The 144179-nt window shown below is 45.3% G+C and overlaps 2 protein-coding genes across 3 annotated transcripts; one reads left to right on the plus strand and one right to left on the minus strand.

Moving 5' to 3' along the window:
- Positions 1-12885: 12885 nt before the first annotated feature.
- On the plus strand, positions 12886-83559 carry SCAF4 (SR-related CTD associated factor 4). 2 transcript variants are annotated; one of them, XM_077819361.1, is made up of 20 exons: positions 12886-13131; positions 37084-37167; positions 37775-37819; positions 39388-39549; positions 40340-40475; positions 43915-44054; positions 45378-45554; positions 48669-48769; positions 50050-50158; positions 50752-50919; positions 55492-55577; positions 61682-61872; positions 64706-64806; positions 65957-66070; positions 66763-66919; positions 68469-68623; positions 70211-70382; positions 70525-70605; positions 71514-71702; positions 81162-83559. In XM_077819361.1, the coding sequence occupies exons 1-20, from the start codon at positions 13102-13104 to the stop codon at positions 81995-81997; spliced, it is 3234 nt and encodes a 1077-aa protein (XP_077675487.1). In that variant the 5' UTR covers positions 12886-13101; the 3' UTR covers positions 81998-83559. The 2 variants fall into 2 exon arrangements, with proteins under 2 accessions (XP_077675487.1, XP_077675495.1); XM_077819369.1 differs by having other exon boundaries at positions 48672-48769; positions 81162-83558.
- Positions 83560-85970: 2411 nt separating this feature from the next.
- On the minus strand, positions 85971-93908 carry SOD1 (superoxide dismutase 1). Its single transcript, XM_077819381.1, has 5 exons — positions 93715-93908; positions 90824-90917; positions 89996-90065; positions 88124-88241; positions 85971-86255 (listed from the first exon to the last, which is right to left on the minus strand). The coding sequence occupies exons 1-5, from the start codon at positions 93823-93825 to the stop codon at positions 86145-86147; spliced, it is 504 nt and encodes a 167-aa protein (XP_077675507.1). The 5' UTR covers positions 93826-93908; the 3' UTR covers positions 85971-86144.
- Positions 93909-144179: the final 50271 nt, after the last annotated feature.

The following is a 144179-nucleotide window of genomic DNA, read 5'->3' on the forward strand; positions in this document are numbered from 1 at the left end:
TGGCCATGTTCCCATAACAAATCCAGCATAGTTGCTACTCTCATGATTTTATTGCAAATCTCATAATATGTGGTGTTTTTCTTAAAGTCCCAGCATCTGGAGTCTTAGGATTATGTGAGAATCTCAGCTATCATTTTTAAAAAAATATTTAAATTTCTAGTCTCCCTCATTAAGAGGAAAAGCTGGAATATATGATCTCTAAAGGCTCAAAAGCCAGAAGGCAAATAAAAAGAACCCCGAAGTTATTATTTTTAATTATTTTAAGCCATTCTTGTGATTGTGGGGGGGACCTGACTCATGAATTTTGAATGCCTGGGATTGGTAATGCTGAGTAGGGGAGTTTTTAAACACAGTTCCAGTACAACAAACAACCATGTACATAAATTACACACAAACAAAATCACTTCAAAAGTCTCCAACCATTTTGCCCCAGAAAACGGTGTGTGTTAGTTATTGTTTTTAAGTAGAACATTCTGTGTAATTCACATCTAGACCTGAAACATGACTCTCTTTAGTTATTGTTCATGATAATCACTGTGAGGGGTTGTCACCCATTCTGGGGTGCCACCTGATATACTAGGGTTTCACTGAGCCTGCCTGCTCCACCAGCCTGGGCTCCCTTACACTGTTTTGTTGAGCCAGCTCTACGGCATCCTCCAGTAGACACACACAGGTAGGGACACACCCAGATGTAGAATCACAGAGTCCTCAATCAGCTCTCCATGGGAAGACTCAGCTAGGAAATTGCTCAGCATTCAAGTCCACACCCCCTCTGGAGAGTAAAGCCAAAACTGTATTGCCTTGCACTGCACAGAAGTCTATACAGCATAAGCTCATGAAATTCGCTCCCTCCCTCAATGTGGAGGAAGATATACACAGGTTTTTCCCCCCCTCCCCCAAGTTATGAATTACACAAACTGGTTTTAGAATAAACAAAAAGCAAGGTTATAAACTTCAAAGGATAGATTTTGACTGATTATAAGGAATAGCAAACAGATCAAAGCACATGTCATAAATATAAAGGGAAGGGTAAACACCTTTAAAACCCCTCCTGGCCAGAGGAAAAACCCTTTCACCTGTAAAGGGTTAAGAAACTAGGATAACCTTGCTGGCACCTGACCAAAATGACCAGTGAGGAGACAAGATACTTTCAAAAGCTGGGGGGAGGGAAAAAACAAAGCCTCTCTCTCTGTCTGTGTGATGCTGTTGCTGGGGACATAACAGGAATGGAGTCTTAGAACTTAGTAAGTAATCTAGCTAGATATGTATTAGATTCTGTTTGTTTAAATGGCTGAGAAAATAAGCTGTGCTGAATGGAATGGATATTCCTGTTTTTGTGTCTTTCTGTAACTTAAGGTTTTGCCTAGAGGGATTCTCTATGTTTTGAATTTAATTACCCTGTGAAGTATTTACCATCCTGATTTTACAGAGGTGATTCTTTTTATTTCTATTAAAATTCTTCTTTTAAGAAACTGAATGCTTTTTCATTGTTCTTAAGATCCAAGGGTTTGGGTCTGTGGTCACCTATGCAAATTGGTGAGGATTTTTATCAAACCTTCCCCAGGAAAGGCAGTGTAAGATTTGGGAGGATTTTGGGGGGAAAGACATTTCCAAATGGACTCTTTCATAAAAATAATAATACCGGTTAAACATTTGGTGGTGGCAGCAAAAGTTCAAGGGCAAACAGTAAAATAGTTTGTACCTTGGGGAAGTTTTAACCTAAGCTGGTAAAAGTAAGCTTAGGAGGTTTTCATGCAGGTCCCCACATCTGTACCCTAGAGTTCTGAGTGGGAAAGGAACTTTGACAGCACATTACTCAGCAAATAAAACAAAGCATGCAAACTAAGCTTAATACACTAAATTAACTGGTTAATAGTAACAAATTCTTACCCTAAATGTCTTTTATACAGGTTGCAGAGTTTCTTGAAGGTAAGCTGCACTGCGAGCAGCTTAAATCTCCAGATATTCCTTTCACAGGCTAGACCTTTATCACCTGGACTCAGCCTCTCCCCCCAGTTTAGTTCCTTTGTTTCTTCAGGTGTTTTCAGCAGTCTTCCTTCTTGGGTGGGAAGGCAGTGGAGAAGAGCCTAGATTAACTCATTCCCCAAACTTAAATAGGATTTGCATATGGCGGGAATCCTTTGTTTCCCAGCTTGACCCCCACCCCCTTTTAACGGAAAAATACTAGAAGTCCAATATGGTGTCCAGCACCCGGTGACATGATCACCTGACCCTGCAGCGTCAAAGCAGCATCCCAGGAAACTTCTCAGGAAGGAGGGAGATTAGCAAAGAACTCTGATACCTACGGCCAGATTGCTCAAGAGGTACAAAAGGGACACACAGCAGTGCCATTCTAAGATCAAGGAGCTGACGCAGGCATACCAGAAGGCAAGGGAAGCCAACTATCGCTCTGGTGCGGTGCTAAAGACATGCCGCTTCTATGAGGAGCTGCATGCCATCCTTGGCAGCAACCCCACCTCCACCGCCGCCAAGAACCCCGTAGATACTTTGGGGGGATTGGAGATAGCAGCCACTAGAGTCAACCCCGAGGACGAAGCAGTGGACAAGGAGGTCGACTTGGAGGAGGATGTGGGACAGATGACAGGCCCGTCCAGTGGTGTGGTGAGACAGGACCTCTTTTTGATTCCAGAAGGGTCTAGCCAGTCCCAGCAGTCCAGCTCTGGTGTGCCTGAAGCAGGAGAGGGGAGCTCCAGTAAGTACTCATTTGCTTTGATAGTGCACAGATACATGAGACAGAGGTGCCCTTTATTTTGTTACATGGTGCACATGGGAGAAGGGATTGAAATTAACACTAGGTATTGTTTGCATCTGCTTCTCACTCCCCTGTGCAGCTACGCAGTAGGGGCACTGCGGAAAAGTTTGTTAATGCACACCAAGATCTCCTGGGAATCCTCCATAGAGATCACTAGGAAACTTTCCTGCAGATACTCTGCAATCCTCTGCCGAAGATTCCTGGGCAGAGCTGCTTTGTTTCTCTTCCCCGTTGTAGGAATCTTTGCTGTGCCAATTGGCAATTACTTCTGCAGGAACCAAAGCAGCACACAGGCAAGCAGCACACAGACCTGATCTGAAGCCGCACACATGCAGAAGATGCCCTTGCATCTTCGGTTACTCTCAGTGGTGAGATTTCAGCTTCAGTTGCCCCTGTCTGTGGAAAATGGTGCCAGTGTTCAGAATAGTGGCCTAGGCGCTTTTACTGATCCACTTCTGAAACCACCCTGACACTTTTGCGAGCGTGCACACACACACACACACACGGGCTGAACTCACCATGTTTAGTACTCTGTCTGTGGTGCGTGCTTGCCAAGGGAAAGCGAGAAAGAGATGTATGTAACTTTTATAATTCAGGACTGAGTGCACACAGACAATACTGACTCTGTGTATTGTTTCTTTGGCTTCTTTCTGCAGCTGTGCCCTTGAGGGACTACACATCAGTGGAACGCCTCCATCAGATAAGGAAGTGAACAAGGAGGACATGTTTTGCGAAGTGCTGCAATCATTAGATCAGGCTGATAGCAAGCATAGAACATGGAAAGACAAACGAAAAACTAGAACTGGACATAGGCGCCGACTTTAGCTGGCGCCAGTGGGTCCTCTTGCCTCCTCCCCCAGGCGTGCCGCATTTCCCCTCCTCCCCAACAAGCCTGGGAGGGAGGGGGGAGAAGTAGAGCGGCGGCGCACTCAGGGGAGGAGGCGAAACAGAGGTGAGACGGTGGGGGTGTTCAAGAAGTACCCCTGGGGGGGGACACAGGAACCGCTCCCCACCCCAGCTCACCTCCGCTCCGTCTCGTCCCCTGAGCGCATTGCTGCCGCTCCGCTTCTCCCCCTTCCCTCCTGCTCCCAGGCTTGCCATGGCATTGGAGCAGGAGGGAAGGGGGAGAAGCGGAGCGGAGGCGCGCTCAAAGGAGGAGGCAGAGGTGGAGCAGAGGTGAGCTGGGGGGGCTGCGGGGAGCTGCCGGTGGGTGCTGACCGGTGCCTATGGAAATAGATAGCTAGGAGAGGAGACAGGGGCAGGAGGGGATGAATCAGAGATGCTCGGGTCTCTGACTACACTGTAGTCGGAATAAATGCATGCTTGACGCCCTCTGCAGCCCATACAAAACTGCATTCCTTGCTCTCCCCAAACTCCCCACACACATTCCTTGCACGTTCCCAGACATGGGGATATTTTGCATAATGACAGCTAGACTTACACCCAGCTATGAGATCCTCATTTCAGAGAGGTTTCAGAGTAGCAGCCATGTTAGTCTATATCCACAAAAAAGAAAAGGAGGACTTGTGGCACCTTAGAGACTAACAAATTTATTTGAGCATAAGCTTTTGATGAAGTGAGCTGTAGCTCATGAAAGCTTATGCTCAAATAAAATTTGTTAGTCTCCTAAGGTGCCACAAGTACTCCTTTTCTTCATTTCAAAGAGTGCTGCTCACTGTCATGTCCCTTGTAAGAAAGGTTAATCTGGGTATTGGAGGTTTTTAATAAAAATTTAGTTTTGCAAAGACAGTGATTCTTTATTGTGACCTACACACATTTGGTTGCAGCAGAAATTCATATATAATGGCAACTGGCACATTTGCCAGCTACAATTAATGCTCAGGCAGGAATCATTACAAGGGTCATTCAAGGTGGTAAGTAAACAATGCCTGGCTGAATGCATTACAGAAAGACGCATTACTGGCACTCATTGTCAAAATGCTGCTTCAAAGCCTCCCTGATTTGAATAGCCCCCAGTTGAGCCCCTCTAACAGCTCTGGCTCTTCAAAATCAGCCACCAGGTGGATCCATCTTGATGCTCCACCCCTAAGGAAACATTTCCCCCTTGGCTTCACAAATGTTATGCAAAGCACATAAGGCTGCTACGACCAGGGGAATATTTTCCTCACTGAGGTCTAACTGGCCGAAAAGGCAACACCAGCAACCCTTTAATCTACAAAATGCACATTCTACACCTGCTGAGCCTATTGAAATGCTCCTTGCTGCTGGCAAGGCTTCCAGTGTAAGGCTGGAGTAAGAGGTAGGCTGGGTCTCAAGATCAGTAGCGGCCTTTCCACATCCCCTATTGGAATCTTCTGGTCTGGAAAGAAAGTCCCTGCATGAAACTTTCTATACAGGCGAGTGTTCCTGAAGATGCAGGTGTCATACACCTTCCCTAACCACCTTGCATTGATGTCAGTGAAATGACATCATTGATCCACCAGCATCTGCAATACCATAGAGAAAAAGCCCTTTCGGTTGATGTACTCCATCACAAGATGGTCTGGGGCCAGAATTGGGATACGCATGCCATCTATCGCCCCACCACAGTTAGGGAATCCCATTGCTGCACAGCCACCATTTCCTGCACATTGCCCAGAGTCACAGCCCTTCATAGCAGGAGGTGATTAATGGCCCTGCATGCTTGCATCATCGCAACTCCCATGTGGACTTCCCAACTCCAAACTAATCTGTGACTGACTGGTAGCAGTCTGCCAGCTTCCAGAAAGCAATCACCACATGCTTTCCCACAGTTAGGACAGCTCTGATTCTGGTGTCCTTGTGCCTCAAGGTGGTGATGAGTGCCGCACACAATTCATGGAAGGTGACTTTGTGCATAAAGAAGTTCTGCAGCCACTGCTCATCATCCCATACCTGCATCACAATCCGATTCCACCACTCAGTGCTTGCCTCCCAAGCCCAATAGCGATGGTCCACTGCGTGCAGCTGCTCCATGAATGCCAACATCAGTCTTGAATTCTTCCTTTCTATGACACACAGCAGGGCAGGCAGCATGGATTCCTCTTCAGATTTGCAGTTCATGAAATGCTGCAGGATCAGTCGTGTTGTGTTCATAACACTCATCACAAGACAGGTGATCAGTGCAGGATCCATGCTTTCAGGCACAGATGGTGGGCTCAGAGTTTACAGGGGCAGTTGAAAAATGGCACAAAACATAGTTGAAAGCCTTTGGAACTATGGGACGGAGAACACTGCCTCCTGGGGCAGTGATCCTGTCTCCACAATGCACTGCAATCCATTCCCAGAACTCCTAGTGAGAGAAGGTGGCGATTTGCACAATGGGATAGCTACCCATAATGCACTGCTCTATTGGTGCTAAAGTACCAAATGTAGACATGCTCTGCCAACACAAGGAGTGTTGTGTGAATATGCACAGTGGTTTATGATTGTTGACTTAATTTAAGTTGACTTAACTCTGTAGTGTAGATGTGGTTTAAGACTGTGAATTCATACTATTTATTGGTAATCTTGATGGTGTGACATCCATGTGAGGAAAGATCAGAGGCTCAACCGTGGTTGCAAAGTTTAAAATGAACCGGTAAACTAAACATTGGATATATGTAAGCTACATGCTCAATGATTAGATACACATTAGCTGAGTTCAGGAGACCCAAAGTCTCTTCAACAGCTAGAAAGAAATCAAGCTACTTATTTAATACTTTTTATATATCCATTATAGCATTATCTAGGCACACAACATAATTTATAGTGCTCACAACAGACAACACAAACAGCACTAAGTCCCCACTGTCTCAACCAACTGTAAAACCCAACACAGAGGGACTAAATCCTTGACCAAAAAAGACACACTTTGCTCCATACACTTTGCAAGCAAGCCGTCTTTGGGAGACCACTAGAGACAGTAAGTTTTGCAGTTGGAGAACCTTACGTGACAACATCACAGATCTAGGGTCTGTCCACAAAAACAACTTCTCTGATCTCAGTCATAGTAATGGTGCACAGGGAAAGAGGCCCTCTAGAGGGTAGCCAGCTTACAAAGCTTTATGGATTAGAACCCAGGGCTTTAAAGTAGGACTAAATACTTGGAACAGAACTTGAAAGCAACATTGCATGCATACTGATTTTGACATTTACTTTAGAAGATAGGATTTCAGGAAATCCTGCTCAAGAACTCCATACCCCATCAATTACACCCGTAAATGAGAATATGACAGTGATGACAATACCTCAAGTGATAACTGCTCTTTATCTAATGATTCATCAGAGTAACAATCAAAGGCAAATATGGAGAATCAAGGAAAAACATGTGAAAATAACATTTTTATGATTATCACCAATCATTTTGTCAATAATGACTTACAATGGTCATAATGATTTAGAAGACACTAAGGAAAGCTTAGGTTGCTCAGCACCTTGCAGGATCAGGATCTACTAATGTTACTTTGCAAAAAAAAATTGATAAGAACTGTACATAATCATGTATCTGCCAAAGGTAATGTAAATTGAATATCAATGAGGCAGAAAGTTGCATTATGGTAGAAAACAACAGCAAAGACGCCGAAGGCAGAGAACTATTTCAGAAATAAACAAGCTTGAGTAAAGAACTCTGGCCCTGCAGCTGCTGATGAAATGTGCGTAAAAGTCATGAAGCATCAACAATTTTTCTGTTACATCAGATAACTGTGATTTATATATAGCATACTCACACCCAGGTATCTATACATCTATTCTTTAGTATAGTCATCCCTTTGCTAATAATATGAGCATGCAGACTGAAACTGTGTTAAAATAACCCATGTACAGGGGTGAATAGAGAAAAAAAAGGGGGAAATCCTAAGCTTCCAAAGCACAGATGAAAACTATATCAAAAAAGGAAAAAAGTTAAAACTATAAAATATATGGCATTAAAGTCATGTAAAATGTTCAGTAAGCCATACTGGATTTCAAGCTCTTTGAGGTACAGACTGTAATTTATTATATGTTTGTATAGCACCTGACTCAGTGTGTGGCCCAACCTGATTATGGCCTTTAGGTGCTATCACAATATAAATGTTAAATAATAATAAAACTACAGTGAGCTTTTTGCACGCAGACTGGGTCATAAGTAATGCAGGCATCCCAAACTCATGCTGATAAAACCTTTGTGCTATACCATATGATCATGTATTCTATATCTGTGTAATGTATGTGACACTCTGGTTACTTTTTCCAGACCTGAAGAAGAGCTCTGTGAAGCTCAAAATCTTGTCCCTTTGACCAACAGAAAGTTAGTCTAATAAAAGATATTACTTCACCTTCCCTGTATTTCTCATATATATAATTTACCATTCTTGATGTTTTACATTTTGGTCCTGATCCTGCAAACCTTAACGTGCATATTTAACTTTATATACATAAGTAGTCCAAAGACTTCAGTGGAACTATTCTCATGTGCAAAGTTGAGAATGTGCCTTAGAGTAAGCAGGAACCAGACTGTAATGTTTTGGTCTATTCATATCTTTGAAACATATAGGAATTTTTTTCATTGTTGACTTCCCAGCTTATGGCTGCCTAGGTTGCTTAGCCAAAGATCTTAGCCTAAGCACAGGGCCTCAGACTGTCACAGTAAGAGAAGGACCTTACACCGGCAGACAGTGATTTTGATTCTTTTCTTTTATACCTCTATAACTAGCTAAGTGATAAGAATACACCTAAATTCTTAGAGCGTAGGCCTTTACACACAGGCCTGAATATCTATATCCTATCAGGTTGTAGAGGATGTTTTAAACTAAGAGCTGAGGGAACACCCAGAGGTGTGATGGAACACAGGGCTCAGGCGGAGACATCCCTAGGGAATGAATTTATTAAAGGCGGAACTCTATATCCTAGTAAAGAGAAATTAGTAAAGTACAGGTAGGAGCTAGTGAGAAAGTCAAATGTAACAGAGTCCCATTTAACTATAACACATAAAGGCAGGCAAATGAACATTGACAAAATGTACAAGTGCTTATATACAAATGCTGCAAGTCTAAATACCAAGAAGGGGGAAAGTACAGTGCCTGGCATAAAATGAGGATTTTGATATAATAAGCATCATGGAAATTTGTATCCTGATGATAATCAACTAGACATGGTAATACCAGGATACAAAATATATAGGAATGACAACTTAGGTCATACTGGTGGAGGAGTGGTACTATATGTGAAATAAAGTAACAATCTTAAATGAATAAAACTGTACCATGAAATCTCTATTGAGAGAAATTCCATACTTGAACAATAGGAGTACAGAGGTAGGAATATACCATCGACAACCTGACTGGGATGATGACATTGATTGTGAAATGCTCAGGGAGATTAGAGAGGCTATAAAGAAAAATTTCTAGACACATTAAATGACTGCTTTTTGGAGCAGTTAGTCCTGGAACCCACAAGGAAAAAGCAATTCTTGATTTAGTCCTAAGTGAAACACAGGATCTGGTCAAGATGTATACACAGCCAAACCATTTGGTAATAATGACCATAATGTAATTAAACTTAACATCTTTGTAGGTAAAAGAATACCAAAAAAAAACAACCCCATCACAGTAGCATTTAACTTTAAAAAGGGGAACTACACAAAAATGAAGGCACTTGTTTGATGGAAATTAAAAGGAGCTGTCACAAGGGTTAAATGCCTGCAAGCAGCATGGGGACTATTTAAAAACACCATAATAGAGGTGCAGACTAAATGTATACCCCAAATCTGAAGAGACAATGAAAGGACCAAAAGAATGCAACCAGGGTGAAACAGCAGAGTAATGGAGGCCAGCAGAAGCAAAAAGGCATCCTCTAAAATTTGGAAGTCAAAACCTAGTGATGATAATAGGTAGGACCCCAAACTCTGGCAAGTTAAGTGTAAAAGTATAATAAGGCAGACCAAGAAAGAATTTGAAGAGTAATTAGCTAAGAACACAAAAACTAACAGCAATTTTTTTTTTTAAAAAAGTACATCAAAAGCAGAAAGCCTGACAAAGTCAGTGTGGCCACCGGATGATTGAGGTGCTAAAGGAGAACTCAAGAAAGACAAGGTCATGTTTTGGAAGAGTCAATATGGCTAATGGGTAAATCATGAATCACCAATCAATTAGAATTATTTGCGAATGACAACAAACATGTGGACAAGGGTGATCCAGCTGATTTAGTGTACTTGTAGTTTCTGGAAAAGGGGTGGGGGGTGAACAGTGAACTGGCAAAATTTGCAGATGGTACAAAATTACTTAAGATAGTTCAGTCCAAAGCTGACTATGAAGAGGTACAAATGGATCTTACAAAACTGGGTGATTGGGCAAGAAAGTGGCAAATAAAATTCAATGTCAATAAGTGCTAAGTAATGTATATTGGAAAACATAATCCCAACTATACATGCAAAATGATGGGGTCTAAATTAGCTGTTACCGCTCAAGAAAGATCTTGGGGTCATAATGGTAGTTCTCTGAAAACCTCCACTCAATATGCAGTGGCAGTCCAAAAAGCAAACAGAATGTTAGGAACCATTAGGAAAGGTATAGATAATAAGACAAAAAAATATCACAATGCCACTATGTAAATCCCTGACACACCCACACCTTGAATACTGTGTACAATTCTGGTCATCTCATTTCAAAAATGATATAATTGGAAAAGTTGCAGAGAAGGGCAATGAAAATGATTAGGGGTATGAAACAGCGTTCATACCAGGAAAATTTAAAAAGACTGGGACTGTTCAGCTTAGAGAAGACATGACTGAAGGGGATATGATAGAAATCTATAAAATTGCAAATGACATGAAGACAGTGAATCGGGAAATGTTATTTACCCTTTCCCATAACACAAGAACTAGGGGTCATCCAATGATATTAACAAAAGATATTAACAATTCTTCACACAATGCACAGTCAACCTATGAAACTCGTTGCCAGGGGATGTTGTGAAGGACAAAAGTATAACTGTTTCAAAAAAGAATTATGTAAGTTCCTGGACAATAGGTCCATCAATGGCTATTAGCCAACATGGTCAGGGACACAAACCCATGCTCCAGGAGTTCCTAAATCTCTGACCGCCAGAAGCTAGGACTGGATGATAGGAGATAATTTATAATTGACCTTTCTCTTTATTCCCTCTGAAACATCTGGCATCGGCCACAATCAGAAATGGGATACTGAGCTAGACAGACCATTGGTCTGACCCAGTATGGCCATTCTAATGTTCTTAGCCTTCCTTCATGCTCCCCAGCCTGGTGGTGGCATGCCTCCTTCACAATCCAAATCTGACCCAACCCAAAGAATGTCAAGGTATTTTCATACCTGACCCCAACACCTGTAGTTGGGTTCTACAGGGTTTGGCACAGATTGCAAGCTTCTAGCATCCTGTTTTGATTTGAAAACTTCAAGAAAGGGGAATCTACCATTTCCCTTGATAGTTTGTTCTCATTTTTAATTACCTTTCCCTTTGCCCTATGCCTTTCAAATGTACATTCCACTTTCATGCCACACTTGCTGAATCTGTAGATGAACTACTATCCCTCAAGGTCTGTACAGAAAAGGTGGGTGAGGTGATAACTTTTACTGGACCAACTTCTGTTGATGAAAGAGACAAGCTTTTGACCTTACACAGATCTCTTCTTCAGGTGTGGGAAAGGTTTGTACAGTCAGGGTATGACCTTACAATTCAAAAGAGCAATGGGTATGCAAGGGTCTCAGAGAATCACTACTGCTCTACCAAGCATTCAGAAATCACAGGTCAGTCCCTCCACCCCCAAATGATGAGATTAATTATTTTAACTCATGATTTTTAAGCCAATGTTGGGTTCTATTTACTTTCCTTTTGGTTCCCAAGCTTTTAGAGTGCGCCAAGTCAGCTTTTCTCTTCAACTCTGAGAGCTAGAAAGTTGCTTCAAGAAAGAAAGCTGAGATTCTCCTGTAATCCACTGACTCTTATGTGCTGGGGTTTTAAGAAAACACCATATATCATAGCACTCACAATAAAATCATGATAGTTAGCAACACCAGAGCATCATGATGAAAAAAAGAGACTCTATTAAAAAGAATACTGTGGGGCAGGAAGAACATCCCACTGTCTCTCTGAATAAACTCTGACTTCTCCAATACTCTGGCACCACATACTTTGCTTGGTAACCCTACAAAGACATCCAACAGAAAGTCACAACGATTCCTCAAAGACTTACAGCGCTATTGAATCACAGCCTTTGCTGACCATGTACTCATCATGACTTGGCACACAAAACGGGCCTCCAGCCTAATTTGTGAAGCCCAAAACGAATTTGTGGGGGGGGGGGGGGGGTGGAGGGTGAGAAAACCTGAATTTGTGCTGGAAATGGCCTAACCTGACGATTACTTTAGATAAGATATTACCAGCAGGACAGTGGGGTGGGAGGAGGTATTGTTTCATATTCTCTGTGTATATATAAAGTCTGCTGCAGTTTCCACGGTATGCATCTGATGAAGTGAGCTGTAGCTCACGAAAGCTCATGCTCAAATAAATTGGTTAGTCTCTAAGGTGCCACAAGTACTCCTTTTCTTTTTGCGAATACAGACTAACACGGCTGTCACTCTGAAATCTCTCTCTGTGACCCTGGGCACTTTGCTCACCTTACTCACAGCCCCCTGCCGTATTTGGAGGTATTGCTATGCACGCCTCCAGCCCAGCCGCAGCGGTTCCCCAAATGCTAAACCCATTGGCCAGTATTCATCTGGGCAGTCACCTTCCTCGGGGCACTTGCCAGTCTCTGGACACCGGGGCCAGCTGCAGGCACAGGCAGAGCGCCTTGTGCCTTCGGGAGCGCGGAGGCCACTGCTGGCCCTTCTTGCACAGGGGCTCCCTCCTCCCTTTGCTGGGCGGGGGAGGGGAAGAGCTCTCTCCCCTTCCCTTGGGCTAGGTGAACCTCACCCCCTCCGCCACCTGGCAAACACCCCGCCCTGGGTGCGGGCAGGAGTGGGAGGAGGAAGAGAAGCGAAAGATTTATCTCGCCCCGCTCCGCCCCTTTCCCCCTCTCCCCGGGGGCGGGGCCGTTTCTGACATGGCGGGGCTCGAGATAGTAACAGGAGATGGGGGGGCCGGTCACGTGGCGTCCTCGCAACCGCGCCGCGCGCGCGCTCTCTCCTGTGGGTGGCGCGGGGCCGGGAGGCCTAAGCGATCCCAGGGTGCTGTGCGCGGCGCGGGCTCCCTCCGCCATCCCGCTGGGAGAGACGGTCTGTGCGGAGCCCGGCCAGTGAGACGCCGCCTGCGCGCAGAGCTCCGCCGCCGAACGGACATGTTAGCGCGGAGCCCCTGAGCGGGACCGAGCCTCCCGCCTCCCGCCGCGGGCACCCGCACCAGCCGCCGCCAACATGGAGGCCGTGAACGCCTTCAACCAGGAGGTGGGAGCCGGGGAGGGTGGGGGGAGGCCGGGCCCGGCGGCCAGAGATCGGTTCTGGGGGTCACGAAGCCGCTATCGCGGCCGCCTACCCCGCTGCTTCCTGCCCCGGGGCGAGGGAGAGCCGAGGCCCGGCCCAGCAGAGGCCTCCGCGGAGGCCCAGGTAGCGGCCGGCCTGCGGCCTCCCCTCGCTCCCGAGGCTGTTCGGGCTCCGTGGGTCTGACGGAGGCCGGGCGGCCCAGCGCTCCCCCGCCCCAGGAGCGGCCAGCGCCGCGTTCCTTCGGGTGAGGCCGGGGGATCCCCGCCCCCTCTCTGCCGCCCGCCCAGCGCGCGGGCCGCCCGGGAGCTGGGGCGCGCGGCCGGGCCCTCGCGCCCAGGCGTTACCCCGGGCGCGCTGCGCTGCGCCTCGCGGGGACCGGGTGGTTCACAGCCGGGGCGCCTCCTTCCCTGCCAGGGCTGGGGGAGGAAGCGACCACGTGAACGCGGGGCAGATAGCACGGGCTGGGCAGCAGCAAACGAAGGGGCTGCCCACGATCGAACAGGAACTTCTCCGTGTGCGGATACGGAGCAGCGTGTGGGGAAAGGGTCAGGTGACAAGCCCCGAAACGAAGCATGTGGCGGGTGGGGAGAGGTTGGGACCAGCCTCCTTTCATGAGGCATGGAAGGCCCTTGTGCCATCTCCGTCACTCTTTTCTTTCGGCTGCTACTGGTTGTTGCAACTCTGCCTGATCTGAAAACTCTCTAGCTGGGCAATAATATACCAGCGATTGTGTCTTCCAAATTGAACATCAAAATATGCCAGATCCTGATGTCTAAAGTTTTTATTCCCACCTAAATTTAAAATGAATGTGTAGTTGGCGCTAACTTTAAATAAAAGTTTTGGTGCACAGGATGTTCTTGCAAATCATTCTAGGTGTTAATTGTAGTGTGTGTGTTCATTGCAAGTAACCTGCTAAATGTAAGCACATCTTTAATGTAAGGTTTCCAAGACTTATTCCAGAATGTTTAATGCATTTTGAAGGTTAGTGTGCTGTGAATGGTTGCTAAACAGAAACAGGAAAAATGGCAGACTGCTCTCCTGTGACAAAGTCATGCTGTGTAAAGTTCATTCTTTGCATCTGCATGTCAGTTGCACTAGACTAGAGTATCAGTATGAACACAATTACATACCTACTTATCCTCTACGAAATAACTGACTTTGTATTTTTCTTTCTATAGTATGATTTTTCTATTCCATTCATGAGATCTTTACATTTTGAAATGACACAGATAACTCCATAGCTAAGGAGTGAATTTTGAGTGTGAGTTTTAACCAGCACTTTTAAATTGACACGTTTCTTATTTTGACACAATTGGCAGTTTGAGGGCTCTCCATTTTCCACATTTCAGGCAAGTGGTGGTGTTTTTAAACAGAAATCTACTAAGTTATATTAATTGGGGTTAGATTGCACATATTTTGTGCTTTCTATTCTTATTGGCATGTAGGACAGAAATCACCTTTACCTAGCCAAATATCAGTGGAGATACTAGCAGTGCTTGCCACTTCATTCATCTCATTATATTGCTTCCTTGTACGGCTTAACTTTACTGATATTGGACAAAATGCCATTCATACAACTATACAAATTTTATTTGCTGACCCAAATGATTTAGGTAAATGTGTTAATTTAGATAACCATCAGTATCTCTTGATATTTTAAGTAATCTCATTCTGATGTATTCAAAATGGGTATGTCTTAAATAGCACATCTGGGTGCCCAAGAAATAATAAATGTATGATGCCTGACTCTCTCAATATTTTACTTCTGGATACAGAATCAAAAAGAGTACATGAAATTCTAGTAACTCTGCAGAATTTCAATTTGATAACTTATGTGAAGATGAAATTGTATTAAAACATGTACCCAGTTGAGATTTTAATATGATTTCCCTCACAAATGGCTTATTCTCTATGGTTCCAATTCTGCAGTCACTTGTGCATTTGCTTAACTTTATGCTCAATGGGATTTACTCATCTGTTCAGTTCAACATTTAGTTTCCTGGCTTTCTTTAGATGCCCACAAGAAATTGGTTTATATATTTTGAAAACTAAATAAAAAACTCAGCTCTTAATCCCTTCTCTGAACTTCGCAGTTTGACCTTTCCTCTGTATCTGGATTGTAAACTCATTTGGGAAAACACTAAATTTTCTACAGCAGTAAGCGCATCGTTCGTGCTAAACAAACAATTATTATGCCTACTATATTTTTACTCATATTTTGAGCACATATTGCCAACTAGTGGTATTTGGTAGCCCTGTAATGTAGTGTATTACCTATCAGATAACTAGTTTGAACCAGGTACTCCTGAAACAATGAATTAGAATTTGTGAATTTTGTTAAAGTATACAGTTTTGTAGTTAAATATGTAGTGAGCATAACTAATGGGTAACATGTTGAGGTGCAAAATCCTACTAACACATTTCTTGAGAAAACCAGTATACCAAAAATATGACCTTGACGCCCGTGTGAGGAAAAGCATGTAATGTTTCTTTTCCAGTGTTCGCTTTGGTTATATTTTGGTTTGGCAGTGTACGCTTAGCTATGCTAAGTTAACTAATTTTTTTTCAAATTCGAATCCTAAAAAATTAGGGACCGGTAGTGCTTATTATAGGCCTCTGCACAATAAGTCTGCTATGTCTGCACTAGAAATGCTGCAGTGGCGTTGCTGTAGCACTTCAGAGTAGACATGTGCTACACCAACAGGAGAGGTTCTTTTGTCGCTGTAGTTAATCTACCTCCCCAAGAAGCAGCACTAGATTGATGGAAGAATTCTTCCATTGACCTAGCACTGTCTATACAGGGAGTTAAGTCGGCTTAATTATGTCACTCCGAGTGACGTAGCTGGGTCGACCTGACTTTTTAGTGTAGACTTGGCCTAAGCTTCTGTGTTCAGCTTTGCCAATGGAAGTAATATAAGAGCCAACAGACTGATAATTGTGCATTGTTATAATTTTATGATTATGTTAAGAACCAAGCGGTGTCATCACTCACTTCTACATGTGACTCAGGGTGGTGTACCCAAAGTCAGTAACACCCCCCAAAAATGAAGAGAATGGATATTCGGGTGGGCATTTCGTCTTTGTCTACAACTGTAGCTCAGTTCTTTATTATTGATGCATGGGCAGTTGACCAGACGATTGAATTTTTGATCTAGTATAGCAATCTTATACTAATGACAGATCTCATTTTGCAGTATCAGTATACCTCTATCTTTTCCTCCCAATCTTTTCCCTAGTCACTCACCTGTTATCAGCTAGCATTATTTCCTTACGTGAAGAAAGCAATATTCTAGCACAATGCTAGTTCTGCTATAATTAAGGTTAGAACAGTTTTCTGTTTAAAGCCTGACTCTTCTAAATGCTCTAAAATCCACATGGTTACATGGATTGCCTTGTAATTTGGTTTGCTTTGTGTTTGTGGTGATACAGAGTAGAGTAAGTGATCCAAATTTGGGGTAATTTGATCATGGGGGATACTGAGATACAATCCCTTCCCCCTCCCATGCCCCCACCCCCCTCCAAAAAAACAAACAGCTTTTCTTAAGGTTGATGGAGTATGCCAACATATTTTTGTTCAGTCAGGGAACTGATCGTGCCCCAGATGGTCTCCATTGCAGGACATGTACTTCAGCTATTGCAGGGCATCTACTGCTCCTTGAGGGGAGCAAATTGAAAACAGTAGCAAGAGAGTTCAGCACTCTAGTTAGGCACATACCTAACATTCAGGCTTAATGGCCGGCAAGTTTTCACTACGGCTGGGTAGCTAAAGCGGATATGCAGTAGCCATTGAGCCAGACCTACATCCAGCTATGTGAGTTCAAGTCTGACCTAGAGCAAAAATCTGGAAAAGGTTGTAGGCCTGTTGCAAAAGTGTGTCTGTCAGGTGTGTTTGGCGAAATGTATTGAACCAGAAAATAAATTATGCATGCAAATGCTTACTGGGATGGTAGTGGGGTTTGGGAGCTGAGGAGTGGGAGGGATAGGGAAGAGGGGTTTGGAGCTGCATTGAGCGTGGCAGGGGTCAGACACTGGGAGTGGTGACATGGAGGTAGGTGGCACAGCAAGAGTGAGGGTTTAGGGTTGGGGAGGTGCGGCGTATCGATGCTTTACAATTAAGATCGAGATGATTGTTTGAGTGCTATAAAATCCACATATGTACTTGCATTGGCTTGACTTTTCCTGTGCTTCATGCGGGTGTGAGGTGGAGATAGTGAATCAAATTGGGGTCTGACGTTCTAATGGCTCGATGGGATAACAAGCGGAGGGTGAGCTGGAAATGGTGGAGGGGCTATATGTTGCAGGGGTGTTATCCATCTCCCCCCACACACACATCAATTTTCTCACAGGTCCTTAAGGTTACTGTAACCACTGTGTAGTAAAACTCAACTTTGGGGGGCAAATAACATGCAAGACTTCTTTCACTGGCCCTGTTAGCAGTTACACACTCCAAACTTTTTAGAGCATGACCATTATTCCCATTCCACAATAACAAAGTGGTAGTTCCACATTGACAAAGTTTTTGTCAGTGATTTATGTCTGCGTTCAAGGTTTTAAACTTGGTACAGAAATGTGGGTTTTCTGTGTTCTGTTCCCCCAAGTCCATATTAAGAGAATTCTCTGAGAGATCCTGCACAGTATTTCCCCAGCTAGTGCAGTGGTTTATGGAAACTGATGCAGTCCTAGTTATTTTATATGTATGGAAGAGCAAGAGAGGCACAGTTGCCAATCTGATGCTAGGAGGAAAGACTAACATTGCTGTTCCTCTCTCCTGGCCATTTTGGTTCACAAGGCAATTGAAGCTCATGCCTTTGTTGCTCCTGCAGAAATCATATTTCCCATGTCTGCAGGGGCAATAGAGTGAAACAGACTAGGGGTTTGTCTACACTGCATCTCAGTGCAGACTATAGGGGTGTGAATTGCAGAGTACACCAAAGAGTATCTTAATGTGACCTAAAAGAAAAGGAGTACTTGTGGCACCTTAGAGACTAACCAATTTATTTGAGCATAAGCTCCGATGAAGTGAGCTGTAGCTCACAAAAGCTTATGCTCAAATAAATTGGTTAGTCTCTAAGGTGCCACAAGTACTCCTTTTCTTTTTGCGAATACAGACTAACACGGCTGCTACTCTGAAACCTGTCATTAATGTGACCTAGATATTTTTTAGTTTGCGGCAGTAGCATCCACATGGGGCAGTTAGAGCGCAACTCTGCCGTTCATGGCCCTATAGTCCTGTATTATGGCACTGTGTAGGCATAGCCTGGGACCATGCTAGTGCTACTCTCCAGATAGCCTTAGGGGTTATTCTGAGTGCATAATCAGGAGCAGCGATGTACATTGAGGGGAGAGGGGTGTATGGGAAGAAGAGTAGAAGATATGTGCACAGTTCGAAGGGTATGGTAGTTGCAGTACATCAGAATTTTGGATTCAGCTTGGTCCTTCATTTACTGTACTACCAGGACTGAAATTATTTCAGCAGTAAATTCATCCACAGGGGTAAGGAAGATGCTTTGCGTTGCTTTAGTGGCAACTGCAGAGCAACTGAAGGAGCAGTATCAGTGTGATCCTGAAGGATCCCATTCCCTCTGAACAAGAGACAGAGAACAAGAAAGGTTGAGAATCCTGTCAGAGGCTAGCAGAAGTAAAAAATGGGGAAGTGAAGAGAAGCAACCTTCAAGGAGAGTAGGAGTCTTACGAAGGGAGAAATAAATTAATAAATTGATCTTAGGAGGCAGATAATGTTTCAGGTTTTGAGCTACTGAACTAAGTAGCTCAGACCAAAACTAAATAGTCTCCCACATACTTTTTCATTTCCATTTGAAAGTGTTTATAAAGATGTTTGCCCCAAATGAACTCCTAACTTTGTAAGTTTATCCTTCTAGTCAGCAGGAATACTTTAGTGGACTACGTCTCATGTATGCTAGACTGCCCTTGGTTTACCTTTGGACAGATTAGACTGTGGCTTCATCTTCCAAAGAATCAGTTTATGATGGTCTCTTACCCTTGGCAGCAGCTAGTAGTTGCTAAGCTTCAGAGCTCACATGTCAGAGGCTGATACTAATGATGGATCCTCTGAGCCACAGCCCAAGGGCAGAAATTTTGTAGGAATTCCAACATTTCTCTTTTCTCAGTAGCTCTGGGGATTTGTGGTAGGGTAAGGACCAGGCTTCTGTCCAGCAGGTAGACCCTGGACCCATTCATTTTTTATGTTTGTCTCTAGCTAGACCTTTTCAGTCTGATAATCCAATAGTATTACTGGTACTTTGTTAGCATAAGTGTATTGTTATTTTCTTCTTTCTTTCCTTCCTCCTCCATCCCTTCCTGCAAATACTCAGTTAATTTTGCATAGGCATATGAGCAAATACCTAAAATTGTATTTGAATAACCTATAATTTTGTCATTGTAAAATATTTCTAACTGTAATTCAGATGTATTCAACACACTTGTAGAAAAAAATCTGTTCTTGGATTCCTTATGTGCTAATTTTTATGAAGACTTCTTATTTATATGTTTAGAACAAGACTATGCAAGCAGTCAAGCAAGCAACAGCATAGTACTGTATAGGAACACATACTTTCTTTAATGTCTCAGCACCTGATAAGATGTAATGTAGTAGGTTGATTTTTATTACTAAAGGTAAAGATTTTTCAGAGGTGCTCAACGCCTATATTGCTTTTTGGCTTCAGTGGAGTTGTGTGTGCTTAGTTCCTCTGAAAGTCAGGCCCTGGCTGTGTATGTAGAAAGACACTCTTCTTAGTCTTAGGGTATGTCTACACTACGAAATTAGGTCGATTTTATAAAAGTCGATTTTTAGAAATTGATTTTATACAGTCTATTGTTTATGTCCCCACTAAGCGCATTAAGTTGGCAGAGTGGGTCCTCAATACCGTGGCTAGCTATCCCACAGTTCCCGCAGTCTCCACTGCCCGTTGGCTTTCTGGGTTAAGCTCCCAATGCCTGATGGGGCAAAAACATTGTTACGGGTGGTTTTGGGTACATGTCGTCAGTTGCCCTTCCCTCCCTCTATGAAAGCAACGGCAGACAATCGTTTTGCGCCTTTTTTCCTGAGTTACCCGTGCAGATGCCATACCCCGGCAAGCATGGAGCCCGCTCAGCTCACCGCTGCTGTTGTGAGCATTGTAAACACCTCGCACATTATCCTGGAGTATGTGCAGAACTGGGCTAGGAGACGCCAGCACGAGGACGATTGTGTTGAGGACATAGACACAGACGTTCCTGAAAGCACGGGCTGTGGCAATTGGGACATCATGGCAGCAGTGGGGCTGGTTGATACAGCGGAACACCGATTCTGGGCCCGGCAAACAAGCACAGACAGGTGGGACCACATAGTGTTGCAGGTATGGGATGAGTCACAATGGCTGCGAAACTTTCGCATGTGTAAGGCCACTTTCCTTGAACTTTGTGAGTTGCTTTCCCCCGCCCTCAAGCACAGGAATACCAAGATGAGAGCTGCCCTGACAGTCGAGAAGTGAGTGGCGATAGCCCTGTGGAAGCTTGCAATGCCTGACTGCTACCGATCAGTCGGGAATCAGTTTGGAGTGGGCAAGTCTACTGTAGGGACTGCTGTGATCCAAGTAGCCAATGCAGTCACTGATGATCTGCTATCAAGGGTAGTGACTCTAGGAAATGTGCAGGTCATAGTAGATGGCTTTGCTGCATGGGGTTCCCTAACTGTGGTGGGGCAATAGACGGAACGCATATCCCCATCTTGGCTCCGGACCACCTTGCCAACCAGTATGTAAACCGCAAGGGGTACTTCTCAGTGGTGTGCAAGCACTGGTGGATCACGAGGGATGTTTCACTGACATCAACGTGGGATGGCCAGGAAAGGTGCATGACGCTCGCATCTTTAGGAACTCTGGGCTGTTCGAGCAGTTGCAAGAAGCACTTCCCAGACCAGAAAATTACCATTGGGGATGTTGAAATGCCAATAGTTATCCTTGGGGACCCAGCCTACCCCTTGCTCCCATGGCTCATGAAGCCATACACAGGCAGTCTGGACAGTAGTAAGGAGCAGTTCAACTATAGGCTGAGCAAGTGCAGAATGGTGGCAGAATGTGCCTTTGGACATTTAAAAGTTCGCTGGCGCTGTTTGCTGACTAGGTTAGACCTCAGCACAACCAGCATTCCCATTGTTATTGCTGCTTTCTATGTGCTCCATAATATCTATGAGAGTAAGGGGGAGATGTTTATGGCAAGGTGGGAGGTTGAAGCAAATCACCTGGCAGCCGATTTTGAGCAGCCAGACACCAGGGCGATTAGAAGAGCACAGCCAGGCACGCTGCACATCAGAGAGGCTTTGAAAACCAGTTTCATGACAGGCCAGGCTACAGTGTGACAGTTGAGTGTGTTTCTCCTTGCTACAAACCTGCCCCTTTGTTGATTTTAATTGCCTGTAAGCCAACCACCCTCCCCCCCCTTCGATCACAGCTGGCAAAGGAAATAAAGTAACTATTGTTTTGAAACCATGCATTCTTTCTTTATTAATTTAAAAAAAAAAAAAGTGAGAACTGACGGTAGCCCTGGTGGAGTGGGGTGCAGGAGGAGGGAAGGACAGGGCTATCTTGCTTATTGTAGCCACACTACAAATAAAAATTGTTTGAATGATAGCCTTCTGTTGCTTGGGCCATCCTCTGGAGTGGAATGGCTAGGTGCCCGAAGTCTCCCGCTGCTCCCTCCCACCCCCCTGTGTTCTTGGGTGTCTGGGTGAGGAGTATATGGAACTTGGGGAGGAGGGCAGTCGGTTATACAATGGATGCCGTCGGGGGCTGTGCTCTTGTTGGCTTTCCTCCAGCTCCAGCAGACGCTTCATCATGTCCGTTTGCTCCCCCATTAGCCTCAGCATCGCCTCCTGCCTCTGCTCTTTGCGCTCACTTAATGCTTTCTTGGCGTCTGCCACTGAATGCCTCCATGTATTAAGCTGTGCCCTATCAGTGCGGGAGATCTGCATGAGCTCAGAAAACATGTCATTGCGACTGTGTTTTTTTCACCTTCTAATCTGCGATAACCTCGGACAGAGATGATAGGGGGAGCATAGAAACATTTGCATCTGGGGGGAGATAAAAAGGGAGAGTAAAATTTAAGATGATACATTTCTGAGAACAAAAGGGAGACTCTTTCACAGTGAATCAGGCAATTCATAGCAGACAGCACATGTGCTTTAGGTACAAGGTCGCATTTTGCGTTTTATATTGAGCGCCTGCCTGTATGGTGACACATCACACACGGCTGGGCAACAGAATTCAGTTTCCAGGCAGCCATGGTAAGCCTTTTGGGACACGTGGTTGGCTTCTTACGCCTTCATAACATGTGGGAATGGTTTCAGACTGCAGCGCCATCCTTTCCTATAGCAAGCAATGCTGGTTGGGCTTCACATTTAAAAGGAGGGGCTGCGGTTTTCAGGTGCATATGCAGCACATACCTCCCCCCAGCTGCCGCATGGCTGTTCTCTGAGATGAGCCCTTCACCCCTCCCCCCTGCTGATTCTCCAGGATGATCCCTTTTAGCCAAGTGCAAAAAACCCAGCACGAACAGGGTCCTTTTACTATTCCCTTACAAAAATTCCCCTATTTCAACCAGGTGATCATGAATGATCTCATTCTCCTGAGGCTAACAGAGAAAGATATAGACCGAATGTTGCTTGAATGCGACCAAAACCCAGGACCATTCACTGCATGCTTTGTGCTGCAATGATTCTAGACTACTTGCTACTGGCTTGGCTTGGTAAAGTGTCCTACTGTGCAGGATGAAATAAGACAGCCCTCCCCAGAAACCTTCTGCAAAGGCTTTCAGAGTACCTCCAGGAGAGCTTCATGGAGATGTCCCTGGAGGATTGCTGCTCCACCCCAGGCACGTTAGCAGACTTTCCCAGTAACTGTACTGGCCGTGAATGCATCCCAATTCTTCAGGGCAAATCAGACATTAAACACTATTGTTTTTAAACCCTGTACTGTAGTTAAAAATGTGCACTCACCAGAGCTGCCTTCTCTTGAGGGTTGGGGATCCCGCCTTGGGAGGGTATTGGCTCCAGGGTGATGAAAAGGTCCTGGCTGCTGGGGAGAACGGATTCACCACTTGCCTGCTGCTCCTCCTCATCCACAAAATCCTCCTCCCTGTTGCGTGAGACTCCCCCTTGCAGGTGTCCATGGACAGTGGTGGGGTAGTGGTAGGGTTCCCCCCCCAAGAATGCCATGCAGCTGATCATAGAAGTGTCATGTATGGGGCTCTGACCTGGAGCAACCATTTGCTTCCTTTGTCTTTTGGTAGGCTTGTCTGAGCTCCTTAACTTTCATGCGACACTGCTGTGTGTCCCTGTTGTAGCCTCTGTCCACCATGCCCTGTGCGATTTTGGCATATATGTTTGTATTTCTTCTTTTTGATTAGAGTTTGGCCTGCACAAATTCTTCTCCCCGTACAGCAATCAGATCCAGTGTCTCCCTTTTGGTCCATGCTGGGGCTCGTTTGCGATTCTGGGGGGACTGCATGGTCACCTCTGCTGCTGAGCTCGCCACGCTGACCAAACAGGAAATGAAATTCAAAATTTCCTGTGCACCTGGCTAGTGCATCAGAGTTCAAAGTGCTGTCCAGAGAGGTCACATTGGAGCACTCTGGGACAGCTCCGGGAGGCCAATACTGTTGAATTGCGTCTGCAGTACCCCAAATTCGACCAAGCAAGGTTGATTTTAGCGCTACTCCCCTCACCGGGGAGGAGTACAGAAGTCGATTTTAAGAGCCCTTTAGGTCGACGGAAAGGGGTTGGTAGTGTAGATGCATTCATTTTAAAATCGACCTAACGCAGCTAAATTCTACCTAACCCCATAGTGTAGACAAGAGCTTAATGCCAGATGCCCAGTTTTCAGCATTTGCTGTTGGCCAATTAAGTAACTGATGTTGATGTGACGAACTATTAACTCAGAAGTTTGAGACTTGTCACATCAGACACAGATCTCTCTTTCTGAAAAGTGGGTAATTGTTTGAGCTCCTTAAAGCAGTTTGCAAACCTTCACAGCTTCATGTTTGTGTGCCATGGTATTTAATATGGGTGGAAGCTACTGAACCTGAACAGGGTTCTGTTCAATAGTATCGCAAAACGTATATTTCTCACATTTGGTATTTCCCAGAAGATATAGATATATGTGGTACTTGTATTTTTTAAAGATCATGCCCAGCCCAAAATATATATTTTTTTCTTGTCTTTGCAGACTTCAGTTTAAAAACGTTCATTGTTTACCACTATCCTTTGCCCTAACTTCATATGAGGATATTTGGTATTTCTTCCTCTGTTGTTCCTTGTCAAAATATAAAAAAAGTGGACTAGCTTTATCATTGTTTCTGGAATTGCCCCCCACTTCCTTGCTCTTTGATATTCGGTTGTAGTTGATGTACTCGTCTGTGTGGGGAAGACCGCTTTCAAAGTCTGCTTCATTATATTTCCTTGATGAGTTGCCTTAAAATAAAACTTCCTTGTGCTAGAGAAGGTGATTTGGAATTTGTGGGTAAGTGGCAGTATACATGGACTATGGAAGACCTGCTTTTGGAGAAATTTTTTTCAACATGTTTGTTGGAAAACTTAGACTCATTTAGGAACATTTTTTGATAGTCTGCTGAAGATATCTATATGTTGGACTGTTTTCTTTTGGCCCTAAACAAGGCTTGAAAAAAATCACCAGAAACTTAGTAGCCAGTAGTGAATATCAAAGTGGGGGTGGAGGGTTCAAAGGCAATATCCTGTTGACAAAGGCCAGCTGCTGGTGTTTAAGGCCTTGTCTACACTGCGGAATTGTCAGCAAAAGTTATGCCGCTTTAATTAAACCGCTGTCGCTTGTCCACACTGTGCTCCTTATGTCAGCAGAGCACATCCACACTAGCAGCTCTTAGAATCATAGAACTGGAAGGGACCTTGAGAGGTCATCTAGTCCAATCCCCTGCACTCATGGCAGCGCCAAGTATTATCTAGACCAGGGATCAGCAACCTTTGGCACGTGGCTATCAGGGAGATCTGCTGGCGAGCCGGGACCATTTGTTTACCTGCAGCTCCCACTGGCCACGGTTCACTGTTCCAGGACAGTGGGGACTGCGGGAATCACTGGCTGTCACTGTAGTGTCCGCAGGTAAACAAACTGTCCTGTCTGATCCCTGATCTAGACCATCCCTTACTGGTGTTTGTCCAAGCCGCTCTTTAAAATCCCCAATGATGGAGATTCTACACTCTCCCTAGGCAATTTATTCCAGTGCTTAACCACTCTAACAGGACGTTTTTTCTAATGTCCAACCTAAACCGCCCTTGCTAAAAATTTAAGCCCATTGCTGCTTGTCCTATCCAGAGGTTAAAAAGAACAATTTTTCTCCGTCCTCTTTGTAACAACCTTTTTATGTGCTTGAAAACTGTTATCATGTTCCCTCTCAGTCTTCTCTTCTCCAGACTAAACAAACTCAGTTTTTTCAGTCTTTCCTCATAGGTTATGTTTTCTAGACCTTTAATCATTTTTGTTGCTCTTCTCTGGACCTACTCCAATTTGTCCACATCTTTCTTGAAATGTGGTGCCCAGAACTGGACACAATACTCCAGTTGATGCCTAATCAGCGCAGAGTAGAATGGAAGAATTACTTCTCGTGTCTTGCTTACAATACTCCTACTAATACATCCCAGAATGATGTTTGCTTTTTTTTGCAACAGCATTACACTGTTGACTCATTTTTCTTGTGATCCACTATGAACCCCAGATCCCTTTCTGCAGTACTCCTTCCTAGGCAGTCATTTCCCATTTTTATGTGTGCAACTGATTGTTCCTTCCTAAGTGGAATACTTTGCATTTTTCCTTACTGAATTTCATGCTATTTTCTTCAGACCATTTCTCCAATTTGTCCAGACCATTTTGAATTTTAATCCTGTCCTCCAAGGCACTTGGAACCCCTCCCAGCTTGGTATCGTCTACAAACTTTGTAAGTGTACTGTCTGTGCCATTATCTAAATCATTGATGATGAAGATATGGAACAGAACTGGACCCAGAACTGATCCCTGCGGGACCCCACTTGTTATGCCCTTCCAGTATGACCGTGAACCATTGATAACTACTCCCTGGGAACGATTTTCCAACCAGTGATGCACCCACCTTATAGTAGCTCCATCTAGGTTGTATTTCCTTAGTTTGTTTATGAGAAGGTCATGTGAGACAGTATCAAAAGCCTTACTAAAATCAAGATATACCACATCTACCGCTTCCCCCATCTACGAGGCTTGTTAAGCTGTCAAAGAAAGCTATCAGGTTGGTTTGACACAATTTGTTCTTGACAAATCTATGCTGACTGTTATCTTATTATCTTCTAGATGTTTGCAAATTGATTGCTTAATTATTTGCTTCATTATCTTTCCAGGTACAGAAGTTAAGCTGACTGGTCTGTAATTCCCCGGGTTGTCCTTATTTCCCTTTTTATGGATGGGCACTATATTTGCCCTTTTCCAGTCTTCTGGAATGTCTCACGTCTTCCATGACTTTTCAAAGACAATTGCGAATGGCTCAGATATCTCCTCAGTCAGCTCCTTGAGTATTCTAGGATGCATTTCATCAGGCCCTGGTGATTTGAAGACATCTAACTTGTCTACCTCATTTTTGACTTGTTCTTTCCCTGTTTTAGACTCTGATCCTACCTCATTTTCACTAGCATTTACTATGTTAGACGTCCAATCACCACCAACCTTCTTGCTGAAAACCGAAAGAAAGAAGTAATTAAGGACCTCTGCCATTTCCACATTTTCTGTTATTGTCTTTCCCCCTTCATGGAGTAACGGGCCTACTCTGTCCTTGGTCTTCCTCTTGCTTCTAATGTATTTGTAGAATATTTTCTTGTTTCCTTTTATTCCCTACCTAGTTTGATCTCTTTGTGTGTGTTGGCTTTTCTGATTTTGTCCCTACATACTTGTGGTGTTTGTTTTTTATATTCATTCTTTGTAATTTGACCAAATTTCCACTTTTTGTAGGACTCTTTTGAGTTTTAGATCATTGAAGATCTCCTGGTTAAGCCAGGGTGGTCTCTTGCCATACTTCCTATTTTTCCTGTGCAGTGGGATAGTTTGCTCTTGTGCCCTTAATAATGTCTCTTTGAAAAACTACCAGCGTCTTCGGTTGTTTTTCCCCTTAGACTTGCTTCCCATGGGATTTTATCTACCAGCTCCCTGAGTTTGTGAAAGTCTGTGTTCTTGAAATCCATTGTCTTTATTGTGCTCTTCTCCCTCCTACCATTCCTTAGAATCATGAACTCTACCATTTCATGATCACTCTCATCTAAGTTGCCTTCCACTTTCAAATTCTCAACCAGTTCCTCCCTATTTGTCAAAATCAAATCTAGAACACCCTCCCCCCAGTAGCTTTCTTCACCTTCTGAAATAAAAAGTTGTTTCCAGTACATTCCAAGAACTTGTTGGATAATCTGTGGCCTGCTATGTTATTTTCCCAACAGATGTCTGGGTAGTTGAAGTCCTCCATCACCAAGTCCTGTGCTTTAGATGATTTTGTTAGCTGTTTAAGAAAAGCATCATCCACCTCTTCTTTCTGGTTTGGTGGTCTGTCGTAGACCCTATCATGACAGCACCCTTGTTTTTTACCCCTTTTATCCTTACCCAGAGACTTTCAACAGGTCTGTCTCCTATTTCTATCTCAACCTCAGTCCAAGTGTATACATTTTTTAATACATAAGGCAACACCTCCTCCCTTTTTCTCCTGCCTGTCCTTACTGAGTAAGCTGTATCCTTCTATACCAATATTCCAGTCATGAGTACTATCCCACCAAGTCTCCAGGATGCCAGCTATGTCATAGTTTTGTTTATTTACTAGCATTTCGAGTTCTTCCTGCTTATTCCCCATACTTCTCACATTAGTGTACAGACATCTAAGATACTGATTTGATTTCCCCCCTCCCCTTTCTGTCTTGTCTCTCCCTTATTTATGTTGTAACAGCCCATGCTCCCCCCATTCTGACCCTTCTCTCAGGTCTCCATGTTTTTGACTTACCTGTGGGCTTTGGTCACCTGCCCCTGTTGAACCTAGTTTAAAGCCCTCCTCACTATGTTAGCCAGTCTGTAGCCAAATATGCTCTTCCCTTCTTTGATAGGTGGACCCCATCTCTGCTTAGCAGTCCTTCTTCCTGGAACAGCATCCCGTGGTCAAGGAAGCTAAAGCCCTCCTGGCGACACCATCCTTGCAGCTAGGCATTCACCTCCAGGATGCATCTGTCTCTGCTGAGGCCCCTATCCTTGACTGGAAGGACTGGAGAGAACACCACCTGCGGTCCCAGCTCCCTCACCCTTACTCCCAGAGCCCTGTAGTCACTTCTGATCTGCTGAGGGTCATACCTCGCAGTATCATTAGTGCCCACAAGGAGTAGCAGCATGGGGTAGTAGTCGGAGGGCTGGATGATCCTCGACAATCCCTCCATAACATCTCTGATACGGGCCCCTGGCAGGCAGCATATCTCCTGGGATGCCATGTGATCCTCCCAGCCTTGCGGGTACATGGCTTCTCCTCTTCAACCTTTGGAGGTGATTCCTCATCACCCGTTGCCAGGGCAGCATAACGGTTCTCCATCACCATAGTGAGTGGGTTGGGAGTAGGAGTGGAGCACTGCCTGCTGCCAGAAGTAACCAGCAGCCAGTGTCCTCCCTGTACCAGAGCCTTATCCTCCTCCCCTGGTGGCATGACAGCAGTCCTCGCTAGCTAGATAACGACTCCAGCCTTGGAAGTCTCCATATGAATACTGTCAATGAATTCCTTGTATCACGGATGCTCAGCCTACCCACCTCCTTCTGTAGCTCTTCCACCTGCTTGCTGAGAGATTCCACCAGCAGGCACCTCTCACACTGTATGGTCCCCCCAGCCTGGCTTTCTGAGAGTGGGAAATGCAGGCCACAGTCTGAAAATCCACACCAGGATCTGGGTAGAGGCATCCATGGTTAGGTTCTCTGTCTGGATACAGGCACAGGTGGAAGAGACAGGAGCAGTGTTGACACTGGCGATGCGGCCCTTCCTAACCATAATGATTATATTATGACTCCCTCTCTCCCCTTGGTCGCTTAACCTCTGGCTTTTAAGGCCTTCCCTCCAACGTCAGCCCTACCTCCTCATTAATCATATAGAGGGAGGATGATCACAAGGCTGATCAAGGATGCTTAAGGAACAAAGGCTCAAACTGTCCGCAAACACACAATCCCATTTGACCCAGTTGACCATGTAACTGAAATAACCTGAAAGAAAAAGAAAAACGCACACAGCCAAACAAACTCACTCACTCCAAGGTTAGCACTCACACCTTGTTCGTTCAGCAGGGGGATCTCCTTCACCCTCTCTCAAACTCCCCTGTTCGCTAGCATCGCTCTTGCATCAACACAGAGAGCAGTGCTTTGTGGGTAGCTATCCCACCGTGCAACTGGCCACAGGGTGCTTTGGGAAGGGTTTGCAATGCCTTATGGGGCAGGTACAGCGTCACATAATGCAGGGTTCTCAGTCGTGTTTCTATGGGCATCCTACTAGATTGTGAGCTGCTTTTCAACTGAAGGTGGGTGGGTGTGTTGGGGGAAGAGACAGAAACAAAGTGGGTGTGTTGGTATGCTGTCTCTTTAAGTTCAGACAGCAGCTTGAGCAGTCTCTCCACCCACCCTCCCTCCCCCCAACAGCAGCCCGTACTGCCCACCTGCTGGTGAGAGCAACGTTCCACATTAATGGTTCTGATTCTTCCTAGTTCTAATAATAATAGCCCACCTTAATTGATTAGTCTCATTAGAGTTGGTATGGCAACACCCATTTTTTCATGTTCTCTGTATATATCTATCTATCTTCCTCCTGTGTTTTCTACTGCATGCATCTGATGAAGTGGGCTTTAGCCCACGAAAGCTTATGCCCAAATAAATTTGTTAGTCTCTAAGGTGCCACAAGTACTCCTCATATATTTTAAAAACACTGAAATCAGCAGAATTCAGGAGCAGGTGTATAATATCTCAATCCTCCATGGTCTTCAGGCTGACAATATCCCTTTTAAAATAAAGTAGCTTCATTTTACTTCTGTCTTCACCTTGACTTTTTTTTCCCTCAACATCTTAGATGACAGGAGTATTTTTTTGTTACTCAGTTCCCTCCCCAGTGCCTCAACTTAATTCTATTGTGGCTTTGATTTGCCAAACTGAGTATCTGTGGCTCCAAGCAAACATGCTAAGAGGAGAATTTGGCTCCACCTCTCATTTCTTTAGTCTATGAGGTCAGTAGCTGTGGATGGGGTTGGGAAACAGCTATGAAACCTAAAGTGTGATCCACATAGAATATGATTGGTTCCACTGCAGAGTGAGGAAGGAGGAAAATCTACAGTTTTAGGTCCAGTTGCCTGGGGGAGAGGATTGTAGGAAAAGATCCCTGTTCTGAGGTAGTCAATTTAAAGTACAGTAACTCCTCACTTAAAGTCGTCCCAGTTAAGTTGTTTCGTTGTTACGTTGCTGATCAATTAGGGAACATGCTTGTTTAAAGTTGTGCAATGCTCCCTCATAACATTGTTTGTCAGCCGCCTGCTTTGTCCACTGCAGGAAGAGCAGCCTGTTGGAGCTAGCTGGTGGGGGCTTGGAACCAGGGTGGACTGGCAGCCCCCCTATCAGCTCCGCACTCCCCCAAGTTCCCTGTGCAGCAGTTGCCCAGCAGGCTATCAATTGCCGGCAGTTCAGCTGTCCCTCCCCCCACTGCCATGTGTTGCTCCTGCCCTCTGCCTTGGAGCTGCTCCCCGAGCCTTCTGCTTGCTGTGTGGGGGTGGCGGGGAGGGGGTAATGTCAGAGTGTCCCCCTCCCCCTTGCTCCTGCACCCTGCTTACCCCATCTCCATAGAGCAGGGGGACACAGGACAGGGCTCAGGACAGAGGGAGCTTTCTGGCTGCAGCTGTGGTCTCAGCTTGCTGATTAACTTAACAAGGCAGTGTACTTAAGAGTGGGTCAGCATACTTAAAGGGGAAATGTGCATCATACACACACACACACACACACTCTGTCTCTGTCCACCGTGCTATCTCCCCTCCCTCCATTCCTGCTGCCTTTTAGAGTGTGAGGCTACATTAACAACGAGTTAACCCCATGAGGGCTCAGCCAATTGCTAGTTCATCATTTAGCAGAAAGGCATTCCCTGGGAAATATCCCACCCTCTGACTCCTCCACCTCAACCAAGCCATCATTGCTGTGTACAGTATTAAATTGTTTGTTTAAAACTTATTGTGCGTGTGCGTGTGTGTGTGTGTGTGTATATGTATATAAATATATAGTCTTGTCTGGCAAAAAAAACATTTCCCTGGAACATAACCCCCCTCATTTACATTAATTCTTATGGGGAAATTGGAGTCACTTAACATTGTTTTGCTTAAACTTGCATTTTTCAGGAACGTAACTACAACGTTAAGTGAGGAGTTGCTGTACTCTCTAAAGCTTTAAATTCATGTCTTTTTGGCTAATTGTATCAAATATGCATTGCCATAAAAATAAAAACTGAAGTTTTTACGTGGTTATCCAAGTGCAGTTTCTTAAACTGATTAAGATGTTGCATTTTTAAGACACTTTTCAAATTGAGAAATTTGACATTTTTTGTAGGTAATTTTATTGGAATGATGCTCTTCTCTACTGATTTGTGACAATACAGCTTTTCTGCATGTACCCTCATTTGGGTTCAACTTATATAACAAAAGATCCAAAGTCTAGTGGGACATTCCCACTCACATATATGGAAAGGACATAAACCTTACTGTAACACATCTGTGTTGTAACAGTATCCCTTTAAATTTGTTTTGGAGCAAAATCTCACTAACAAGGTTGGTAAACACACAATTTGATTTTTTTTCTTTAAAATGTGGTTTTGCCACATTTTTATTTAACTTCCACAGTTTAGCAATCACAGTGAACTCTAAAATTGCAAATCACCCTGTTTATTTTAATGAGGTATGTGAAAATTCTTAGGGAAGGAAACAAATTTTAGTTTATTCCATCCCAATGGCTAGTTACAAATTGTAAGTGCAGTTTTTTTTTTTAAATAGCTTGTCTTCATTAATTTAGACTTGCATTTAAATTTGATCCATATCTTTCCACCCCAACTTTCCTCATGTATGCACTTTCAGAGTCCCCTTTGGGAATATTGCTTTTGGTGTCCTCATCACTTTCACTCTGTTCGTGCTGTTGTGGCTTGGGACGTGCTGTCCGCAGCAACACAGGCAGTATTCCCAAGTCCTCTGCCCAGCCCTGCTTTTCTCAAGGCCCTTCTTCATTTTTCTTTCTTTCTCACGGATTATTTTACTAGGCCTCAATTCCTGCTTCTCTTGCTCCTCAGATAATGGCCCCATGTTACCAACTCCTACCTCATATACTGCTTCATATTTGGTTTCCCACTTCCTACCCGCTGTGTGCTTGCCTGCTTCTTGGATCCTTCTCTGGTTCCTAGCTGTATCACATCAATCTCTAGAAGCAGTCTCCTGATCTTTGGTACTGGCTCCTGCCTCCTCTTGGTCCATGGCTACCTTCTGCACTCCCAGAGTTCCTTGTTTTTTTATTACACTCCTGAAATAACCACTCCTGAGGACAGTGTCTTGATACAGGCTTCTTTTGCACTCATGATGGGAGGCTGGTTGCTTTCTCGGCTGGAACTCCTCCTTGGTCTGTGGGAAGAAAGAGGTGGGTCCTTGTAACAACACTGGCTCCTTGTACTCATTTTTTTTTTTTTTTCCTTCTGTCAGCCTCCCGGCCACAGCTGCCTCAAGGGAGTAGAATCTGCTCTTAGTGTTATACCAGGAAGGGCAGGTGTGAGGATCACAGTTTAGAAATCTCCATGCTAATGGTTACTTTCTTTCAATATTTTCATGTTAAAATTCAGGAGAATTAGTGTTGGCATTCTCTTTGTTCACCTGACAGTGACTTCAAAGAAGGAATGTGTAATAATTTCGCAAAAAAGAGAATGAGCTTCAAAATAATAAAGGGAAGGAACACATTCATTGTGTGACGATAACTAGCAGGTGACATGAAATGTTTAAAGAAAAGGAGTACTTGTGGCACCTTAGAGACTAACCAATTTATTTGAGCATGAGCTTTCGTGTGAGCTGTAGCTCACGAAAGCTCATGCTCAAATAAATTGGTTAGTCTCTAAGGTGCCACAAGTACTCCTTTTCTTTTTGTGAATACAGACTAACACGGCTGTTACTCTGAAACATGAAATGTTTAGTTAGCCATACTAATCCTTCCCGGCAGCCAGAGATGGATGCTCGCTTGGAGTGTATCTGTTGGTTTGAAATGTTGACTGGTTAAAGCCAATCTGGAGCTGGAATTTGCTGTGTGTGGAAGGGTCATCCAAACTCCTGGGTTAAAAATTATCTGGCTCAAAGGGTTGATGATAACACAGAGAGAATGGATTCAACAGCTGTATGTGGTGGTTGGCTCTTCTACTAGCTCCTGAAGGAAGATACTGTTGAAAGAAAATAGATTCCTAGTCCAGAAAGTAGTTAAGGAAACAAACATGTACTTGTTTGTTCTTCCTGTATTTAGTTATTGACAATGTTGGGTTTTTTTGTTTTGGTAGCTATGCTGAAAGCTTGGTGGTTGTTTTCTGTGCCTGCACGTATTTAGTCCATAATTTTGTTAGTTATTTAACTAAACCTATTTACTTTTGTTTTTTCTTTCCCTCAGTAATTGGAAAGAGAGGAGAAATCTGTCAGCCTCTTAAATCAGGGCTATTAAACATCTTACCAGGATCTCAGACTTTAACAATTATACTAGAAAAAAGGGCTAATATGGTGGCTACAATTCTATTTTGGATTAAACTGTCCAAAAGAGAATTCTCCTTGTTCCTTTGTTGTGTTTGTCTAATGGGTTCTTATTGGAGATGATGATCCTGATATCAGGCCTTTTTAACTGATATTTCCTAGGTCCTGATTCCTGTATTACACAGCCCTGAGGAATAGAATCATTTCTATAATAGCTCATTTATTTTCTTTCTTTTTTAAATATAGCTGTATTTTTTACCTTGAACTCTCCCATGTGTATAGGATATTTTGAGACTTTCAGGTTTTTTGATTACAGGAATCATGTCAATTTCATCCTGTTGCCATAGTAAGCAGCAACTTAAGGGCCTGTCTTCATTGCCCCATAGTTCAGACTAAGGGGATGTGACTAGCAGGGCACACCAGAGTGCTGTGCTATAATTCCTCTGTGTGGGGTGCTGCGGATGTGAACTTGCAGGCTCTGAGTTTGGACATCCAACCTCAAGACAGTATAAGTTTGCGTACAGACGGGGGAGTTAAGTGCAGCACTTTGGTGTGCTCTGATATTCATATCCCCTTAGTCTGAACTCTGGGATACTGTAAACATGCCTTTTAAATAGCAAGGGCAGTGTAGGGAAGGAGCAGCAAACATTCATTTTAATAGACTGGGAGATCTAGAAGTGGACTTAATGACACAGGGCAGGAGCTAAAAGGGGGAGGACAAAAAGTGGTGGTGCACCTATTCTTAGGTTGGAGGGGGAGCAAGAGTGGCATTTCCTCAAAGTGTATGTCTGTGCTCCAGTATAAGACACATGGCACAGCCTGTATTGGTTGGCTCAGGCTGTGGGGCTGTAAAATTGCAGTGTAGATGTTCAGGCTTGGGCTGGAGCTTGAGCTCTGAGACCTCACAAGGAGGAAGATCGGAGAGCCTGGGTTCCAGCAAGCCCAAACATCTACACTACTATTTTTAACCCCACAAGCCTGAGCCAGCTGACCTGGACTCTGAGACTCAGTACCATGATTTTTTTTATTATTATTTATTTATTTATTTATTTATTTATTGCAGTGGGGCCTGGGAGAGGAGGATAGGCGGGAGGGAAGGATCTTTTAGATCAGCCATGTGCTGTCAGAAGTGCTAAGTAGAAAATAGAAAGTGTATCAGGGCCTGCCATCTCTTAAGATGGTGTAGTCCTTCTAGTGAGTTATTCTTTGAAGTGAAATAGCTTATTGTGACATAGATGTTGTATGTGTATCTAGACTTCAGTATAGTTATATAGCAAAAGCAGCACAGTTTAGTGCTGGTGTGAAGTAATTGTTGGTTGTTTCTCTTCTCTCTTCTGCACCTGTTTTTACCCCCCTGGACAGTGGTTGTCTCTAGGGCTTCACTGTCTTCAGAGTCTATAACATTGACTCCCCCAGACTTCTGAAGTACCGTTGTGTCGGCAGTTGGAGAATTCTACTGTGATTAGGTGGTGGGTGGGGAGGAGTTGACACAGAAGGGGTGAAACAGCACAAGGAGAGAAGATGCTTGAACTTCCTCTCCTGGATCTCTTACTTGCTTTATAGTCTTGTTCAAGTCCCTTAGGGCTTGTCTACGCTTACAGCGCTGTAGTGACACAGCTGCAGCGCTTATTGAAGATGCTACCTACCTACACCAACAGGAGAGCTTCTCCCATCGGCGTAGGTATTTCAGCTCCCTGAGAGGCAGTAGCTGTATCAATGGTAGCTCGCCCATCAACATAGGAACTGTTTACGCTGTGAGTTAGATTTGTATAACTGTGTTGCTCAGGGATGTGGATTTTCCACACCTCTGAGCAATATAGTTATACTGATGTAAGTTTGTAGTATAGACCCAGGCTTAATCTGGGTTTATAAATTTCCCTCTATACAAAATTGAGATAATACTACTCTGCCTTTCAGGGTAATGCTCATCACCTTAAAGAGGTAGAGGACTCTGTGTATGTTTGTTAAATACCCTGACTCTAGGAGAAAATGGTTCCATTAAGTTTTTAACCTTTCACACATCAGGTGCTGTTAAATTATAGAGATGCCAGTTGTTGATCCACATTTTAAGGTTGAGTTGATTTTGTACTTTTAGCAGTTTGAATCCCTGCTTTATTATGCACGGGGAATACCATGTATCTTCCCCAAATTTACAGAACGTTTTGGGTGCTAATGAATTTTCTTAGAATTTACAAACCCATTACAGTTAAAATTAATTTTAAAATAGGTATTTAAAGAAATTTAACAGTCAGGCCTATTTTTGTCTTGAATGGTGGTGTTAATAGAATAACACTGACAACTTTTAATGTACAGTAGTTAAAACAGAAATGTTGTGCTTAGATTATATTTGAACAAATTAGTTAATCCTGTAAATAAGGCTCTCGAGATGCCTCAATTGGTCATCCAAAGTCACTAGTTACTTTCGAAAATCTTGGCTCTGATTTCTGAGGAACTTATAAATAACTTCCCCTCTGGGTAATATTAGATGAAGAGTAGTTCAGTGTATGAAAATTTCCAAAGCAATTGATGCAGTTAGTTTTTGTGGTAGTATCTCACCCTTATTAGTGCAAGAATGTTAAACAGAGGTATTTAGTATGTACGCTGCTATACCTATATGTAACAAGATGAATAGGAGATAGGATATTGGTTTGTGATGGTCTCAGTGGTTAAAAATTTGTGTGCATGGGAAAACATTTTTTGGACTCCAGAGCTATGTAGAAGTATAAACTGCAAGATCAAGCTCAAACTGCTGATGATCAGGTTAATTAACTTTAAGTCAAACTACAGTTTATTCCCTTGGTTTCAGATTGTTTCCATTAAATAGTTTAGAATTTGGGAATTAATGTGTACCTAGTTTCATAACTGGTAAGTCAGACACATGAAATCTTCTGACAACAGCAGCTAAATCCATGGATGGGGCTTTAAAAAAACCCAAAAACCTGACATTGATTGTAAAACTTCAGACATTGGCTTTCAAGTCAGTAATTGCATTGTTGAAGTGGCTAATCTCTTGATTTTAGGCCTTGTTATAACACGAGCTTGGTTGCATGACAGTTGCCAAGAATCTGCATTGACTGTTATGTTGACGAACTTGCTTGCTTCCTTCAGAATTTTTTTTAATATTTATTTTCTCTGTTTAGCTCTTTTCACTCATGGAGATGAAACCTCCTATCTCCCGAGCAAAGATGATTCTCATTACTAAAGCTGCCATTAAAGCTATTAAGGTAAAGAAAAACGGAAATAGAGCACAAATTCAGACAATACTAGTAGCATTATTTTTGGATTGTACTTGATTTCTAAAATATGCATATCTTTTACATGATCTCTAAAATTTTATAGCTTGGTAAAGATTTCTCTTTTTTTGTTTTTGGAGGTTTTTTTCAAAGGAAAGTGAATGAACGTTCTTTATCTTGAGTTATGCTGCAAATATCTCTGCAAAACTGTAACACAAACTTGCTTTTAAGAAAATGACATTTTCTGATGTTATGGTTTGCAGTCTTGTCATGATTTTGTATCTGATAAAATCAAAATGTTGTAGCATGCAATTACATCCCATTGCATCAAAATTAACAAACAAATTTAAAAACAAAGGAAAAAGTAGTTGTCACAATAGTACTGCCTTCATTTAATGTATGTGAGATGCTTCCAATGGCAAGGTCAGTTTTCTTCATGCAAACTTTTAAAGGAATGTTTGAGATATGAAGTGCATCACATACTAGAATATATTTGTTTTCCTAATTGTTAATATGTACAAATAATTTAAATACCTCTGAAATCATACATCACTATAAATCAGATCATGATTAAATAGATCACATATCTCTTTTCCAGCTCTACAAGCATGTAGTCCAGATAGTAGAGAAGTTTATCAAAAAGGTAAGTGCTTTTATAGTATTTTTAATATTTACTTAATGGGATACTGGGCATTTAAACATCCACAGCTCTATCACTATTTTTTATTAACTAGTAATACTACAAGTATTACCTAAAGCTTTTTTTCAGCTTTTTTTTTTCTATGTGCATGTGACAGCAATTTGTATATAGTCAATCATTTCCCTCTGTTCATGCGAGCCTTTCACACAGCAACAGGAGATGAAAAAAAGTGTGATTATAAAACCACAGAAATTGTCAGTGGGATTTAAGGATAGATATAGTGCTTGAAACGCAAATTCTTCTAATTTTTCAAGTTGATTTTGTCTCTTTACTACTACTGTTATGATTGATTGTTTCCAGAAAATTTAACCTACACACCTTCGCGCCTGGAAACTTAGAAAAATAGGTTAAATACATCACCATCCACAAAAGTAGACCAAGAGGCATGTTAATTTAAGATCCATTCGACAAACAGGAAGAAATAGCAATATATGCCAAATGAAAAAAGGCAACATCAGAAGGATAAACACTTTATTTTCAAGCATCTAATTAATTCTAAATTAGTGGAAGGAGACTGAAAAGTGGGTGAGAGCTAGCTTGATGTCTCAGTGGTGGTGGTCTGTATTGGAAGGTAAGAGAGGAGTTGTGTTCAGGTCCCAGATCCTGCTTCTTAAGGCAGCAAAGGAGACAGTGGATCTTTTCTACATAAAGAGACACAAACATCTTTCCTCTATTCCGCCCTAGGTCCCAAAGTATCTCCTTCCTCCCTACCTCTGCCACCAATTAATTTTAGTTATAGAAACATTACAGGACACAATGCTTATGTAATACATGGAAGTCATCTCTTTTTTTACATTCTTGATTTCTACATTTGCCCATTTAAGTAATTTGCATTTCACAGTATCTACTGTTTGTGGTCCTTCTTTCTCCAAGTTATTCCAACCTTTTTTATTACATACAACAGAACTAACTTTTTGCATTGTTAAGATCAATATCTCATACGCTACTTCCTCCTATATATTTATTATCTTAACTCATTTCGGTCCCCACGTTGCCCCCCCCCCCAAAATTAATTAGTATAAAATTGATTTAAATAGTAAAACTTTTGTTGCATCATGTGTATAAATAGGTTTGCTGCAGTTCATTCTTTTTCCTGTAGGTTGTCTTTCAATTAGTGGGAAGGTCTAGATAGCTGTTGTTCATGATTAATCATATTTTAAGTATTTGCTTTATGTGAGTGCTTTTACTCAAGTTTAAATTGTATTGCCATGCCAATCTATCTCAAAGATAAATATTTTAGCTACTTTGTTTATCAGGATACACGTTACTAACACATTTTGCTATTAGATTTAGTAGTGTTAGACATAGCTCCTTGTACAGCCCTATAGTACTGGTAAAAAGAGAACTGTAAATAGTAGAATTCAAGTTTTCTATTGGGACCTGCAGGAAAACCTTAAGTACAAGGTGCAGGTTGCTTGTAGTGATTCTGAAACCTATTGGGGCATTAGGGAGGTTACGCTGTTAGTACTGTATATGCTAGCCTGCAATAACTGGGAACAATCTCTTTTCAGTGCAAACCAGAATATAAAGTCCCTGGATTATATGTTATTGACTCTATTGTTCGTCAGTCTCGTCACCAATTTGGAACAGACAAGGATGTTTTTGGGCCAAGATTCTCTAAAAATATAACTGCCACATTCCAGTATTTATATCTCTGTCCGTCTGAAGACAAGGTATAGCTAAAACTTCTTAAATGTTGTGAATTGCTGAATTCTTAATTGTGTGTTTCTGCTTATATGAAAGCTAATTTGATGGTTCTCTGCCTTGACTGCAATGCCATAGTCGTCTTTGTGTGGGTAGTGGTAATATTAGAGGTAATACTTCAGCGGAGGTCCTGATGATGAAAAATCTTTTTTAACTTATTCTGTTTGTTGTGTTCATGCCTTTGTCCAGTTGGAGACCATGCCAAAACTATTTCCTTTTCAGGCATCCTTCTTGTGAGGGACTTGTTGCTGTTAATTGGATTGGTAGCTGAAAGAAATGCAGATAGTCTTATTTTTTTCCCCCCTCCGACTTCAAAATTCTGTTCTAGCATTTTCTTTCACTTCCTTTCACTCCCTTTTGTCAGACTTTCCCACTTCACTGCTGCATTTTTGTTGTCTTTCTCACCTTTTCTTGGCTCTTCTCTGCCTTCCCCTTCTGGGGTTCTTCCAAAGACCACATCAAACTCTCCTGAATAGCCGTATGACTGGATGCAACTCTTAATTGTCTTTTGGTTTGCCAGAGGAGTTTGCTAGAGAGTGGCACAAACTCTTTCAGTGTATCAGAAGAAGAGGGGGGGTCTAGTAGTGTGGATCCTGCTAACCTGTGTAACAAGGAATCAGGCTGCGTCTAAAATTTGAGCATGCTGCTTCAAGACCGCTGATCCAGTTACCGCTTTCTTCTTATGTGCAAGAACTAAATTTAGAGCTTATGCGTTAGGAATATTTTGTTCTATATTAATACTTTCTGTTATTTGAACAGAGTAAGATAGTTCGTGTCCTGAACCTTTGGCAGAAAAATGGAGTGTTTAAAATAGAGATCATTCAGCCTCTCCTGGATATGGCAGCAGGAACTAGTAGTGCAGCCCCGATGGCAGAAAATGCTACAAATAATGAAGGTATGAATGTCAGTACAACTAGTAAATTAAAAGTTATGGAACCAATGACTTGTCGTTGTTTGGTACACTAAGGTAAAAGTACCTCATGTTTGTAAATCAAGTTCACTAACGCACTTCAAAATTCACTTTTATCACAAAAATTATATAGAAGAATCTGAACACGTTCTGAATAAATGTTGGTGCTGTATATTTATACATATGTTTTTTGGAAAAATATCAAAATTTGAACTGATATGGCTTTGGATCTTTCCATACAACAGATTACACCTCTACCCCGATTTAACACTCCTCAGGAGCCAAAAAATCTTACCATGTTATATCGAACTTGCTTTGATCCACTGGAGCGCGCAGCCCCGCCCCCCGGAGTGCTACTTTACCTCGTTATAGCCGAATTCGTGTTCTATTGGGTCGTGTTGTATTGGGGTAGAGGTGTATGTATAGACCTATTGGGTGTTGATAGTAATGTTCCCACTAAAAATGACTCCCTTCTTAATTTTCTTCTTGTATCTGTGAGATTTATTATTACTTCCCAGTGTGTAGTTCCCATGTTCCTTCTTTAAGCACCTGATTCAGTAAAGTGTGGAACATCTTACAATGGAGAAACTTCATGCCCTAAAGTATATTAAAATATTATTACCTACACAGCATATTTTTAGTGACTAGTATTGTTGCAACACAAAAATCTTGAGGCAAGGTTATTTAGACTGAATAACTCATTGGTGCTAGCCATAAAATGCAAGAAAATAATTGTCACTCAACACCCCACCTATTCTCCACTCTCTGGTTCCCCTTCTCAATCTTTTGCCTTCTCTGTACTATCTCCTTCCACCATCTGCAGCACACATCTCCATCCTCATCCTGTATAACTAGATTGTACTTCTGACACCCCACCTCCCCAGTTCTTGTATTTTGATACAGGGTTGGTGTTGAATGATGTGCAGTATTGTACATGGCTTAAATTGGTATAAGTGAGGCCTGGTGTCAGCTCACAAGATTTCTGTGAAGCGTTTTTTCAATAATGTTTAGGAAGACATCACCTATTGTCACTTTTCCTAAACATACAGAAAAACAGATCTGAGACACATCACTTGCTATGCCTAATAACTCACTGAAAGCCTTGCAAAACTCACCCTGAGATGTGACCGGTGATCTGTATTTTTTTCTTTTCCTGTACTGCCACTGGTAACTAGCAGACCAAACTCCTTTCCCTCGGATTTAGCTGTGCAACCTTACTGATTTCAGAGGGATTTCATAAGTGTAAGAGAGGGAATAATTTGCCCCTGCAGTAAACAATTCTGTTAATGCATTACATGGAATAGAATTCAGCTCAGTCATAGCACTGTGGAGCCTATCCAGCAAAGAGTAAAAAATAGTAAACTTACTTTTGTCCCATAAGTAAGCAGTGTAACTGAATACACGCCGTGAGCAAGTCTTGAGATGTAACTTTTCTGAGCAGAATCACGCTCTTGGAAACATTTCAAGATTAAATATTTTGTAATGTTTCCATTTGACTTCTGGGAAAACAAATTTTTCAGAATGTTGTTTGCTTTCCTTTTCTGTAAGTCAACACTGCAGTTATTTAAAGTGTCAACAGATCCACAGGTTCATAGAAATAAGTCAGGCATTGTGATATGCAATATTGTTGTAGCTGTGTTGGTCCCAGGATATTAGCCCCTCAAAGTGGTAATATCTTTTATTGGATCAAGTTCCATTGATGAGATAGAGAAGCTTTCAAGCTTACACAGAGCTCTTCTGCAGGTCTGGGAAACTTACCCAGGCCTTGTCTACACTACAAATTGAGACAACCTAAGTTAGGTCGACATACTGTGGTGGTTCATGTCCATAGTATACTACCTCTGTCAAAGGTGCATGTCCTCAACCGGAGTGCTTCCATTGATTTAACTTTTTGGGGGCACTGACAGCTGGAGCCCTTCTACCTGCCATGGAGCTGACAGCCCACAGGCGATGTCAGTAATGTGGAGTCCACATGGACACTGCGTTGCACTAACTACATTGACCTAAGCGCTATGCCTCTCATGGAATTTGAATTATTAGGTCAGTGTAGTGGGTGACTTACATTGACGGAAGCAATGTTGTAGTGTAGACAGGGCCTGAGTAAGTTTTCCAGACCCAAGGAAGAGCTCTTGGAGCAACTTCTATTGGTGAGACAAGCTTCCAATAAAAGATTATTACCTCACCCACCTTTTCTCTCAGATATTGTGAAGCAGGTATATTTGCGTCATTTTCCCACTTAAGAACAGTATAGTAATATCTTTACTGTATTTAATTTTGTATTCAACCATAATAAGGAATCTATTAGAGTTTTCACTTTTTTTCTGATACTTAGTGTTTAACTGTATCCCTTAATTATAAAAGGATTGAAGTTGTTTATATTATTTCAATGAAAAAAAAGTGCATTTCCCAATAAAATGTATTTATGTGTTTACAGTGTGTAGGAGTTGTGGATGAAAAGTATCTGTTAATTTATTTTCTACCACTAAAACATTTGTGTAAGAATTAAGTGCAACGGATAGGTACTAAAAAACCAAAGTCCTAAACATAGCTTTTGCTATTAGATTTTCCTTAAATTCCTATGAATATATTAAAATATGTTGAACTGATCACATAAGTTTATTAAACACATTGCGAATGTGTCCTTTCTGGAAGTAGTAGTATAAGATGTTTTTGCATTAGAGAACTTAATCTTCTATATGTGAAGTTTGGTTTGTACTACTGCTAGTTCCTTCTACAGCAGTATAGGAAATATATAACAGGAAAGAGTTGCTCATAAGAAATAGATTAAATGAGATTTTTAAGAGAAACTAATAGCCATAACAGATCCTGTAATCGTTTCTACATGGCTCTGTCTTAGATGGATGAATCATGAAAACTATATTGTTTCTCCTTAAATAAACCATTGGATAGGAACCTAAAATAAATCATTGAATGAAAGAATTATTAATAGTCGAACTTAAACTTTGCAATTGAACTTATTTTACAAATGTATTGATATGCAGTGTTTGGTGCTATTTCAGTAGGTAAGTTTTCAGCTTCAACTCCTCTAAAAAAATTGTAATACTATCAATGGAACATTGGGTGAAAGTTTCATGCACTGCACTCCCTCCTATGAGATCCAATATTCATAGTTTTCTGTCATTGAATACAGAGCATGCAGGTGCTAGATAGTAAATGGGATACCTAAAGGAATGTTAGAGCATGTTGTCAGGGCTAGTTCACAGTGGTATAAATCGGAATACAGATGCATTGATTGGCTGAATTTAATGTACATCAGTGATTCTTTTGAGGGGGATAGGTAAGTTTACAAAGTAATGAGTATTTATCTCTTCATTGGACGGTAAAATATTTTATATTACACACGTGGACTGTTAATATCTTACATTGTAGTGGACTGGTTTTCAATGTTGTAATTCTCTTGCAGGTTCACCACCCCCTCCAGCAAAGGTTCTATCTGAACCCACCCAACTCAGTGGTAATTCAGTACCTACTGTATCACAGTTGCCTAGTTCTGATGCCTTTGCAGCTGTAGCTCAGTTATTTCAGACAACACAAGGACAACAGGTAACAACTGTATTTCAGTTACACTTGTAATTTTAATTCTCACACAAATCACCTAACTTAGTTACAGCAGTTGCTTCTACAGCCTTGATACAAAATCTGTAATACTGTACCCCTCCTCTCCCCCAAATAAAACCCTTAAAAATATGGAATTTAAGAGTTAAGGTAACTTATTTGAACATTTGATGGTCTTTATGAGTAAAACATCCAGTTGACAATATTTTTATGGAAAATTCACTGACACATTCCAATAACCTTCACTGTTAAATTATCAATGTAATGAACAGTGTATTGCACTTATTATCCAGAAACCCTTTCTCTGCTATGTTTTTCTTAGCACCCTTCATGAAACATTTGCAGAGTGAGCAGGATCACTCAAGCATCCATTTGCTTCTGAAGTACTAGAAGGGGGCCTGTGGATCATATAAACTTACTCTACCTAAAAAGAAAAGGAAAATTTGTTAGTCTCTAAGGTGCCACAAGTACTCCTTTTCTTTTTGCGAATACAGACTAATATGGCTGCTACTCTGAAACCTTTCTCTACCTAGATCGTTGGATTAGATTTTGTATTCAAAACAAGCTCTCTGAATTCACTCCTGCCATTTTAATATTGATAGGTTTTTAGACTTTAGATGCTTTGGAAAATCAGGTTAACTTTTTCTTGATGACACCATATTTCCCTTAAGGGGAGAGACCGCCTTAATCCACTGAATATGCTTTTGACCTGAATTACTCAGTTTGTAAATCCTCCTCTGAATTAGAGCAAACAAAATTTCCAACCTGGATTTATGGCAGTATTCACTCTGTTCATACTGTTCTCATATATTTGTCATGGCTGTGTATATTTGCTTTCATCTACAACAGACAACCCCTGTGACTAATAAATTGCATGTAGGGCATTGTTCGCCTTCTGCACTAGCAGCCATTTTACTAATTTTACTGGGGCTAGAGTGCAAAAACTAAACCAATGAGCTCTGGTGGGGCTTGTAAGGAGAATCTATTTTTAGGAGGAACATAATTGATTGTCTCAGGGGAGGATGAGCAGGGCCAAACATATCAAGAGGGTCTGTATGAATCTCCTTCTGCTTCCTAGTGACTTCCCGCCCAACAAATCCATTGCTGGTACCCATATAACTATCAAGAGTAAACGAATGAGTGCTATACCTGCACACAAGTATGTCACCTCCTCTTAAAACTAACCACCTCGCCTAGTATACATTTTGATATCTGTATCTGTCTTAACATTCTGTCTGTATTCTGTTAAGAGTTCAAAAATATTTTTTTAAATAGAAAAACTCATTTTGATTTAATATCTATTCTGTTAAGCTTCAGCAGATTCTTCAGACTTTTCAGCAGCCTCCAAAACCCCAGTCTCCAGTCATAGATAATACTGTGATGGCTCAGGTTCAGGCTATTACTGCTCAATTGAAGACTACAACAACACAACCACCAGAACAAAAAGCTGCTTTTCCACCCCCTGAGCAAAAAACGTCTTTTGATAAGGTAAGTCCTTTGTTGTTGTTTGCATTTCTAATGATCATTTTAACATAGTAACTAATAGGAAGATGGAAATACAGGAATTTAAGTTCACCTTTGAGAGTTGTCAGTGCAGATCCCCAGTTTTGGGATGTGCCTGTGCCCTGCCCCAAAGCCAGGGACTCTGAAAAGCTCTGGTTGTTGGGGGCCACATGGACTTCACCTTGAGCTCTGAAATATTCCAAGTGATGTTTTGTGCGAAGAGGTGTGCACCCACCCCCAAATATCCAACCGCTAGAACAAAAAAAATCAACTCCCTCTGGTCCCTTGACTTCCAAATCACTGGTTTTCTTGTTTTCCTGTATTAAGGATAGACCTTTTGCTTTCAAAAATTGAATAAAACTGGTTTTGAACAGTTAGATCTATTCTTTAAGTAAACTTTACTTTTCTTCGAATGCTTGCTCATGTCTATTCCGTTGTAGGTGTGTGTGCCACCACATGCACTAGTGCCAGAAGTTTTTCTCTCTGTGGTATCCATAGGGGACATGCTCTGGCGCCCTCTGGAGTGCTGTGCATATGCCGCAGTATAATGGGTGCTGCTGGCTCCCCCCACCCTCAGTTACTTCTTATCACCAGTGATGGTGCTGGAACATCACCTTACCTCAGCAAGCTTACTCCCCTTAACTGCTTGTTGTGAATTTTGATGTATATAGTTGTTGAAAAGTTGTTAGTGTTTAGTTCCCTTCCTGTAGTTTAGTGTTAGTTTGTAGTCCCTGACGTGACTTCAAACCCTGTGACTATTGCAGAAAACCTATACCAGTCAGCAACCGTAACAGTAGCTGTTTGAAGTGCATGGGAGAAACCCACATTAGTGACAAGTGTTGCATTTGTAAAAGTTTTAAACCTTGGACCAAAAATGGAGTGGGACATTCGCCTCTAATAGCTCCTTATGGAGTCAGCACTTACACCAGCACCAGAGTCGTCTAGATTGGACTCCACTGCTAGCACTGTGGCCTTGGTGCGGAGTGTGCCACCAGCGCCCGACTGCGGATCGGCATTGATCCCCCTCCCCAGTACCAGCTAGAAAGCAAAGAAAGGCTGGGAGCGGATGTTCTCTTGTCCCATAAAGAGAAGGAGAGGGCCAGAGGGGAGCAAAGACCCGTGAGGGGCAGCTCTTCACCTCCAGATGAAGGTCGGGCCACAACTCCTGCTGAGCGGCCTAGCCCACTCCAGGACCAGCCCGCCACCCCAGGAAGCGACAGATGCATTCGGCACCTGGTGGTGCCATCCACACCAGAGGCCTTTCAGGCTGCAAAGGACATTGTCCCTACTGGTGCCGGCCACGGAAGTGTTCCGCTTCAGGGGAAAATCTGCCTTGGGACCCTTCCAACAGTCCCCATCAGTGCGGCACTGCTCCTCACCACAAGGAGTGTCCTGCCAGCGCTTTCCTGTGCAGAGCCACCACGTCTGGTCCACCCATCAGAGTCCTGGACGTCAGTCCCCAGACTCCAGGCAGTGCTCCTCGGGCTCGAGGAGGCAATCGCCAGTGGAACAGCGCAGACCCTCAGAGATGCGGCACCCGTTCCCACAGCCCCGGAGCTGGGAATGCCCAAGCCGCTCTCCCAGTGTACAGCACCACTCCAGTAGTTAGAGCCACCAGTCTAGGGAGCTGTTACCGGTCGCTGGAATGCCAGTACAGTTCGCCACAGGCATGCCGACGATCCCCGGCGCAGGGGCCCACTCACTCCTGTTGCTACTCAACTGATTGCTCACTAAGCATCAGGTGTAGATCGCCGGGTTACTTTCACTGATCTGCCGAATGCCACCACCAGTTACTGGGATTGCGGCACAAGGGGTCATCACCCTCATGCAGATCCTCAGTGGAGCTCCGAGGTCAGCAACAATGGGACGGGGTAGCACATGGCCTCAGCACCGTCCTGGTCCCCCAGATGTAGACCTTCCTTCTCGGGGCCTGCCCTTTGAGCCTATGGCTTCTTGTTCCATTTCCCATCTGTCGTGGAAAGTTGCTTTCCTTGTAGCCATTACCTTGGCAAGGTACGTATCTGAGATTAAGGCCCTCACTTCGGAGTGTCCATATATGGTATTCTACAAGGACACGGTCCAGCTGTGACCTCATCCGGCTTTCCTGCCTGAGGTGGTGTCCCCTTTTCATGTCAACCAGGATATCTTCCTCCCGGTGTTCTGTCCGAAGCTACGCTTGACCAATGAGGAGAGGCAGCTACACACTTTGGATGTCCGGCACGCCCTAGTGTTCTACCTGGAGCGCACCAAGCTCTTTCATAGGTCAACCCAGCTCTTTATCACAACAGCGGACAGGATGAAGGGTCTCCTGGTGTCCTCGCAGAGGGTCTCGAATGGGATCACCACCTGCATCCAGACCTGTTATGAGCTGGCTCAGGCCGAGCCACCACCTATAATGAAGGCCCATTCGACCTGGGCTCAAGTGTATTCAACAGCCTTCCTGGCGCATGTCCCTATCCAGGACATCTGCAGGTCTGCGATGTGGTCTTCGGTACGCACATTCATGACTCACTATGCCATCACCCAGCAAGTAAGAGATGACTCTGGATTTGGCAGAGCTGTGTTGCTTCTCCGGTGGTACTGCTTGGGAGTTGCCTACAATGGAATGGACATGAGCAAGCACTCGAAGAAAAGACAGTTATCTTTTTTTCTTAACTAGTGTTCTTCGAGATGTGTTGCTCATGTCCATTTCATGACCCACCCTCCTTCTCCATTGTCAGTTTCCGGCAAGAAGGAACTGAGAGTTTGGGGGGAGCCGGCAGTGCCCCTTATACTGCTGCATGTGCGCACCACTCCAGAGGGCACCAGAGCCGGTCCCTACGGATACCACTGAGGGAAAAACTTCTTGCACAGGTGCATGTGGTGAGCACAAACACCTACAATGGAACGGACATGAGCAACACATCTCAAAACACGAGTTACGAAAAAAGGTAACTGTCTTTTTCTTTGCTCCTTAAGTAAATATCTTCTGCCTTTAGTTCCCAGAGTTGCTAAAATTTTATAGTCAGACATTTCTATCCTTAATGTAATAGAAATATTTTAGCTGCTCACTATAAAATGTTAAGAAAAGTGGAGTTGGCTCAATGTAACTTTTTTCAGAAGCTGCTAGATCGATTTGACTATGATGATGAGCCAGAAGCAGTAGAAGACTCAAAGAAAGAGGATTCAACTCAGTCTCCTTCCATTTCTCAACCACCATTGTAAGTTTTGTGATGTGTGGTAAAATCAAAGTAATAAGATTCATATGAATACAAGAAAGCTTCAATTAAAATTCTAGGTTATGACAATATAGAAATAAAGAGTCTGTAAGTTTAGATATTGATGATTGTTTGACTACATTATTTTTATTTCAACGGTACTGTGTACGAGTTTGGCATGTCACAGAATTGGGTGAAGAATCTGTTCTGTAAGTTATCTAACAGCTCATCTAGTTATAGGTACAAGATTTCAGTTTTGTATTTTTTAAAGCTGGATATTTCAAGACTTTTTTTTTAATAAAATTAACTTGACTGCTTTGCTGGCTGTGGAAGGAATACAGAATTGTTAAAAGAAAATTGAGTTTGCAACCTTAAGCACTCAGAGTTAAGTGCATCCTTCATTCGTGTGCAACTGCAATTCGGCCCCTTTGTCCATACGCATTGTGGTAGTCTTAAATTACATGATTACATACTTTGCCTGTAATGGCCCTGCCTCATTCAGTGCACAGGCTGGATGGTGCTCAATGAATCGGTAGTTACTAAGTAGCTAAACAAAAATATTGAATATGTGGCCTCATGTCTTATTTGTCACACACGACCCAAACGTCGTACTGAATGCAGAACTGTTAATTTCCTCATAAGCTCTTTTGTGGTGCTCGTCTCCATAGCATCTGAATGTTTCACAAATATTAATGAACTGCTCTTCACAACACCCTTGTGAAGTAAATTGGTGGTAGTATCCCCATTTTACAGGTAGGAACTAAGGCACATAAATATTAAGACCAAAACTATCGAAAGTATCCACTAATATTGGGTTGTACCACTTGAGGCCATATTGAGCCTGATTTTTTTCAGAGCACTTATTGTATTTATAGCATGTTAAATGTTTAAAATACAGCTCCCATGTTTCCTGATTCCAGTTGCAGTTGAGTATGTAGCATTTCTGGAAATCAGGCCCCAGCTATCTCAGGTTGGGCAGACAGAAAACGAGAACTCACACTGAAAAGTTTGGTTTAAATGACTTGTCTTGCATCCCACAGGAAATCTGTGGCAGAGTCATGGCAAAGTTATCAGTGAAAATGTGGTCTTACAATGCAAAGTTTTAGGTAGCCTTAACTAAAGAAATCACTTCCAGCTCTACCGATAATTGGATGATTGGTTTCTATGAGTATTCAGCTAAATTTTTATCTAAATTTGAAGCAGCAATGAGATTTAAATATAAAACCAGAATGTTTACATATTAACATTGCCTTGCTGCTGCAGAGTAATTATCTGTTTTTTAGTGGATTTCCAGGAGAAGGTATGCAACAGCCAGTATATCCACAGCTCCCAAATATAGACCCATTTCAACCGCGGCTGATGGGAATGCAGCAAGATCCAATGCATCACCAGGTAGCTTTGGATTACTCTTAAGATTTATTTCCTTTGAAATTTGTTACTTTTATTAATACATGTTTAGAATGTCTGCTCTTCATACGGAATCATTTAGTATTTTTGATGCATGGAACTGGAAGGAAATCTGTTAAATATGAAAAAATAATATTTGTATACACCATTAGTTTTGGTAAACTACTTATACACATCCATAATTTCATGTGTGGTTCCATTGACTTCAATTGCAGTACATACATATGGAAAATTAAACGTGTTTGCAACATCAGAGCCTTGTCAGTCCCCTAGAGTAGAAAATGTTTAGAACTAAGTTGCATTGTGAATGCATGTTAATGTATTTTACATATTCTAATGACATATTGCATGCAAAATTTTTCAGTTGAGTTTTGAAAGGGGCCACACAACTAGGGAGCTATATAAATGCATGTATGAACACAAATAGTTAATGTATATATGTGCTTTTTCATATAAAACTTGTAATGCTGCTCTGAGCAAAATATGTGCAACTTTCCATTAATCAAGCCAAGCTTATCATTATTGTTAAAGTAGTAATCACTGAGACTGAAAATGAACCTTTTTTTCACCCCCTAAAGGTCCCACTCCCTCCTAATGGACAAATGCCAAGTTTTGGACTTCTACCTACCCCACAGTTTCCTCCCATGACTCAGCCTGTTATACCGCCAACACCAGCAGTGCAGCAAACTTTCCAATCTCCTTTCCCAGTACAGAGTGAACCACACATACAGAAAACACATCAGCAGGTGAGGACTCTTGCCATTCAATACAATTTTAGGCTCCTAGTGGTTTAAAAGCACTAGCAAGCAATCTGTCAGACTATTGAAGGTAACCATGCCCACAGACATTCATGGAGGCAGCTCACTTGATAGAAGTTTAGATGCCAAAGTGCTTCAGTAGACACTGCACGACAAGTGTTGTGCCTCTGTGTAGCAGAAGCAATGCTTACCTTTTTCCTGCTTCTCTTTGGGAAAAGCCTTGGATTTGGATCTTGCCGCCAGTCTGTTTACCTCTTCTCATCTCTCCCTCCTCCCCCATCAAGCTGCAGGAATATTCTCTCTCCTCAAAGTCCTTGCAGCAATATCAGTCTGACTCTAATTCTGGAGGTAAACTATATGAATGGGTACTTGTGGCACCTTAGAGACTAACCAATTTATTTGAGCATGAGCTTTCGTGAGCTACAGCTCACTTCATCAGATGCATACCGTGGAAACTGCAGAAGACATTATATACACACAGACCATGAAACAATAACTCCTCCCACCCCACTCTCCTGCTGGTAATAGCTTATCTAAAGTGATCATCAAGTTGGGCTATTTCCAGCATAAATCCAGGTTTTCTCACCCTCCGCCCCCCCATACACAAACTCACTCTCCTGCTGGTAATAGCCCATCCAAAGTGACCACTCTCTTTAAAATGTGTATGATAATCAAGGTGGGCCATTTCCAGCACAAATCCAGGTTTAAAGTGGCTGGCTTTTTCTAGAGAAGTGATCAGTGAGTGAGAAAATTCTGACTTAAATTATATAAAGTTCTTAAATACAAGAAGTCAAAGTTTTGCCATCTCTAAAATGGATTCTAAGGCTTTATCTATGAAAGACTTTTGAAGGAACAATTTCACTGAAGAACCTAGGGATAAGACTTGAACATTCTCTGAAAGGAGATGGATTGCATTCTCAGCAGCCTTGTGTGTACTTATAGCCTGTGTAGGCACCTCCAGGGCTTCCCTTTCTTTTATTAAAGACAGTAAATCCTCCAAATGGAGATCCAAAAACCAATGTCATTACAAAAAAGAGGCTCTGGAGTCTGTACCAAATTTTCTCAATTTCTGATGCAGCCTGTGATATCACAAGATTTTCTTCATGCTCTTTATTCTGTTCCACCACAATAGCCAGGATATACATTCAGTTGCAGTTCTGGGACGTATGCTGCCTTCAGAATCTGTCTGGTTCAGGATCCCTTTATAATCACAAAAAGTTAATTGTTGAGGCCTTGAATGTGAACAAGCTTTCTGTGCACAAAGACAAAAATGATTGCTTTCTTCAGGTTAAGAACTTTAGGGGTACTGGCAAATGCTAGAAACAATTCTTTCTTTCCGCTGGAGAAAGACTACTTCTTAGGAGCCACTAAGCAGTCAGAGTGTTGATTCTGACTTTGCCTCCCCATCAGAGCCAGCTTGCGAAGGTTTCTTCTGTCAGCTTGGGCTAAATCCACTTGGGACCCCAGTGTGTGTTGGACATTATGCAATGTGACTACCTCATTTTTATCCCCTCTAACCAAATTTCTTGTCCCTAATTTGCTTCCCTTCAGCCCAAGAAAATGGGCAGCTCTTTAGGACTTGGTTCACCACCAACTGTCCCTATATGCAATTTCACCTGCAACACCCTCTGAAGAGGCAGTTTGATATTTAAGATTTGCCTTGGTTCCCAAAAATAGTGATGGAGGTCCATCCCAATCCTGGTCCTGTTTCCTGTAAATTCTGGCAGTAAGATGCATGCTTGTGGATTGTGACCCTTTTTCTTCGTTCAGGACATCCAGCAAAGGGGTTGTTTATGTTGTGAAGATATAAAAAAAAAAAAAAAATCCCATTCTTGCTTGTTTCCATTAATCTATCATGTTTCTAGTACCTGTAATTATTGAGATCACCACCATTTTCAGTATTTCTTCCCCCTACCCCCACCTTTGGCTTTTTTGGTCAGTTCCATGTTTGTTCCCAAGATTTTAGTGGCTGTATTTACCTTCCTCAAATAAGAGGGTATATACATTTCAGTCCCTTGGATGACAACCTCAGGTTTTGGAGCAAACAGAAGGTGTTTCAGAACTCCTGGAGAATGATCCAGATTCTTCAAGACGCTTTTGTGACCATCTGGAACAAATACTCCCCATCATTTTTGTGGGTCTTAACACACCTGAGATTCAGGTTCTGCACACACCTTGAAAGGGTCATTCTTCCTGCAGACTTAGATTGTAAACTCTTTGGAGCAGGGTCTGTCTTTTTGTTCATTGTTTTTACAATGCTAATACAATTCCAGGATTGGGGCTCCTCGGTGCTACAATCATGTAAATAATAAAAATACAGTGACAAATCGAACAGTTGGTTCAGAGACTACACAAACACCCTGCTGCAACTAGTTGGCAAGCCATTCATCTGGAATTGATGATTTATTGCTCACCTACAGCTGTGTGAACCATCCTTTACAGTAGGTTTTTCCAGGCATTTCTTCTGTCGATAAGATCAGTGCCTGGTCTCTCTTCAGAGATCACCTTCCTCACTGAAGTTTTTCAATCCCTGAGAAGGTGGAACAAATCTAGAAACAAGAGTGAGGAAAACTTCTGTCTAAAATTCCTACTGTCTGGTTTACTAGGCTTGCCTACCTGATCAAGTGCAAATGGGAGGAAAAATAGTTCCCCTGAGAATTCAAGAGGAGCATTCGTTATCTGGGATTGTAGGCAGTTGGGAAAGTCATGAGACACATGGCTCCTCACAACTGCTTCCTCTGTGATTTAGGGTGAGACCTACCCCCCACCCTACTGTTGCAGAACACATTTTGAGTTTAATAGTTTCAGCTTCATATGTTCTGGCAAAATTAAGGTTTCAGGCTGTGTGTTCAGAAGAGAGAAAACTGAACAGCAGAATGCTTCAGTCTTCCAAGAATTGAGGATTCTGCTGATCAATTTATTTGTTTCAGGCATCAATAAGCTTGACCTTTGCTACTCCTGTAGCTCTGAGAAAGGCAGGTGACTTCATTCAGTTGGCCAGACTAGATGAACATAATTATATTTTTTTTTTACTCTGGGTCTGTGGTTGCTTGATAATGAGAGACTAGGTCTGTGGTTGCTTGATAACATTTCATCTCCCAATTCATGGAAATGACACCTTGCCTTCCTTGTAGGTATCTCTGACCAGAGAGACCTGATAGTAGAAAAATTCTGAGAAAAGGAATATGGAGAGGACAGTGGAAGATTGGGAGGCATGGGAAAGAGCAGGATGGAGTCATGCTCCCTGCTTTGGAATGGAGAGGGAGGAGAAAGCGTTTTAACCATTTAAACTTCAAGTTCTTAAAATATGGATAAGACTCCCCCCTACTCTCCTGTCATTCCATTATATCATCTGCAACCCCCATAATCCACCCAGTATAACTTCCTCCTATAGACTTTGCTTAAAGTCTGCAGGAATGGGGAGCCCCACATTGGGCCTCATAAGACATTTCAGAGCAGAGTTCCCTTGTGGCAGACTGGGGGGCAGGGGCTCCCTCGAGTCCCTGCTTCCAGTTTGTCCTTCCCCAGTTAGTAGCACATGAGGAGTTCTCTGAGTAAAACAGACAAAAGAAAGGTCCTCTCCCCTCTTTCCCTTATGAGAGAGGAGAATCTGTGTGAAACCAAAGGCAAAAGTGACCTGGATATCAGGCAGTCTTTCTGGATTCAGCCCTTTGGGCTTAGTCTGTCAGCAGGTTTGTTGTCTTTCAATGGGGGCTACCTCCAGGTCCTCCTCTTGGGGTGTGAGCTGCTTTGTAAGGGGGCAGTTTCACTGTCTCCCTCTCAGCTGGCCTGTTCCTGCTGTCAGCAGTCTATGAGGTGGAACAGTCCTCCTCCTGTTCATTGCCTTTTCCTGTGGCAGGTTTTCTCTTTTTTCTCTTTTTTAAGCTCACCCTTCCAGGCAGAACAAACCTTGCAGGTGTGCCTCATTTGTGCTGAACAGGCCCAGAAGAGCTCGTTAGTCTCCTCCCCACAAGAGTGATTTAATCTTTTGGTGCTCAATTAAAAGAAAATGCTCAAACAAAATACTTAAAGTTTATAAGTGGAGAATTTGAATTGGCAGTTAGAGCAAATATCTTTTACTATTAGGGCTTACTGTTGTAGAACACATTGCGAGACATAGACCAGGTGACTTTGGACATTACTTGTAACAACAATAGGTTTTAAAAAAATCAACAAGGGTTTTTTAGCTTGACTGTCATTAGTTATTCATACCCCATTCTTACTGTAGAAACATTTATTATACCTAATATAACATGCTGAAATTAACTAAGCTTGGAGAAAAATCAACAATTTAAAAATTGAAGTTTTGTCTGAGTTTTTAAAATGTTGATGTATTAATAGTATTTATCACAAATGTATTGTGCTTATTAAAATTTTTTGCACTGGTGAATAAAACAGTAAAATCTGTTTTGGACAAAATCATATCATGGTTTTAAATTCATAGTTAGATATCTAGAATCAATTTCATGTAACTTGTTTGGTAGACTGAGTCTAGTCACAAACTGGAATAAAATTAATACTTGCGGTAATTACAGCAGTTTAACTTGTGGGGCATTTTAGGATATGGAGGTGGAACAGCCCTGTGTTCAGGAAGTTAAACGACATGTTTCTGATAACAGAAAATCAAGATCTAGATCGGCATCAAGGTAAGTTAATGTAATTTTTTCTAGCACTGAAAATATATGTATGCTATTTTTTTATATATATATTTAACTTTAGCATATCTCATCAAAAGGATTCAAAGTGCTTTACTAAGTGTGTGTTGAGAAAGGATAGCTCTATGGTTAGTGTGGTAGCCAGGGACTTGGTGATCCTGGGTTCATTTCCCTGCTCTTCCTGGGTGACCTTGAGCAAGTCACTAAGGGCTTGTCTAAACTGGGAAATTTACTGGTATAATTTACCACTATAGGGACAGCAGTATAAATCCCTATGTGGACACCCTTATTCAGGAATAAGAGTATGCACAAAGGATATATGGTATAACTATGCTAGTACATTTCCTGGTGTAGATGAGTCCTTAGTATCTTTATGCCTTACTTCTCCATGGGTAAAATGACCTCCTTACCTCACAGTGTGTGTTGTGTTGATAAATACATTTAAAGATTGTGAAGTGCTCGGATACTACAATAATGGGGGACCAAATAAGTAGCTGCAGTAGATACATAGGGATCACTCTTATATCTCTGAAGTGCAGCTGCTACTTGACTGGAATGAGAGTCATTCAGAGCCATCAACATCACATTTCTCCTCTTCTGGTAGAAGTGAAGAATAACTTCTCCCTTTGCAGTTACTGGAGAAATCTTAAATAGACAGAATGTCATTATTTAATTTGTACCAAGATTCTAGAGTTCTCTACACTGTTTTTACAAAAAGATCCATAGGCTCTTGAATGATTTTGTGGGCTGTAGGTTTTGCCTATCAGAAAGACAGCGTATCACAACAGAGTCATGGGATACTGGTTCCACGCTGGCTAAAAGCCATCTGTATTTATGTGGCAAATCCACCTACTAAATTACCAGGGCCACTCCTTTGCAGCACTTTACTTGGGTTTTTTTGGAGGATTACCTTGAAATACCTGCCAGGCCTAGGTTTGCTTAGCTTAAATAATAGTGTAAAGTGGTATTGTTCTTCTTTGAGTGCTTGTTCATGTCGATTCCAAGTAGGTGTGAGTGCACCGCATGTACAGTTGTCGGAAGGTTTTTCCCCTGGCAGTACCTGTTGGGTTGGTGCCCCTTGGAGTCGCACCTTCATGGCGCTGCATATAGGGCCCTGCCAACCCGCTGCCACTTCAATTCCTTTTTACCACCCATGATGGTCATTGGAGCTGCGTGTCTTCTCTTGCATTCTCCTAGTGGTTTCTGTTGTTGCATCTATAAATAGAGTAGAATTAGTGTTTTAGTAGTGGTTAGTTTAGTTTCTGTTTGGGGGGGGGTTCTCACCCCAGTTTGTTTCCCCTTTCCCAGAAATTGAGGCATGTGGGACCTGCTATAAATCTGTGTCAAAGGGTGATCCCCCCAAGTCCTGTTTGAGGTGCCTGGGGAATCCCATCAGACAAATTGGTGTAGGATTTGCAAGGGATTCCGTCCTAGGACTAAAAAAGAGAGGGACTTCAGACTTAAACAGCTCCTCACGGTGGGAGCCCTTTGTCCCCAACTGGCACTGGGCCAGCCAGACCCGACACCCTGTACCTTGGTGCAGAGTGCGCCGGCCTCAATTAGAGAGGCTATGGCGCCAAGGAAGGACTCTGCACCTAGAGATCCTCGGCACCATTATTCTCTGGCACCAAAGTCCGCCCCTTCTGTGACAGCCCGGCACCGCTCTCACTCAACAGTGCCTCACAAGAGATACAAGAAAACTGACAGAAGGCGCTCGCTCAAGGTGACCTGGCGCCTATCACACCTCCAACTTTGGGCCTGCAGGGGGGTCCGTCAAGTCCGGTGGCAATGGACTCCCCCTTAAGGGAGTATCACATAGAGGAGTTGGAGCTCCCTTCCACCCTGAACACATCTGAGGCGGCCAGGGACCTGATAGCCATGATAGCACCTCAGTCCCCCGCCAAGAGAGAGCATTGGATACAAGACTTCCGGCGCTGCCCAGAAGTAAGCCAGCCACAATGCAGCACCTATCGCCTGCACCACTGTGGTCTCCATGTTCGGAGTCAGTTATCAGACTGAGGTGGAGTCATACATCTCTAAACGTAGCCAGCACTGATCAGAACAGTGCCATTACAGGCAGGAGACAGGGCAAGCTCCCCCCACGATGGCAGGTGCCCGCGCAGTGGCGCTTTTGGACCCTGTATGTATATTACCAGGCCCAGGGTTCCTACTCCAGGGGGTCCCAGTCCATCGCCTTGGAAGCATGTGCTCCTCTACTGGCCAGGGACTGCTTACCACTGTGTGGCACCAAAGTGGGTATGGAGTTTGGCGCAGAGGTCGGCACTGGAATCTGCATCAGGGCCAACCCCAGCACTGAACACGAGGACCCTGCACAGGGTGAAACCCGCAAGCCTGAGGATCAGGAAGGCCCGGTATCACCCAGGGCGTCGTCATCATCCTCCCCTGACAAGGTAGTGGCAGGGTCTTCAACTACCCCATTGAAGGCTGCCCTGGATGCGGCAGACTCGGCGACGTGAACCATGTTCTCCACTATCTCCATGAGGAGGAATTCACGGCTGTAGGTGTCGGGCCTCCCTCCAGAAGCCCAACAAAGAATACAGGACCTGCCCTTTGAAGACTCTGGATTGTTTTCGGAGCAGATAGACTCCAAACTCCATAACCTAAAGGATTCATGGGCAACATTGAAATCCTTGGGGCTATATACACCAGCCACACAGAGAAAGCACTTTAAGCCCCAACCTCTTCGGTGTTTTTATCCTACACAGCCTAGGCAGGACTACTCTAGGAAGCGGGGCAGGAACAATAGACATAGGCCTCCCCAGTCCCCACCCAGCCAAGACCAGAGTTCGACAAGGCAGCCCTCCAGTTCCAAGCACGCCTTTTGAGGGTGCACCTGAGCGATGCACCAGACCACGTCCTGGATCCTTCTCCCTGTTTCTTGAACCGTCTATCCCACTTCTGTTGTGCGTGGGCCCCGATAACTTCAGACTGCTGGGTGCAGTGCACAGTAGAATTGGGATATTCTCTCCAATTCTGTTCCTCCGCTCCCTTCATCCCCCTTCCCAATCCCTGTCCAAGGACCCTGCTCATGAGTAACTTCTTATACAGGAGGTGCAAATGCTCCTAAGTGCAGGAGCAGTAGAGGAGGTTCCTCAGGAGCTAAGGGGAAAGGGATTCTACTCCCAATATTTCCTAATCCCGAAAGCCAAAGGGGGGTCTCAGACCCATTCTCGAGCTGCAAAACCTCACAGATTCATGAAACTGAAGTTTCACATGGTATCTTTGCCATCATCATTCCCTCCCTGGATCCCAGGGGACTTGTATGCTGCCCTCGACTTGAAGGACACATACTTTCATATATCGATAGTCCTGTCCCACGGGAGGTTCCTCAGGTTCGTAGTGAACCACACTCATCAGTTTACAGTCCTCCCCTTCGGCCTGTCAGCGGTCCCTCACGTGTTTACCAAGTGCATGGCAGTTGTCGCTGCTTTCCTGAGGAGACGGCAGGTGCAGGTGTTCCCATATCTCGACAACTGGCTTATCAGGGGCCACTCCAACGTGCAGGTAGAGGCGCATGTAAACCTAATACGGTCAACCTTTGACAGACTGGGTCTATTGCTGAATGTGCCAAAGTCAACCCTATTCCCTACTCAGAGGAGAGAGTTTATAGGAGCAATCCTGGACTCCACTCACGCACAGGTATTCCTACCAGAACCTCGCTTCCAAGCCATTTGCTCTATCATAGAGGACTTAAGGCGTTTTCCCACCGTGATGGCACAGAGCTACTTGAAGCTGCTAGGTCACATGGCCGCATGCAAGATTGTGGCTCAGGCCTCTCTAGGCTTGACTGGCATTAATGTACCAACCAAAGAGAGACAATCTGGATAAGCTGGTTTCACTCCCTCTTCTGTTATAGAGTTCCTCCTATGCTGGCTCAATCCTCAAGCGGTATGCACAGGGGTGCCCTTCTCCAGGCCCCAGCCCTCAATGTCCCTAGTCACGGACACATCAGCGTTGGGGTGGGGAGCACATCTAGGGGCCCTCAGGACTCAAGCAGAGCTCTCACTTCACATCAATGTCAGGGAGCAGAGAATGGTTCGCCTAGCCTGCCAAACCTTCCAATGCCATCTGGAAGGCAGATGCCTATCAGTCATGATGGACAATACAACAGCAATATTTTATATAAGCAGACATTGTGGAGCATGCTCCTTTCCCCTATACCTGAAAGCCCTCAAGCTGTGGGACTTCTGCATAGCCCACTCAATAAACCTAGAGGCATCTTACCTTCCAGGATCCCAGAACAAGCTGTCGGACCATCTCAGCAGGTCCTTCCACAACCACAAGTGGTCCATTCGCTTGGACGTTGCGAACAGCATCTTCCAGTGGTGGGGGGTTCCCCAGATAGATCTGTTCACGACAAGACTCAGCAGAAAGTGTCAGCAGTTTTGCTCCTTCCTAAACCACAGCCGTGACTCGATCATGGACACATTTCTCCTTCCCTGGAAGGACCACCTGTTCTATTCGTTCCCACCCTTCCTGCTCATTCACAAGGTCCTGCTTAAGGTCAGAAGGGAAAGTGTGTCTGTCATACTGATAGGTCCAGCTTAGGCCTGTCAACACTGTTATATCACGCTCCTGAAACTGTCGGTAGACATGCCAATCGCCTTGCCTTTCGTGCTGAACCTAATCACCCAGGTCCACGGATACCTCCAGCATCCCAACCTCGTGTGTCTCCACCTCACGGCATGGAAGCTTCATGGCTAAACCCCATGGAGCTGGCATGCTCAGAGCCTGTTAGAGAGGTCCTCCTTGGCAGCAGGAAACCATCCACTAGAGCAGGCGTGGGCAACCTACGGCCTGGGGGCCACATCCGGCCTTTCAGACATTTTAATCCGGCCCTCAAGCTCCAGTTGCAGCTTTATCCGGCCTTTCTTCACAAGGTGGTATCAGTTTCATACAAGCCAGGACGTTTTACCCTAAGCCACATTGCCAACAGCCTAGATGTCAGGTGGGCTTTGGCTTTGTACATCGAAAGGACAAAACCATTTAGTTAATCAAACCAACTCTTTATCGCAGTAGGGGACAGAATGAAAGGCCTCCCGGTGTCGTCCCAGAGAATTTCGTCATGGATCACGTCCTGCATTTGGGCATGCCATGACTTCACTAAGGTGCCAGCCCTGGCAGTGACAGCGCATTCCACAGGGGCTCAAGCATCCTCAGCTGCTTTCCGTATAGGAGATGTGCAGGGCCGCAACATGGTCATCGATCCACACATTCACCTCACATTATGCCATCACTCAGCAGGCCAGGGACAATGCAGCGTTCGGCAGAGCAGTGCTTCAGTCACCGATTCCATGAGCCCCGACCCCTCCTCCTACCATCTGCTTGGGAGTCACCTACTTGGAATCAACATGAGCAAGCGCTCAAAGAAGAAAAGACAGTTACCTACCTTTCTTAACTGTTGTTCTTTGAGATGTGTTGCTCATGTCCATTCCAAGACCCACTTGCCTACCTCTATGTCAGAGCCAACTGGCAAGAAGGAACTGAAGTGGCAGCGGGTTGGCAGGGTGCTATATTCGGCACCATATAGTGCAACTCCAGGGGTCTCCTGGACTGACCTGATAGATACCACTAGGGGAAGAACCTTCCTTCCTACTTGGAATGGACCTGAGCAACACATCTCAAAGAACAACAGGTTATGAAAGGTAGGTAACCGTCTTTTTCACTGACATGTCTATTAATTTTTTAGTCATTAACTTGTAAGAAAAGTTTTCCTCACTAATAGCTGTAAGTACGTTCTGTGATATAATAGATACTGGATTTAGTGCCATAATACAAGAGAAAAATAAAAGTGATAGAGGATATCAGAAGTTGAAAGAATAATAAATTACAATAAATTTGTAGCATAGATAAAGTATGTTTAATCACTTAAGTTTACTGTTGGTACAAATACTTATTTGGGATACACTATGTATTGTTATGTATAAATGTCTAGTGTGTACGCACACTAATGCTTGATTTCAAAGTTTAAAAAAATGCAAGTGTTGAACTTTCACTCACGATGAGTCAAACAGATTTTTATACTGTGTGTTTTAGGCAAAGCATTGTATGCTAATATTTTTATTTAAAACTAGATCTCCAAAAAGGAGACGATCGAGGTCTGGATCTCGATCTCGAAGATCGCGTCATCGTCGTTCTCGTTCCCGATCTCGGGATAGGCGCCGACACTCTCCTAGATCTCGGTCGCAGGAGAGGCGTGAACGAGAAAAAGAGAGAGAACGCAGGTCAAAAGGCCTTCCTCAAATCAAATCAGAAACTGTTAGTGGTGAGTACTCGCCTTTGCTCATTTTACTTTCAAAGGAAAGGAAGCTTTAGTGCAAAATTGTTCTTATTATAGTATCATTTCTCAGGTACTCAAGATTTTCTCTGTAAACAGGTGAATTTTGTGAAAAAGTGAGGAAATTTCTTTTAACAGTTTGAGTTTTGTGAGACTGAAGAAATTGCTACAATTCCAGATAAACGTTACACCTAAAACGTTACACCTAAAACGGACACCTAAAGCTGAAATTTCAAGCATGGAACTTGGCTTCTAAAACCCTTAACTAGACACAATTCCTTTGATAGGTTTGAGAGATTTGTGGACAAATTATAAATGAGTGAAAAATCACTTTTGAGCGTTTTCAGAGGGCCCAAGTATTTTGCAATCTAATGATGCCTGCCTCGTTGCATGTTGTGTGGTCAATATGACAGACTGGTGGGAGGGGGAGAGGGGGATGAGGGACTGCTGCTTTAACTGTTGCTGCCTTAGTTTGAATGAAATAACTCTTACAGAAACATGCCAAAATCAAGATCGGATGTTTTTCTAAGAGATGCTCTAGGAATTATTTTAGGGAAGTTCTATGGCCTGTGTTATACAGGAGGTGAGACTAGATGATCATGATGGTTCTCGTCTGGCCTTGAAATCTTTGACTGATGTAAAGCCTCAGACAATGCACTTTCAGTAAGTGCTGGTGCCAGAGAGCTCTCAGTGCTTGAAAGTCATCCCATGCTGCGTGAGATTTTAATGTTGTCAGCACCACCAGGGCTGACTTCTTAGTGCTGATGGTGGTCCTAGATTTGACTTGGTTGCTATTCCCTTTTGACTGTGGAGATGTGTCACTGTGTCATGTGTCGGTGCAGTTAGGCCTGGGCTGTCAGATGACCTTGAGTTCCCTCTGATCTCTACCATCGAATATAGGAGGAACTTGGAGGTGAGGGGAAAAAACAAAGATCTGGATCTGAGGGAGGGCGGGGGGAAAGGGGAATGTCCTCAAACTGTAGTTGCATCTCCTGATGGCAATTTGTCAAATGAACACTGGATCTCCTAAAGATCAAGGGAACTCTCTCTTGTGCCAGGATTGTTGCTTCTTCCCCTACAAGGGCCATCTAAAAGGCCAGACAAGGGGATGAGTCTCCTCCATGTCAGTCTCAGTGCTAAGGATTGCCTGGGTTAAGCTTGGTGCCATCTGGGTTGGGCTTTGAGGTGTGCCTGAATGCACCCTGGGAAGAAATAATCCCAAACCATAATGGGATTCGTCTCTCCTCCTATTCCAAAGCTGTTAGAGTGAATTCATGCCATCTCCCTTTTGTGGGTCCTATTATACTTTGATAGTGCAGGCTTATTGGGATACCTCTGTACCTTCGGATTTCTCCAGCTGTGTAAAGAGGAAAGCCAAGTCTGCACCCATTCTTGTTCTTTGGCTTCTCCCAAGAAATCTGCAGTTCTCACAATATGTCTGCCTCACCAAGTTGAGCAGCCTGGTTCCTCTTCTCTACTCTTCAGCACTGTAGATCTGTCTGAATCGGAAGGACTTTGGCATGGAGGATGTGGGAGCTGATACTGAACCTTGTGTTGTCTACAGTTCTAGATTTAAAAAAAAAAAATGGAGATTTTGTCTACGTTTATCCTGGGGATATGAAGTAGTTCCTGGAGTCAGTACACAAAATAAAAGATCTTGAATTTAGTGTCAGTCCTGGAGAAGACCTATCCTCTTTGATATCTGTGGGTAAAGGCTGAAGCAGGGTTACTTTGCCTGTTAATGAGGGACTTCTTGACTAGCCAGACACATCTGGGCAGCGCACTTTCACATGTTTTTATTATTAGAGGTGAAAAGACCTACCAAGTGCCTCAGGTGCTTCTTTTCTAACCCCTCTCCTGATTTCATTGTCATGTCTGTTGCTGCTGGGAGAGCCAAGGTGTCTAGGGATAGCCATTCTACACCAGCTTGCAGGGGAGTGGAAAAAGATAGATGCCATGAGTCAAATTCTGCCATACTTACTTTTGGAGTGGTGGTTATGGAAGCCTGTATTTTGAACTACCTCTGTTCCATTTTTGGCCTAAAGAACAAAGTTAATTGTAATAAATTTAAACACACTTCTTGTCTACACATCCCCTGACACTATTCCTTCCTGAATTTAAAAAAAAAAAAAAACAAAACCCTCTAATCAATAAGTGTTTCCATCTATTAACCAGAGAAGGGAACCACTTAAGAGGAGGGATCTGTCATCCATTCTAATTGATTTGTCCTTTCTGCTGGAAGGGAGGCCTCTTATCTTGTGCCTGCCAGGTATCACCTTGCTAGCAAGATCTTTCATATATGTGTTGTCACCTATCTAGAATCTGTCACCCTGGCCTGCAATTGAAGTCTGAAGCATTGGGAGTCAGTATTTGCCTTGTTGGGGTTTATTCACCATGATTTGTTGGGATATCCACAGGTCTGCACTGACACAGCAGTAAAAACAATTTTTTCCCCCCTTTCTATCACGAATTTTAAAATTCATGATTCTTTAAAATTCCAAATCAACTAAGTATTTATTTATAATTTGGAAATCTGTGCATGCATTCTAACAATGGTTGTGCTGTAGTCATGGCTAAACAGAACCCTGAATTCAGCTCCAGGCAGGTAAGAAAAAAGGAAATAACTTTCAGATGTTTTTGTTTTAAAAGATATTTACTTTGTAATATTATAAACATTTGAATTATAACAAACAAAAAAACCCAACAAAAAAGCTTCAATTTATCTTTAATGGCCATTTTAACACAGCTTTTATATTGCAAAAGTACAATTTAAAAGTGCTAATAGTCAAGTCCTAAGTGTCAGACTTTATTTTTCTTCTAGTATGTAGTACTACACTCTGGGTAGGACAACTAGACAAAAGAACAACTCAGCAGGATGTTGGAAGTCTTTTAGAGGAGTTTGGCCCGATTGAATCTATAAATGTGAGTATAAATAGAGACATACAAGCAAAGGTCATGATATGCCTTTGCTATAAAGAGGCCTTTTATTATATAAACAACTCATTCATTTAAAACTTTTTGTTCCAGTGTTCATTCTCAAGATCAACACTTACCTTTTTCTCTATACCATCATCTTTTTTGAACTGTTGCCACTGTTAATTTGTGGAAAATATGAAGTGGTTGCTACAAGAGACTTGCTTTTAAAAGCATCGTTGTTCTTGGGGTTAACCCGGAAGAGTACTCCAATTTCATGAGCACCATGCTTTGTCTAAGGAGACCCAAGCGAAAGATGGTGGATGAGGAGCTTAGCTGCGGGATGCTTGCTGCACAGCTGTTGTCCTCCATTCTCCTGCCCTAAGTTTGATTGTGTGGAGACCCCTTGATTGCAGAAACTTTGTTTATGTAATATTCTGCTAGTACACTTTTCTTCCCACTTTGTTTAATCTTACAGCAGTATCTCTTAATTTTTTATTATTTTGATTTAGTTTATGGTCCTACTAGCAGTGAAACTTAAAAAATAAAAAACAAAAAATCCATAATTTGGCCTTAGCTTCTCTCTGCTACCTCTCACTTCTCAAAACAAATTAGAGGAAGCTTTGCAAAAATAGCTTTTAAAAAATGACTATTCTTAAAATGATTACAACCATTTGAAGAGAAAACTGAAAGCAGAGGTGTTGGTGGCAATTTGTAGTTTTTAGAAAAACAAAAACAAAGTGCTAATGTATTAGAGGAACTCGTCTCCTACAACCATTAAAAATGCCATGATCTTGGAGCTAACTTATGTATATGCCATTCTCAGCCATATTCAGGATGGAGTACTTTTCATCAGCATGTTCCCTCACGTGAAATATCTACATTGTGGCGTAAGCACTTGTCCCCTTGCTTACCAGGCTACACTCTCTTTAAACAGGAATTTTAGATGGATAAATATTAATGTCTGTCTTGATATTAGTTTAAAAGGATATCTGTTAATAAGTATTAGATCTGTTTATGCCCTCTAACTCATCCAAAGTACTCCCTGACATGCAAGACTGTTGTTCCAGCCTACTTCTGTTTAATTATACATAGGTTACCTTTTGTTTTACCAAGTGTAGCAGTTTAAATAATGTTGTTCCTATACATGTTGTAACAGATGATACCGCCTAGAGGATGTGCCTATATTGTAATGGTTCACAGACAGGATGCTTACCGCGCCCTACAAAAACTGAGCCGAGGCAACTTCAAAGTCAATCAGAAATCTATAAAGGTACTACTTTGAAAAATTTCATAATAGATTCAGTTTTAAAGCTTACAGTAATCTTTAAATTTAATATTTTATATATAGCACGGTGTTCAGTAACCTAGGTGAACGCCCTACTTAGTTTGGTTATTGGTGAGCATTTGGTACATGAAAGTTGATGGAATTTGGATCCTTTCTCCTCTTCCAGGTCACTAACAAGGGTTTCTCTTAAGCTGACAAAGGGGTGCCTGTCTTAAATTCCCTTTGTCTTGTAATCTTTGTGGGGAAACCCTCAAAGAAAATAGAGTACTAAATAAAGTGAAGCTGATTCAGTAGTGGCATTCTTTCTTCTGAATCAGTATTAAATCAGTGACCCAATATCATTTTAGAGTGTTAGGTGCTGTCTTCTTGAATGAAACCGAATTGAAGTGCTGGCCATTTGGGATCATTTAGAATATATCAAAATCTTTTAGCATCTTTTACAAAATATATAGGAGAATTAGCCCAGACAATTTGGTTAAATTCCAGTATTTATAATGGCCTGAATTTCTCCTGCAACTCCAGTTGGACACAGAATCCTTCTGTTGCCTCTTGACCTACGTTGTGATGCTGAATGCTGTTTAATGTTAAGTGCATATTTTCTGAGTACTGAACAAAAAAGTTAAAATGCAGCTGGGCTCTGACTGTCGTGGTTTTTCCCCCCCCCCCTTCTTCTTAAGATTGCGTGGGCTTTAAATAAAGGAATTAAACCAGACTATAAGCAGTATTGGGATGTAGAATTAGGTGTTACCTACGTACCATGGGACAAAGTGAAGCCTGAAGACCTTGAAAGTTTTTGTGAAGGAGGAATGCTGGACAATGAAACTCTTAGCCCAGGTAAAATACACAGATTTTTTAAATCATCTTCAAATGAATTATTTTGAGTTGATTTAAGTAGAGCTGTGAATGGTTTGTTTCAATAGAAATCACTTTTGTTACTTACGAACATGTTAATATTGATTGTATAGAAGTATTTTATTTGTCTTGACCTGAACTATACCCATAGACTTTTGTATATGTGCACGTGTACTGAAAATGCAAGTTTTGTTAAGTTTATAATAGGAAAATAGTGATAGATATTGTGGTAAACCACTTAATAGGAATTACCAAGTCAAGGTTCAACACAAGTGCTGTGATAGCTTTTATTACTAACTTGTGGTTTAAGAAGTGCCATGTGACCAAAACTTACTTCAAAGTTGGAAGTTATTGTCTCTGTTTTTGTGAACTGGTGATAGGAACACTAGACTTTTGATGATTCTGACAGTTTAGCCATTGATGTGCGAGAGAAACTTCAGGGGCCAATCAGTGTTGTTTCAACATTCTTCATTGTTCTATTCAATTTTTAGCTAGCTCTGGGTCGTTTTTCTCCCAAATAAATGCTTTAGTAAGCAAAAAAGCCAAGAATACATTAAAATGAGCGATAATATATGAAAGCTTATTCAGAGATAATCTGGGATAAACTTCACATCAGCTTTACTCATATTTTTTTATTTCCAGTAACCTAAGTGATTTCAGGCATTTTGTATCATCTCAGCCACTATTTCAGTCTCATCTCAGTGCAGCATTTCTGTTAATAGTAAATCAACACTTGTGTTCCATCATCAAGAATGGCATTCTAAATCTCTTGTCTTTTCTCTTGCTGTTTTATTCTTTTTTGTATTTAATATCTGGACTGTTTCTGCATGTAATTTTTTGCCTCCTCCCTCTTGCTTTTTCCTCTACTTGTTTCTAAGAAAGCATTGATTGGCAATAGGGAACACCCTCCCCACCCTCCCCCATGTGTCCTCTTTTCATTATAAAATGAGTTTGGAGCTATAGCTAATGCTCCTCTAGTGGTGCTTGACTAGTGTTTTCTCTTTTTGTTTTGCTCAGGAGTGTGTTGTACCACAAGGTAGTAATACAATATTAGCACTCCAAACGTAGTGAATTTTTATCAGAGGGAAAAGCTGCCTTCGCCTTGCCTTGGAAAAACTAATTACGCCTACTGACTACAGAGCTTGTTCCAAGCACAATCCTATTGTTTTTATTATTGTTGCCAATGTGCTTCAGAACCCTTTGCAGAAATGCAACAGCAGTTCTGAATGCAAAGGTCTGAGTCACATCAGCTGTTAAATGTCTATTAGAAGAAATTTTTTTTATTTTACTTGCCACACTGTAGTGGCTGCTTGTTGTACAGTCTGTATTTACAGCGATTTTCAGTTTGTATTTTCAGAAACACCTTTACATAGAGACAGCTTATAGAGACAGCTTATAGTTTATAGACAGTTTATAGAGACAGCTGGCTGATTCTTTGCAACATAATCTTCACATTGGCTTTACTTAGCAATCGATAGTGACTAAATATTCATTCTCTTTCAACTGAACTGCTTCCATTTATTTCCTGTAGAGTGGAAAGGAATTTCTAAGAAATCTGAAAATGAAGTAGCTCAAAATGGAGGTGCAGAAACTACACATAATGAACCAGTGTCACCTATCCCTAAAGCATTGCCTGTTCCAATTCCTGTTCCCATACCGGCACCTATAACAGTACCTCCTCCACAGGTAAGATTGGTTACTCTTTTCTTTCCATTTGCTGCTAGATAGCTGCAACTAGAAACATATTTAAATCACAGTTCAACACGTCAGTTCATGAATTAATCATAGAGATGGGAGGGTGAGGGAAACAGAAGTCAGAGTATCTCAGATAGTGCTTAGCCTTTTTTATTCTGGTATGCCTGTCTGCTAACTGGTAACCCTGGCAATGTGTGGCACAAAATAATTTTCTTTTTTCACGTCCAGCTTCTACCTGGTACCAACTGATTGAATCTTTTTTACCAAAAAAAGGCAGTGCAGCTTCAGCCTTGTCTCACCTCCCAGCTGAGCACACCTTAGCAAAAAGCAACTGGTCTGAGCCTAGCTGCTGAACTAAGTCTCAATGATCGTAACAAAAGAACTTTAAAAACCACAGAAGATGAATATGAGGTGCAAATCCATAGGTCCTGTGACATTGGCTTAGCTAAGATGAGGAAACAAAATTGGAAAAATCTTAATTCAAAATGCAATATTGGGCAATGACCAGCAGTGGCAGACTTCCTGAATATTTTAGTGGATAATGTGCTTGAGTATATCTGGCAAATCTTTACCTGATTCTTTCCAGTACCTTGTTTTTATCCCCTTAAGCTTTGGTCCAATAAAAGTTACTGCACGAGTTTTCTTAACCAGATGGGTTGTAACCTTTCAATCTGTTAGTTTATCACAGGCTGCATTAGCTAGTTCCATATGCTGTTAGTTTATAACTTTCCTTGCTATTTACTTAAAAATAACAAATACAGCCCTTGTAGAATTTGAAAAAAGAAAAGTTTTCTGTACTTCACTGAGTTAGTCTTTAAGTACTTCACTAAAAGATTAGAAATATCCATTGTTACGGTGCAGTAATGCTGCTTCTTTGAGTAGTTTGTCCCTATGGGTGCTCTGCTTCAGGTGTGCATGCACTGCAAACACCTTCAATCCGAGATTTCCATTAGCTGTGTCAGTTCAGCCCGTGCATCCACCCTGCACAACCTCATACCCCACCCCAAGGCTATAGGGGGCTGCCTGGGTGAACCAACCTCACTTCCTTCTCAGCTGCCTCAGCAAACTCAGCCTAGGATCTGAGAGTTGAGCTGGGTCTTCTCTTCTTGTGCAATTGCCCTGTTTTGTTCATTCTCTCTGAAGCACCTGGCATTGGCCACTGTTGGAAGACAGGATACTGTCTTAGATGGACCATTGGTTTGACCCAGTATGGTTGTTCTTAGGTTCTAAGGAATACAGTTCAGTTAAATCAAGAGCTATCATGGGCCTCCAGTGCTATTAGGAGTAGAAAGTACCCTTTTTTGGCTGCTCAGATACGACAGAATACATGACCAAATCGTATCCTTATTCATAAGGTGACATTTTTATCTAGTCACTTTTCAGAGCAGAACTGCTATTTAATGTAGTGGTGCTTTGTGTGTTCTCCAGTGTTTTGAGTAAAATCACAGCCGTCTGTGATCACTTTGTTTTGAAAGTAAATTTTGTTACTTTGTCTTGTCTAACAAAGTAAGCACAGCAGACTATTTCTCACCAGATGCATGTGGTTTTGAGGCTAACTCTTCCCTCCTTCCTCTGTAGGTTCCACCACATCCATCGGTTCCACCACATCCATCAGGTCCTCCTGTAGTTGGTGCACTTCAGCCACCTACTTTCACGGCTCCTTTAGGGATCCCTCCTCCTGGGTTTGGCCCTGGTGTACCACCACCTCCATTTTTGCGACCTGGATTCAATCCAATGCATTTGCCCCCAGGTATATTAAGTACTTCCAGAGAATATACTTTGATTTAAACATATAACCATTTAAAAGTGTCTGCAATAAAACTGCAAAAATAAAATATGATCTAAGAGTACATAGTGTTAAAATTTGTCAATTTTTGTGTGTGTTCATATAGGTTTTCTTCCTCCTGGACCGCCCCCTCCTATAACCCCTCCAGTATCTGTTCCTCACACTCCAGGAATAAGCATCCCAAATTGTAAGTATGTGTGTATGCATTGATTAAGGGGACTATAGCAGAGGTGGGCAAACTACGGCCCTTGAGCTCCCGGCCAGAGAGGCTAGCCCCCGGCCTCTCCCCCATTTTCCTCTCTCCCCTGCAGCCTCAGCTCCCCATGCTGCTGGCGCTCTGGGTGGCAGGGGTGCGAGCTCCTGCCAGACAGCGCAGTGGCATGGCTGGCTCTGGCTGGGCGGCGCAACTCAGGGACAGATTTACCAGTAACCACGGGGTGCCCTGGCACGGGGCCCCCCAACAACAGGGGGCCCCAGGGCCAGGCACTCAGGCAGCTCAGCACTGGTGCATCCCCCATGGGGTGCAGGTGCGGGGGGACCTGCACTGCGGGGGCAGGGGAGAGCAAGGAGGGAGGCTCACCTGCAGCCTCAGGGGAGCAGGCAGGAGGTGCGGGTGGCGGGAGCACAGCGAATGTGGGTGGAGGACTCAGGAGGAGCATGGGGTGGCTGCACAGCCGGTCAGAGAGAAGAGGCGTTTTGAAGGGGAAAGCGTGCTTCTCTGCAGCTGTCCGTGCTCCTCCTGAGTCCTCCGCCTATGTTCGCAGGGCCACATTCCAAAAGGGGCTTTAGAGGGAGCGTTGGATGGGGGTGAGGTCCTGGGGGGTTAGTGGCGGGGGATCCCGGGAGGGAGTGGTCAGGGGACAAGGAGCAGGGGGTTGGATGGGTTGGGGTTCTGAGGGGGGCGGATAGAGGACGGGGGCCAGGCTGTTGGGGCAGCACAGCCTTTCCTACCCGGCCCTCCATACAGTTTTGGAACCCCGATGTGGCCCTCAGGCCAAAAAGTTTGCCCACCCCTGGACTATAGAGAGAAGGAATTAGGTGTATGCAGGAAAAAGTACATCTAGCTTTTCATATATTAATGTAATTGTTCCTCAGCGACTGTGGCTGGCATAAATGAAGACACTACAAAAGACTTATCTATTGGAAATCCCATTCCAACTGTGGTTTCTGGATCAAGAGGGAATGCTGAAAGCAGTGATGGTTCCAAAATATTTGGGACTGTTCCGCCACCTGTAGCACCTACTAACATACCTCCCCCTGTCACCCAGCCTATTCCACTTCTTGGTAAGTTCATTTCATATCGTTTGCGTACTTTTCAATTTATGCTCAGGTTGTGTACTTTTAAAAACCCCTGTTTCTTAAACTAGGATGTTTATGCTGCTTTCCTTGCCGTCTATTTAAAATTTACGGGAAACTAACACAGTTCAGAGCAAACTGTATACTGAAAGTTCTGTCTTGTTTATAGGCTAACACTGGCCTTTTTATACATTTGGCTTGGTCTAGAACAAGCATTTAAACTTCAGTTTTTGTCTTCTGTTTCCTGATAAATGGAGACCATATATTGTTAACCTACTTCTAAATCTAGGATAAAGTTTGGGACTGACTGACTCAGTCTAACGTTTAGACTGTTCCAGCAATCGTTCAAATAAGACTTAATTTAGCAGTTACCTTTATGACATCCTAGTGTTTGGTCATATGACATCTGTGCTCTAAGCTTGAATTTTGTGTGCATGGAGGAAATTGTACACATTCATTGAAAGAATGCTATTTTCCTGAAAATAAATTTTAAAAAATCTGAACACTTGGTATATTATTTTTGTCTACAGAAATGCTAATTTTATATATATTGTCTTGATCCAGGTCTGCTGTATGCAAAGCTTTAGTAACTGCCTGTGGTACATGATCTCTTAAGTGTTAAATCTTATTAAATATTTACATTGTAGGAGAAGAGATTTGAAAACACATCAGATTTGTATATACCAAAGTTGGTTTACTTGATTTTTTTTTTTTTAAATTACATGTGAATACCTGCAGATTTTAAAGGGAATTTAGTTTTCTACAGGTATGTTAAGACTGTCTTTCATGTACCCCTTACTTGTTTCTACCAGCATGGGTCATTTTACCACGTAAACACTCAAAAGTCAGCTCTAATTTTCAGGTTGATTAAAATAAAATAAAATACTTATATTGCAGCAAACCATCTTTTACATTTGGTTGTGGGAGTTTACAAAGAAGAGTTCGACATGAATGATATAAAAGGATAACATTATTTAATATAGTTTCCAGAAATTTGCTGAGTACGTTACAGAAGTAGAAGGGACATGGACCTTACTCTGAAAATATCTCATAGTGGACATGATGGCCAAGATATTTAAAAGCGATTTGTGATTTTTTGGATGCCCCCTCTTGGAAGCTCAAAAATTGAGATAACTTGAAGAGACTTGATTTTCAGAAAGTGCTGAGCATACACCCTCTGAAAATCAGGCTGCTTTAAGGTGCCTCAAAGTGGACATTCAAAATCAGTGTTCAATTGTGAAAATCTTGTCCAGTGTGACAAGTGGGGGATAACCAACTGTAGGGAAGGTGTGGCTTGAGAGAGGATGGTGGCTATAGTGATAACTTGGTTATTCAGTGAAGGCACGTGGACATCTTGCAGTCTCAAAAAAAAAAAAATTTTTTTTGTGCTTTCTTTAAATAACTGACTTAATATAAAAATGTGTGTGGGTTTTTTTTTTTTTTTTTTTTTTTAAATCTGTTTGGTAATGGTACCATAACTTATAACCTAGATCTTACTCAAAACTATTAAATTTATTAGAGTGTTGTATAGTTTGCTGTTTCCCTTTGTACATAAGGGACTTTATTTAGTGAAGTGAAAACCAACTTCATGAAGGAAAATAAATTCAAGTGACATTGTCAGCTTTTAAAAAAAATCAAAACATTCCTGAATCCTTTTAATTGCTGTGTTTACATGTGAAAGAGCTTAGAGAAATTGCATCCAGTGAAGTGAGCAATAGCTCACAAAAGCTTATGCTCAAATAAATTTGTTAGCCTCTAAGGTGCCCCAAGTACTCCTTTTTCTTTTTGCGACTATAGACTAAGACTGCTGCTACTCTGAAACCTTAGAGAAATTGACACTGAAAATGGTTTTCTCCATTTTTATCAGTTTAACCTCATACATTGACAGTACTTTGCATGCAGGAAAGCCTGTGATGTTGACCTTACAGTCAGATGAGTTTATTCCAACATTCTGGATATTTACTGAGCGGAGGGGGAGAAGCATTTTTTGAAAAGTGATCGTAAAAGCAGAAATTTTCAAGCAGGCTTGTTTCAGATGCTATACCTGTCCCTACTTTGCCACTATTAAAAATGACTATTTCAAGTTAATAGGTGTCCCTTTCACGTTGGAGATTATATATACCAAAGAATTATGCAAGAACATGCAGATGAGAGACAAAAAACATCACAGGACCAGTAGAAATAAATATATACCAAGAGATGCATGCATTTTACAAATGAAAAGTCAGAAAATTAACATCCCTGTGGATTTTCAGTTAGTAAATACAACTGAAGTTCTCGCACCCTTAAAAAAGGAATATTCAAAGTGCATTACCCCTAGAGGGTTGAGTTCAGTACTGCTGTGTGAGAGAACCAGACCTGGTCTCTTGTTCACTAGATCAGCAAAAGACTGGGTGGGAGGCAGAAATTGTTCTCCTTCACTTAGGATAGTAAGGTAGAGTTCCTTGCATAACTCTTCTGAATTATTATCGAAATGGGAAGGATATTAGAAGATAATACAACAGGCTGTATATAGTCACCTGCAATTAGGTATCCATTGCCATGGAGAGAAGCAGGCCAGGGGCATCAACCACGTTTGACAATAGAACCTTTCATTCTTGAATATGGGGTGTAGCTATTTGGATAGACATTGACAAATTCCACATGAAGCCCTGTCCAGCTTCTCCTGGGCCATGAGGTGGGCCTTCAGAACTGAGAGAAGTGGGGGAGCAAATAGATGGAAAGATTTTCAGATCTTTCAAGAGCATCATGAAGGTCCATCTGAGGAACTAGGGGTGATCTGGGAGGAGGGGGAAGAAGGGGGAAATGATCTTCAATGATGAGGACAACATAAAAGAACATATCTCAGCCAGCTGAATTTAAGGAAAGAGGATTGTTCTGACAAGATGGTCATAAAAGTCTAACCCTAATAATCTTGCCTGGGAATACTTTAAATGTAATCTGTATAAAGGCAGGGTCTTCTTCTAATATTTTTGTAACTTAAAATGAAGCTTATTTATTTGTTTGGTTTATAAAAAACATGTATTATTGTATATAGAGTTCTAAATGGATTAATTACTGTAAGTTTCCTTATGCTGTTTTACGGTGATGTCATAGCTATGTTTTGTTCTGTCATCCCAGTCACCTTGGATGTAAAATCTGCAGTGTAGTTCCCTTCTCAACAGACACAGTTTTGGTTCTGGTTACCTTTATAGTCACATTGTGTCTGAACTTTTTGTACAACATTAATTCCTGAAAGGACCCTTTTGTGCACTGAGAGTCTCTATAATGATTTGAACTACCTGAAGCTCTTTGGCTGTAACATTATACTTAACCAAATAATTCACCTTCAGATGCACAGATTATTTCATGTAGAAGATACAAAAAAGTAATCTTGGAAGAAAAATTGATACACAGCCCTAATTCTAGTAGCACTGTGTCATTGTACCGCTGTGTTCAAGTGCTGATAACTCAACTTTAAAATGAAAAAATACATTTTTGGTGTGATATCTACATCTGAGAGCAGTTTTTAATAACTTTAACAACCAACCACATTTAATATAAATTCTCCAGTTTAAAACACCCATGACTCTTTAGCCAATACAGTTGCTAAAGTGGCTAAATATTTCCACCTTTTCAAAAGATCTTTTTTGGCATGGACTATCCGAAGCTCTGGTCACTTAATGTTGGGGAAATAAAGTTTTACAACCATGTCAGGGTAGCTTTAATTCAATGGATGCTCCTGATCACATCTACTTTCATGATAGTATTCTCAATCTGAGCAAGACTGTAGAAACACAACTTCACTTTGATGTCTTTGGTCTCATCCAAATTGTTCATAACATAACTTGGGTTGTGGTGTCATAAATTCTCATATGCAAAGCAGATTTTTAGATCCTGCCAGAGATCATTGATCTGCCTCCTGAAAGAAATGGTGGCCTTGACTCACTAGGTGGTACTTTATTATTGAACAAATGCTCTAACTTTAGTAGGCATGTCACTATTGAAAATACCTTTGAGATGGATGTTAAAAGGCTCTGAGCTGGGTGTTTTTATGCTAATTAAGATACTGTGTCACACTTGGTACAGGTAGAAACGTTCTTGTGACCTATCAAAATTCCAACTCTGGCACTTGCATTCTAGCCTAAAATAAATTGCCTCCTGTTTCCATTGAGTTTGCTATAATCAACTTCCTGATAATATCAAATGTGTGGTGCATATCTCTTCTCTCACCTTCTGACAACCTTCAGTGAGGTGTCTGCCTATTAGTGTAATCTATGTTAATAGAGGAAAAATAAAGTAAAACACTCTGAGAAAAGATGACACTCTATTTTGAGCTAAATAGCAGCAGTGAATGTGTATTACAAAGTGGCAATGAGGAGAGGAAGTCTGTGGACTATTTTTAAAATTTACACTGTGCTGGTGACATAACTGTACTGCTAGGCTTTTTTTGTGAGAACTCATTGTTACAAAAATACAATAAACATTTTATTTTTCCCCTTAATGTAGTAGCAATACCAACTCTCAATACAAGTGACCAAATGAGAAGTATACTAGAATCATAGAATATTAGGGTTGGAAGAGACCTCAGGAGGTCATCTAGTCCAATTCCCTGCTCAAAGCAGGACCAACACCAACTAAATCATCCCAGCCAGGGCTTTGTCAAGCCTGACCTTAAAAACCTCTAAAGATGGAGATTCCACCACCTCCCTAGGTAACCCATTCCAGTAAAGGAGGGAGAGTTCTCAAACACCATTCCTGTAATTGAACTCTACCTTAAATCAGTCACATGACATGCTTTGATTTTACTAACAAATGTTTTATAAAATCAATAACATAATTTATATATTGGTAGCCAAAGCTTGATACAATAACCAAGATTTGAAAAAAAGATGCCTAAAATTAGGCTCTGAAATTTGTATTTGGGCACTTAAATAAGTCCCATGATTTTCAAAAGTGCTGAACATTCAGCGACTCCCATTGGCTTCTGGGGAAGCTGTTGAGTGCTTGGCACTATAGAAAATCAGGCCAGCTATTTTGGTGCCGAAATATGGATTTACAGCCTAAGTTTAGACATACAGGCTTCTTTTAATCTTGGCCTATGTTAATGGAGGCGATAGAAAACTGAGAGAAACAAAACTTCTTGATTTCAGACATGGACTCAGTCTTGAAAACACAAGAAACTATGTGAAGTGAAATTGTGCGTACAATTATAACGAAGGAAATAGTGACTTTGGGAGGAAATGACTAAGTTACATCATTTAGAAATTTTTGCTATGCAGCATCATTTTCAAGGATTTCATGACAGTATTTAACTTTCCAATTTTATGGGGAGCAGTGTTAAGATCTTATCAGAGATTTGCAGTGCAAAATCTGATAGTTTTTGGAAATTAAACATTTTGAAATCTTAGCAGCAGCCTCCATCTTAAACATTTGACCTGCTGATGGCCTACCAACATCCCAGAATTTTGAATCTCAGTATTTGTATGTCATCCTAACAGATCTCCAGAAGAGGGTGTGTTTTGGAACAAAAATGGATAAAGTTACACTGGATTTTGGACTGAATATTGTCCAGAATTTGGTTTTTAAAACAAATTGTAATATTTTTCAGCTACTTCAGAGTTACAAATGCTAAACCTGCCAAAAAGAAACGTGGATTTATACAAACTGCTGGGAGGAGATGAACAGAAGTGGAATTACATTGACCTAGAAATCTAGCTTTATCATTCATTACAAGTATATTAAAAATTGTTATATTAACTGTTTTAATATATTATACCTGACAAACCATGGACTAAAGCTGCTTATACAAAACAAGGCAATTACAGCATTTTGAGGCATAGCTCATCTATGAATGAAGTCGAGTATCACAATAGCAGCTTTTGATACTACGTGTAACACTTCTTGACAGAGGCAACATCCATATTTCTTGTTGAAAATGGTTGCAGAACATATTTCAAATACATTTTGTTGCTGAGCTCTTTGTGTTGTACACTTTTAAAAGCTCCTGTCACCTTAGTATATATTGCTGGTAAAAGCTGTGGAGGCGATTAATATTTTTTTTGTCCATATGTGTTGCATGAATGACACCTGACTCCTCACATATTCCTCATATAATAACGGCAATTAATGTCTGTTATGAGTACAAGCCACGTTCTAGCTAAGAGGTGCAGGATGAAGCATGTAGTAAACCCATCTGGAGAGTTACAAATGATTATATGTAACTTAAATCAATTATTAACAAAAAATTTACAATAAATTTGTGTGGTTAAGAAGTGATTTTTCACCATTGTCCATAGTCATGGATGGGCAAGTAGATCTTATTCCAGGGCAGGTAAATTTTCATGACTACTCTACACAATTACTGGTGGACACTTTTTAGTGTGGGTGGGTTTTGTTTTGTGTATGTTTGTTTTTTTTTAACTCTCATGTTGCTTAGAAGGTCAAATGTCTAGTGGGAGCTTTGGTACTTCATTTCACATTTGATGATAAACAGTTTGACATTGAAATCCTGTTTCTACCCTAAAGGATTACAAAGTAAATTATACCAAAAGTTGCATGTACAATCAGGGTAGTGTTTTAGTTTTTATTTAGTACTTGTCAGTAAATTTAGATACGTAATTTATAGACTTTGGGCTTAGAGTAAAATTAGTCTAATGCTTGAGTCAATTCAGTAAAGAAATTCTATAGCCTAACCTTGTATGGTACGAGGCTAAAAAATCCGAGATGCTTCACTTACAGTGAAATCTATTCAACTACACTGGGATGATGAGCTGGTCCAATCTGGAAAGAAAGGAACGTGCTGACCATTTTATGTTCTTATGGCGTGAGAAGTCTGGGGGTGGGATAGACACCACTGCATTTTCCGTGTGCAGAGGATGAGAAATTAATGAGCAACCAATACTTCAAAATGGAATTAAAATTTTTCTTGTCATATTAATGTTTCTAAAGTTTGTTTCAGTGTACTCTCATCTATCCTATGCCAAATATAAACCCAAGGCATCTACCTGCCTTATTAAATTCATTACATCACCGATTTAGGTCGGGTTTTTATTTGTCACATTTATTCTCTATGCGGTAACTTTGCCTCACAATATAAACAACCAACCTTAGACTACACAGAGACACTGGTTTTATGGCTCATTACAATAATTTGTCGCATACACTACTGCCTGCCAACCCTTAGTTGCGCACTTCATTTTAAGTGGTCCTGAAGAAGAGTTTAGTGAAACTCAAAAGCTTGTCCCATCCACCAACAGACATTGGTCCAATAAAAGATATTACCTCACCTACTTTGACTCTCAGGCATTCTTTGACATTTAAGAAGAGTAAAATATATATTAGCATGCATTGACTATGTGTTGAGCATTGTACGAATATGAGAACATGGAGTCTCGTGAGCTTACAGTTTGTTCATAGAAACAGTAAACCAGGTCATAATAGGCACAACTACAAGAATGATATGGTGAAGAAGTTATCAAAATACCCTTCTTTGGGAGACAAAAAAAACAAAACAAATCAAGCTAGCTTTTACTGGTGGATTCTTTAGCAAGAATGTCACATTTGAAACTGTAGTTAAAGTATCTGGTTGGAGAGGAAGGCAAGAAGATGGATGACCGTATCATGGACCAGTATAAGAGCCGGCCTCTTTATCATTCCCGCAAGTAGACTCTTGCTATCTAGAGCCTTTAATATCCATGCTATAAGCAAGGAAGATGCCATAGTGCTAGGTGTCAGAGATGGATGACCCTAGTCCTAAGGTATGTAATCTAAATTTAGTTACCACAGCTGGAAACAAGACTGTGGGTACTGTGAGATGAGTTTGTTCTTGGGAGAACATTACACACTACTGATTATTAAATATGTCATGTTTACCTGGGGAGTGGGGACAGGACTAAATATAGTCAGATTCACACTGAATTGAGTAGATACTGTAGCTGAAATGGAGTTGAGGGATGTGAAACGGGGAAGAGGTCACTTGATGTGTCTTTTCCCCCTCTGCTCGCAACCGTGGCTTTAAAATTCAGGCTGCCTGTAGTGGTATTCTAAAAATGTAATACCTGGCTTTTGGGTAAGGTTTCTGATTATTTCCCTGCCCTGGAAGAGAAGTCTCAAACCATCTATAGGTTGCGTTGTTAGCTTTATGTTCACTTCCTCTAACTTTCCTGTGACAGTTTTATGAATAAAACCTATTATCTTCATGATAAAAGTTTAAAAACAAAATAGTTAATGAGACCAATTAAGATCAATTTACATGTATTATGCTGAATGAAATCCTGCCAATATTCTGGTAAAGTTGAGTCCTGGAGGTTCCTTTCCCTTGAAGTAAAAGCATTCTTGTAAAATGTCTACTCTTTTTGTATGTGTATCAGTTTCTAGCTGGAAAGAAGTATTTTCAGACAAGCTTCTCAATGAGCAGAAAACAGAAGTGACTGAAATGAGTTATAGAGCTGGGTTTCTAGATATATTATAAAAGCTAAATAACGGGCCGGCCATGTTGTCATCTGTAAACAAATGGAACTGTGCAAGATAAACTCCCATAGTACGTGTTTTAAATACTTGGCTGTTACTGTTCTTGCAGTCTGCTCTTTGAGTTTTGGACTCCCAGGTACAGAGCGTTTTGGTGTAAACAAGCTCAGGACGGAGCCTGCCAGAGTGGGGTGTTCTCAAGTTTCATACTTTTTCCCTTATATCTGATCACAGCATTCAAATAGAGCCCATATTTAAGAATGAAAAACAGTTGACCAAGACTGCTATAAAGTAATTTAAAAGTTAAAATTTGGCTAACACTTGGCAGTTGCCACCTTAAAGAACAAAGTAAAGTGAATTGTGTCTAATCTCATCTCCTGCCCTGGCCGCCAGTTCTGGCCACACCCCCATCTCAGGAAGTTATTCTGTACCTGCTGCCCCTCCCCCATTCAGAGACTCTCCCTCCTACCTACATTCTAATCCTACCTATTTTCAGTTGGGTAATAAGTTAACTTTTCTCCTGCTACTTTAACTACAGTTTGCAGGGTGGCTAGTGGGGAAGGTGCTGAAGCAGTTGTTAAATATGTGGAATATAAATTGCTAGGAAGTTGGAGGTGTGGCCAGAGCAGTGCAGGGCGGTGGGGATAAACAGCCCACTTCAGTCTCTCTCCTGGTCAGTAGCAGCTGCCAGGCTTTGAAGGTAGACGACCGTATGAAAAACAAAAATACTATTTAGTATTAACTATTTTAGTGCAAATGTATCTACACAACCTCGGTTTAAAAAATGTTTTCTTTTACAGTGTTCAGTATATGGCAGATGTGTATTTATGAGACAAACTACAAAGAGTAAATAAAATGCAAATACTATGAAAGCAGTTCTGATTTGTCCAGACTTCCTAACCCTACTGTTTTTCATAAGCTTTATGGGGGTAACTTTCATAAGAGATTCTGAGGTTATGATCTTTTTATAACCGATTAACTTTTTTTTTTGGTTTGCAGGTACTCCAGGGGTTACACCACCTGCTCCTGTGATCGGGTTACAGGCACCATCTACTGGCCTCCTTGGTGCACGGCCTGGTTTAATACCACTCCAGCGACCTCCAGGAATGCCACCACCTCATCTACAACGGTTTCCCTTGATGCCACCTCGGCACATGCCTCCCCATATGTTGCACAGAGGTCCACCTCCAGGACCAGGGAGCTTTGGAATGCCTCCACCACATGGAATGAAAAACCCTTTTCCACCACCTGGCCACTTTGTCAGGCCTGGTGGGATACCAGGAGTTGGAGGACCAAGTGGGCCTGAAGATAATAGAGATGGAAGGCAGTTTAGGAATGATAGGCAGACATTCACTCCTAATAGAGACCAGGAAAGGTTTGGAAGGAGGTCTTTTGGAAACCGGGTAGAAAATGAGCGTGAGCGCTATGCTAACCGCAATGATGATAGAGATCATGAGCGACTTGGTAATCGCGAAAGGAGAGAATGGGGAAGAAGAAGCCCTGAACGTGATAGACATAGAGACTTGGAGGAGAGAAATAGACGGTCCAGTGGACACCGAGACAGAGAGAGAGATTCTAGAGATAGGGAGTCTCGTAGAGACAAGGAAGAAAATCGAGGAAAGGAAAAACCTGAGCTGACAGACAGGGCAGATGGTGACAAAAACCATGAATCTCATAGTGGCAAAGTGGAAAATGCAGACATTGTTTCAGAACTTAATAAAGGGGAGTCTGAACCTACAGGTATAAAACCTGATGAAGAGTTAACATCTGAGGCTACCTCATCTGTTGAGCAAGCCGAAAAGGATACCGGCTCAGTTGTAGAGGCTCCTCGCTAGAGACTGGAATTTATCAAAAACGTGACAGTGACATTTAATGGAGTGTAGAGCTTTAGAGTTGTACAGTACTGCTGTATTATATTTGCTTCTGCTATACCACAGCCCCTCAGTAGTTTGTGGGGAATTGTAAGCAATTTGATTGCTTCCCTTCTATTTAAAATAGCGTCAACATAACACAAAATACTGAAGATATGAATATTACCCATTTTTGCTGTAACTTTTTTAAAGTTTTGACTTTAAAAAGTTTACAAATCAGAAGTAGAAGTGCTTTCTATTTTTTTTTTTTTTTAATTTAAGAAAAGGTAACGGTGAAAGCTCCTCAAAACAATAGGGATGTGTTTTTAATAAACTCTATTTTCGTAACAAACTTTAACGTGTGCTATTCTTCCTACACTGCACTGAAGTGGAAAAGGATTGTTCAACATCTTAAAGTTTGAACTGTTAATGCTGTACTGGAGTCTAAATTAGACTGTTTTGTTTATAATTGTTAAAAAGAAATACATCTGTTTGTGTAGCTATTCACAAAAGCAAATTTTTATTTGTAATAGTTATTTTGATTTTTAGATTGCTGCATTTTAATGATCTACTTGACCATACTAGGTAAAGGTTAGTGGTTTTAAAATGTTATTTGAAGAGGTAATTGTTTAAGTGTTTTGCAATGCAATCAAGGTTTTATTTTTTCTCCAATTGGTTCTATAATAAATGTTGCCCTAATTAACCTTTAAAAATACTTACTGACAAAGCAGACCACTTCAGAAAGTCTGCTCTGCTTGTAATGTTATATTAAGATTGTGTGTGGTGGGCTGGGGAAGCACCAGTTCAGCATCTTTTGTACTTGTAATTCATTAATGCTTTTTGGAAAGGGGGGTGGGAGAGAAATCAGAGACACCAAATCACCAATTTAAAATGCTAACCTATTTTTTTTAAGTGGGGATGGGAAGTGGTGGTGGGGATATTCAAGGATTTTTTTAAAATGCTGTCTGTTCCTTCACACAAGTCTAGCCAATTACTGTTGTTTGTTTATATTAAAATTGCCTATCTCCTGTACTCTAGCAAGAGGTAGGCTTAAACTTTTTGCCCATGTGGTGGTGTAACTATCAAACTACCCATTCCTGTATTTGTGGAAGTTTAACTGTTCTTTCTCCATCTGACAAATTATTTTTTGTAAAATAAACTACAACAGGGCAAGTACTAATTCTAATAGCCCTTCTGCTGCAAACAGTTTAGAGGCTGCCAACAGTAATCTGAACCAAATCCCAAAGAATTCTGCATCTGGAAGCTCTTTCTCCTTGATTACCCCGTGCACAAAAAAATGAGGCTTATGTTACAAAGAGGTTCATCTGAAGCCTGTTACAGTATAAAATGTAGTGGAAAAAATTGTATGACTTGTCCATGTTCAAATGTTTTTTTCCCCTGGGGTAGATGTGCTCTGCATTTTAAAGTTGATTTTTCTTAAGTGAAGGGCAGCTGCTTTCTTACATCAATACTTTTTCATAGCTGGGATTTTTTGGGAGGGAGGTAACAGTAGGGGGAGGATTGGGAAGGGAAGAGGACATATATTTTTGTTCTTGCAATAGCAGAATAAAGAGAAAAAAACTGTTTACATACTTGCAGTGAACTCAAATTCCATGTGTTAAAATTTGTGTATCTAATGTTTGTTCTGTGGTGGGCCACTGGACTGCACCTTTTTTTAATATATAACAGGTATTTGTCCAAGTTTAAAACTGTCTTAGTAACAACTGTCATAATTCTATAAGGGAGGGAGGTCTTCTGATAAAATGTATCTACTCAAAGCCATGGAAACAAGCATTTATGTACTATAGGTTACATGAGTCACCTACACTTCCACCATCTCCATTTAGAAATCAGATTTTCAGTCAACTTCTTAAATGGTTTGCAATGCCATTTTTTAATGCCCTGTATGCAATCTTTTTTACACACTAAAGGTAAATATGGTTTGTGTGGCACTAATATAGTGCCTAGTTGGGGCTAGCCTACTTTCATTAATATTTAACTGCTTCCAGTTTTCAGCTAACCTTTGAATTCCCCCTGAGGATGCATGTAAGGTTACACTTAAATCCGTGCAACCAGGCATTGCTGAGAAGGTGCTGAACTTTTTCTTTTCATGAACTCAAGCAACTGGAAAGGAGTATTTTGATAGTAAATGGAACCTGTGCCTACTAGTCCTCCCTTTCCATATATACTATTCTGTTTGGTCACTTCACCTGACTTTTTAATTATAGTGTAGAATTTTGTTTTGAAAGTAAATATCTGGCCCAGTACAAGGCAGTTACTCTATAACAAGTAGGATAGCCTGTAGTGAGATGTGCTGGGCAAATTTCCCTGCTACCATGGATCAATCCACATCTGCAACACTACAATGCCTAATACAGAGTTAGCTTTTTTAGTAAGCCAACTTCAGTTATTTTACAATGTAGACAAAGAATATCTTCTCCCCTCCTGAAGTAAAATCAAACTTGCTTTTAAAGGAAAGGGTTATTAGGGAAGATAGCAGTATTGGTACACACCTTAGTTCAAAGGTTCAGCCTCCAGTGGTTGAGTAATGCTAAAACCCTGAAACATCCACTCACTTGTCAGTACTGCTGGCATAGACAAGGTACTGTGTAGAGTAACAGAATGGTAGGGTTGTGTAAAGCTTGTACATGATTGTTTGCCACCTCTAATGAATGACAGCATATGTTTTCTACAGTTTTGTTGCTATTCAAAGAACCATTCTGTTTGTAATTGATTACATGGGAATCTAGGGGCTAGAAGTGCCACCAACTACTTCTACAGCTCATGTATTTAAAATATAGAGGAATGTTAAGATTTAAATTGAGATAAACAATTGTATTTAAAGAGTAGTATATACCAGGAATTACTGGGCCCTTGAAATGCCTAGTTGCTATAATATACTGTATATAGCAAAGTAAATCACTACCTAGGGAAGAAAAACCTTACATGAATTTCAGGTGCTATAGGCACCATCCATATGCTTAAGTGCTGCATTGCCATTTTACCAAAATGACCTGGGCCAAGCCAGCTGGGTTGGTAATAAGTGAATGATCTTCCCAAGCCATTTCAGCTAGTCAACCAAATTAGTTCAAGAGGTATGATATACTTTTAGCAAATGCATTATCTTATGGATAAAGATCCATAAGACTAGTGCTGCATAATACTACACTGCTAAGCAGGTAAGGCTGCCAGCATAGATGATTGCCCTTGTTCTCACTACCACCTCTGTAACTGAAGTAGCAACATAAAGCCCCTCCCTGTGCTAGGATAGCATTAGGTTTGTTTTACTTTACTTCCCTCCTACCCTAAAATGCTGCATAGCTACAGCTTGGGGGAGAAAAATTTTCTACTGAAGTTATATTCTTTCCAGGTTTGATACTTAAGCCAACTCCTTCAAGTTTTGAGCAACTGTGTGGTCCCTTACATCAGAGGCAGGGTTAAGTTTTACCCTTAAACTGTCAGAATTGAACATGTTGTATGGCAATTTTAATCAGTTTAGTATTGCTACAAGTGAATAGTCAGAAAGGTGTGCCCAGCATTTGGTTCAATAATACTGCCTTTCAACAGAGGGGAGGCTGCAATTTTTTTTTTAAAAGATTGGAGTAAGACAGTTTTGTTCAGATATTTCATTGAGATTTAGTGTTCTGGTCTTCCAGAATGGAATAGAGAAGTGAATCCACATAGGGAACCCTATTTACATGATCAATGGTGCTAGGGGTTGAAAGAATGACTTCCAGTGCAGCTGTTACCCTGGTGTATAACCATGTCCCTTCATTATAGAAGGTAATACTAACAGTAAAACCATGTTCTCCTAGGCCTTAAGGAACTGGTGCACTTAAGGTTTCAGGAACTGGAAACCACTGCATACATGCAAGTTGTTGTTGACCCTATCCATCTTTGGGGTGTTTTTTTAATCATACAGAGATTACTTTAGAACAGATTAACAGAAAACTACATATTTCCATCAACATTTTAATTGCAGTACACATACAAAATTAAGTCATTTATACTGTTCTAGCCAATACATACTGAAAATAGCAGTAAGATTAAAGAAAGCTTTTGCCAGAACAATGTACATTGCTATATAGCCTACTTATCATTTGCACTTTAAATGCTTCTAAGTAGTCAATATTTAGAGTTTAGCTATTCCAACAACACCACAAGCCAGACGACTACCAGCATTGCCAGTTTTTAAACTCTCATCATTTCCTCCTTTACCCAAGTCATCTTCTTTCTCGTGGACCTAAAGGGGAAAAAAAAATGGATTAAGAATTAACCCCATGTTAAATGGCAAGATATTAACATTTCAACCTTTAGCCATGCGGCTTAAGTGATTAAATGGCAGTACTCCCTCTGAATTCTAGTTCATATCACCAAAACCAGTTAAGCTTTTGCCATCTAGTTTAATATACTGAGGAAAGATCTACTTCACTCATGTTGCTGGAAACAGTGTCTTAGAAGTTAAGCACTTCCAGATAAGAGTTTGATTAGAGTGAGCAAGGTTCAAATAATTCTGTGCTGAATATTAAAGTGCACCTAACTTGACACTCATGCTGAGTAATTATGAGCATAGTATTGCCTTAAGTTTAGACTGGCCATAAGAGTAAACTCCAGTTCAGTTCTTATTTGCAAGCTGAAGTGCCCATCAAGTTAAAATCCAAATTTAGAAATACAAGCCTTAAAATCTTGGCACCATTACCCAAAATGGGAGTGTTAAGCTATTTAAGATTCAAATTCATCCCTGTAACGGGGATCCAAGCCAACAGGAAGATTTCAATAGCAAGTAGTAGGTTAAAGCATTCATAGCTAGTACCTGTGCTGTAAACCTAATGGATGGCACATTTCTCTGCTTGGTCAAACACTGATGCAGGCCAATAAGAGCAGTGGTGATTTTATATCACACCAGTTACCTTGCATAGTATACCTCCTGAACAAGAAAATTGCATTAAAGTACAGTAGTCTACAATAGAGATCCAGAGTCAGTGTTATGGCACTAATTAAGTTGCTGCTAACACAGGTTAGCAGTTTTACTATTTAAGTCACTTTATAGACCCTTGTTGCTAGAGTGCCTCCTGTCAAATCCTTCACTGAATCAGATTACCTGTAGTCAAACTAGTTACCTGAAAGCCACACCTAAATACTAGAGGAAGCAAAGCAAAGACACCAGATCCAGTTTCCTCTAGCCAACTGTCTTTAGTATCTCACCCACTGAATGAGACTTGGCAGGAGAGAGTTAGAAAGAAGCAAAAATTAAGTGAAGGGAGTGATTGAGCTTCAGAATCTAGCCTGCCAGAAGCCAGGAAGACACTTGCAGAAATCAAGTAGCTGGAGTCAACTGCGTGACAAGTCGCACCAATCATGAAATGCTTTAGGTGACAGCAGAACTCCATGTACGTAGCTCAAGGTCTCCAACATGTTCAGCTTCTCCCCACCTCTTCCTTTAAGGTGGATCAAGATTTTCCAGTCCTTTGATGTGCAAGTAGCTTTTAACCTTCCACGTTGAGACTGGTATCTTCTCCCCTCACACATAAAAGCCTTCATTATGCAACTCGTACATCAAGTTGGCCATGACTCATTTAAAATGATACTTCAAGTTTTGGAGCTACAGTTCATGCAAGAGAACAACTCCACATGTTTAAGTCATCCTTCAACATGACTTTTACACACAGCTACAGCTGCTTGTTAGGTGTGTTCACACTCAAATTCTGCAAAGCTTCAGATAATTTCATTAAACAAAAATACAGTAACCTGCAGTCTGAAGTCATGACACTCTCCCTGTTTTTAGATTCTTGCTGGCAAAAGCATAATTGTTGCAGTAGTAATCTATAGAGAAGACAGATTCTGAAACCCCAGAAATTTGTTTGAATTGAAGAATTAATTAGTTTAAGGTACCCAGAAATGCTAGTGTTGACATTTAGCTTGTCTTTAGACACCCAATTTCAATTAATAGTTCAGTTAATACTACAGGGTCTATTTACAAACTGTCACTGATTCAGTTTATTTGGTTCAGATTTTTCAGTCAAAGAATGGTAGATTCTGTAGTACAGGTGCACTGTACCAGATTTCAGTCTCACAAGACTTTAATACAGATACTAGTCAGCTGATACTTACCACCATGGTGCGTCCAATAATGGACTGCGATCCCGTAAGAGAAATTAAAGAATCTTTAATACACACTTCCGCCACACCTTCTTTATTAGCAATCACATTGCCAAGATCGCCAACATGCCTAGAATGCACAGAAATAGAAGTCATTTGAGTCTTGAGACTAAGTCTGAATCATTTGCCAGTAGAAAAGGTATTAGCTTCTCCATGTAGTGAGCAACATGGTGTTAGATTCCTGTTTTCTTGTTTAATGCAAGTGACAACAACTTTTGTACCAGGTTTTGAACTGAAGTAGTGAGTAAAACATGCCACCTAACCCCACCTTCTCCCAACGTAAGTCCTCACACTATTTAAAAGAATCAGATATTGAAGGATAAGGGAAATCTGCTAACATGTTTAACTTCAGTCCCAGGCAGAGCTCTGGAGACCACAAAGTATAGCTACTATTTTGAACTAGGACAGGTGGCAGTCCAGCCTACAAAATCTTTTCAAAATGCATCAAAACTCACCAGCTGGTAAAGTTGATCTGCCCACACTTACCATACTGTAACATTTACTATGTACTCAAATGTTATTAATCTCAAGTAGGCAGAACTGTAAACTGGCTTACTGACAAGGGCATAAGTAGCCACACTTTTAAAGCTTTTGATACAGTACCACAATATTTGCTGTGAACAGCTATTTGAATCAAAGCAAGCTGCCAGCTGAGAGGAAAAAAATTAGTAGGTACCTCAATGATCTGGAGTATAAAAATTCATGACCATTTGCGCTATTCTATTCTTAGGAGAAGTGCCCTTATTTGGCATTTTCCAGGGCTCTACCCTACTGTGGAACATTCTCCCCAGCTTGTGTTTCCCATTATTATCTGATTCTCAACAACTGGGACATGCATTCATCAAGGCGGGGGCGGGGCAGACAGGACAGGTTAGATTTGCTTTTGTTCTTTAAAATCCAGGATTTTCTAGAAGAATTAGGATTTCCAAAGAAAAATGGATTACCCTTGGTGAATTTATGTACATTACTCATTTAAATTATACCCAATGTCCAAATCAATTTGAGATTGTTAGTGTTTGGCTGTATATTGCTTGTACTAGCATCATTGCCTGTACTATTTCTTTTCTGACATCTGTATTTTATGAATTGCAAAATAAACTATAGGCAAGACACCAAGACTTTGTGCTTGCTCTAGTTACCCAGGAATTTGAAAATCTGGAAGTCCACACTGAGATATAATTTGGAGACAGATGAATCACTACTGACTAGTTGTTAGTCTAGTCTGGTATTCTGACAGCAGCCAATATCAGAAGCTTTTAGAGAGAATGCTTAAGTCAATCATTTCTCCCCCCCAATGCTTGTTGCTGAATCCTCTAGAGTTTTAGTTTAGAGGCATACAATTTTCCTTTAAAATTGCTATGCTAGTTTTCCCCCAAAACATCTAGAAGGTTTTTAAATGGTCCTTAAAAGAAAAAAATCCACTGTTAACTTGCTACTGAAGGAAGGCTCAGAAGTCTAGTTCTTCAGACTCCTATTTTGTAATCTTTTTCCAAAGATGCTTACAAAACTGACTACATAAGCAATAAAAGTTTATGCAAACCATTACAGTCAACACTTAAATGCTGAAGTTAATCACACTCACTTCTACTAGAACTCCTGTTTACTAGGAGTATGGGGCATTCCCCAACTCCCATAATAGCCGGGTATTGCAGTTTCCAATCTACAACTGGACTGCAGTGGCTGAAGACTGAGGAAGGCCAATGGCAGAGGGTGAACTTTACACCAGTTTCAGAGGGACAGTTGGTGATGGCGCAACTGGTGTTGAGACCAGCCTCTCTAGTAGAGATCCACAGAATGCAAAAAAAGTTAAACACTGATGCTCACCGCTCGTTATCCTGTGGTCCACCATGGTTTTTGCCATTAGGATTGAAGTGAGCACCTGCACTGGTACATCCTGTAACAAGTTACAGTCTTCAGTACAAAGTTACTGCATAACTGAGTATTCTTTCTGATCCATAAATGTACCTGTTTCCCCAGCAAGATGCCTTATATAAGTTTAATACAACTCAGTAGCTATTTCCTGTAAGAATAATGTGACACTTTCCACCCAAAGATGGATAAATGACTATTGCCCTAAACACCCACTAGAGTTTATTCACAAGAGATGCTTCTTTGAGAACTTCCAGAGCTCTTTATCCATGGTATGTTAGAGTATGGTCAGGACAAGCTTCCTCAGATTGACTCACTGGAGATTTAACCTTCCATATCTACATGGGGCAATCTTAGCTTCAGCTGAAAATGATACTTTCAAAGTCTATCCACCCAGTAGTGGGCGCAGACCAGATAAACATTATCCAAATTTGAGCTAGCTGATCTCATGTTCCATTCCATTGCTCAACTGCTTTCAGATTTAAAGCTACTGTGCTAGAATATCGGTAGCTCAGATGCAGCGGTTATATACCATCAGTTTCTTGAAGTGAGATACTGCTATTAGCAACTAGTGGACAGACCCTCATTTTATATTGCTTGCCTTTTATTTCAGTACCCAGAAACTGAATTTACACAGGAGTTTGATTCCAGTAGGAGTATCACTACAGTAGTTTTATAGGACCACAAGACATGGTATTAAGGACAATCATGTCCAGTACAATAAACTTAAAGGTGTCAGAATACAGTTTAGCTATAGCAAGAGAGCCCAGACAAGAACCCTACCATTTGTGTTATCTCCAAATTCATGAACGTGGAAGCCATGTTTTCCTTCAGTCAAACCTGTAATACTTCCTGAGAGCGTTACTGGTCCATTACCCTTCAAATGGAAAAAGAAAGTTATTTCTCTGTTAGTCTATAACTAGTTGAGGACTTGTAGCGTTTTAAGGCAGCAGATAAAACTGCAACAGAGGCTTTCTAATGGAGAGATTACACCTTGCAGTCCCATAGTTTGCACAGCACTTTGTAGCTGTGAACAACTGATGCAGTAGTTATGACAACTGACTTCATGAAATATAGTCAGTCCATCCAGCAATAGCGAAGACTTATTGATTCAAGCCTCAAATGAAGATATAAAGCAGTCTTTTGACCTGACCTCTTACGTAAAGTAGGAAAATTGGTTTCTGTATTATAATTCCAAAACAATCGCTGTTCAAGAAAAATACTGATCCCAAAAAGGTAACTTAAGACCCTTGTCAAGAGCTATGTGCCTTTTCAAGGGCGTGTATACACTTCACCTTAAAAATACCCTGTTTTCATGCTTTAAACTCTGCAGCTTGCAGTATAAATATGGTGATTTTCCTTTATGTTTAGTCTGGAAGTAATCTTAATTAGCCTAATTTTTTTCTGGAAATTTATGTAAAGGATATTTTAACCTCTGGATCATCTCCTCTGTTTTCAGCCCTCTTAGGTAGGCAGTTTAGTAATTTCTATCTGCAGAATTTCCATGTAGGTGCTACTTTTGATAATTATGATTGAAGACAAGAGTTTAAGCAGTATGCTGTACAAGAAAGGTTTTCCATGGTACTGAATACTGCTTAACTGCTTTAAACCTGCACAACACTTTCAAAAAGATGAGCCTGGGAGTTTAAAATCACTACTTTGCTAAACTAAAAATCATGGACTGAACAGAGACACCAGATAAGCACCTCCCCCCTCCCCTTTTTCCCCATGACTGTGCAGGCATTGCAGGCTACTCTACCTTGAACGGTCCCTTACAACAGAGCTTCTTAAGCTGTTCCCCCCCCATGTGCACGCAGATCAGTAGCTCATGGCTCACAGACCGGCACCGGTCTGCAGACCACCACTTTGAGTAGCACTGCCTTACAATATGTGCTCACTATTTATGCTAATCAATCTGTTCCACCTTGCATTTTGCTGTCACCCTTCCCACACCTGCAGAAGAGCTGTGTGGCTCAAAAGCTTCTCTCTTACCAACAGCAGTTGGGCCAAAGATATTACCCCACCCGCCTTACCTCTTTAGTTTAATAGGTCAGTTATAAAACTACGTTTCCCATGCACTATTTTTAGTGGCTCTGTTTACCAGGAACCATTGTTATGCACATTACTATTTGAGTAACACTTAGGGGTACATGTCCTCTTCAAGTAAGGAGCACTAGCACACACAAGTCTTGCCAAGTACTGGTTGCGCTGAGCAAGATGATCTCAGAGCAACACTGGCTCGGCAAGGTGTCATGGCTGCCCTGCCTCTCATTTAGGGCAGTGCCAACGGCATCGTGCCAGCACAGACACAGTAGTGGGGGTGTCAGTGCCCAACTGCAGAGAAGACTCAAAGCAAAGTTATTCCCAGTTTTCCATACTATTACATAGTTCAGCCCAAAAGACACTTCACATCCAGAGTGACTAAGGCTATGTCTACACAGCCACTTTCAGTGCTAAAACTTTAATCATTCAGGGGCGTGAAAAGACACACCCCCCAGCAACAAGTTTTAGTGCTGAAAAGCACCAGTATAGACAGCGCTTTATTGCCAGGAGCCACACTCCCGGGGATAAAGCTACTGCCTCTCATTCAGGGTGGGTTTTTTTTTTTTTATTATTCCTGGGAGAGCTTTCCCGCAGCAATAAAGCATGTCTGCACTGCCCACGTCACAGTACAACCACACTGTAACTGGGCAGTGCAGACATACATTAAATGGTCTACAACTGGTGTAATAACTAGTTCAGGAAACAGCCTTTCAGCATGTTTAGGAACTTAAAGCTTAAGTTCAACTGCTTTTTGCCACAAATATGGAGGTAGACAAACTGAATACGATTCAGTCAGTCCTACCAATACTGTCCCCTATGCACTGGTGGCTTTGCTAAGTCTTCCAAAACGCACAAAGGTGAGCGCAACCTAGATTTAGGCAAGTGCGACGGAGAACACGGGCAGCACTTGAACCGGGTTAGCAGAGCCAACGTAGTCACACTGAAGCACTTGCGCTTTAGCCCGTGCAGTCACAAGTGGTTCAATTCTCTAGCGCAGAGAAGCCCTTCAGCTCTGTCCCCGCTGATCCCGAGTGGCGGGAGACCGGCTCCTGAAAGCCATTTCAAGCAGTAACAGGGGCCGCGGTGGAGGTGGCGCTTCAGCAACCGGACTCCAAAGGCGTCCTTCCCTACTCCCCAGGCGGCGAAGCTGCTCAGAGAGAGCTCTCAAAAATCAAATCTTGGACGCCATTAAAAGGAGGCGGGGAGGGGGCAGCGGAGGGGAAGAGCTCGTACTGTGGAGCAGCCCTTCCATGCCGCCGCCCTGGGGCGCCAACGCCTGCCGAGCGACCGCGCACTGACCTCTGTAGCCGCGCAGTCTCCTCTTCCGAGCACTGCCGGTTGCATCAGAGCGGGCAGCGGCTGGTTGCGGGCCAGCGCCCCCGCTCCCGCCGGGGCAGCGGCGCCTATTCCGGCCCTGCCCACCCCCCGCGTATCCCCGCCCCGGAGAAACCCCGCGCGGCTCGCTCCGGCCGCAGTGACTCAGCACTTCCCGCCCGCCCGCCCCGAGCCGCGCAGAGCCCCCGCGCACTGCCCAGGGCTCACCCCGGCGGCACCCCGCAGCCTTCTCCTCCCCCCCGGGATGACGCAAGCCCGCCCCGGGCCGCGGACAGCCCCCCTCCCCCGTGCCCGACCTGCTGCTCGAAGTAGATGACGCCCTTCACGGGCTCCTTCACGGGGCCCTTCACGGGCTCCTTCACGGGGTCCTCCCCCTTCAGCACGCACACGGCCTTCACCGTCGCCATGGCCCCGCTGCTCAACCGCAGCCAACCGCGCTGCCGGGGACCAACGAACAGCACCACAGCCAGCGCCTACGTCCCCACCCGCCCCCCTGCCGCGCCACTTATAGCAGCCCCGCCACGCCGCCTAGCCAATCACAACGCTCGCCTGCGCAGCACTGCCCGCCTCGGGAGAGGCTCAGCCAATCCAGGCGGCAGAATCCACTACCCGAACCCACCAATCGGGAGAGGGAGCGCTGTCACCCCCCCCTATTCGTAATCAAGGGGCAGCCACCCGTCACTCTGCGGCCGCCTTTCCAGGTGAAGGCTGAAGGGTGCAGGGAGGCCGCGGGGGCATGACAGACGGAGTATAAGAGACCAATGTGGAAGCAGGGTTGAGGGCTAAGGGGGCATGTACCTCTGGGTAATCCAGCCTGAATCCTGCACTCAGGGAGATCAGTGGCTAGATTCTCCAGGCAACTCCCATCTTTTCATGTATTTATGCCTGCTCCTGTATTTTCCACTCCATGCAGCTGATGAAGTGGGTTCTAGCCCATGAAAGCTTATGCCAAATAAATCTGTTAGTCTCTAAGGTGCCACAAGGACTCCTTGTTGTTTTTACCTCTGTGTGTGTCCCTGGGTGCCCTCCTTCCATTTGGGAGGTGGCAGGTCTCTTTCTTGCCTACGTTTGGCTGGGTGTAAGGCTGTGATCCTACAACATTACAAATGGCTGGAATTTGTTGCACACAGCAAACTGAGCTTTCTGAAGCTTCCACAAAGAGAATATCAGATCTTCAGGGCTTGTTACATAAAAAAGGTTACAAGCTTGATTACAGGGTCTTTTATAAAAAATTACCTCATCACTACACTTATATTCTTACACCCCCTCAGCCTGTGGAGATGGGGCTAAATTGCAATTATCCCATTTATATTAGAATAAAACAAGAACTCTGTTTATTGATACTTTCATAGTTTGAATATCCTAGTTAGACAGCAGCTCATCAGGCCCATCTATCCCTAGTCGGAGATAGATTTTATTATTGTTCTTAGCTGGGTACCTCTCATCCTGCTTTTAGTCAGACCAGGGTTTTAGCAAGACACATCTCATCCAGCTTCTAGGCTTATCTGCTTGCTAATAACCCAGTTGACACATATCTCCAATTCTCATGGAACCTTTTGGTCCCATCATTCCATTACAGCCTGAAGTCAAAGCAGCCCTCCTCCATATCAGTTTCACCATGAATATCCATGAGATGTAAAATTTTGCTCATACTATTTTGAAAAATCTCTTACTGCCTTAAAATTGTCAAAGAGAAATGAGACAAAGAGGACATGACTCAGCCAACTTGGGAGGGAGGCAAACCAGCATCTTAAGTTTCCTTGAGTTTAAAAAAAAAAGGCATTGTATTGAATGAGGGGTAGCAAGTAAGGCCTGAAGATGATAGAGGACAGGGAAGATAGGGTCTAATCCTACAGTCCCATGTCAGCAAGCACTGAGGGTGATAAGTGTGCATTCAATCTCACAGGAGACATTGAAAGTAGTCTGGCTACATCCAGGCAGAAATTCTGAAATGTAGAGAAAGGGGTTTACGAACACCATCAGAAAGCAGAATGCAAGGGCACTTGCCACTGCATGGTAGCCTGGTGTGAACAGCACTGAAATGATCTGATTCTCCTTTGCCCTACACCTTCTGTAGTCATTTACACCAGGGATTCTCAACCTTTCTCTTTCTGAGGCCCCCCAACATGATATAAAAATTCCCCAGTCCACCTGTGCCATAACAACTGTTTTTCTCCATATCCAGTAGATTAAAAGCCAGGGCTGGCATTAGGGGGTAGCAAGCAGGGCAATGGTGTGGGGCCCAATGCCACAGGTGGCCCTGCAAAGCTAAGTTGCTCAGGCTTTGGCTTTAGCCCTAAGTGGTGGGATTCAGGCTTTGGTTTTCTGCCCTGGGCCCCAGCGAGTCTAACACTGGCCCTGCTTTCTGGTTTATTTTAGCAGACCCCCCTGAAACCTGCTTGTGGCCGCACAGGGGGCCACAGACCCCTGGTTGAGACCTACTGATTTACACCAATGCAACCTAGGTATACAACAAACTGGGACCAGGATTTTACCCATAGAATTCAATGGCATAACTGCCACTGACTAGAAGGGGTGAGGATTTCATACTACCATTTTTCCAAATATTTCTTGCCAGAAAGGTAATAGATACTGACTGTTACCACTCTAATACCAAATTAATAGTGTTTTATAATGAGCATACAGTCAAAGAACCATTATGTTTGGCAACACAAACCATTGGAACTTGCCAATCAGTGGAAAGTACTGGAACTAATATCCCCTCATTTTGGAGTTTGTTCAGTTGCTTGTCAAGTGCTTCTCTTACAGCCTATGGCCTTGCTTTGCAGAACTCAGACACCTCATGGGCTTTTAATGTTTCATGGGGGTACTCATTTAACAAAGAGGTCCTTTATCTCACGCCCTCTTACACATAGGTAAATATACGTGAACAAGAACAAATAAAAAACACAGAGTCTGATTAAAAATACCTTCCTCACTCAAGCGCTCAGCTTTCACTCCCTTGTGTTTTGTAATGTCACAATTTCATGCTGCCATAAAATCTTCCAGGGCAGATAAGACCTGAATTTCTACTGTTAAAAACAAGCTGAACCACTTGTTTCTGCTTCATTTTACAAACATTTCTACATCATGAGCCCAGAAGCCTGTTTTTTTTTCCCCTCTTTGAAGCCACCTTTAAATGACTCTGTGACAGAGTAGGATATATCTGTATCTAATTATGATTTTCATTTTGCATTATGAGTTCAACACGTTTAAGCTTGCCTGAAGGCAGCCTTGTACTGCATTCCAGATAGTTGTCCTGCCCAGGAAAGGCATTTGCCAACTCATTGATTAGCCATCAATACCACAATCTAAGGCCAGTGACTCTGATTGTTTTCTAACTGCTGGACCAGCCAGCCCCATGGAATAATGTTATTACTACACAGGGGCCCACAAGTGAGGCAAATGTGACAAAGGAGAGATGAGGGCTTCCCAGCTCTGCTGAAGCACATGGACCAGAGACAGAGGCTGTACATAAGAGCTGGGTCAGCTCTGTGCAGGGAGTCAACCATTGCCACATGTAAGAGAAACATGCAGGAGAGAAAAGGAGTACTTGTGGCACCTTAGAGACTAACCAATTTATTTGAGCATGAGCTTTCGTGAGCTACAGCTCACTTCATCGGATGCATACCGTGGAAACTGCAGCAGACTTTATATACACACAGAGAATATGAGAGTGAGTTTGTGTGTGTGGTTTTTGGGAGGGGGGTGAGGGGGTGAGAGAACCTGGATTTGTGGAGGAAATGGCCCAACTTGATTATCATGCACATTGTGTAAAGAGTTGTCACTTTGGATGGGCTATCACCAGCAGGAGAGTGAATTTGTGTGGGGGGGTGGAGGGTGAGAAAACCTGGATTTGTGCTGGAAATGGCCCAACCTGATGATCACTTTAGATAAGCTATTACCAGCAGGAGAGTGGGGTGGGAGGAGGTATTGTTTCATATTCTCTGTGTGTATATAAAGTCTGCTGCAGTTTCCACGGTATGCATCCGATGAAGTGAGCTGTAGCTCACGAAAGCTCATGCTCAAATAAATTGGTTAGTCTCTAAGGTGCCACAAGTACTCCTTTTCTTTTTGCGAATACAGACTAACATGGCTGTTACTCTGAAACCTGTCATTATGCAGGAGAGAGCGGGCCGAACAGATTCTGCCCAGCCTGAAATGCAGGCAAGATTGAGATCAGACCAGGGGAAGTCTATCTCAGCCTCAGGATTGTTGTTGTTCAAAGATTTGTGAGGCCATGTCTACACTACCAAGTTTTGTCGATAAAAGTGATGTTGACATCCAAAAGTTGACACAATAAAAATAGGAATCTCATGCTCACACTCGCTCCCTCTGTTGGCAGAGCACATCCACAGTGGGGGCACCATCATCAACAGTGTGAGCAATGCATTGTGGGTACCTATCCCACAGTCCAGCTCAACACCTTCTGTCGCTAAGTGTTGTGAGAAGACAGAACAGATCACAATGCATCCTGGGACCGGGCTCAATGTCCCGTGATGCATTGCTTTTTGTCCCAGCATTCCATGGGCTTCCAGCTTTCTTTCACAGCATTTTTGCAATGGCCCTTCTTTGCTGTGCACCCGGCATCTTTGTGAGAAGGGATGTATCCTGCACTTCTCTTCTATGCTCTGTTAACTGACACGAAGACATCATGGAGGGCAGTGCAATTTATCATGAAGTTCCTAACTGAAGAAGACTTGCAGGTGCCCGACTTTCTGCGTGATATGGATAGGAGAAACTTTAGATTGTTTTTGGCATTCACAGAACAGCTGCATAGGGTAGACCATCACTTTTGGGCTCGGGAAACAAGCACTGAATGGTGGGATCATATCATCATGCAGGTGCAGGATGACAAGCAGTGGCTAAAAAACTTTTGGATGCAGAAAGCCACCTTCCTGGAACTGTGTGTAGAGCTCACCCCAGTACTACAGTGCAAGGACACCAGAATGACAGCTGCCTTATCTGTAGAGAAGTGTGTGGCAATAGCTGTGTGGAAGCTGGCGACTCCAGATTGCTACTGTTCAGTCGCAAATCAATTTGGAGTAGGGAAGTCGACCGATGGGGCTGTGTTAATGCAAGTGTGCAGGGCAATAAATTGCATCCTGCTACGAAGGACCATGACTCTGGAAAATGTGCGTGAAATAGTAGACAGTTTTGCAGAAATGGGTTTCCCTAACTGTGGAGGGGCAATAGATGGCACACATATTCCAATTTTGGCACCAGATTGAGCACCTTGCAATGGAGTACATCAATAGGAAGGGGTACTTCTCCATGCTGTTTCAGGAGCCTGTGGGTCACCATGGGTGTTTCACTGATATCAACGCAAGGTGGTCCGGGAAGGTACATGTCACATGCATCTTCAGGAACACACCCTGCACAGAAAGCTACAATCGAGGACTTTCTTTCCAAACCAGAAGATTACAGTGGGGAATGTTGAAATGCCCATAGTGATCCTGGGAGATCTGGCGTACCCCTTGCAGCCATGGCTCATGAAACCTTACATGGGACACCTGGACAGCAGTAAGGAGTGGTTCAACAACAGCCTGAGTAGGTGCCAGATGACTGTGTGCCTTTGGCAGATTAAAGGCTCACTGGTGATGTCTTTATGGCAGGTTAGACCTTAATAAGGATAATATTCCCATGATCATAGCTTCATGCTGTACGTTGCAGAATCTCTGTGAAGCTAAGGGTGAAAGGTTTGCTTGGGGGTGGAGTGCTGAGGCAGACCTCTTGGCTGCTGATTTTGAGGAGCCAGATACCTGGGCTATCAGAAGTGACCAGAGGGGAGCAATTTGAATCAGGGAGGCTTTGAGGCAACACTCTGAAAATGAGAAGCAGTAATGCATATCTCCGTGATTGGTGCTGCAATGTTACATTACATGTAGTTTTCCTAGGATGCAATGGTGACATTTGGGGCCTTATCTGCCAGTAAGCAAATGATTAGAATGCTTGTGCATGCATTGACAGTGCCTGCAATCTCAGTTTATAGAAAACAAATAAAGCTGAGTTACCTTTTGAAAACTTTGCTTTTATTGCACAAAAAACAGCACACACAAACACACAAAGATGCTTGGTGGGAAAGGAGGAACCAGGGAAGGGCAGACTTTCACAGCTGTGTGTAGGTCCAGTTATCATTGTAAAAGTTGTCTGAGGGGGTGGAGTGAAGGGGAAACCGAGAAGTTCCGGAAAGTGGAAAGGAATGTACAGGCAGGGGCGGGGGGGGGCATAGAAAAGTGTTCTGAATGTGCTGCAGTCTGCAGCATTATCAAGGACTTCAGCATCTGCGGTTGCCCCTCCATTACTGTAATCATCCACTCAGTTGCGTCCTTAACAAACTCCTGATTCTCTTTTCTGTCCTGCCATTTGGCTTCCCAGCACTCCGTGCGTTCCCTTTTCTCTGCATTGGAGCACGGCAGGACCTCCCGGAACACGTCTTCTTTGCTGTGTCTTGGGTGATTTCCTATCTGGCAGAGACACTCAGTTGGGATGCGTGGGGTGTTCCTGAAGGCCACATCTGGTGAAGCACAGGGGACAATGCACAGAAGCAGGATTGTTAAATTCACACACAACATTGAAACATTTCAGTTAAATACACCTTTTGCAACATTGCAATCACTTTCTCACTGACTCTTGCCAGGCACTCATCTCTGCGAACCCCAGAGCATGGTGAGTGTTGGCGGGGGCAGTGGAACGCTCCATATGGAAAAAAGAGCACACACTCTTTACAAGGTCATGGTGCAGCATACTAAGAAAAAATTCTCACACACTTTTCCACAGATGGGGGTAATTCTAGCAGACATCTCACTGCTAAGGGTAAGCAGGGAAACAAGGGTACATCTACTCCATGCTTGTGGCTTCTGTCCTGCTCCCTATGCTGCTCGCCTGTGTGCCATTTTGGTCCCTGCACAAGCCATTGCCAAATGGTGCAGGAAAGTTTCCTACAATGTGGGAAGGAACAAAGCTGCTTGCCACGGCACTGTCGGCAGAGGATTACTGAGTATTTCCAGGAAACTTTCCTGGAGATCTCTCTGGAGGATTCCATGAGATCTCAGTGTGCATAACACTCTATTCCGCTGTACTGATTAGCTACACAGGGAAATGTGCCTCTCACAAAAACACAGCCCGCCTTCCACATTTCTACACCCTGAACCCACCCCCACACTACACAAATCACAGCCACTTACCAGAAGTCTCATCTCCTGCTTCTTGCTCGCCGGAGAGCAACTGCTGAGACTGGCTAGACACCTCTGGAGCGGAGAACAGTTCCTGGCTGCCTGCCTCACTGGGTCACCCTGCCGGGAGCTGCACATCCTCATCTAACTCCAGCTCTTCATCAATAACTTCATCTTCTGGGTTAGGTCCTCTTTCTGCGGCCTCCAAGTTTACAGGGCGATGGAGGTGGGGTTGCCACTGACGATAGCGTCCAGCTCCCTATAGAACTGGCAGGTCTTAGGTGAAGCACCAGAGCAATGGTTTGCCTCCCTTGCCTTATGGTACGCCGGCCTCTGCTCCTTTATCTTCACTCTGCACTGCAGCGTGTCCTGATCATAGCCCTTTTCGCACAAGCCCATAGGTTTCAAAATTCCTACGGCTCAAGCGCAGCTGTGACTGCGCAGCCTCCTCTCCCCATATACTGATCAGATCCAACAGCTCAGCAGTGGTCCAAGCGGGAGAGCGTTTGGTGCGATAACCCGCCATGGTCACCTGGGAAGATGCAATGAGACCTCCACACTTAGCCAACAGGAAATGGAATTTAAAAAATTCCAGGGTCTTCTTAAGTGGGAAGGGGCAGATGGTTGTTTACCTGGCTGCAGAGCAGTGGAGTTCAAACTGCTGACCAGAGCGGTCACAATGGGCATTGTGGGACACCTCCAAGAGGCCAATTAAAGTGATGGAAATCAAGTGTGGTGTCTTATCTATGCTGGCACTTTGTTAAGAAAAATTTAGAGGAAAAGGATGTATTTCTCTTGTTGGGATGGTTGCATTTTGTCACCAAAAATGGACATTTTTTGTCAACATAAGGCAGTTTTTGTCATCCAAACTTGGTTGTGTAGACAAGGCCTAACTTTCAAGTGCTTATGAGTAAAGTGACTGTGGTTAAAAAAATTCCTCTGCTCAAACTGTGTTCCTGGCTTTCCTGCTACATTGTCCCCGCCCCGAGTTGCCCCGATGCCCCCACATACCTACCCGGAGCTGCCCTGGGTCAGCCGCAGCCATGTGTACCTCTCCTCCTCAGACCCCAAGCTGCTGCAGGGAAAAAGCCTCTAACTCTTGCCGAAAGAAGCTTTTGATATACCCAAGCAGGTTCTGGGGGCCACTGAGGAGGTGGTATTTGCTACTCAGCTTTCTAGGTCCATCAGTAATCTCCCTGGAGTCCAGAAAGATTACTGATGAATCCAGGAAGCTGAATAGCACATACCACCTCCTCAGCCACCCTGGAACCTGCATGGGCATAATAAAGCAAAAATTCCCCCCAAAACTCCGCAACCAGGGGTCCAGCAGCAGCACCTGGGGAGGCAGAGTCTCTCCTAGCCTATTATACCTGCCACCCATGCTCCTTAGTATTTCCCATGTCTCATTATCACACTTGTGACTTACAGCCTGTTTCAATACCATCTCCCTTAATGCCCACTCCTGCATAAAATTGCTGCCTTCTTTCTGAGTGTGTGTCACCCAGCCTCTTTTATACCCCTCCTTAAAAATCACTTCTTTCCCTTAGCCTTCCACTGATGATCACTTTGCCAGTGCTGTCTCTTACAACTTAATCTTTTTTCTAATTTACATTTCAAGTCCCTCAGGACAAGGGCCTTGTCTTCCTAGATGTATGCAAATTGTCATTCACACCTATTTTGCTATATACTGTGACAAAGTTCCTCCTCTACCTTGGTGGGTCTTGCGCTTATTGGCAGATTTGCTCGCCTTGGAGCTTCACGGCAGCCCTCAGCTTGGCTGTTTTTCTGAACCCACAGTCCAGGTCGACTCCTCCTGACCAGGAGTTGGGAGGATTTCGGGGAAACCCAGGCTCGCCCTCGACTCCGGGTTCCAGCCCAGGGCCCTGTGGAATGCAGCTGTCTAGAGTGCCTCCTGGAACAGCTATGCGACAGCTACAACTCCCTGGGCTACTTCCCCATGGCCTCCTCCCAACACCTTCTTTATTACTGCCACTGCTACGTCCACCGCTCCCCCAGATTCTAGGAACGCCCCCCCCCCAGCTGGCTGAAAAGGCCAGGGCGGGAAGAAAGGAAAGGGCCCCGCTAAAACCACTAGGCCCTCCATGGCAGGGGCTGCCCCCACCGCTGTGGCCTTATCATCGACTGTGGCGCCCCCCCCCCCCCGCTGTTCCCTCCACCAGCTCTGCGAACATCCCTCCCCCGGCCCCCAGGATGTATGCCCGGGCGGTGGCAGGCTCCCCCCCGCCTGCCGCCTCGTCATCTCGCCCACCCACTGCCTCCACTACCATCACCAGCGGCTGGGGCCCCTTCCCCACCTTGACCAGGAGGCACGGTGTCCGTTGCCTCCTGGTGCCTGCCTCGCCCCACGTGGAGACATACGTGCAGGCGTTGGCGAAGGTGGTAGGACCCACGGCTATTGTGGCGGCCTCCAAAATGTATGGGAAGGTCGTTTTTTTCTTAGCTTCGGAGGCTGCCGCCCAGGAGGTGGTGGAGAAGGGCCTGGCAGTGGGGGGGTGTTTGTCCCCCTAGAGCCGCTAGAAGACCTGGGCGTTCGCCTCGTCCTCACCTCCGTTCCTCCCTTTTTACCCAATGCTGCCCTGTTACCCGCTCTCTCCACCCTGGGGAAACTTGTCTCTGTCATCAGCCCTCTCCCGCTGGGCTGCAAGGACCCCACCCTCCGTCACGTCCTTTCGTTCCGCCGGCAAGTGCAGCTTCTACCGCCGGTGGCGGTGCGTGACGGAGAGGAGCTCGAGGGGTCCTTCCTAGTCCCCTACCAAGGAGCCCGCTATCGGGTCTTTTACTCCACCGGAGAGGCCCGATGCTACCTCTGCCGCTCAGCGGGGCATGTCCGCAGAGACTGCCCTTTGGCCCAGGGGAGAGGGGCACCCGAGACCCCCGAGACCCGGCAGGACATCGGCCCTGTCGTTGCCGACGCCCCTGGCCGCCCGGCACCTGAAACCAACCCTCCTCCTACTCGATCCACCGCTGCTCCCGTCCGGGCCCAAGAAACACCTTCCCTACAACGCCCAGGCAAGCAAGGGAGTCCCACCCTTGCTATTACCAATCTGGTAGAGCCTATGGAGGAGGGTGTGGCAAAGATATTACTGGGTATAGGAGAGGGCCCGCCCCAAGGAGAACCCCCCGCCCCTCATGCTGCCTCACCGTTACCCCCCCGAACCCCTGAACCATCGCCTCCGCCCCCCGACACGACCCCTGCTAACCAACCCCCAGACGACGCTATGGAGGGCTGGACCCTAGTCCAGGGGAAGCGAGGCAAGCGGAAGGCTCAAGTTCTGCTGCACCCATCCGATGCGGAAGCCCCCCGGAAGACCAGGAAGGGAGGCACTGATATCGAGCCTTCCGCTACGGCCACAAGTGAGATCCATCCGCTGGTGTCGGGAGGGGAAGACAGACTGGCATTGGAGGGCAGAATCCCCCCTCCACGAGAGACCCTCCCCTCCGAGACCCCTGAGGAAGCTTCTTCTGCCCGGATACCACCCGAACCCCCTGCAAACCCCGAGGCGACCGTTGAGGCGGGCCCTAGAGGAGAGGCCCCCGGGGTAGCAGGAGTTGGCCTCTCCTCCGTGTATGCGGAGATTGAGGCCCTAGATTTGACCCCAGTCACCCAGGGAGAGGATGATCTACTGCCGGCTGGCCTCGATCTGGGTAACCTCACCCCAGCCCCCCTTTCCCCATGCTCCCTCCCCCTAATTGCCTTCCCGGGCGAGCGCCCCGCAAAAGGTGGTCCACCACCTGATGCCATGGCCACCAAGACCACCACGGAGCCAGCGCCTAGCGTCACTGGGAGCCCCCTCCCTTACCCCTTAACCCTCGACTCTGCTCAGGAGGCACCTTTTTTTAGCTGCTCGCCTCATGAAGTCCAGAGCCTTGCCTCTGCCCCTGCCCCCACCCCTGTCCCTGCCCGATTCCCCTCCTCCTGCAATGCTAATGCCGCCCCTGGGTTATTTCTTTCCCGCCTTTTGCAGATTCCCCCCAGGGAGCAGTCTTTGCACTTTCTAGTCGCAACCCATTAGGAGTTGCAATTTTTTCCCTGCCATCCCCTTCCACCCCAAGGCGTGAAATGGATTTAATAACTCCAGCCTGTCAGACGCCCCGTCGGTGGTCCGCACCTTGTCTACCCACCTTAGCGGACCACGAGGTTGCATTAAGAGCCCCACTAGGGAATACCCCAGAAATCGCAACCCCACCCCCCCATGATCTGCGGCATGCACTACAGAAGTTCCTAGAACACACCCATGGCGCCCGCAATAGGGTACAGCTGGCTCTTCAGCTATGGGGGGACTTTGATCAAATTCTCCAGGCCGCAAGGGCCCTTATACAGGAGGGCAGAGGGCAAGGAAAGCGCGGTGCTGCGGCCTACGAGTGGGCCCGCGGCTTCCGAAAAGATCTACTCATCCACGGGATGGGTCACGGGTTGCTGCACAACCCGCCGGGGGCCACGAACACCCCCACCTATAAGAACCCCCCACTCCCCCAGCCCTCCGCATGATGCCTCTCATTATTGCAACCTTGAACACCAGGGGCTGTAGGATGGCTCTCCGCAGGTCCCAGGTGCTCTCTTACCTTCGGGAAGGGGGGTACTCTGTAGCTTTCCTGCAGGAGACCCATACGGACCCGACCGTCGAGGCCAGGTGGCGGCTGGAGTGGGGGGACGGGGTATACTTTAGCCACTTCATGACTTGGCAAGCTGGAGTGGCGACCCTGTTCTCCCCCACCCTACGGCCCGAGGTGCTAGGGGTCACTGAGGCCGTGCTGGGCCACCTGCTGCACCTTTGAGTCCGTATGGAGGGGCTCGTGGTCAACCTTGTTAACATCTATGCCCCTCAAACGAGCCCAAAGCGGCCACAATTTTATCAGCGGGTGTCCGACTTTCTCAGCACCCTAGATTCGCACGAGTGCCTGGTCCTGGGAGGGGACTTTAACACCACCCTCGAGGAACGGGACCGCTCAGGGGCCGAGCCAAGCCCAGCCGCCGCGAACATTCTTCGAGGAATAGTCGAACATCATTCCCTAGTGGACGTCTGGCGTGACCATCACCCAGATGACACTTCCATGTTCACCTTTGTCCGGGTGGAGGCCCTTCGGTCACACCAGTCTCGGTTGGACCGTATTTACTTATCCCGTTTCCATCTTTCACAGGCCCACTCCTCCGCCATTCGGCCGGCCCCATTCTCCGACCATCATTTAGTCACCATAGCGGTTTTCCTCCGTGCAGAGAGACCGGGGCCGGCCTATTGGCACTTTAACAACAGCCTGTTGGAGGACGAGAGCTTTGTGACATCCTTCCGGGAGTTTTGGCTGGCCTGGCGAGAGCAGTGGCGTGCCTTTCCCTCGGTGCGGCAATGGTGGGATCTCGGGAAGGTGCGCGCCAAGCTCTTCTGCCGTGACTACACTCGGGGCACCAGCCGACGGAGAAATGCGGCGATAGAGCAGTTGGAACTGGAGGTCTTAGAGATGGAGAGGCGCCTGGCCGCCAACCCTGAGGACCCGTCCCTCTGCGGAGCGTGCCGGGAGAAGCGGGAGGAGCTCCGGGCCCTCGAGGACCACCGGGCCCGAGGTGCCTTCGTTCTGTCCCACATCCGCCTCCTTCGGGAGATGGACCGCGGCTCCCGCTTCTTCTATGCCCTGGAGAAAACGGGGGGGCCAAGAAACACGTCACCTGCCTTCTTGCGGAAGACAGCACCCCCCTCACGGATCCGGAGGAGATGTGTGGGAGGGCCCGTGACTTCTACACAAGCCTTTTCTCTCCGGATCCGACCGATCCTGGCGCTTGCGGGGTGCTCTGGGAGGAACTCCCCACGGTCAGCGTGGGCAACCGAGACCGGCTAGAGCCGCCTCTCACCCTGGCCGAGTTCTCGGAAGCCCTCCGTCGCATGCCCACCAATAAATCTCCGGGCATGGACGGGCTGATTGTGGAGTTTTACCGCGTGTTCTGGGACATCCTCGGCCCAGACCTAGTCACTCTCTGGGCTGAGTCCTTGCAGAGCAGGGTCCTCCCTCTTTCGTGCAGGCGAGCGGTGCTCGCCTTGCTGCCGAAGAAGGGGGACCTCCGCGATATATGAAACTGGCGTCCCGTCTCACTCCTTAGCATGGATTACAAAATCGTAGCGAAAGCAATCTTGCTGCGGCTAGGGTCCGTGATGGTGGACGTGATCCACCCAGACCAGACCTATACTGTCCCGGGTCGCAGCATTTTTGACAACCTATTTCTAGTCCGAGACCTTTTGGAACTCGGGCGGAGAGATGGTCTGTCGTTCGCCCTCCTGTCTCTTGATCAGGAGAAGGCGTTCAATAGAGTAGACCATAGGTACCTCCTGAGCACTCTGCAAGCGTTTGGATTCGGACCTCAGTTTGTGAGTTTTCTCTGGGTGCTGTATGCCTCTGTGGAGCGTTTGGTTAGGCTCAACTGGACCCTGACAGAACCGGTCACCTTTGGGCGAGGAGGGCGGCAGGGGTGCCCCCTCTCGGGCCAGCTGTACGCTCTGGCGATCGAGTCTTTCCTCTGTCTCCTCCACAGGAGGACGACAGGGTTGGTGCTGCGGGAGCCGGAGCTGCGGCTGGTCCTGTCGGCGTACGCCGATGACGTACTTCTCGTGGTCCAGGACCCGGGCAACTTGGCGCGAGTGGAGGCATGCCAGGCCGTCTATTCGGCAGCCTCCTCCGCCCGAGTCAACTGGGTCAAGAGCTCTGGCTTGGCGGTGGGGGACTGGCAGCAGGTAAGCTCCCTCCCACCCGCGCTTCAGACCATCCAGTGGAGTGTGGGTCCACTGCTCTATCTCAGCGTTTACCTTTCCGCCACGCACCCTTCCCCGCCGGAGAACTGGCAAAATTTAGAGGGCGGGGTGATAGAGCGGATCCGGAAATGGACGAGGCTACTCCGATGTCTCTCCCTCTGAGGGGGAGCACTGGTGCTTAACCAACTAGTCCTGTCCACGCTCTGGTACTGGCTCAACACCCTGGCTCTGGCCCCGGGTTTCCTGACCCACCTCCGGAGATTGATTCTAGAGTTCTTTTGGTCGGGAATGCACTGGGCCCCTGCTGGAGTTCTTCATTTACCCCTGAAGGAAGGAGGGCAGGGCCTGAAGTGTCTGTACACTCAGGTCCGCGTTTTCCACCTCCAGGCCCTGCAGAGGCTCTTTTATAGTGCAAGTAGTTAGGCGTGGAGCATACTGGCACACGCCTTCCTGCGCCGCTTCCAAGGGCTCCGATACGACCGGCAGCTCTTTTATCTTTGTCCGAGAGGTTTTCCGCGAGACCTCTCTGGGCTGCCGGTCTTCTACCAGGACCTCCTCCGGACCTGGAAACTGTTTCTAATGACCAGGTCCATGGCGGCCACCGTGGGAGCAGATCTCCTCACAGAGCCCCTGCTACACAATCCCCAACTCCGTGTGCAGGTGGCGGAGTCCCGTTCGTTGCGCCAGAGGTTGGTCCTGGCGGAAGTCACGAGAGTCTGAGACCTCCTGGACTACGACCGGAGAGACTGGCTGGATCCCCTGACGCTCGCTCGGCTCATGGGGCTCTCCAGCCCTTGTACCCCCCGGCGCGTACTTCAGGAGGTGAAGGCCGCCTTGACCCCCGCTGCTCGGGCTTATGTCAACCGAGCCTTGCACGAGGGCGTACCCCGCCCATCCTCTACCCCAGGCCCGCCGGACCTTTCCATTGGGCCCATACTGTGCCGATCCCAACAAACCCCTCACCCTTTCACTGCAAGCCGGCTGCATGAACTGCAGCCGGTCAGTTTTCAAATCGCACCACGGAATTATTTATACACACTCATGCTTCACCCCTTCACACCCACACCCTGGTGTCCCGCCCCGATACAAAGTGGCGGGAACTCCTGCCACCCTTGGAGGGTGAGCAACCTCGGTGGGCCAGCCTGTATTCCACCTTGGTCCCGAGGCCCGTCGGGGACATCAGTTGGCGGCTCCTTCACGGAGCTGTGAGCATGGGCGTGTTTCTGACACGGTTTATCCCCATCCCGTATACTTGCCCTTTTTGTAATGTGAGGGAAACCCTGGCGAACGTATATTTAGAGTGTGCCAGATTGCAGCCCCTTTTCCGGCTCCTCACAAATATTCTATTGCACTTTTGGCTTCATTTCTCCCCTCACCTTTTTATCTATACACTCCCCATCCGTGGCCCCACAAAATCGCGAGACCTCCTGGTTAACCTTCTCCTAGCGTTGGCTAAAACAGCCATTTATAAAACCAGAGAGGGGAGGTTGGCCCATGAAGTGTCCTGCGATTGCAGGGCCTTTTTCCGATCCTCAGTACATTCACGTATCCGGGCAGAGTTCCTCTGGGCGGCGTCCACCGACTCTCTTGACGCCTTCAAGGAGCGGTGGGCGCTGTCCGGGGTTCTCTGCTCGGTGACCCCGTCCGGTTCCCTCCGTCTGACCCTTTGATTGAGGGGAAGAGCGAGAGACGCCAGCCCCAGCCGTTGCCGCTGTGGATACCATCATTACTGTCATCTAGGAGGGGTCCTATAATACATGGGTGTCTACCCCCCCACCCGTAAACTGCCCACCCCGCAGCCGTGCCCATCTTGCCGGGCACTCTCAGGAGAGGGATAATTGGTGACACTGGGCGCGGCACTAGGTAACTCGAGGGGGTGGAAGACCACGAGTGTCAAGGAAGCCCCCCGCTCTAGGCCACCAGGTAACTCAGGAGGGTGGAAGACCACGAGTGTTGAGGAAGCCCCCCCGCTCTGGGCCCAGGCTAACCTGAACACTTCTCCCTCCTGAAAGCTGCTGTGTTATACCTTCTGTTTGCGTTGTTTTGTTGCATAGTTTGTTTTGTTTCCTTTGGTTATTCTTTGTAAGTGTTACAAATAAACTTCTTTTCTGTTTCAAAAAAAAAAAAACGTCCCTGTTACCTTACCCAGGGAAAAGGGACCTACTTAGCCTGCTCTCCTGCTGCTGCCCTCTGGCCTGGGCTTTCCTTGCTTTTTGCCCCCGCTTTTGGCTTCCCCCCCCGGACCGGGCCAGACGCTCTCCCCCCTTTCTTTTCTTTTTTGTTGTTTTTTTTCTTTCTCTGCTGTTGCTAGAGTGCTGGCCGGCTGCCGGCCGGCTGTTAGCCCCCCTCGCCCACCCTCAGACGCTGCTGCTGCTCCAGCTGAAACACCCCCCCCCGAGAGAGGGGGGGCCTGCTGACCCACTCCCTGGAAAGGGGGAAGTGGAGGGACCCAGACCCAGCCGCTTGCTGTTTGTGGACCCATATTTGGCCGAGAGGAATTTTTATCATCTGCTCCGGCATCCCTGGAATTTTGCAGCTGCGGAGAAAGTCCGGAACAGAGAGAAAGAGAAACAGCCATCTACCAGAGGAACACCGCCCAGGGAACTTACAAATCGCCGTGGAGGGGGCCCAAGACTGAGTAACTTTCGAACTGTGCTCTCATGTGGGGGGAGGCTTTGACTGTGTCATGACTGTGTTTGTAGGGACACAGGGGGTGTGGCATGGAGCTGCCCCCCGATCCATCTGTGTCCTCCCAACCCCCACACTACCATCTTCACAACTGCCTCCTCCACCGTCATTGCTGGCTGTTTAACATCTGCCTCTGGACTCAGCTGCTCGCCCTGATTCCACCGTGTGGGCCAGAAGCACCAGCCAACCAAACAGGACTCTCCGGACAAGCGTACGGTGGTTCATGTACCCCCTCCCGCCCCCCTGAACTGCCCATCCCACAGCCTGTCCCTTTTTACCTGACCCCAACTCCTGTTAACCACCTGCCACCACCCCCGCTGGGGCATCAGCAATGGAGGGCACCGGGGTGACCTCCGCCACTGCCATGCCCACTGCCTCCCCAGACTCTAGGGGAGCCCCCCAACCGGCGGGAAAGGCGAGGGCAAAAAGAAGGGGAAGGGCCCCGCTAAAACCACCAGGCCCTCCGTGGCAGGGGCCACCCCACTGCTGTGGCCCTGCCAACGACAACGGCGACCCTCACTGCTGCCCCCTCCACCAGCTCTGCGGGTGTCCCTCCCTCACCCCCCAGGACGTATGCCTGGGCGGCGGCAGCCCCCCCACCTGCCACCTCATCATCTCTCCCTCCCACCTCCTCCGCCACCATCAACAGCAGCCGGGGCCCTTTCCCCACCATGACAAGGAAGCATGGTGTCCGATGCCTCCTGGTGCCCGCCTTGCCCCATGTGGAGACCTACGTGCGGGCGTTGGCGAGGGTGGTGGGGCCCTTGGCCATTGTGGTGGCCTCCAAAATATATGGGAAGGTTGTCTTCTTCTTAGCATCGGAGGCTGCCACCCAGGAGGCGGTGGAGAGGGGCCTTGCGGTGGGGGGGAGGGGGTGTTTGTCCCCCTAGAGCTGCTAGAGGACCAGGGCATCCGCCTGGTCCTGACCTCTGTCCCTCCTTTTCTCCCCAATGCTGCCCTGTTACCCGCCCTTTCCACCCTGGGGAAACCTGTTTCTGTCATCAGCCCTCTCCCGTTGGGCTGCAAGGACCTCACCCTCCGTCACATCTTTTCCTTCCGCCGGCAAGTGCAGCTTCTACTGCCATCAGCGGCGCATGACGGAGAGGCGCTCGAGGGGTCCTTCTGGGTCCCCCACCAGGGGGCCCATTACCAGGTGTATTTCTCCAGGGGGGAAGCCCAGTGCTACCTCTGCCGGGCATTAGGGCATGCCCGGAGGCACTGCCCCTTAGCCCGGCAAGGAGGGGCATCTGGGATCCCTGAGACCCAGCAGGACATCGGCCCCATCATTGCCGACACCCCTGGCCGCCCAATACCTGAACCCACCCCCACCCTTCAGACCACCATTTCTCCCGCTCAGGCCCAAAGGGCACCTCCCCTACAACGCCCAGACAAGCGAGAGAGCCCCGCCCTCGCTGCTGACAATCTGGCAGGGCCTATGGAGGAGGGTGTGGCAGAGATACCACCAGGCGTGGGAGAGAGCCTGCCCCAGGGAGAATCCTCCCTCCCTTATGCCACCCCACCGCCTCCCCCAAGTCCCTGAGCCATTGCCTTTACCCCCTGAAACGACCCCTGCTAGCCAGCCCCCAGATGATGCCATGGAGGGCTGGGCCCGAGTACAGGGGAAGCAGGGCAAGCGGAAGGCTTGAGCTCCGCTCCTTCCTTCTGATGAAGAGGCCCCCCAGAAGACCAGGAAGGGGGCACCGATGCCAGACCTTCCACTTTGCCCACGAGTGCATCCCATCCACCGGTGTCAGCCGAGAAAGACGTGGTAGCACCGGAAGGTAGTGTCTCCCCTCCACGGGAGACCCTCCCTTCCGAGGCCCCCGATAGAGCCCCTTCTGTCCTGACACTACCCGAAGCCCCCGTGAACCCCAAGGCAACCGTCGTGGCGGGTGCCAGCAGGGAGAACCTCGGGGCGACGGAAAGTATCCTCTCCTCCATGTTCGAGGAGATCGAGGCCCTAGATCTGACCCCGGTCACCCAGGGGGAGGATGACCTTTTGCCAGCAAACCTCGATTTGGGCAACCTCACTCCACCCCTCTTTTCCCCATGCTCCCTCCCCCTAACTGCTGCTTCTGCTCCCACCTCCGAGGAGCCCCTGGACTCCTCCATCGACCCGGCCGCTGATGGCACCCCACTGACGACCACCGAGCCTGCTCAGGTGACAGCCGGCGCCATGCGGCCGGGACACAAGTCGCCAGGGGCACCCCCTGTTGGTGCAGAGTAATCGATTTCCTTCCCGGGCGGGGGCCCAACAGAAGATAATCCACCTCGTGATGCTGTGGCCACTAAATCCACCATAGAGCCTGCGCCCTGTATCACTGAGAGCTCCCTCCCCACCTCCTTAACCCTCGAGTCTGATCGGGAGGTGCCACCATCCAGCTGCTTGCCTCCCGAAACCCAGACCCTCACCTCTGCCCCTGCTCCTACCCCTATCCAATTTACCTCCTGCAATGCTTTGCCACCACCGGGCTGTCTCCTTCCCTTTCCCAACTGATGACCCCTAGGGAGCGGCCTTTGTGTTCTCCTGCCCCGACCCATTAGGAGCTGTTTCCCTGTCCCCACTCTTATTTATGGAGGGCTGGGCCCGAGTACAGGGGAAGCATTCTTATTTATACACTCCCTATCCATGGCCTATCCACTCTTATTTATACACTCCCTATCCATGGCCCCACAAAGTCACGGGATCTCCTGGTCAACCTCCTCCTGGCCCTAGCTAAAATGGCCATCTATAAAACCAGAGTGAGGAGGTTGGCCGATGGAGTCTCCTGTGACTGTAGGGCCTATTTCCGATCCTCCGTCCGTTCACGTATCCAGGCAGAGTTCCTCTGGGCAGCATCCATTGGCTCCCTTGATGCCTTTGAGGAGCAGTGGGCGCTGTCCGGGGTTCTCTGCTCAGTGTCCCCGTCCGGTTCCCTGCATTTGACCCTTTGACCACACTCCTGTCCCTGTTATTTCATTAGTTGTCCCCCGTAATCATTTGGAGTCCAGGTCCTGTGGATCCCCCTCTTAGGCTGGGGGGGGGATCCTTTAGCAGTGGGCAGGCTTCACCCACCCACTTCCTGGATCCCAATAGGATTACTCTCCTGTAGCCATCTGGCCTGACCCTGTCACAGTACATTTTACACAATAATTACTTCATAGTATGTGGCAAATGGCCTAGTGTGTCTGACTCTTATCTTTGATAATGTTGTCAGTTTGTCTCGTGTGTTGGAGGATAAACAAGGGCAGAGCTTGATAAGTCTGGTAATTGCCTGGCACTCAGTGGGGGGGAGGCCGGAGGTGCTGGGGCTGCTCGCCCTGTGTTCGAGTGGTGGGCCATGCACCGCTGGCCCTCCCGGTGCTTGGGAGTGGGGATGGGGGTTGGCAGCTGCAGGGACGGGGGGCTCTAGCAGGGGAAGGGGGCAGGGGAGGGTGGCGCTGGCCATGGGCTAGCCTCCCCCAGCCAGCGGTTCACCCGCCACCCTTCCTGCAGTGTAACAGCACACAAGAATGCCACTAGTCACATCCAGGTTAAAATATCTCAACCCTCTCCAGCAAAAAACTAACATTAACTCCATTTTTACAGCCCTAGACCATACCTCTGCCATGAGCTAATATTCTGTCAAATCTATCTAGGTGTTTATGCCACATTCATTACTGAGATATATAAGTGCTTTATTATAGCATAGTATCAAACCTATTCTAACAGATTTAGGCTGTTATTCCCCTTCACTTGGTTATGGCCATAGGCTAAAAGAGTTATGTTATGAAAGGAGTTGTTCTGGATTTATTCCAATATAAGTGAGCTCAGAATCTAGCTAAGTGCCTAAACAGGTCTGATTATGAAACACAGGCAAGCGTGGATGGGACATATAATCTCACTAAGCTTTAGGAATAACAGAAGGATTTACTTTTAATATGCAGTTCCTTATTGAATATTGTAGTGGGGCTCACTCACTCTTGGAGTGTCCCTTTGCATCAGAGGCAACATCCCGTGCCATCTTTGGTTCCAGTTCCTCCTGCCGCTGCCTGCCTCTGGCCCCAGGTCTTCTGAGTCTCAGCCCTCCGGCCAAGTCACCTAAATTCAGACCCCTTCCTGGGTATCATAAACCAGTCACAACAAAAGTTCCAAATGAAACTGACTAGTTGTTCTTTTCCCCTCTTGGACTGCTGAAGTCTTTCCTTCTTTACTGACAGACCCTATCTGAGGACTTCCCTTGCAGAAGCCTTCGCTGTCTTTGTTGTCTCTGTCTACATATCCTAATGTTGGGCTTCTCTCAGCCAGAGAGACCTGTCTCCTCTGCCATCTCTCCCTCAGCTGAGCTCCTTCAATCTACTTATTATGGCTTAGCTCTGCCCCCTCTGTTGGAGAGCAAATTAGCTGCTCACCTCCCCAGGGGCAAAGCATACATAATAGGATGCATTGGCTAGCCTTGTAGGTGATGGGGGTTAAGCTCCATCTCACACACACACACCCTCCAAGGTAGTATGCATCAGGGTATTCTTTCCCCTTCACTGTACTGGGCCCGTAGTTTCTCCAGCTCTTCCTCTAAGTCATGTACTTAGGTAAACAAACAATGTTTGTCCTCCTGCACATCTTCATCACATTCTTTCCAGTATTCTCTATTTTGGACTTCCATTTGTAGGGCCTCGACTGCAACAGTTAATCTTTCTCAAAGTTCCTGAATCTCTCCATGCATGGTCTGGCTTCCCTCAGTTGCCCTTGGGATGGTGGGTCAGGGTCCACAATCAAGGCAGCTTCTCCCATATCCTCATTCAGGATGTTCATTCTCCATGAACTCACCCAATCAGCTTCCTGTTCTGCAGGGGCCTGTTCTCAGCTTCTAGAGGCTGGAGCTCCCTTGTCACATGTTTCCCTGGCTTGCAATGTAGCTAGCACCCGCTGAAGCTGCTGCCGACAATTATTTTCATACACCAAGTCTAGTCTTGTCTGAATCAGGTCTTGCTCTTTTTTGTGGCCTCCTCTGTTATTTTCTGTCATGAGAATTTCACCTCCTCCAGCTCTTGGTTTATCATGGTGTAACTGTGTATCCTGGGCCTGTAGTCAACTTGGCGTCTCTTGTTCGACTCTCTTGACTAACTTCCCCCAGTCTGCTGAGTCCATTCACCGCAGCCCTGCCTCTGGGCTGCCTGGCCCAATAGCCCATGTCTGAGTAAGGGTCACCTTATGGTTAACTTGTTCTCTCTCTCATCATAGGGCTGGGAAATTAGGCCAGTCTCTGCTTATAGTTATGGGCCAGGGGAGGTCTTTTACTAAACTAACCTTCAGCTTGTTCCTCTGACCTTGCATTTCTATCTCTACCTCCGCTGTTTGTAGTCATGTCACTCTGTGCGCACACACGATATGCACCTGCCAATCTATTTTCACTGTTGGGAGACTACTCCCTTGAATTAGTGTGTGCCCACACCCAGAGTCAATCGGTCCTCTCATTTTGTGTCCAGCCACATTAGCAGTTATTTGTAGGCTGGAGTGCACCCCCTACCGAGGGAGCATCCCTAGCTGCAGCCTGGGCTGTAGTAACAATCCAAATAGCCACACTCCGTGAGTGGGCAGTCCTTTCTTATACGACCCGGTTGACCACACCAGAAACACACCACCACATTTTCCTGACCAGTCCCCAGGTGCCTGTCTCGGGTATCCAGTGACGATAGAGGGACCACTCCCTCTTCTCGTTTCTTAGGTACTAGATAGCCCAAGAACTTCTCCCCCTCTATGTCTCCCTTGCCATCCAAGGGTCGGGGTTCTCAGTCACCTTGTGTCCCTTAGAATAGAATAGCCACTTGAACTAACTTCATTTGGGTGGTTCAGTATTATCAGTGGAAGTCAGCTGAAATCTCCAGATACAACCAACAGGCAAAACCTTTAGGAATTGTTCTAATATTACAAGGTCCACCACCTTGTCTAATGAGTTCATGTGGGGCTGTAAGCACTGCCTGGCCAGGTGATATAAACACTGTGCTGCCACTCCAGGGCATGTGCACGCACGCACACACACACACAAGGGAAAGGCTTCATCCTAAACTGGTGCTGGTATGCTTCCAGGGTCAATCCCAGCCTATCCAGAATGGCTTCTTTCTCAATTCTATAGGGCTGTGCCTGCTCATCGGACAAAGCTCAGTAGGCCACTTGAGCTTCTCCTAAGAGGAATGGGTCCACTTGCGCTTCCCTGGAGGATTTGCCCCACCCCGCTGCCATTGCTACCTTCCACAAAATGTGCAAGAATGCCTCTGGCTCATCACCTGGACCCAATTTTGCCAGACCGGATACCGTTCTGGCAGAATTGTCTTCTCCTGAAACTACCCGGGGCTCTGGGATCCACTTTTCTTGGCATTGCTGGAAACGTTCTTGCTGAGCCTGTTGAGCCTCTTGCTGTTGTTACCGCCCTTGTAATAGATGCAACAAAAGAGCATATGTGCTGGCTCCTGAAGGACTGCAGACTATATCCTCCATATTCCCCAGAGGGAAAGAAAAGAAAAGGTCTTGTCTGCTTCTCACCTTTAAGATAGTTGGTATCTTCCTCTGAGGTGGGATCCCCACAACCCCACTTCTACTACCAATATGTGGCAGGGTTCTCTCACCCCCTTCCTTTGGTGTGGGATGTTGCCACTATCTTTGGCTCCAGCACCACCTCCGGCTGCCTGTCTCTGACCCCAGGTCTTCTGTGTCTTAGCCCTCTGGACAAGTCTCCTAAGTTCAGATCCCTTCTGGGGCATCATAAACAACTCCAAACAAATGTTTAAATGAACCTGAATAGTTCTTCTGCCCTCTTGGGTTATTTAAGTCTTCTCTTCTCTACTGAAAAAAGAGCAGAAGTACTTGTGGCACCTTAGAGACTAACAAATTTATTAGAGCATAAGCTTTTGTGGGCTACAGCCCACTTCATTGGATGCATAGATAGGAACATATAGTAAGAAGATATATGTATACAGATATAAGATATATATATACATACAGAGAAGGTGGAAGTTGCCATACAAACTGTAAGAGGCTAATTAATTAAGATGAGCTATTATCAGCAGGAGGAAAAAAAAACTTTTGTAGTGATAATCAGACCCTATCTCAGGGCTTCCCTTGCAGGAGCCTAAGCTGCCCAGTTGTCTCCATCTCTAACCTATGGCTTCTTTTAGCCAGAGAGACTGATCTCACCTGCTATCTCTCCCTCCACTGAGCCCTGGTCTACACTAGGACTTTAGGTCGAATTTAGCAGCATTAAATCGATGTAAACCTGCACCCGTCCACACGATGAAGCCCTTTATTTCGACTTAAAGGGCTCTTAAAATCGATTTCCTTACTCCACCCCTGACAAGTGGATTAGCGCTTAAATCAGCCTTGCAGGCTCGAATTTGGGGTACTGTGGACACAATTCGACGGTATTGGCCTCCGGGAGCTATCCCAGAGTGCTCCATTGTGACCGCTCTGGACAGCACTCTCAACTCAGATGCACTGGCCAGGTAGACAGGAAAAGAACCGCGAACTTTTGAATCTCATTTCCTGTTTGGCCAGCGTGGCAAGCTGCAGGTGACCATGCAGAGCTCATCAGCAGAGGTGACCATGATGGAGTCCCAGAATCGCAAAAGAGTTCCAGCATGGACCGAACGGGAGGTACGGGATCTGATCGCTGTTTGGGAAGAGGAATCCGTGCTATCAGAACTCCGTTCCAGTTTTCGAAATGCCAAAACCTTTGTCAAAATCTCCCAGGGCATGAAGGACAGAGGCCATAACAGGGACCCGAAGCAGTGCCGCGTGAAACTGAAGGAGCTGAGGCAAGCCTACCAGAAAACCAGAGAGGCGAACGGCCGCTCCGGGTCAGAGCCCCAAACATGCCGCTTCTATGATGAGCTGCATGCCATTTTAGGGGGTTCAGCCACCACTACCCCAGCCATGTTGTCTGACTCCTTCAATGGAGATGGAGGCAATACGGAAGCAGGTTTTGGGGACGAAGAAGATGATGATGATGATGAGGTTGTAGATAGCTCACAGCAAGCAAGCGGAGAAACCGGTTTTCCTGACAGCCAGGAACTGTTTCTCACCCTGGACCTGGAGCCAGTACCCCCCGAACCCACCCAAGGCTGCCTCCTGGACCCAGCAGGCGGAGAAGGGACTTCCGGTGAGTGTACCTTTTAAAATACTATACATGGTTTAAAAGCAAGCATGTGAAAGGATTACTTTGCCCTGGCATTCGCGGTTATCCTAGATGTACTCCCAAAGCCTTTGCAAAAGGTTTCTGGGGAGGGCAGCCTTATTGCGTCCTTCATGGTAGGACACTTTACCACTCCAGGCCAGTAACACGTACTCGGGAATCTTTGTAGAACAAAGCATTGCAGTGTATGTTTGCTGGCATTCAAACAACATCCGTTCTTTATCTCTCTGTGTTATCCTCAGGAGAGTGAGATATAATTCATGGTCACCTGGTTGAAATAGAGTGCTTTTCTTCAGGGGACACTCAGAGGAGCCCATTCCTGCTGGGCTGTTTGCCTGTGGCTAAACAGAAATGTTCCCCACTGTTAGCCACAGGGAGGGGGGAAGGTGAGGGGGTAGCCACGCGGTGGGGGGAGGCAAAATGCGACCTTGTAACGAAAGCACATGTGCTATGTATGTAATGTTAACAGCAAGGTTTACCCTGAAAGAGCGTAGCCACTGTTTTATAAAATGTGTCTTTTTAAATACCGCTGTCCCTTTTTTTTTCTCCACCAGCTGCATGTGTTTCAATGATCACAGGATCTTCTCCTTCCCAGAGGCTAGTGAAGCTTAGAAAGAAAAAAAAACGCACTCGCGATGAAATGTTCTCCGAGCTCATGCTGTCCTCCCACACTGACAGAGCACAGACGAATGCTTGGAGGCAAATAATGTCAGAGTGCAGGAAAGCACAAAATGACCGGGAGGAGAGGTGGCGGGCTGAAGAGAGTAAGTGGCGGGCTGAAGAGAGTAAGTGGCGGGCTGAAGACAGGGCTGAAGCTCAAATGTGGCGGCAGCATGATGAGAGGAGGCAGGATTCAATGCTGAGGCTGCTGGAGGACCAAACCAGTATGCTCCAGTGTATGGTTGAACTGCAGCAAAGGCAGCTGGAGCACAGACTGCCACTACAGCCCCTGTGTAACCAACCGCCCTCCTCCCCAAGTTCCATAGCCTCCACACCCAGACGCCCAAGAACGCGGTGGGGGGGCCTCCGGCCAACCAGCCACTCCACCACAGAGGATTGCCCAAAAAAAAGAAGGCTGTCATTCAATAAATTTTAAAGCTGTAAACTTTTAAACTGCTGTGCTTAAAGTGCTGTGTGGCATTTTCCTTCCCTCCTCCACCACCCCTCCTGGGCTACCTTGGTAGTCATCCCCCTATTTGTGTGATGAATGAATAAAGAATGCATGAATGTGAAGCAACAATGACTTTATTGCCTCTGCAAGCGGTGATTGAAGGGAGGAGGGGAAGGTGGTTAGCTTACAGGGAAGTAGAGTGAAGCAAGGGGTGGGGGGTTTCATCAAGGAGAAACAAACAGAACTTTCACATCGTAGCCTGGCCAGTCATGAAACTGGTTTTCAAAGCTTCTCTGATGCGTACCGCGCCCTCCTGTGCTCTTCTAACCGCCCTGGTGTCTGGCTGCGCGTAACCAGCAGCCAGGCGATTTGCCTCAACCTCCCACCCCGCCATAAACGTCTCCCCCTTACTCTCACAGATATTGTGGAGCGCACAGCAAGCAGTAATAACAATGGGAATATTGGTTTCGCTGAGGTCTAAGCGAGTCGTAAACTGCGCCAGCGCGCCTTTAAACGTCCAAATGCACATTCTACCACCATTCTGCACTTGCTCAGCATGTAGTTGAACAGCTCCTGACTACTGTCCAGGCTGCCTGTGTACGGCTTCATGAGCCATGGCATTAAGGGGTAGGCTGGGTCCCCAAGGATACATATAGGCATTTCAACATCCCCAACAGTTATTTTCTGATCTGGGAATAAAGTCCCTTCCTGCAGCTTTTGAAACAGACCAGAGTTCCTGAAGATGCGAACGTCATGTACCTTTCCCGGCCATCCCACGTTGATGTTGGTGAAACGTCCCTTGTGATCCACCAGAGCTTGCAGCACTATTGAAAAGTACCCCTTGCCGTTTATGTATTCGGCGGCTTGGTGCTCCGGTGCCAAGATAGGGATATGGGTTCCGTCTATGGCCCCACCACAGTTAGGGAATCCCATTGCAGCAAAGCCATCCACTATGACCTGCACATTTCCCAGGGTCACTACCCTTGATATCAGCAGATCTTTGATTGCGTGGGCTACTTGCATCACAGCAGCCCCCACAGTAGATTTGCCCACTCCAAATTGATTCCCAACTGACCGGTAGCTGTCTGGCGTTGCAAGCTTCCACAGGGCTATCGCCACTCGCTTCTCAACTGTGAGGGCTGCTCTCATCTTGGTATTCATGCGCCTCAGGGCAGGGGAAAGCAAGTCACAAAGTTCCATGAAAGTGCCCTTACGCATGCGAAAGTTTCGCAGCCACTGGGAATCGTCCCGGACCTGCAACACTATTCAGTCCCACCAGTCTGTGCTTGTTTCCCGAGCCCAGAATCAGCGTTCCACAGCATGAACCTGCCCCATTAGCACCATGATGCATGCATTGGCAGGGCCCATGCTTTCAGAGAAATCTGTGTCCATGTCCTGATCACTCACATGACCGCGCTGACGTCGCCTCCTCGCCCGGTATCGCTTTGCCAGGTTCTGGTGCTGCATATACTGCTGGATAATGCGTGTGGTGTTTAATGTGCTCCTAATTGCCAAAGTGAGCTGAGCGGCCTCCACGCTTGCCTTGGTATGGCGTCCGCACAGAAAAAAGGCGCGGAATGATTGTCTGCCGTTGCTCTGACGGAGGGAGGGGCGACTGACGACACGGCTTACAGGGTTGGCTTCAGGGAGCTAAATCAACAAAGGGGGTTTCTTTACATCAAGGAGTATTTCAGGCAGGACTTCACGGAGGGTTCCAATAAGAAATGGTGCACCTAAGTTATTGTTCTTATTGGAAAAAGGAGGTTAGCCTGGCCTCTGATTGATACATGGCTAGATTTACCTCACTGCACCTTCTCTGTGAGTGACTGCAGTGTGACCTAGAGGAATGAGTCCCCTAGACAGGGGAGGAGGCAAATGAGTACAAAACAAATCTGGTCTATTTCTTGTTTTGATCCACTCCATCTATCTTTTACATCTTTGGCTGGCAGCAGACGGTGCAGAAGGACTGCATGCCATCCACATCTCATGGCTGCTCGGCAGAAGATGGTACAGTACGACTGCTAGCCATCCTCATCTCTTGCCTGCCTGGCTGAAGATGGTACAATACGACTGCTAGCAATCCTCATCTCTTGCCTGCCCGGCAGAAGATGGTACAGTACGACTGCTAGCAATCCGTATCGCCTGCCTGCTCACCATAAGATGGTTCAATAGGACTGACTGCAGGACTAAAGAGAATGACCTGGTCAAGTCACTCCAAATTTAGTCCCTGCACCCATGTCTGCCCAGGCACTCCCAGCCGACGTGGCCAGGAGCACCTCGGACACGACGAGGACGGCTACCAGTCGTACTGCACCGTCTGCTGCCAGAAGGCAATGGGTTGCTGCTACTCTGTAGCAAAGCCGTACTGCGTCTGCCAGCACCCAGGAGACATAGGGTGACGGTTACCTGAGCGGGCTCCATGCTTGCCGTGGTATGGCGTCTGCACAGGTAACTCAGGAAAAAAGGCACGAAACGATTGTCTGCCCTTGCTTTCACGGAGGGAGGGAGGGAACGGGGGCCTGACGATATGTACCCAGAACCACCCGCGACAATGTTTTAGCCCCATCAGAGTGCTCCATTGTGACTGCTCTGGACAGCACTCTCAGATGCACGATTGTTTGCTGTTGCTCTGATGCAGGGAGGGGCGACTGAGGACATGGCTTACAGGGTTGGCTTCAGGGAGCTAAAATCAACAAAGGGGGTGTCTTTACATCAAGGAGTTTTTCAGGCAGGACTTCACGGAGGGTTCCAATAAAAAATGGTGCACCTAAGTTATTGTTCTTATTGGAACAAGGAGGTTAGTCTGGCCTCTGATTGATACATGGCTAGATTTACCTCGCTGCACCTTCTCTGTGAGTGACTGCAGTGTGACCTAGAAGAATGAGTCCCCTAGACGGGGGAGGGGGAGAAGCAAATGAATACAGAACAAATCTGGTCTATTTCTTGTTTTGATCCACTCCATCTATCTTTTACATCTTTGGCTGGCAGCAGACGGTGCAGAAGGACTGCATGCCATCCACATCTCATGGCTGCTCGGCAGAAGATGGTACAGTACGACTGCTCGCCATCCTTATCTCTTGCCTGCCCGGCAGAAGATGGTACAGTACGACTGCTAGCAATCCGTATCGCCTGCCTGCTCACCATAAGACGGTTCAATAGGACTGACTGCAGGACTAAAGAGAATGACCTGGTCAAGTCACTCCAAATTTAGTCCCTGCGCCCATGTCTGTCCAGGTGCTCCCAGCCGACGTGGCCAGGAGCACCTCGGACACGACGATGACAGCTACCAGTCATACTGTACTGTCTGCTGCCACAAGGCAAGGGGTTGCTGCTACTGTGTAGCAATGCCGTACCGCGTCTGCCAGCACCCAGGAGACATAGGGTGACGGTTACCTGAGCGGGCTCCATGCTTGCCGTGGTATGGCGTCTGCACAGGTAACTCAGGAAAAAAGGCGCGAAATGATTGTCTGCCCTTGCTTTCACGGAGGGAGGGAGGGAACGGGGGCCTGACGATATGTACCCAGAACCACCCGCGACAATGTTTTAGCCCCATCAGGCATTGGGATCTCAACCCAGAATTCCAATGGGCAGCGGAGACTGCGGGAACTGTGGGATAGCTACCCACAGTGCAACGCTCTGGAAGTCGACTCTAGCCTCGGTACTGTGGAAGCACTCTGCCGAGTTAATGCACTTAATGCACTTAGAGCATTTTCTGTGGGGACACACACACTCAAATATATAAAACCGATTTCTAAAAAACCGACTTCTATAAATTCGACCTTATTCCGTAGTGTAGACATACCCCCAGTTCCTTCAGTCTACTTATTATGGCTTAGCTCTACCCCCTCTGGCCAGGAGCCAATTAGCTTCTCACCTCCCTAGGTGCAAAGCATAACTAACTGGGTGCATTCACTAGCCTTGCAGGTGATGGTAGTTAAGCCGCATCACAAATATCAAAAGACCCTTTCTGGAAGACAGATAAGAAAAATCAATGGTGCTAATCATATTTCAGGATGTAAGAGACAAGGTCATTGTGATACTGTTTACAGTATTTTCTATCAGTGTTTGTTTTTCATGCATTACACAAGAAACACAAAAGTGTTGGCTAACATAACTACTCTTTTATAGGTTTCAGAGCCCTACAGCCTCTTTGTTACAGCTAGACTCAGAGGGCTCTGCGCAATCTCTGTAGGAACCCTGGCCACAAGGAAACATTTCAGGGTGAACTAGAGGCAGGATAAGATTGAAGCAGAGGTAGGAGGGATTAGATTAGGAGTATGAGGAGGCACTGCCATGGCAGACCTGTGTTCCCACTTCTTTGTGCCCCTGCAGAGGCCTATATTGTGCCTATTGCAGTAGGGGTTCAAGTTAGGGCAGCCTTTAGTGTTGATCAGTGGGGCTACTCACACTACATAAAGGCAAGCACAGATGTAAGTCTTTGAAGGAGTGGGATTCAAATTAGCCCTAGCTGTTGGCTCACTTGTCTGTTTGAAAGGCTAATTTCTACAAATTAAATTGTTAATGTGTGATGTAAATACACAGAACTCTTGCTAATAAGTTTCTAGACAAGTGCAAAATGTCACGCAAAACAAAAAGCCCTCTAACTTCTGTGAAAATACATGATATGTCAAAAATAAAAAACCTGCAGCACATGAACTTGAGATTTTGGTTGAGATTTGACAAGAACAAGAAATTAACAAGTTCAAAGTTACAGTTCCCACAGCAACCATAACTCTGGCCCCTAGTGCAAATGTATAGTATTTTCTATTTGTGACAACTCTTTTGGCTGAATATATAAGTGTAATGTGGCTGAGTAATGGCTGCTGTGGGAACCATAATTTTAAACTTCCTGAATTTGTGTATATATACTCTCCATCATCAATATTATGGTCCATAAAACTGAATTAACATAGCATTCTTTACATTATGTAAGAAAAAACCAAAACAATGATCTCAGTGAATAACAATCCTTTGTATAGGATCATATTTCATTAAACCTGCATCTCTCTTTGAATGCTTGATCACTGTAATAAACACCGGCATGCTTATTACACTGTGCAGGAACTTAGGCAATCACACTTTGGGGCCAATCTTCTTCACAGCACTGAGTTCAAATAACAGGAGATCTCTGTAAGGTAAGCGGAATCCCACTCCCAGGCCACAGTGTAGGAATGGAGTCAGTCTATGCCCACTGCTCCAGCCTTAGGGCTGCAGTGGGCTCTGGAGACCTAGAGTCCCTGTTCTGCAGGGGGCAATGGTCAGATCAGCTAGTCCCACTTCTTCCCACCTCAGTCTTCTGTGCAGGGAGATCCTCAGGAAGCTGGACTCCACAGCACAGGCACTGGGCTTCCTCATTTCCCTGGGGGTGCTCGACCCCCACTCTGCCCCAGCTCCCACCCCCACTCCACCCCTTTCCCCAAGGCCCCACCCCCTCCCTGCCTCTTTCCGCCCCTGCCCTGAGCTCACCCCCCTTTGCTGCCCCCCTTCCCCCCAGCGCCTCCTGCACACTGCTGAACAGCTGATCCACAGTGGGCGGGAGGTGCTTGGAGGGAGGGGGAGAAGCTGATTGGCAAGGCCGCCAGCAGGTGGGAGGGGGAGGGGATGATCGGCGGGGTTGTCGGTGGGTGCTGAGCACCCACTATTTTTTTTTATGCGGGTGTTCCAGCTACACAGAGGAATCATACCAATTTTCCTGCACTGCAAGCCACCACCATCTATGCAGAGAAGGAAGAATTTACTTTTTAGTTCATTTGCTAATCTGTAAGGAGAACAATGCGCTGCACATAAATCACCACACTCTGATCGATATTCTTTCCCCACAGGGTCCTGTGATCGATCACAGGGGACCGTCTGAATCTCCATCATGTGTAATGGCTGCTCTGCCTCTGCGTCCTTTTGTTGCTTTGGACATGTCATTTGCCCTCCCTACTCCAGCCTTCCCCATCTTTTAAATGTGGGTAACAACCCTTTCTTACCTCACATGGGATACCATGAGGGGTAATTAACTCAGTTCATGATTGTCAGCGTTTTCAAGATGTGAAGAGCTGTACATCTATTAAGTGTGATTACAGTAGAAACTCAGTGATTGGGACTCCTTAGTGAACTGCCTGTCACTCTAATTAAGAGGTTGTGCTGATAATAACCAATGTATCCATTTAATTAAAATAATACCAGACTGAAAGACTTAACATGAAATAAAATACCAGACTAAAAACAATATTCACTGCAGTATGTCTTTATTTCTCCTTTTAATGACTGAGCTGAGCAAAGAGTGAATCTGTCTGCTTTCAGTTCCTTGCCCCTCAGTACACTGCAAGCTGAGCAAACTCAGCTCCTTGAATCGTGTAAATTTTAATGAAGATCTTAGTGTGCAGTATGGGAGTGGCAGTTGTAAATTATAAAACAACCCTCCTGGGTCGCTGCTGCCATTCACAATATGAGCGAGTTCATTACAGGTTAACATTCAAAAGAGCTGGAGTTTAAACACTTCATGTAAGGCCAAAACCTGCTCATTTTACTCCTGCAAGTAGTTCCAGTGAAGTCAATGGGATTTTCTGCAGGAGTCAGGTGAGCAGGATTTAGCCACAGTAGCAAAACTCTTGCAGCTAGATTAAGAGTGGCACATGCATGTTGACTCTGGGGCAAACAAGTAACATCCCCCTTGAACTGCTTACAGTAGAGTACAGGGACTGGCCACTCCTGCTTTTCCCTTTGGGAGCAAGAAGGGTGGGGAGGAGGTGGGGCCATAGTCTTGGCCACACCAGCCCATGGTGTGCAGTCAACACACTAGCAGAGTAATCTACTCCATCCTATGATTACTATTATTTTCATTTGCTCCAACTGAGATTGGAGCTGCATTGTGCTAGGCGCGTAAAAGAGATAGTATGAGACGTCCCCTGCCCCAAATAATTTATAATCTGCACAAAGGGTGGCAGGAGAAACAGGCAGAGAGAAGTGGAAAGACTTGCCCATGGGCACATAGCAGGTCCAGTAGAACAGCTGGAAATAGAACCAAATTCTTCTGGATCTCAACCCAGTGCCCTTGCCACTAGATTGTCCCTGGTGTGCCTCCTGGGGTACTTGAGCTCTGCACAGCTCCCTCTCAGGTCTGTGGCATAAAAGCCTCAATCTAACCTATTTATATGTTGACAAGTGCTTGTGGTAAGCTCTATATTGGTCTAACATAAAGAGATTTTAAAGATTGAAAAGTGAGCACGAAACAGTTATCCAAATTATGACTTTTGTTACTAAACGCTGTAATTAAGATTACATGCTCACAAAGGGTCAGGATTCTATGATTTCTCTGGATTTTGTGGGAAAAGTCATGGTCCTAACATAATTTAAAAGGCCTTTGAAGAGAGCTGCTTCCTTGGCAAAGAGTGGTTTTTTTATACTGCTGCTATGGAGCTGAACTGGCAGACATCATAACTGTAGTTTTAAATGCCTTTAAATTATGAATGACATGTTATTTAATGATTTTAAAGAGTTTTTAATCCCCCAAATAAAGAATATTTGTATTAAAATAAGGCAAGCCTTGACTTTATGCTATTCTTTTTACTGTAAATGTGTGATTTTTGCCTTTTTTTCTTCCTGATCTGACACTGGCTTTTTGTATAATTTACCATGACAAACTGCTAATTGTGACTGTAGTGAATCTTCCTGTAACTCACCTCTACCACTGACACAGTTTGGAAGAAGCAAGAAGTCTCCCAAGGAACAGTGACAGACAAAGAAGATCATTACAACAAAGAGAATTGTTAATCGCTGCATTACCAAACCCAAACTTTCAAAACTCATGAGATTTTTAAAAAAAACAGTATTTTTAAAATTCTTTTTACTTGCCTTCGAGACTTTAGGGTAAACTGCGGCTGGAAAGCACTTTCATGCTTTTCTCTGTAACTATGTGGGTCTGAAACCTTACCTTTTTAAAACGGAAAGCTAGGATTCTCACATATTCACATGAATGCAGGAGCTGGGGCCTAAAGACCTTATATATTATCAGGAGTCTCACAAGAAAATTGTGAGAGTTAATACTACACTGGACTTGACTCAGCAAAACCAGATTGAAAACGACACATATTTCTGAGTTTTCTCTCTGTGGATTGGATGCAGGGATTGAGTCTCCATTCTTAGCTCTGTAATTTCATAGAATCATAGAATCATAGAATATCAGGGTTGGAAGGGACCCCTGAAGGTCATCTAGTCCAACCCCCTGCTCGAAGCAGGACCAATTCCCAGTTAAATCATCCCAGCCAGGGCTTTATCAAGCCTGACCTTAAAAACTTCCAAGGAAAGAGATTCCACCACCTCCCTAGGCAACGCATTCCAGTGTTTCACCACCCTCTTAGTGAAAAAGTTTTTCCTAATATCCAATCTAAACCTCCCCCACTGCAACTTGAGGCCATTACTCCTCGTTCTGTCATCTGCTACCATTGAGAACAGTCTAGAGCCATCCTCTTTGGAACCCCCTTTCAGGTAGTTGAAAGCAGCTATCAAATCCCCCCTCATTCTTCTCTTCTGCAGGCTAAACAATCCCAGCTCCCTCAGCCTCTCCTCATAAGTCATGTGTTCTAGACCCCTAATCATTTTTGTTGCCCTTCGCTGGACTCTCTCCAATTTATCCACATCCTTCTTGTAGTGTGGGGCCCAAAACTGGACACAGTACTCCAGATGAGGCCTCACCAATGTCGAATAGAGGGGGACGATCACGTCCCTCGATCTGCTCGCTATGCCCCTACTTATACATCCCAAAATGCCATTGGCCTTCTTGGCAACAAGGGCACACTGCTGACTCATATCCAGCTTCTCGTCCACTGTCACCCCTAGGTCCTTTTCCGCAGAACTGCTGCCTAGCCATTCGGTCCCTAGTCTGTAGCGGTGCATTGGATTCTTCCGTCCTAAGTGCAGGACCCTGCACTTATCCTTATTGAACCTCATCAGATTTCTTTTGGCCCAATCCTCCAATTTGTCTAGGTCCTTCTGTATCCTATCCCTCCCCTCCAGCGTATCTACCACTCCTCCCAGTTTAGTATCGTCCGCAAATTTGCTGAGAGTGCAATCCACACCATCCTCCAGATCATTTATGAAGATATTGAACAAAACCGGCCCCAGGACCGACCCCTGGGGCACTCCACTTGACACCGGCTGCCAACTAGACATGGAGCCATTGATCACTACCCGTTGAGCCCGACAATCTAGCCAGCTTTCTACCCACCCTATAGTGCATTCATCCAGCCCATACTTCCTTAACTTGCTGACAAGAATACTGTGGGAGACCGTGTCAAAAGCTTTGCTAAAGTCAAGAAACAATACATCCACTGCTTTCCCTTCATCCACAGAACCAGTAATCTCATGATAAAAGGCGATTAGATTAGTCAGGCATGACCTTCCCTTGGTGAATCCATGCTGGCTGTTCCTGATCACTTTCCTCTCATGCAAGTACTTCAAGATTGATTCTTTGAGGACCTGCTCCATGATTTTTCCAGGGACTGAGGTGAGGCTGACTGGCCTGTAGTTCCCAGGATCCTCCTTCTTCCCTTTTTTAAAGATTGGCACTACATTAGCCTTTTTCCAGTCATCCGGGACTTCCCCGGTTCGCCACGAGTTTTCAAAGATAATGGCCAATGGCTCTGCAATCACAGCCGCCAATTCCTTCAGCACTCTCGGATGCAACTCGTCCGGCCCCATGGACTTGTGCACGTCCAGCTTTTCTAAATAGTCCCTAACCACCTCTATCTCCACAGAGGGCTGGCCATCTCTTCCCCATTTTGTGATGCCCAGCGTAGCAGTCTGGGAGCTGACCTTGTTAGTGAAAACAGAGGCAAAAAAAGCATTGAGTACATTAGCTTTTTCCACATCCTCTGTCACTAGGTTGCCTCCCTCATTCAGTAAGGGGCCCACACTTTCCTTGGCTTTCTTCTTGTTGCCAACATACCTGAAGAAACCCTTCTTGTTACTCTTGACATCTCTCGCTAGCTGCAGCTCCAGGTGCGATTTGGCCCTCCTGATTTCATTCCTACATGCCCGAGCAATATTTTTATACTCTTCCCTGGTCATATGTCCAAGCTTCCACTTCTTGTAAGCTTCTTTTTTATGTTTAAGATCCGCTAGGATTTCACCGTTAAGCCAAGCTGGTCGCCTGCCATATTTACTATTCTTTCGACTCATTGGGATGGTTTGTCCCTGTAACCTCAACAGGGATTCCTTGAAATACAGCCAGCTCTCCTGGACTCCTTTCCCCTTCAAGTTAGTCCCCCAGGGGATCCTGGCCATCCGTTCCCTGAGGGAGTCGAAGTCTGCTTTCCTGAAGTCCAGGGTCCGTATCCTGCTGCTTACCTTTCTTCCCTGCGTCAGGATCCTGAACTCAACCAACTCATGGTCACTGCCTCCCAGATTCCCATCCACTTTTGCTTCCCCCACTAATTCTACCCGGTTTGTGAGCAGCAGGTCAAGAAAAGCGCCCCCCCTAGTTGGCTCCTCTAGCACTTGCACCAGGAAATTGTCCCCTACGCTTTCCAAAAACTTCCTGGATTGTCTATGCACCGCAGTATTGCTTTCCCAGCAGATATCAGGAAAATTAAAGTCACCCATGAGAATCAGGGCATGCGATCTAGTAGCTTCCGTGAGCTGCCGGAAGAAAGCCTCATCTACCTCATCCCCCTGGTCCGGTGGTCTATAGCAGACTCCCACCACTACATCACTCTTGTTGCACACACTTCTAAACTTAATCCAGAGACACTCAGGTTTTTCTACAGTTTCGTACCGGAGCTCTGAGCAGTCATACTGCTCCCTTACATACAGTGCTACTCCCCCACCTTTTCTGCCCTGCCTGTCCTTCCTGAACAGTTTATAAGCATCCATGACAGTACTCCAGTCATGTGAGTTATCCCACCAAGTCTCTGTGATTCCAATCACATCATAGTTCCTTGACATCACCAGGACCTCCAGTTCTCCCTGCTTTTATTTTTCTCCCTCTCTCCCTTGGTGTGGATTATCCTTGTCATGAGGCTTCCCTGCTAGCTCACTATAAAGAGTCATAACCCAAGAAAGCATAACTGGTTTGTCCCTCCACTCTGCACAGCCAAAGTCCTGTCCAGCTTCTCACAATGTTACCCCCATATGCAGGGCCAGTGCAAGGATATTTTGCGCCCTAGGCAAAACTTTCACCTTGCGCCCTCCCTCCCCTTCTGCCTCCCCTCCCCTCCCCCCGGACTCACACACAATTGACACAAAGTATTAGCGAAATGATGCAGCAGCAATTGGCAGAGTCTTAGATCTGAAACAACTCAACAAAAATAGTTGGCCTCAGTCGATAACCTCCGAAAACTAGTAAACGTAGCATGATAAACAGCCTGTCAGAACGGGTAACGGCTGCACGCGACGAGAAAAATGGGCGTCATGCCACTTTGTACTGTAGCGAAGCAGTAAGCTTATCTCACCCACCCACCCCAGCCACTCTCCCCAGAACACAGCCCTCCCCAGAGTCCCCCTGGCACACAAACCCCCTGCCTCCCTCCGGAGCCTGGCAAGGCACACAGCGTCCCCCCCACCTCCCCCCAAAACCTGGACCAGCGCACTCCGCCTTGCTCCACAGCCCCCTCCCCGGCCGGCTTGGCCTGCTGGTCCCCCACCTCACCCCCCAAAGCCTAGTGCAGCACATAGAGAGCCTCCCCAGCCAGACACACAGCCCCCCCCTTCACAGCACCCAGCCGGACACGCAGCCCCCCTTGACCCCTCTCTGCTTTCTCCTGCCCTGCCACACAGCACGCCCCCCCCAGCCCTGCCCGCCACATGGCTGAGTCCTGCTCCCGTCTCCAGAGCGTGGCACACAGCCCCCTCCGGCCCAGCTCGCCGACGCCTCAGCCTGGCTGGCCCACGGGACCCTGCCCCCAGCTCCAGAGCTTGGCATACAGCCCTGCCCCCGCTTTCCCCTCCCACAGGCCGGCCAGCCACGCCACGCCGCCCCTCCCCCCAGAGTCTGGCACACAGGGTCGTCCCCCCCCCCCGCCGAGCCCCCAGCACCAGCAGGCCCCTGCCTCCCCATCATGGGACAGAGCCCCCCAGGCAGCACATGGAGCCCCCTCCCCGGCAGCCCGGGTGCCCAGCGCTCCCTCCCCACCGCCCGCCTCACCTCCTCAGGTCCGGGGCAGCCAGGGCTGGGCACGGAGCTGGCACCTGCAGGGGGAGAGGTGGGGGAGAGTGATCAGCGTGGGGGGTGTGTGACCCCAAGCCTGCCCCTCCTCCGCCCAGCCGCCTCCCACCTGTGAGCTCATCGCCGCTCATCCTGCTGGAGACCTTTTTGGCTCCCCCAAATCTTGGCGCCCCAGGCGGCCGCCTAGTTCACCTAGTGGTTACCCCGGCCCTGTCCATATGCCATCTGTAGCTTTCCTCCCCAACTGGCTTCTAGAACTCTCTGCCTAGGGGCTGGCTTCAGCGCACATGTCCCAAGAGCACAGCACTAAGACACAGGACATGCAAATGGAAGGAAAAGAGACTCAGGAAGTGAGAGAGAATGGTGGCTGGGGGAAGATTCAGAAGAAGAAGATTCAGAAGATTTCATTGAATTTAGACTCAAGATGAAGCTGTAAGGAGGGAATTCAGGAAGGAGAGGAGCAGCACAGGAGAAAAAGAACAGGGATGAAAAACAGGAGAAGAAAAGGAACAAACTGGGGAAAAGGAACAAGAATTAAAAGCAAATCCTTATAAAAATAAATGATACAGTAGCCACTCCAAATGCTGTAATATCACCACTGTGATCTGATTTCCCTCTCACTCCAGTTCTACACTAGTGTAACTCCATTGACTTCAGTGGAGGTATTCCTTATGTACTCTAGTGTAAGTGAGAGGAGAATCCCATAGAATCAGATTTTCAAAAGAGCTCAGCTCCCATTTAGGAACACAAGCATTGCTATGCTGGATCAGACCCAAGGTCCATCTAGTCCAGTGTCCTGGCTCTGACAGTGGCCAGTACCAGATGCTTCAGAGGAAGGTGTCAGAACCCTGTTGTAGGAAGTTGTTTAGTAATCTACTTCTACCATACCAGATCTCAGGCTAATCTCTAGCAGTTCACGACTGGCTTAAGCTCTGAAACATGAAGTTTAATACCGTGTCCACAATTTTATCATTAATTATGATAATTCTGGATATTCTTAAAATCCATATAAATGTCCAGTCCCTGTTTCAATCCTGCTAAGTACCTGTCCTCACTGAGTTCCTGAGGGTATGCCTACACAGCAAGCGCCACAGCTACAGCCACTGTAGACACTTATTACAGCGACACAAGGGGTTCTCCCATCGCTGTAGTTAATCCACCTCCTCAAGAGGCAGTAGCAAGGTTGACAGAAGAATTCTTGTCAACCTAGCGCTGTCTACATGGGGGCTTAGGTCGACGTAACTACATCTCTCAGGGGGGTGAATTTTTCACACCCCTAAATGAGGTAGCTAGGGCGACCTACATTTTAGGGGTAGACCAGGCCTGAGACAATGAGTTCCACAGTCTAATTACACATTGTGTGAAAAAGTATTTTCTTTTATCCGTTTTGAATTTGCCACTGTATAATTTCATTGAATTTAGGCATCAAAATAAGCATTGAGATTTTCAAAAATGCTCGGTATGCTGGGTCCTGAACTCTTTGGAAAATCTGGCCGTAAGTGGCAATGAAGCTGCTGAGCACTTTAGAAAATCCGTCTCTTATTTAGGTGCTGTAAGGGGGGTGTAAAAGCCCCACACCAGAAAGGAAGGTGTTAAATAGCAGACATGGGCTCATTTAGTCTTACCCCACTACATCTGGGTGTTGTGAGGCCTGGGAGGTTGACTTAAAAGGAGGGAAAGGACTGATGGGGAAGAAGAGTAGACAGGCAGCTCCTGTGTGGGGCAAGAAGCTGGGCTGGGGGCAGGAGCTATCTGGTGACTACAGCCTGTTCAAACCCTTTGGTAGGAGGGTGAACTGGATTGTTGGTTTGATTGAAGCCCAAGAACATTTTGTTGGATGTTGCTGCTTACCCCACCCTTGGAACGTTCCTCCATGCTCCCGTAAGAGGGCATACCCCACAGTTTGAAAACCAATGTGCTAAGGTTTCTGAGCTGTACCTATTGTCTCTTTTTCCTGCTATTTCTTTCATCTTCCGCCACCTGCCTCTTCTTCTAATCTGAGCTCTCTGTCTTTAAAGCCTTCTCTACAATCATGATTTGCCCTGATGACAGCCATCAGAGGCCAGCTATCAGGGTAGCTACAACTGCATAATCCCTTGGCAGAGGCAGTAAGACATTAGCAATTCTGTCCTGTCTACACAAATTGTTTGCACTGGTGCAGCTACACTGGTGGCTGCACCACTGATGGCAGTATCTAGGGAAAATCCCAGTGCAGACAAGCCCCAAATGAAGGTCTGTTGTTGCCAATGAAGAGAGGGCAGGCAGCCATTATCATTCTGCAGCATTTGACACGGTGTACCAAAAGAGATTGCTGCCTCACCTAGATAGCAGGGATCCAGGGTAGTGTGCTAAAATGATATGAGCCCTTCCTGGAGGGACACACTCAATGGGCAGTGATGGAGAAACTACACCTTCATTGCTAGGCCCCTCACATGTGAGGTCCCAAGAGGATCAGTTTTCTCTCATGACCTATTCAACATCTATGTGCAACCAGTAGGTGAACTAATAAGACAACACAAACTCAAGTGCCAGCAATATGCAGATGATGCACAGCTCTTACCTAACCTTTACCACGTATGACTACACCACTTCTACCAATATGGCTCAGTGCTTGGATGAGATCAGTTCATGGATGAGGACCAACTGGTTGAAGTTGATCCCAAGAAAGACAGATTATGCTGGTGGGCAGAGGAGTTTACAAGATACGGTGCAGTCTCTTTTGGTTGAAGGTAAACACCTGCAGTTGGTCAAATCAGTCTGTAGTTTAGGTGTGCTCTTGGACTAGAAGACTGGAGTGACAGAAATGGGATGAAATTCAATAGTACAAAGTGTAAGGTCATGCACATAGGGTCTAATAAAAATAATTTCTGCTATAGCTGGGGGCTCATGGCTTGGAAGTGACAGAGGAGGAGAGAGACCTGGATATGTAGGTTGATCACAGGATGACTATGAGCCACTAATGCGATGTGACTATGAAAAAGGCAAATGTGATCCCAGGATGCATCAGGTGAGGCATTTCCATTAGAGACTGACATATTAATGCCACGGCATAAGGCCCCGGTGAGAGCTCCTTTGAAATACTACATACAATTCTGATCACCCATGTTCAAGAAAGATGAATTTAAACTGGAACAGGTGCCGCAAAGAGCTACTAGGAAGATCAGGGGAATGGAGGGCCTAACTTATGAGAGAAGAGTGCAAGAGCTTGGCTTGTTTAATCTAGCAAAAAGAAGGCTGAGAGGGGATAGGAGTGTTCTCTCTCTAAATACATACGGGTGGTAAATACCACAGCGCATGAAGAGCTATTTAAGCTAAAAGACAATATTGGCACAAGAACAAACGAGTATTCACTGGCTATGAACAAATTCAGGCTGAAAATTAAAAGGTTTCTAACCAACAGAGGGGTGAGATTCTGGAACAGCCTCCCAATAGGAATTTTGGGGGACAAAAAAACTTAATTAGTTTTAAAGGAGAGATGGATAAATTTAGGAGTGCAATTGTGTGACAAGGTTGCTTGTGATGGTAGGGTGCAGGGCTCAACAGCCCTGGGCCTCACTTTTGGTTTATATCTTATGTTCCTAAAACTTAATGCTTCAGCGTTTCAGCCAGCCACTTGCAAGGGTCAGGAAGGGATTCTCTCCCCTGCCCCTACAGTGTATTTCAGGGTTGTTTTATCTCCTTCCTCTGAAGCATCAGGGATGGTCACCAAATGTTCTCTCTCTCTCTCTCTCTCTCAGGTACTTGACTGGCTGGTTCTTGCTCACATGCTCAGGGTCTAACTGATTGCCATATGTGGGGTCAGGAAGGAATTTTACCCCAGGTCAGTTTGGCAATGACCTGGGGGTGGGTGGATTTAATTTCCTCTGCAACATGTAGGTGCAGGTCACTTGCAGGTTTTATCTGGGTATATCTCCCTTAATCATTTCTTCTGTCATTGTAGGTGGCCTCAAGCACTGGTGCACCTCAGTCCCTCCTATTCTTTGCCTGTGGCACATAATAGTCTAGACTCTGTCCTGTGGACTGTAATATTTTAGTCTAATTTCAGTTGTTGGGTTTAGTGTGCAAGTATATAGGAGGTCAGACTAGATGATCTGATGGCCCCTTCTGGCAGTAAACTCTACGATGCCTCACTGACTCTAAGATCTCACATAGCAGCCTCCATCAGTAATGCTTTCTACCATCTCCAGTTGGCTAGCAGATTTTGTCCCATCCTGGCAGACAATGACCTCACCTAATGTATTCACACCTTTGTCACCTCTTAGCTGGACTAAAGTAATGCACTATACCAGGACAGGAAGCCTTCAAAGATTAAGAAACTCCAACTGGCACCAAATACTGAAGTGCATATCTTCAGCAATACAGGCTGTGGCGAACATCAAATCTATCCTCCACTCTCTACATTGGTTTCCCATAGAGCACAGAATCAAACTCAAGATCTAGGTCCTTATCTTCAAGGCACTAAATGGCATGGGGCCAGCATACCCAAAACACCATCTAAAGCTCCCTATCAAGGTCGACAACTCCACCCTTCTGGCACAATGGAACTTGCTACAATAAAGTAAAGCTTGTCTGTACAGGAGACAGCACTGTGTGTGTGTGTGTGTGTGTGTGTGTGTGTGTAGCGGGGCGGGGTGGGGCGGGGCGGGGGGGAAGGGAGGGGGATATATATATTTGACCACTCCACGAGCTGGTCAAAAATCAGTAAATTTTTTTCTGTTATCAAGAATTTCTGAAGTTTTCACACACAAAAATTGTTGAAATTTTGAATATTTTCAAGCAGCTGTGCTTACAGGTATTATTGTGGTTATTGGAGGCACTCATACGGTTAAATAAATGTAACCAAAACAGTTGGAGGGATGATATTTGCTATCAGAATGTAAAATGGAATGAGAGCTATAAAGTGCAACAAAGCTTGTGCCTGATTTCATACAAAGACTTACATGTGACTTCATTTACTGTAAGGAAAAAGTGAAGTGAATGTTCTTACATTTTAGCGAAATATTTCTCCATAAATAGAGATCCTGCGGATATGCAAGTTCAGTCATAAAAATAGCAGATGTGCTCTTTATGAAACTTGACATATTTTGTAAGAATGGTAGTACCCTACTATTTTACATGCAGTGTCAACTAGATACACTTTTCTTTTATTCTGGCTGTAACTGCTGTTGCATTATTGCTATTATACCACTGCAGATCAGTAGACGTCTGCACTATGCCTTCAATCTGCCAAAAGCAGGCAATCTATCACCCACGGAGTGTATAAGTGAGTCAGTGTCTCTCCTGGTCTATGTAATCTGGTAATGGTTTGGTTTCATACCTATGGCAAATGTGGGTGTGCAAATTCCCAGTGGAAAGTGAAGTAGAGTTAGTGTCAATACTGTTGGGTAGGAATAAAGTCCCCTTCAGTCCACTCTTGAAATGTCTAGGGCTTGTGAAAACTCTCGCATCATGCCCTTTGCCTTCCCTGCGTACATATTCTGGAACTGACTACAATAATCCTCTCAGGCTTCCCTCTCCATTGAGTAGGAACCCATTCTTTCAATGTACTCCTGAGTTTGCAGAGGTTGCGAGATACAGAATGGGCACATAAATTCCATCAGAAGCTCCTGCACAGTTCCAGAATCCCAATTGTTTAAATAGCCCAATGTTCTCTGGCACATTGCCCATCTTGATCACATGCCCCTGCCATGCAAACCTTCTAAGACCACAGTATCCATTGTGGACTTGCCAACTTCCAATTGTTTTTCCATTAGTAACTACCCGGGGTAGCCAGCTTTCACAAGGCAATTGTCACGCTTTTTCATAGCAAATGAAGAACTCATCTTGGTGGTCTAATGCTACAGTGTTAGGCCATCCTCCCACAGAGGTACAGAAAAGTCTCCTTCCTCATTCTGAAGCCCCTGCTGTTCATCCTAGGTCTTGAGAATTCTTCAGTCTCGTCAGTCTGTGATCGTGGTCTGAACTCAAAGGCAGCACTTCAGCATAAGATCTAGCCGCTGAAGTTCAGCTGTCCCTTCCAGGGGTGGCAAGTGCACAACAGGTTTTATAATGACGCATTAAAAGCACTAATCATCTTACTCTCTAGCTCTTTGTAGGTATTGCTGGAACATCCTCCACCTGCTGACCCCAGCTGCTGCCTCATACTTCTTGCAGCTTCTTTTCAAAAACTGCAGCAGGAACATTTCTTACAAAACAAAGAGTGACAGCTGAATGTTTATCTGGGCTTAATTTTGGGAACAAGAGTAGAAAAGGGCACTGGTACCTAGCAAAAAAACTGAGGGATTATTGGACTTCAACCTCTTCTCTCACAATTCCCTAGGGTTCCCAGAAGATCTTTCAAAATCTCCCAGAAGCCATTGTTTCATGTAGCCATGACAGGTTCTGAAAGACACCCAGAAAGCAGTGCAATTATAATGGGTGTACTAGAGTACAAGTGTGGACATGAGGCAAATTTTAACTGAAGTGGCTTGGCTAGTAAGGGGCTACTGCACTATTGGCATTAATATCATTGCTGTCCCATAGGGCCAGTTGTCAGGGGAGGCTCACTGAATTGAATCCATCCCTTGCTACTTCAGGAGCAAAGGGAGAATCTGATTGGGTGATGCAGTCCCCTTCCAAATGCTAACTATTTCACAGAGAATCTAATACTGAAAGAATTTAGCAAGATTCCAAAAGGATTCCAATCTATATGGATAACAGGAATATCTAGATTATAATTAGTACTAACATCTCTGATGACATTTTTATTATTCTAGTTCATGACAAGTTATATGGGCTTGTGGCTCCAGCAATATTGAGGGCCCGGGGGCCCAGCTCCACCAATGTTCGGGGCCGGGTCTCCCCCCTGGTCCCACCTGCTGCCCCCCCATGCCTCCCCGGAGTGTCCCCTGGCCCTCCCTTGCTGCCCCCGCTGGGGATGGGTTTGGGGTGTGGCTGGGGATGAGGGGGTTGGGGTGTGGGAGGGGGCTCAGGGCTGAGGCAGAGGATTAGGGTGTGGGGGGGATGAGGGCTCTGGCTGGGGGTGTGGGCTCTGGGGTGGGACAGGGCTGGGGATGAGTTTGGGGTGTAGGCAGGCTGCCCCGGGACTGAAGCCAGAGAGGAGGACTTCCCCCAGCCCTCTCCCCACCGGCAGCAGCGAGCTCTGGGGTAGGGCCCCCACTTTCCCTCCTGGCAGCACACTCACCCCCAGCACTGTCATTGCACATGCTCCTAGGGCCCCTCTCAGGTCCAGAAATCTCCCTTGCCTTCCCCGGGGTGGGTGCCATAGAGGTGGGGGGCTGCCATCACATGTGCACCTTGTCCCCTGCTGCTGCCCCTCACTGTAGCCTCACTGGGGGTGAGGGGTGGGGCTGTCCCTTGCCCAGCGTGGGGCAGGAGCGGTGACTGCGGGCATGGGGGGCAGCTGTACTGGTGGAGGGTCCCACTGGAAAATGAAAGGGTCTGAGGGGAAGGGCAGGGGAAGGGCAGCCTGCCCTACTACTCGTGCGTGGGGGACACTAGGACCCTGCGGTGGCAGTTGATGCAGGGAGGCAGCATGGAGCTGCAGGGGAGAGACAGGGACGCTCTGCTCTGCGGGGTGGAGTTCGGGGCGGGGGGGAGCAGAGTTTGGGCAGGGGCAGGTTCTGGGCACCACCAAAATTTCTACTAACCTGCCACCCCTGCCGGCAAGAGCCAGTGCACCGTGCCAGGGCGGACTGGCTTCCCCAGGTGGCAATTTAAAGGGCCTGGGGCTCCCTGCAGTGGCTGGAGCCCCAGGTCCCTTAAATTGCCGCCAGAGCCCTGCTGCCGGAGTCCTGGGGTAGCAGTGGCGAGGCTTGGGTGGCGATTTAAAAGGCCCACAGCTCCTGCCGCCGCTACTGCCCTGGGCCCTTTAAATCGCCGCTGTAGCCCCACTGCCGCTACCCCAGGGCTCTGGGGACGATTTAAAGGGCCCGGAGTGGTAGAGGCAGTGGGAGCCCCAGGCCCTTTAAATAGCCCCCGGAGCCTGCCAGAGTCCTGGGGTAGTGGCGGCGGGGCTCCAGTGGCTATTTAAAGGGTCCAGGGCTCCTGTTGCCGCTACCCCCCGCGGGCCCTTTAAATAGCCACTGGAGCCCCGCGGCTCCTACCGCAGGGCTCCGGCAGCAGGGCTCCGGAGGCGATTTAAAGGGCCCTGGAGGGTAGCGGCAGCCGGAGCCCGGGGCCCTGCTGCTGGACCCCAGGGGCTCCGTCAACAATTTAAAGGGCCCAGGGCTCTGCTGCGGTAGCAGCAGCTAGAGCCCCGGGCCCTTTAAATCTCCCCCTTTAAATTGCCCCCGAACTCCCAGGGCTCCCAGCCACCTCTGCAGCTGGGAGCTCAGGGGGTGAGTTAAAGGGCCCGGGGCTCCCAGCTGCTGCTACCACAGCCCTAGCCCCGGGCCTTTAAATCCCGGGCCTGGGGATTTAAAGGCCCCGCCTCTTCCAATTGAGGCCCTGCCCCCTCCTCAGGACTCCAGAGTACCCACAAGTCCTTTAAGTTACTTTCACCCCTGCCCTCATCTAATGCTCAGTAATCTTGCCCCCCAAACTGCAGTGCTCTTCATCCCTTGATTTTATATGGGCAATACAGTTGTATTGTCTAGGCTATATCAAACGGTATTGTTTGAGTGGTAGCGTGTGGTCAGTTCATACAGCTATGTTTTGTTATATAAATTAGGTCAAGTGTGTTACCGTATGACAAACACTAGATGGCACCATTGGCACAGGTTTCACTCACACAGCTCAGTTACTCTTATGAGCACCTTCAGTCTAGTCATTGGTTAATAATTTTAAATTATAAGATTGTCCTTCACACAGTTCCTGGATGCTGAACAAGAAATAAAATATCTGTGCCCAAAGGAAAACTTGCATCCACCATTTAGCTGTACAGCATTCCTATAATCACACCTCCTCAACGAACCCTGAGAAAATAAATGAATCTTCTGCCGCAGGTCAGCGGACTAGCAGCCAACTTTTCTAACGTATTGGCTTTGTCCTGGCTCAGTTTTTGCCAGCCCATCTGGAGGCACTTCAGGCCTGATTTTCAGAGCCACTGGGTATCTGCAGCTCCCATTGACTTGAATTAGGGTTGTGGGTGCTCTGCACTTGTTGGCCTTAGGCTCTGGTGAACCTTCAGGGACGTGAGTTCCATATACAGGGGGATAATGTACTACATTCAGCCCTGTAAATGGGGTATGCTCTGTCCTCATCCTCTGATGCCCCTCAGAAACATCACTGACCATGCCAGTAGGTAGCAACTTCACATGAATGTATTTATATTCCCATCACCAGTACAGTATTGTGCAGAAAAGTATTTACAGTGTTTCTATCCCTTTTGCATGGGGCCAGGGAGGACCAGATGTCACCTTTTCCTTGAGCTCATCAAGCAGTCTGATCAAAACTAGCACAGGTGGTCCTCCCCAGCCTTCCTGTATCCTCTTTTATGCCCCTCCGCTGATGGTTATCTGGTTCATCTGCTCTCCCAGACGGATCAGCTAATTAGCTGCACATCCCCAGATGCTCAATAGGTGTTAGCTCCCAGCACTCTGTCAGAAGCCCCCAGACATTCAAATATAGGGACTGTCAGCAAATGTGCCCCAGCTGAGCTCCACTTCTGCTGACATCCAGAACCCCAACCTTGTGAGGTTTCATAGGTCAGGCGAATTCAAGCTAAAACCTTAGAGAACCTTTTCCCCTAACAGTCTTGCTACATTAAAAGTCTATTATAGTTATCAATTACTTTGCATTCGAGTAGTGCCAGAGACCCCAATCAGAACTGGCCCCTCTTGGTGCAGGGACTGAAGTTCCATGGGATCAGTACAGAGGGAGGAGACTCCTTACTCCACACACAATGTGTACATGCATAAGGCTTAGGCAGATTCTAGACACAAGTGTCTGGTTCATATTGGGGCTTGCACAAGAGCTAGTTGGCTGACGCTCAACCCTGATAAGATGGTAGTAATGCTGGCAGGCTGGAGGAAGCAAACAGAGGCAATGATGTTGCCCGTTCAACTCAACAACAGGGAGCTTAGATTGCATTTTTTTTCTTTATTTGGGTTTGCAATTTAGAGATCTTGATGCGATCTTTGGCTGTTTAATGATGTTCTAAGTGGAGGGGCCTAACCTGTGAAATACATCTTCCCTTCTCCCACATCCAGTATGACTGGAGAGGAGAGGGTGGCTGTTTATGAAAATCCATTTCATAAGGAGTAAAGAGGTTAAACACTTCTATTCTGAGAAGATATCAGAAAGCCCTCAAGTTACTGCAAATGATTGCATTGATTTCTGTAAGGACAAGGACTGGGCAAATGAATTTTAATGTTCTGGAAAATAAGTCACAAAGGTCTAGAGCTATGAGGAGTTACCATAAACCCCAAATAAGAGGAAGTATGTAGCTGCATTGCCAGGAACAGACCAGAGGCTATATTATGACTCAGAGTCATGGGTTAGCACCTGTTTCTGATGTGCTCTGGGGCGGAATAAGCTGTGCCTTGCCCCTCCACATCAGATCAGCTGCACTTGCTAATGAATTGATAGGTGGAGACAAGACCCTACCCACTCTCCATCTGTGCCTGCCCATTTCGCACCAAAATATGGAGGATGGAGAGTAGTGGTCCTGTGGTGACTACTTTCCCCCCAGACAGGTGATATGGGTAGCCTGTACAGATGAGTGGGGGAGACTTACACCCCTTACCTTCTTGCATGGGCACATAAAGAAGCTTGCAATTGAGCTCAGAGGGTGAAATTCACCCCTGTGAAGTGGAGCCAGCACAGGCCCGTGCTTATTTAAATCCCACTTTTGGCCTATTTGGAGGACATATGTGGCATACAGGCCTTGTACTGTCCCTCTGCCCACAGGCCTTTGGGATGAAATCCACCACTGTGCAGAGGGCTAGCACGAGGCGTGGGCACAGCATAGGTCCCACTGAAATCTTCAAGAGAGGCCTCAAGTGGGAGTTCAGTGATGCATAGGCCTGTGCTGGCCCTCTACACAGGAATGATTTTCACTCAGACTGCATAAATCTCCTCCCCATCCATCTGTGCCAATGCACCATAGTCCTGAAATACGACAATCACCCTAATCTAGTCCTGGGCCACTCTTGAGCAGAAACTGCCATCAGAGCCATCCCTAGGGGGTGCGGGGCCCAGGACATAGGCGCCAAGTTTCTAATCTGCCGGGGCCTGCTCCCCTCAGCTCTGCCCAGACCCCGCCCCCACTCCACCCCTTTCCTCAAGACTCCACCCCCGCCCTGCTTCTTCCCACCCCTCACCAATGTTCCCTCTGATTTTTGACAGGCCGTGTGCACAAAAAATTTCTTCTGTGCAAATTTTTGACAGGCCATGTGCGCAAAAAACTTTTCTGCAAATTGTTGCGCTTCTGTGCAAATTTTTGTGCGTGCGGTGTTTCGCCGTGTGCGCGGGGTTTAGGATCTGTGTGCATGCACACACGCGCCCAGCTTAGAGGGAACAGTGCCCCCAACCCACCTCTTCTCCACCTCTTCCCGTCCCCATCTACTCCACCCAATTCCACCCCCTTCTCTGAGCGCGCTGCGTCCTCACACCTCTCCCCTCTTCCCCCAGTGCCTCCTGACACCACGAAACATCTGCTCTGCAGCAGGCAGTAGGTGCTGAGAAGGAGGGGGAGATGCGGATCGGCAGGGCTCGCCCGTGGGCAGGAGGCACTGGGGGGGAGGGGGAAGTTCTGGTAGGGAGGATCCTCGTCGCCCCCCAACACACCTGCCTGCCGCTAGCGGCTCGCCTCCTTGTTCGCCTCCTCACCTCGTCCGCCTCCCACCTCCTCAGGATTTTATAGAAGCACAGGGCCCCCCAAAGTGCGGGGCCCGGGGCGGTTGCCCCGATTCGCCATACCCAAGGGACAGCTCTGATTGCTATACAGTGGCATGGGTTTTGTCCTTGCTGTTTCCTTCAAGATTTGTGTTTTTTGCAGAGAGGATGGCAGGAAGGCTGGTCCAGTGGTTGGGGCACTAGTCTGGGACTCTGTCACATGCTGCGATCTCTGATTCAGTTTTAGGCTGAATGTATCTGTGCTCACCTCCCCCTACAGCTCATAGAGAACTGCATTCCAGAACCTCCCTACATTCCCCTCACATACATTCCATGTATCTTCTGGGTCTGCAGAGGTACCCAAGGCCCTCCATGGGAGATTAAGCACACTGACAGCCCCACATACACCCAACTGTGAGAGTCTTATTGTTGTATGTGCTTTTGAATTCCCTGTTCCTTCCCCATTAAAGATACTTTACCACATATGTATAACGTTTATCTCAGCATTACATAGGTTTGTTTGCATAGCTGTGGAATAAAAATATACTTATGGAAAATGAACAAATGGTTATTGTTCTCCAAAACATGGTGACTGACACGATCAGTCACAGACAATCCAGCAATAGGTGGATTTGCATTGTTATAGTAACAAACACACAGAAATCACTACAAGGTGCCAAAAAACAATGCCAGGCTCAACACATGACAGCCATACACATTACTGTGGCTCATTGGTAAAACGTTACTTCAAAGGCTCCCTGAGCCGAATAGTTCCCTGGTGAGCACCTCTTATAGCCCTGGTATCTGGCTTCTCAAATTCAGCAGACACCTCCACCCCTGGGGAAAATTCTCTCCTTTTGCTTCATAGATAATATGAAGCGCACAGCAGGAAGCTATGACCATGGGGATATTGTCCACACTGAGATCAGGGACCCTTCAAACAACTAAAGGCACAATCA

This window comes from Eretmochelys imbricata, chromosome 1 (genome assembly GCF_965152235.1).
Source record: "Eretmochelys imbricata isolate rEreImb1 chromosome 1, rEreImb1.hap1, whole genome shotgun sequence".
NCBI classification, from domain to species: domain Eukaryota; kingdom Metazoa; phylum Chordata; order Testudines; family Cheloniidae; genus Eretmochelys; species Eretmochelys imbricata.

Coding starts and splice junctions, on each gene's coding strand:
- SCAF4 (XM_077819361.1), top strand. CDS start 13,102: ATGGAGGCCGTGAACGCCTTCAACCAGGAG. Junction 61,873..64,705: donor CAAATCAGAAACTGTTAGTG/GTGAGTACTCGC, acceptor TTTTTCTTCTAG/TATGTAGTACTACACTCTGG. Junction 68,624..70,210: donor TAACAGTACCTCCTCCACAG/GTAAGATTGGTT, acceptor CTTCCTCTGTAG/GTTCCACCACATCCATCGGT.
- SOD1 (XM_077819381.1), bottom strand. CDS start 93,825: ATGGCGACGGTGAAGGCCGTGTGCGTGCTGAAGGGGGAGGACCCCGTG. Junction 90,918..93,714: donor TCATCTACTTCGAGCAGCAG/GTCGGGCACGGG, acceptor TTCCATTTGAAG/GGTAATGGACCAGTAACGCT. Junction 86,256..88,123: donor TTATTGGACGCACCATGGTG/GTAAGTATCAGC, acceptor TTTCCCCTTTAG/GTCCACGAGAAAGAAGATGA.